This window comes from Phoenix dactylifera, chromosome 12 (assembly GCF_051530095.1).
Source record: "Phoenix dactylifera cultivar Ajwa chromosome 12, Ajwa_hap1_PhDact_Kaust_v1.1, whole genome shotgun sequence".
In the NCBI taxonomy this organism is placed as follows: Eukaryota; Viridiplantae; Streptophyta; class Magnoliopsida; order Arecales; family Arecaceae; genus Phoenix; species Phoenix dactylifera.
The window spans coordinates 25534201-25675579 of NC_143201.1; the positions used below are offsets into that span (position 1 = coordinate 25534201).

At 39.3% G+C, this 141379-nt stretch overlaps 14 protein-coding genes across 25 annotated transcripts in view; 11 read left to right on the forward strand and 3 right to left on the reverse strand.

Moving 5' to 3' along the window:
- The first annotated feature begins 1986 nt into the window (after window positions 1–1986).
- Window positions 1987–9610, forward strand: LOC103712325 (alpha/beta-Hydrolases superfamily protein). 2 transcript variants are annotated; one of them, XM_008798850.5, is made up of 10 exons: window positions 1987–2474; window positions 3579–3715; window positions 3812–3985; window positions 6245–6481; window positions 6567–6667; window positions 6750–6822; window positions 7024–7092; window positions 7227–7334; window positions 8718–8843; window positions 9187–9610. In XM_008798850.5, exons 1-10 carry the CDS (start codon window positions 2165–2167, stop codon window positions 9379–9381), a joined length of 1530 nt encoding a protein of 509 aa, XP_008797072.2. In that variant the 5' UTR covers window positions 1987–2164; the 3' UTR covers window positions 9382–9610. The 2 variants fall into 2 exon arrangements, with proteins under 2 accessions (XP_008797072.2, XP_008797149.2); XM_008798927.5 differs by lacking the exon at window positions 7227–7334 and having other exon boundaries at window positions 2145–2474.
- Window positions 9611–12910: 3300 nt separating this feature from the next.
- LOC103712078 (protein SGT1 homolog) lies at window positions 12911–24688 on the forward strand. Of its 3 annotated transcripts, none has more exons than XM_008798509.5 (10): window positions 12911–13275; window positions 15540–15609; window positions 17630–17754; window positions 18045–18201; window positions 20261–20357; window positions 20486–20551; window positions 22214–22352; window positions 23728–23807; window positions 24015–24119; window positions 24390–24688. In XM_008798509.5, the coding sequence occupies exons 1-10, from the start codon at window positions 13116–13118 to the stop codon at window positions 24495–24497; spliced, it is 1107 nt and encodes a 368-aa protein (XP_008796731.2). In that variant the 5' UTR covers window positions 12911–13115; the 3' UTR covers window positions 24498–24688. The 3 variants fall into 3 exon arrangements, with proteins under 3 accessions (XP_008796731.2, XP_008796893.2, XP_038986201.1); XM_008798671.5 differs by having other exon boundaries at window positions 12912–13275; window positions 23737–23807; XM_039130273.3 differs by lacking the exons at window positions 12911–13275; window positions 15540–15609 and adding an exon at window positions 17217–17358.
- Window positions 24689–26651: 1963 nt separating this feature from the next.
- Window positions 26652–28567, forward strand: LOC103711995 (DGCR14-like protein). The gene has a single exon (XM_008798391.5). It carries the CDS (start codon window positions 26835–26837, stop codon window positions 28413–28415), a length of 1581 nt encoding a protein of 526 aa, XP_008796613.1. The 5' UTR covers window positions 26652–26834; the 3' UTR covers window positions 28416–28567.
- Window positions 28568–33952: 5385 nt separating this feature from the next.
- On the reverse strand, window positions 33953–40671 carry LOC103711920 (serine/threonine-protein phosphatase PP1-like). The gene is made up of 4 exons (XM_008798279.6): window positions 39677–40671; window positions 36098–36657; window positions 35505–35717; window positions 33953–34284 (listed from the first exon to the last, which is right to left on the reverse strand). The coding sequence occupies exons 1-4, from the start codon at window positions 39858–39860 to the stop codon at window positions 34270–34272; spliced, it is 972 nt and encodes a 323-aa protein (XP_008796501.1). The 5' UTR covers window positions 39861–40671; the 3' UTR covers window positions 33953–34269.
- A 1100-nt stretch (window positions 40672–41771) lies between these two features.
- LOC103711837 (uncharacterized) lies at window positions 41772–50407 on the forward strand. Of its 2 annotated transcripts, XM_008798167.6 has the most exons (5): window positions 41772–44221; window positions 44319–44433; window positions 46180–46298; window positions 49542–49609; window positions 49942–50407. In XM_008798167.6, the coding sequence occupies exons 1-4, from the start codon at window positions 43974–43976 to the stop codon at window positions 49591–49593; spliced, it is 534 nt and encodes a 177-aa protein (XP_008796389.2). In that variant the 5' UTR covers window positions 41772–43973; the 3' UTR covers window positions 49594–49609; window positions 49942–50407. The 2 variants fall into 2 exon arrangements, with proteins under 2 accessions (XP_008796389.2, XP_088565472.2); XM_088709346.2 differs by lacking the exon at window positions 49542–49609 and having other exon boundaries at window positions 43840–44221; window positions 49942–50268.
- A 2389-nt stretch (window positions 50408–52796) lies between these two features.
- LOC103711753 (uncharacterized) lies at window positions 52797–65614 on the forward strand. The gene is made up of 6 exons (XM_008798058.6): window positions 52797–53482; window positions 54867–55208; window positions 55352–55507; window positions 59985–60301; window positions 60393–61197; window positions 64785–65614. The coding sequence occupies exons 1-6, from the start codon at window positions 53314–53316 to the stop codon at window positions 65324–65326; spliced, it is 2331 nt and encodes a 776-aa protein (XP_008796280.3). The 5' UTR covers window positions 52797–53313; the 3' UTR covers window positions 65327–65614.
- Window positions 65615–69413: 3799 nt separating this feature from the next.
- Window positions 69414–70409, forward strand: LOC103701379 (uncharacterized). Its single transcript, XM_008783420.6, has one exon. It carries the CDS (start codon window positions 69471–69473, stop codon window positions 70152–70154), a length of 684 nt encoding a protein of 227 aa, XP_008781642.3. The 5' UTR covers window positions 69414–69470; the 3' UTR covers window positions 70155–70409.
- Window positions 70410–79814: 9405 nt separating this feature from the next.
- On the reverse strand, window positions 79815–81756 carry LOC103711672 (putative membrane-associated kinase regulator 2). 3 transcript variants are annotated; one of them, XM_008797947.5, is made up of 2 exons: window positions 80293–81756; window positions 79815–80149 (listed from the first exon to the last, which is right to left on the reverse strand). In XM_008797947.5, the coding sequence occupies exons 1-2, from the start codon at window positions 81548–81550 to the stop codon at window positions 80076–80078; spliced, it is 1332 nt and encodes a 443-aa protein (XP_008796169.2). In that variant the 5' UTR covers window positions 81551–81756; the 3' UTR covers window positions 79815–80075. The 3 variants fall into 3 exon arrangements, with proteins under 3 accessions (XP_008796169.2, XP_038986202.1, XP_026663087.2); XM_039130274.2 differs by having other exon boundaries at window positions 79815–80189; XM_026807286.3 differs by having other exon boundaries at window positions 80253–81756.
- Window positions 81757–90030: 8274 nt separating this feature from the next.
- On the forward strand, window positions 90031–91875 carry LOC103711592 (reticulon-like protein B2). Its single transcript, XM_008797842.6, has 5 exons — window positions 90031–90341; window positions 90853–91033; window positions 91118–91259; window positions 91354–91423; window positions 91542–91875. The coding sequence occupies exons 1-5, from the start codon at window positions 90140–90142 to the stop codon at window positions 91706–91708; spliced, it is 762 nt and encodes a 253-aa protein (XP_008796064.1). The 5' UTR covers window positions 90031–90139; the 3' UTR covers window positions 91709–91875.
- A 4319-nt stretch (window positions 91876–96194) lies between these two features.
- Window positions 96195–115550, forward strand: LOC103711513 (uncharacterized). The gene is made up of 5 exons (XM_008797721.6): window positions 96195–96603; window positions 113115–113376; window positions 113484–113683; window positions 113787–113974; window positions 114922–115550. The coding sequence occupies exons 1-5, from the start codon at window positions 96509–96511 to the stop codon at window positions 115206–115208; spliced, it is 1032 nt and encodes a 343-aa protein (XP_008795943.1). The 5' UTR covers window positions 96195–96508; the 3' UTR covers window positions 115209–115550.
- A 1299-nt stretch (window positions 115551–116849) lies between these two features.
- LOC103711067 (U11/U12 small nuclear ribonucleoprotein) lies at window positions 116850–126431 on the forward strand. Of its 6 annotated transcripts, none has more exons than XM_008797393.6 (11): window positions 116856–117101; window positions 119208–119344; window positions 119419–119543; window positions 119769–119940; window positions 120026–120446; window positions 120609–120692; window positions 122045–122110; window positions 122993–123065; window positions 123698–124086; window positions 125236–125276; window positions 125976–126431. In XM_008797393.6, exons 4-11 carry the CDS (start codon window positions 119795–119797, stop codon window positions 126055–126057), a joined length of 1302 nt encoding a protein of 433 aa, XP_008795615.2. In that variant the 5' UTR covers window positions 116856–117101; window positions 119208–119344; window positions 119419–119543; window positions 119769–119794; the 3' UTR covers window positions 126058–126431. The 6 variants fall into 6 exon arrangements, with proteins under 6 accessions (XP_038986203.2, XP_008795690.2, XP_008795615.2 ...); XM_088709354.2 differs by having other exon boundaries at window positions 116922–117101; window positions 119198–119344; XM_039130275.3 differs by having other exon boundaries at window positions 116850–117101; window positions 119208–119543.
- Window positions 126432–128779: 2348 nt separating this feature from the next.
- On the forward strand, window positions 128780–132393 carry LOC103710982 (S-type anion channel SLAH2-like). Its single transcript, XM_008796975.6, has 5 exons — window positions 128780–129023; window positions 129517–130065; window positions 130509–131279; window positions 131775–131806; window positions 131901–132393. The coding sequence occupies exons 1-5, from the start codon at window positions 128883–128885 to the stop codon at window positions 132268–132270; spliced, it is 1863 nt and encodes a 620-aa protein (XP_008795197.3). The 5' UTR covers window positions 128780–128882; the 3' UTR covers window positions 132271–132393.
- A 2138-nt stretch (window positions 132394–134531) lies between these two features.
- On the forward strand, window positions 134532–136174 carry SLD2 (Fatty acid/sphingolipid desaturase). The gene has a single exon (XM_008796861.6). It carries the CDS (start codon window positions 134681–134683, stop codon window positions 136028–136030), a length of 1350 nt encoding a protein of 449 aa, XP_008795083.3. The 5' UTR covers window positions 134532–134680; the 3' UTR covers window positions 136031–136174.
- Window positions 136175–136418: 244 nt separating this feature from the next.
- LOC103710815 (uncharacterized) overlaps window positions 136419–141379 on the reverse strand; it is a 5656-nt gene continuing 695 nt past the window's right edge. Inside the window, exons 4-9 of the mRNA XM_008796752.4 lie at window positions 138805–138847; window positions 138602–138674; window positions 138315–138402; window positions 137268–137324; window positions 137105–137183; window positions 136419–136914 (exon numbers count right to left, since the gene is read on the reverse strand). Coding sequence (XP_008794974.1) covers window positions 136901–136914; window positions 137105–137183; window positions 137268–137324; window positions 138315–138402; window positions 138602–138674; window positions 138805–138847 — 354 coding nt within the window. The 3' untranslated portion in view covers window positions 136419–136900. The remainder of the gene's footprint in view (window positions 136915–137104; window positions 137184–137267; window positions 137325–138314; window positions 138403–138601; window positions 138675–138804; window positions 138848–141379) is intronic.

A 141379-nucleotide genomic window follows, 5' to 3' on the forward strand; every position in this document is an offset into this window, starting at 1 on the left:
TGGATTGTGGATCACAACCACAATGGTTCATCTGCATGAGACCATTTGATTCAGTAATGACTGCAAAACAAACCATGGTTCATTTGCGACAAATTTATTCATGCAGATGTTGTTAGCAGGCATAGATGTCATCATGTAATGAGGATAGTCTGAAATTAGATGGTCTTTTCAGAAACGCCCATGGCCTGGCACAGTGGTCTTACTCAGTGTACATGCTTGCTGTTCTTCTAGCTACCCGAAACGTCTGCATGCACATAGGTAACTCTCTAATACCAAGAGGCACTTAGGTCAAGACTCCTATAAGTTTCACTGATAGGTATTGTACTTAAGAGGAAACTGACAACTCCAATCAAACATGACTGCTCTCTGGAGTCCCTGGGATCTATTTTTCCTCGTCACCCTTAAAATGGCACACTCTTGCAGTGAATTCCTGTGAAAGTTTCATCAGTCTCTCCGTACCTCCTTGGTGATAAATAAATCCCTGTAACTAAGATGAAACACATATGACAACCAATATACTCCGGATATAACTGAAGGATTGCCCACATATAGGCAAACTGCATAGAGATGCAATATCAAAAATATTCATGGTAAGCCAAATCATGTTCACAAGCCAAGGTCCTACCAGTGGCACATCCAGATAACATATCAGTTTATATTTACAAAGTAGGATCTATCTCAGAGGATAACATAAAAATATCAGCAGAGTAGAATCAACAACCAGTTGAGCATAGTTTGATAAGTTTTTTTTTTTTTAATGAGAGCATAGTTTGATAGTAACCAATGATGCTTGTCTTTAGTAGACTGTGGCTGAGTATATTCAAAACCTAGAAAGTCGAAATAATCTCCTTATCAGCCATGACAATATGCATCAGGAGCGGCCCAATGTATTTGGAGGCCTAAGGCCATTTTGTCTTTGAGGCCTTTTCTACAGTGGGCCGGCCTAAGGCGAATTCACAAGGGGCCTTTTTTTTTTCATTTTATCTTTGAGGCATTTTCTACGGTGGGCCTTCTTTGGGCTGGGGCCTTAGGCGACCGCCTCAGTTGCCTAAGGGTTGAGCCGCCCCTGATATGCATTCCAAAAAAATACCTAGTACAAGTTATCGAGCAGGCATATTCCAAAAAATGGCATTAAAATCTCTTCGAGCGCTGGAGGGGTGCAATGACTAGAGCAGTACCCAATTCACGCAATATGCATGCCTTAAAAAGAATTTAAATGCTTCTTATTTTCCCTTAATGAATAAAATATAAATGGTGTAAGGAGAAAAAAAAAAGTTTGGAATTTGGATGATTGGCGATAACCACTTTCTCACATTACGGACTCATTTGGTTCGCAGAAAAAGAATAAAAAAAATATATCGTTAACAGGAATACGAAAAAAGACCTCTTATTTAGTTGGAGTTTTCAAAAAAAAAAAAAGAGAAAAAGTAACATTTTCATGAAAACATGAATCTTATGTTTTATAGAAAAAAATCCTACAAGAAACATGAGAAAGCTACTCTTCCACTGGTTAAGAATTGAGTTTTTTTTCTCCAAAACTACCTTTAAGTCATCAAAACTGGTTTTTCCCTTAATTAAGAACATAATAGATATTTTATATAATTTTTTCAAAAAAGTAGATGCTCAACTAAATATTAGCTGCTTTGAAATATATTACTTTCTCAAGACCAACTAAATATACTAAAATTATTTTTCAAGATATCATATTTTCAAAAATCAGCTTCTCAAAAAAAATATTTTGATTTTTTTTTTCTGTACAAAATAAGTCTAACTGATATTAATAAAAAAAATCTTATCAAAGTCTCAGTACATTTTTGCTTTTTTTTCTTTAATATCATAAAAAAATCTTCAGCTCTACCTCGCCCTCTGCCCCAAATCAATAATTTCGTGTAACATATCAGTTTTTTTTATATATATACAATGGCGACTCGTATTGGCTGTGAAAGAGTGCAACCAATAAGATCGGAAAAAAAAAGACAGAGAAAAAAAATAGAATGGACTTGTGATTGGGGCAAAAGATTTCTCTCGCAAGTCAGCAACATTATTTGTTTTTCTAAAAATCAGCAGTTGCCCATCGCCGTAGTTGTGTCGGTCTTCAATCCATCCAATCGCTGTGGCAACGTGTCAGCTTCGGTTGGCGCTTTGACAACTGGATGATATCACGATGCGCGCGCTAGTGACTGAGACGGCCCTTTTCTCGACGGCGCTAGCGAGAGCGCCCGCCCCACTACGATTCCCATTCCGACCGCCACGCCCTCTCCGCGACCTCCGCCTCCGCCGTCCCGCGCCGCCTCGCCACTGGAGAACGGCCATGGCCGCCGCCACGTCGGAACTCCCCACCTCTGGGGACTGGTACTCGGTGCCGGATCTGAGCCTCCGCGACCATCGCTTCATCGTCCCCCTCGACTACTCCGCCACCGACGCAGCCTCTTCCGCCGCTAAGATCACTGTCTTTGCCCGCGAGGTCGTCGCCGGTGAGAATCTCCACCCACCACCTCTCTTCTTATCGGGAATTCTATATGGTTTCCAGTATTGCGTTATCAAGAATTGGCTGTGTACCAATTCTCTTCAGTTATTTCTTCTGAAATACATCCGCAGTTATCAAAGATTGATTTTTTCTTCTCCTTTTATGCGTTTATAGACGTTGGAATTGTTCTTGCCTTACTGTATTAGTGGTAGAAATAGAGTAGAGGTGAAGAGGGTCTCATTTGCTATTCAATTTTTTGTCTGTAATTACTATAATTACGATTTTTAGCTAGTTGGCTGGCTATATCAGTTCCAGTGAATTCAAACATTAATTGGTGTGATCTCTTGTCTCTTAATGTAGTGTGAACTGTGAAGTAGGAGGGGGTTTGGGGGAAGAAACGTTCTTGGAAAGTGGAATGCTTGATCTAATCAGCGTTTTAGGGTGAGAGTGTTTACCTCTTGCTTGCTTAGTTACAGTCTAATGCCAATTTATGGTGAGGCCTGCATGGAGTAGTAGTTGTCCTTGACATGATTCAGATGGGGGGTGTATGGCATTCGTTTAACATCACACTTGTGTGTCTTGATTGCGGGACAGGTACATGTGCATATTAGAGAGATTACCTCTCTCAGAGATGGAAATGGTGAATTTTTTTCTAAAATGGAGGATCCAGAAGTAAGTGTATCAAGATATTACACTTATTGGCTCTGCACATGATATGACGAAATTTTTTGAGTGATGAATCCCCATGGTTTTCATAAAAAGCGGGGAGTTGACTCTTTTTGTGATTGGAGGGTGTTTACAATCACCAATGAAAATTGCATTTAAAAATCCATGAATATTTCAAAGCTTATCTGGTTCCTGTAATTATCTTTTGCCAAAGTAATGAATTTTTTCGTAAAGGTATGTAGTTGTTGCTATGTTCAAAAGGAACTTACCTGGATTATCCAAAGAAGTGTCTGATTAATAATCTTCCACTGCTAATATGTTTCACAAGATGTGTTAATTATATTCACTTATGCCCTGGTCCAACTTAAAAATATTCAATATCAGAAAAAATACATAATTTACTGGCTTCATCTTTAGTTTAATCTTTTGATTATACTTGTCATAGTTGGGAAGGAAGCACAACCGTTGCCTTATTTGTTATACCTACAAGGTGGACCTGGATTTGAGAGCCCTCGCCCAATAGATGCTGGTGGATGGCTGAAGAAAGCATGCGAAGAATATCGAGTTATCTTGCTAGATCAGGCATGATCTAAACTTCTGGCATGATTCTGTATTACTATATGCGGTTTGATTAACTTATCTCAATTTATTCACACTTAAAAAGTTTCTGTTTGACAGCGGGGAACAGGTTTATCAACTCCTTTAACAGTCTCATCTCTTTCACAAGTGACTTCTGCAGTGAAGCTGGTTGACTACTTGAAACATTTTCGAGCAGATAATATAGTGAAGGACGCTGAGCTTATCCGCAAACATGTTGTCCCAGATTCTGGACCTTGGACAGTTTTAGGGCAGGTATGAGTTCTTGCATAGTCTTTATTTTGAAATGTGAATGTGATGAGGCTTAATGATCGGCCTATGACAAAAGACTTTACATCATGGGGTATGATGATGATATCAGCGGCTACTCATTGTTTTGACTGGAAGGGGATATGATAGGATTTTCTAGGAAAGAGGAAAGTTTATTTTCAAACAAAATTAATATTTATGGAAATAAAATTCTGAGATGAACAATTTAATTAGCTTCTAATCAGGACTTGCAAATGCATACAAACAGCGCTTAGTTGTTTTATTAAATTGTTGACTACATTCCTTTTTTTTCTATAATGAGAATAGGAAGGAGTAAGCCCCTCTCTCTGCTCCACTCCACCCACCCCAACCCCCCCCCCCCCCCCCCCCCCCCAACCCCAAGCCCACCCAAAAATTAATGTTGTCACATCAACATCTATGATATTGCATATTGTTTATTCTGCGATCTGATGCTGTCTGGTAGAATATGAAATGGAGTTTCTCGTACTAATCCTATCCTGACTGTTGTGGTGCTTCTGTGCATTTATAATCTGGGGTCATTTTAGTCCCCTTAGTTTTGGTTTAATTTTTGTACCTGCACTTCTTTTTTTCTTTTTTTTTTTTTGAGGCTGGGTTAGTTTTTGTTCTGTTTTATGTTTGGGGTGACCAGGGGGTGGTAGAAATGCTCTATGCCTGCCTCCTTTGACAGGGCTGATATAGTTTGAACTTTGAACCATGATTATGTGATGATTAGCTGAAGGGATTTCGGAGAAAAACACCTTGATGTGTGGAGAATTTTAGCATCTGGATAAATTAAGGGGTATCATCATGGAAATCCATGTAGGATTACAAGGATAAAGAAGAAATCTCAAATGATGGAAATAGATGAACATTAAAGCTGTTGAAACAACAACTTAAAAGAGGATTTCACCAAATTAATGAGGAGTCTGTTGCTTCCTTAGACTCTAACAGGCTTTTGGGTAAAAACAAAAGGATGATCATATTGTATGATAATATAGACATCACTTCCATTTAAATTGTGGGAGCCATTGTAATTGTAGAAATTCTCTGGTCAATTTATTTTGCACTCCAGTTAGCATGAAATATAAGTTTCCCATTTGCTGCCCCTTTTGTTGGTTTCTTGTCTTTATATTTTCTCTAAGTTAGTAGTGCCATGAAGATTAAAGACTTCATTTGCCCTATTTTTCTTATAATCATGTAATGAATCTTTGAATCTAGAGCAAGAATAGAGGGTAGTTATTGTAATCATGCAGTATATATGGTTTTTTGTTAACTCTAGAAAAATCCATTGGCATAGAGCCTTCTAAAAAACCAATTTCACTGTACCACATTGATAGTTTGAGGATCTTTACTGTCCTAACAATTATTGGTATGTTTTGTGAAAATGACTCTTAGCAGCTGATATAGTGATACTTAGATGAGCTATAACCAAAGTGTTATGTTAACAATAGAGATTGTTAGCTAGTGATTTGTCACATTAAGCAAAACCTTTGAAAGTGGGGCAACTAAGAGGCTGACAATGAATAGAATTATCTAGCTGTAACATGAGATAAATATCACATGCAGTTGCAAAGAGAAGTTGGTAAAGAATCACATTCTCATTTTAACATGATACTATTATGTAGAATTCTAATGTGTAATCATGAGCATATCTCTGTTCAGTGGAGGCTTGAGGCTTACAACATAGATGGCGACATCTTAAAATTGCTAAATTTGGTTGATATCTATGAAGAGATGAAGCCTGAAATATTTTTTAAGTTGAATCATGTCTATCAATGATTATTTAAATTGTATACAGGGAGAAAGAAAAGGTGCTTTATGTGAAGCTTGACAAGTTAAAGCCATAGTGTAGAACACCAGCTTGAGGGATCAACCACCATTTATCATATGAAATGTGATGAATGTTAAGCCTGTGAAACAATTTACCACGAAAGGGAGCTTTCCAAAGAATTAAGTGGTTGTCAAATGATGTATTGCTAAGCTGAATTTTGATCAAACTGGCTTATAACTTCTCATGTCTGATGTGTACTCTCAAATACAACCTGTATGACTCTGTTTTAACTGATATTTTAAATATTTCTAGTCTCAATACATTTTTCTTAAAAAAAAAGAAAATATACTTACACCACCTGATATCATATTTCTGCAGGAATGATATGTTCTCAGCTTCCATTTTGTGCTGTGCTTTCTCATGCCTGTTAAATACTTTTGCATGGTTACTCTACTATTCTTTTGCTGGTGCAGAGCTACGGTGGATTTTGTGCAGTTACCTATTTGAGTTTTGCTCCAGAAGGCCTGAAGTCTGTTCTGTTAACTGGTGGGATTCCGCCAATTGGAAAAGGCTGCACTGCAGATACTGTATACAGAGCTTGCTTTGAACAGGTTATTCATCAAAATGAAAAGTACTACAAGAGGTTTCCTGAGGACATTGCAATTATTGGTGAAGTTGTAAAGTATTTGACTGAAACTGAAGGTGGAGGGGTAAGTCATTTCTGTTTATCTTGGACTTTTGCATGTTTTATTGTGCATGAACAGTAACATCTAGCAATATGTATTATCTGAACAGGTACCACTTCCATCTGGTGGTATTTTGACCCCCAAGGGGTTGCAAACTCTTGGATTAGCAGGTTTAGGTTCTGGTGGTGGTTTTGAACGTTTGCACTACCTGTAAGGGGATAATATCTTTCATATTTTTCTCTTTTTTGCATCTTACCTTCTTTGGCAATGACCTAATGGTATGTTACCACAGGTTTGAAAGAGTCTGGGATCCTCCACTAGTTCCTGGTGCGCAGAAGCGTATAAGTTACTACTTCTTGAAGGCTGTAAGTGCCATTCTTTTCCTTGCATCGTAGGCTCATTTCACTGCATTCAGTGCACAATCTCATGTCTTAATAGATACACACATGGGATGAGCCATTGAATGCTGGTGTCATATGGTATCCAGTGATTCAATTTTATATTATAATCATTTGTTGGTTTTCTCCCCCATTTTCCTCCTAGTGATTTCATATTTTGTTATCCAGTTCGAGAGCTGGATAGAGTTTGATACGAATCCACTTTATGCTCTTATGCATGAATCCATATACTGTCAGGTAATCATTCTTCCTCTATGTCTAGGCTCTCGTTTGTGTTTATGCAAACAAATGTATAACTAAATGCTGCTATTGGTTCCATTATCGTCGTCGTCGTCGTCATCATCTAACTAATATACTTCTTTTGACGAAAGGGTGCTTCTTCTCAATGGTCAGCTCATAAAATAAGGGGTGAATATGAGAGCATGTTTGATCCATTGAAAGCTGCTAAAGAAGGCCGCCCTGTATATTTTACTGGAGAGGTAAGTTTAGGCATATAAAAGTGGAAAAACAGTCATAAGCTCATACCAGACCAATGTAATTTGGCTCTTTTCATTTAGGCCTGTCCAAAAAATGGCAACACTTGCAATAATTTTATCAAATAATCCATTCTAGTCATTGTTTCGTAAGTTTACAAGATCTGATGTTTACAATAATGGTAGGAGTTATGCCTGAAGCAACTACCCACTGTCCAGTACTCCAGTGTGTGTGTGCTTGCACACAGAATACATATAAAAAGGGGAGGTTCTAATTCTGTGTGTCAAGTTTGGGCCTCATAAACAAATGTTTTTAGAAAGGCACATAGTTACAGAAATCCAGATATAGCTGCTATAAAAATTCAAACTTGCCCAGTTTGGTTCTGGATGGCAAACAAGGGGAGGATAACCTTAATCATCAGTATCCACCACTTAACAAGTTAACCATGAAACTCAAAAATTATGATTAAGTTGCTGCTCACTTGATGAACCCTTTTTTCTGACATGGAAAAAATGTTGTTTGGTTGAAAAAGGCAAGGGTTAACTGGTTAAGTGCCACCTTTTGGATTACATGGACAAAAAAAAAGGCAAAATTAAAGCAGGGTAAAAGGTGAGGGGAGAAGAGTGAAATGGAGAGAAAAAATGACAGAAGGGGGCTTAACCTGGTGGTTCAAGTTATTTCTCCTTTCCCCCTGAGATATCTTTAACCAAGTTATGTGGGTTAGTGAATGTCGACTGGCTAAGGTGGTGGCATTTGGCAGGTTAACTGAATACAATATGGTGGTAAAAAGATGGCAAACTAGTTCAGTATATTGATAAGTAAATCAAGCTTTTAGAATGAAAGGAATGTTTTCTTCTTATCATGATTGGTAAATATGATAGTTCCATCCCTTCTTTAAACTAGAGAAAGGGTAAACAGATTTACCCGGTGCTTAGTTTCCGTAATAGGGGTAACCATCTTAGTTAATGGGCTGTGCCTGCATAATTTTTTCTCGGCCTTTGGAAGTATGATAATTTCTGGACACGTTATATCTAGACTGGAGAACTATTTTCTTGCCTGCCTGTTCAAGACTCTCTCCTTAGAAGAAATACTTTTGCTATGTTAGCCTTTTATCTTAGTCTGATTGCATCACTTTCCTTCTTATGAGTTAGTTTAATTGGAATGTGTTATGTATGAGATATATAATTATGAGACATCTAATTCTTCAAATGAAATTGGCAGAATTTTAAATTGTTAAGTAACTAGTTTGTCAAAGCAGTTCTGGGTGCATGTTATGGCCATGGCTTATATATTTTATTGGAAGTCCCTGATTGGAGTCTTTGGTCGCAAGTTTTCCTGTGGTTTGTATCAGAAAACTCTTAACATCTGCATTAATTTTGGTTATATAGATGATATTTCCATGGATGTTCGACGAAATTCATGCTCTAAGACAATTCAAGGAAGCTGCTCATTTGTTGGCTGAGAGGGATGACTGGCCTCCATTGTATGATGTTACCAGACTAAATAATAATCAGGTGTGCTACCTTTTACATGCTTGAATTTCTATAGAAAATTCTTTTTGATTACTTATGGTTATTCTCTTTTCATTTCTTGTGTGATAATCATGGGATATCATGATTTTTTACTAAAGTTGTTCATGCGCCGAAGTATATTGGTACTCCTCGAGTAACGAGTGAGGCCTTACTAGGTAAATTAGCACCAAAACTACATTGCACAGCTCTTCTATATTGGTCCTTAGCTTGCTTTGGTGAAAACAGTTAAAATGAGCTCGTATCTAGTTTCTGTGGCTTGTTTCATCCTGCATTTTGCCACTTAATCTCAGGATGGTTTGATGGTTCAACTTCACACCTCTTGCAGGTTCCAGTTGCTGCTGCTGTTTACTATGAAGACATGTATGTCAACTTCAATATTGCAATGGAAACAGCTTCTGAGATTGCAGGGATCAGGCTTTGGGTAACTAATGAATATATGCATTCCGGGCTCCGTGATGGTGGCTCGCAAGTTTTTGATCAGTTGATGGGAATGCTGCAAGGAAAAAAACCTTGTTTTTGATTGTCGATCCCAACCTTCTGGTGATGTCAGCCATTTTATTTCCCAATGACCAAACAATCTCTTCTCGTTCATATTCCAAACATAAATCATTCAGGTGGTGCTAGTACGCATAGATTTCATTTACATAATGGTGATAATTTCAGATTGGAATGGTCTAAGTCTGCAACTTTGATGTATCATACCTAAATCCATAGAGCTGGCTGTAATCAATCTGAGCTTCTTGTCTGAATCTGGACTATTACTAATATCTGCTGATGATGGCCAGTTAACTCTTTTCTTGCCTACTTTACTTTCCATCCCAACAAAACCAAACAATCATTTTTGTATCTTTTTTCACAACTTTGATTCAGGTTTTTCTGCAATTTCTCTTTTGATGTAATTGAACTCCTCTGGCTTCTGTCGCTCTGCCCTAACTTTCTCCGCACGTGCCTGCCCTGATTTCTTTGATGTTCTTAGTTTAGCACGCATGTGCGCAGACAAAAGGATATCAAGGGAATTGTCCACATATATGCAGGCCACGCATAAATCCTATTCACAATCCAGAATCCTATCAGCAGTCACACACCTAGAAAACAAAGCAGTATTTGCAAACGAGATCCTATCTTAAAGTAGCCTTCTTATTGAAATAAACAAGGATTTAGAATAAAAATGTCAGCAGTGTACTGAGTCAAGATCAATGTTCAGCAAAATCTGCTAGTACTCCTGATGAAAGTCCCAAGTGCTCCTGATGCTTTAGTCTTCACTTCTTATATCGATCAATCAATCAAAGCGAGGAAAACCAATATCCTGAAACCAAAACTAAAAGGCATAGCAGAAATTTTAACAGATGAAAAAAGTAAAAAAATCCACTTTCCTTGCAACGCTATGCAGAGGGGCTGATGACCTACGCATAAAGAACTCGTTCAAGAAAGGATGCCAATGTCTTAGCAGATAAATGACAGTCACCAGAAACCTATTGATCCACAACCAGACCAGAAGGCGTGTATAGAAGTCAGCTGCCCGAAGCATCGAGGAAACAGAGCAAGAAAGAAAAAATATCTCATAGCACGACAGATAACTAGCAAGACACACCCCTTGTTTGCCTGAATTCCCCCAAGGGAAGCTGTACATTATCTTGCCTGTGCGAGAAATCTAGAATAGCAGATCCGGGAAAAGAAATTGATTGATATTGAAAAAGTGGCATGCGATCATCAGGTATTGCAAGCTGAGTGTGGTCCTTGTCAGTTGGGCTGGTGGGCTATCCTGGCTTTTTCTTCTTTTTTTTCATGTTCATTTTTTCTATCTTTTATATTCGTTTCATTTCAAATGAAATATGTTGTCTTTGTCACAAATTGGTTAAACAAATTTGATTCTCCACTTCACATTTCAAAAAACTGCACGTGCCACCTTTGTGAGTTGAGAGACATTACTAAAGCTGCAAATAGGTCGGGTTGACCCCTATTATTTAGATAGGGGTCATGCTCAATGATTTGCAAAATATTTAGATAGCAAATTACATCTTTCAATGCTATGCTTGGCCCCCTATTATTTTCAGTGAAGTTTACTAGGGAACCATCAGTCTACATACCAAATGATCAAACATCTAACTAGCAAAAAATCGATCTTTTTTTCTTTCTGACACTATGTATTTAATTTCTGGAGGAACCTGCCTATGAGATAGTATTATTTAGTTTTCCTAATCCTCATTATTGTTGGATAAAAAGAAGCATGCACACTTTAATTATCTGGTAATGATATATATTTTCTGAGTCGGGTTTTTTTTCTCTCCTTATGTAAGAATGGGAGGTCAAGCTTTGGAGGTGCAGGCTACAAGAGCATTATTGTTGAAGTGCTTGACCTTGAAGAGTTTTTGGCATCAATGGACTTGTCAACGGAGCACAAGGTTCTTGACCTTAAAAACCGGATGGAAGCATCCATTGTAATTTGGAAGAGGAAGATGTACAATAAGGATGTCAAGTCATCCTAGGGTTCTACTATTGGCTTAAAGAAGAGGAAGCAGTTTGAAAAAAGCAGAAATTTGGACTTGAATCGGACCCAATTTTTTTTGGATTGGACCGGATTATTCATGGATCTGACCTAACCCGAATGACATGTTGGGTCAAAAATTGTAGTCATGGACCCGACCCGACTCGATCTTTTGTTAGGTTGGGTCTAGATCCAATATTAGAACTCGAACAAGAAATCGGGTTGGGTTAGGGTCACTCATGATTCGATCCGACTCGACCTATTTGCACTTCTAGATATCACCCATTGCCTCACGGACACGGTTCAAAAGTAGAATAGATGTAATGCAATGCATGTGAACGTAGAAGCACACCATTCGGAGCCTATATGACACAATTCAATAGTATAATGGATGTAATGTTATGTGAGTGATTACTAATCTATATAGGATCATTTTTTACTAATCCTATTTATTGCCGCCGAGAATGCCAATCAAGATGATGAGCTAGCCGATTTGCTAAAGGCCTCAGATAATAGACCATTCAGACTTTAGAGGTCGGCTGAAGGTCACAATATACTTTCCAGATGGCGAGATGGTGGTTATTGTACTTGGGTGGTAATGGCTCTAACGTTGGTCGCTTCCGAGATAGTGTTAGAAAGAGAAGACCATACTTTGACCTTTATCCTGACACCGATCTGACCTGAAATAACAAAAACAAAAAAGTTCTATTGTCGAAGAGTGTTCGACAGGAACCTTTCAATGCCTAAGTTGGACAGAATTAGAAAACAACGGAGGTGTTGTATGAGCGGCGGAGTAATAGCACAAAGATATAAGAGGACTCGAGAGCGCTTACCTCAAGGATCCTCCGACAATAGTTTGTATTGGCGTCGGTTGGTGCTCGTCACCGCAAGATTCGGATGCGCGGATCAGCATCAATGGTAGCCAATTGCATGTCCCGAAGGTCATGTGCAGGCGTTTCGCTCGCGCATTACGCTCCACGTTCTCGCCTATATGGTTAAGGAATCCGCTTGAAATCGTGGCCAAGGTGTCGCTAGTTGGGAGATAATTTGATTTTCGAAGGTTTTTGGGTTGGCCACATGGTGGATTTTGACTGGTTGATTGGGGCTTCATGGTGAGCTCTGATTAGTTAGTCCGCTACATCGGTTATAGTTGGTTTTAAGGCGTATCATTTGCCGCTTACTTCTAAGCTAAGTTGTTGGCTCAGACAATGAAGGTAGACTTGCTAGTGAGACCGGACAGGGCAATGATTAGATATTTGGGCCCATAGTAATCCAAATGAAAGTCACGGAGCAGACGTCATCTTGATCAGGCTGACATCGTCTTCATGGGGCTGATTTACTGCAGCAACCCAACCCATATGGCCCTGCCTAAAGCCCGGCCCAAATATCGATCCCACTCGTTGGGACCTGGTCAAGCTCCGCTCGGATCGCGGTCGGCAAAATCCGGCCCACCCGCGCCCAACAACGTAAGGAAACATCGAGCCCTCGTCCGTCCTATCCAAGCCATTCGTTCCTTTTTCGCGTCCCGTTCGATCCTTTTTAAACCCCGAGCTCCAAGCGGCAATGGGACCCGACTCCATCTCCGTCGCTTCGGAAAAGAAGCGTCTCGAACCCTGTAACCCCTGCGATCCTTCCGTCTCCTTTCTTCTCCAACTTTTGTCCGGTGTTCGTCTCCTCCTCGCCTTCTTGGTCTCCTCTCTCCTCCTACTTGATCCCTCGTCGTTTCTTCTCCTCTTTCTCTCGTTCGGGTGCTTTCTATTCCTCTTCGAATGGCGACGGATCTCGAGGCGAGGGCGAAGGAAGCCTTCGTCGACGATAACTTCGAGCTTGCCGTCGATCTCTACACACAGGCCCTCGACATGGACCCCAAGAACGCCGATCTCTACGCCGACCGCGCCCAGGCCAATATCAAGCTCAAAAACTTCACTGGTGGGCATTCGCTGATCAAAAATCCTCTTATCTAGTTCTACCGGTAAATCTTTTTAGGTTTTCAGCTTTGTTTTCTCTATCCTGGGTATCCTTTTGCCTGTTTTGATGTTGTCGGCGGTGAAAACTCAGTGGTTTATGATTAGATGGTTGCCGTGTATTTATGTTTAAGTTGGGAGCAGGTTAATTAATTAATTTATTGGTGAGTAATCTTTTCATAATTTCGCTGCCCCTTCTTTTTCTAATTTGCTCTTTTCCGTAGCTCGTTTAGATTGCTGATTCGATTTGTTAGACTGGTTATTATTATTGGGGTCTTCCTCGCACAATTTGGAATGGTGCGGCTTCCTGGGGCCAGTCCTTGTTTAATGGCGAGTTTTAATTCGGCATGTAATGATTCTTTACTAGAGTTTTCCTAGCGAAAGATTTTTCTGGTGCTAATCCTGGAGTGATATCACTTCTCTAGTTTGCAATCTACTATTTTTTAGTATATTGATTTATCAAGATTTCTGCGACAGCAAATCAAGCGCTTTAATTACATTAATGAGTCATAACGAGGAGAAATATGGATGAGAAATAAAAAGGTATACTAACACAAAGTGGTAGTGCCATTGCTATGGCTGGCACCTGGTCATTCTTGATTTATGCTGTTGGGTGTCGAGGAATAGTTGCCTATTAATATGGCATATGTATGTTTGTCTATGCCACTTCCTCAGAGTAATTATTTTCAAAAAAAATACATCATTTGAGTGATTGAAATTTCACAGCATGGTCTTATATAAGATTCACCCTCTTGGTATTGGACTCCGTACCGGTGCCATACTAACACAATGTCGGTACGGTATGATACGGAGTTTTTTTCGGTATGCCACCCATACCGGATACCGGTATTGAACCGATATTGTACGTTATGCCCCGTACCGCCCGATTCGGACCGGTACGGCATACCGTGGTCTTATATATTCTGTATTCTCAGACTGAATTTCATTCAACAAGAGTAAGTATACTTATGGAATTGGAAGCTGCCCTTCTTCTTAGGGAAATAAAGAAAAATCTGAAAATTTTGTCGCCTACTGTGAGTCAGTGGGTTGTTGAGATCTACTCACATGGGTTAGAGCTTTAGGGGGCCAGCTGTAGTTTCTCATGAACATAATGGAACTGAATCATGCAACTTTTGATTAAATGCTTCAATAGTCTTGTTGGTCCTTGCTGTTTGTGGGTCAAAGTCTCACTCATAGTCTGCTGAACCGGCCTGTACTGGCCGGTTCAGCACGTACCATATCGGTACCGACCCCCACCAATACGGTACAGCCATATAAAATGGTTCGGGGTTGGAACCGAGTGGAGAAGAAGAGAGAAGAGAAAGAGGAGAAGAGGAAGAAAGAGGAGGAAAGAAGAAGAAGAAAGAAGAGGAAGAAGAAGAGAAAGAGAAGAAGAAGAGAAAAAGAAGACGGTTCGACGTACCTTGGGCCAACCCTCTCCCGAGCACCCCGACGCGCGCGGCCCTCCTAATGGTTCCTTCCTTGCTTGCGGGAGAAGGGAGAAAGAGAGGAGAAGAGAGGAGGAGAGAGGGGAAAAAAGGAGAGGAGAGAGCTCGGAAAGGAGGAAGAAGAAGGGAAGGGAAAAAAAAGAAAAAAAAATCTTTCCACATGCGGGGCAGCTTGCCTGCGCGAGCGGGGAATCGCTCGTGCTCGCGCGCGGGGCAGCGAGCCCACGTGGCACCGTGCACGAGTGCGAGCCCACGCGGGGCCGCGTGGGCATGTAATGCCACACTGTGGCTAAAACGCGGACATGTGTGCGCGTCGGCTCTTGTTTTTGTGGTTTCAGTTCGGCACTGGTTCCAATCGGTACCGAACTGGTACCGGGGCCTACCGGTACGCCGATTCGGTTGGCTCGGCGGACACCGGTCTCACCCAAGCTGGCCTTTATGAACCTTTGCTATTTCTCACTGATTTCCTTCTATTTATGTCTAAACATGAGGTAACAGCCTTATCGAGCATCCTCTTTTTTCCTTTTTTTACCCCATAAATTTTTTAAAACATAATGATTACATTAAAATACTATATAATCACAAGTGTGGGACCCCAACTTTCCTTTATTCCAATGATGCATTTGGTGCAGGTTCTAGTCTGAGTCTGTTGTCCTTTGGCATCTTTTTTTTAAATATATTTTTCAATATCATCTAATGCATAAATCGTTGCCCTCCTTGATATCTTTCCATCATAGGCACCTGTTGTGATTTTTATGTTATTTGTTTATTTATTTTGCAGAAGCTGTTGCAGATGCAAATAAAGCAATTGAGTTAGATCCGTTGATAGTGAAAGCTTACTTGCGAAAGGGGTTGGTTCAATTTTCCTGGAACATTATGTTGTTATGCTCGATTTATAATTTTATATAGTTGTCTTTGTTTTGCATACCTTGTATATTCGAAGGTGCATTTTAACTATTAAGATCTAATAGTATTGTAATTGAGCCTTTAGTATGGGCATGACCCTTTGGTTCTTATTCATCGGACCGAGTGTTTCAAAATAGGGCTTGGGCCTAGAAGTCTGTAGACCAGGGCAACTGTCATCCCAGATTTTGTTGTATAAATGAAATACAAACCAGAAAACGTTTGGTGCTTGATGGAATTAATATCATCACTTTTAAATCCTATTTTAGGGCCATATACATATGTATGTATGCATGTATGTATGTTAGCTTTGTTAACTTAAATATTTTAACATTATCCAAGTACTTTAGAACAGAACAAGAGCACACTACACGAGTGCTATCATATGCAGGTTCTGGTTATTTTAGATACTGTTGGAGAACTTAGTAAAAGTTATTCTTCTTTTTATTTTTCTGAGCTCTGTGTCTTGTCAATATGCATCAGATCATATACAGAAATAAGAATTTGCATTTTGGTTTAAAACTGTGCCTTATGGCTGCCGTAGGAAGAAAAATAAAAAAATCTAGAGAAGCTAGGTAAATGGAGTAATTTTGAGGGGAAAAATTATTCCATTATTTTGTAGGAGTAAGTTAATCTTGAGTTAAGTGGGGTAAATATGTTAGGAGAAAAGATAGAGCATTTATGAGGTACCAATTTTTCTGAAATACCAATTTTGCTTTTCTGAAAAGGTGATTTATTCCATATGCTCAAATGACTGTTTGGCTGAAAAGAGGTGGAATAAATGGGGTAAGTAACTCTTATTCCTCCTTATTCCACTTCCAAAAGCAGCCTAAGAAACTAGTGGTTACAACTTGTAAACAGATTTTTTTCTATTCCACTTCCAAAAGCAGCCTAAGAAACTAGTGGTTACAACTTGTAAACAGATTTTTTTTAAGAAAAAAATAAACTTTACCCTATTCTTCTAAAAGAGAACAAGAAAATTTCTTGAGCAACTTTCGAAAACACGTCATTGAACACATGGAGCAAGCATTGAATTTATTGAATGTGCTTGTCTGTGTCCTTTGTTTCATGAAACGAATGCTCGGGTTAGCACCTTTTCATTTTATTATTAATTTTTAGCAGTCTACATGTTTCTCCAGAGCCATTTATTATAACTAAAAGAGGAAGAAGTTGGTTCCTTGGTGTTATGCTGTCCGATGGAAGACAGAACGGGATAGACTTGTTGAAGAGAGGATGTCAGTTACATTTATGAACTACCATTTAATGGAATGCTATTGGGCGACCTATGAGGTCCCGCTGTTTTGATGTCCGTACTTTTCTTTATGCATCTATTTATTGGATTCAGTTTCTGATTATTACTATGATTAGTTTAGGAGTCTACTTTGCAACACTAATTATCTGTTTTGGCATTATCGTTATGGGCATTTTCCGCCATACCTGTATTTATGTGAAGAAAGACCGTGCAATCCACTCATTTGGAGATAGTATTGAACAACAGTTCTATAACTATACTACCTTTGAGCTTGTGCTTTTGTGACCAGTTAACTTAGTCTCTCTCAAGGTTGGCAATCTTGGTGTACGGTGGCGATACGGCAGGTAGGGGGGCCGGTTTGGTGTATTGATACTAGTTATACCTCCCGTACCACATATCGATTCAGTATTGGTATGGTATGCCTAGTATACAATAGTACGAACTGGTACGACATACCATCTCTCTCCCGTCTACTTATATAGTGTCATTTGCTTAGCTCATAGTTCAGTCATTTCACAGGGGCTGGTATATGCCATTTGATTTACACGATCAATTTACTATGCATGGCTTACATAGATGTTATTTAGTACAACAATTTTGACATTTCAGATTGTTAGTATATTATGGATTCTGGACTGCCCATTTATTTTTTAAACTTTCAATTGCCTTTATAAATTTTCTGTCAAATAATCGATAGTGTAAAATGCTGCTGATAGGACTGCTTGTGTCAAGCTTGAAGAATATCAGACTGCTAAGGCAAGTCTTGAAACAGGTGCCTGTTTGGCACCTGGAGATTCGAGATTCACACGATTGATCAAAGAATGCAATGAGCGCATTGCAGGTATAAAATCCATTTGAACGTCATGCTTTCTTCACACTAGATGCAACAACAGTTCTGTTCAAATGTCATGCATGGATGAAATTATATGATGACTAGATCATTGATTGTATTTAAGGCATATTTTTACATCATTATGCATGACTCTCATCAATAAACTCCACTAAACCTAAGTAACTGTTGTGTACACATGGTAATAGACATGTAAGCATATTTTTTATTCTTTCATCTTTGTAAATCTGGAATAGTTCTTTGTGAGATTTCTTTCATGTTCATGCTTTCCTTGTGTGCAGAGGAAACCATTGACTTGCCCAAAAAAGTGATGCTGAATGTTCCACCAAGTACCATGTCTTCTTCATCAAATATAAGTACTGAAATTGCAAAGGATTCTCAGCCCTTGAAAGATGCAACTTGTCAGTCTACAGCAATGCCAAACAAACCAAAATACAGGTGATTCATCACCTTCTAATCATGATTGACCTTCTAACTTTGTCTCATTTGTGATACTTGTGAATCTTTTATGGCCCCCATGCATGTTGTAATGTTTAATAAAACTGCTCTCATAGCAGATCTATTTGAAATAAGAGTACATGATAATGTCTTTGCTAGGGGTGGCAATTGGTCGGGTTTGGGTTGGGTCAAGTAAAGATAATAGCATACAAAACCTTAACCCTTACTTGACCTAACCTAAGATCGATTCAAGACCTCTCGACCGATGCTCACCTACAAGTCAGCTTGGTTCACCCATTTGATCCTAATCTAATTATTTTGCAATACTCAGCCTCAAATTAATGTAGTCTAGCTTATCAAATCCAGTTTTTTATAATTCTTATTGATTAATTTTTAAAATGATTTAAAGGACTATTGCTGAAAGAATACCAACCATTCAACCATTTAAACAATTCTTATCCAAAAATCACAACTCAGCCCATTTAAATTGTTTTGACCAAATGTAACCCTATCCTCACGACCTGAGTTAGGTCAGAGCTTTGACCATACTCGAATCATTTGAACTTCAAGTCAGAAAATTTGAGACATACCCTACCCTAACTAAAAAGACCTTTAACCTAAACCGGGCCCAAATATTTCAAGAAGGTCGGGTCAAATTTTGCCACCTACTTGAAGCCTTTTGCTTTTTTTTTGGTCAACTCTTCATGTAAGGTTTTGGTGTTTCTGATGCACATTGTAAGCTGATATATTGAAATTTTCCCCATTTGTGACATGATATTATTGATTAAATATGCTTTAAAGAGTATTTATTTTCCGCATCCAAGGTTTGAAGTTTTACAATACGGGGGTATACTGGTCATCTACTGGTACACTATCTACTGCAGTATGCCCCCATATCTACTCATGATTTGCTAATATGGGTCCGTATGGCATGCTGTATGGAGCGGTATGGCACATGGTGCAGGCCGGTATGTACTATACTATCATTCACTTTTCAAACCTTGGCGACCACATCATCCATCATGCAGCTTGAGTTGTCAGTACAAGGAGAGTTTAATGCTTCTATCACTTTTTTATTTTAGGGTAAGATTTTAAAAGTTGTAGCTGTGGAAAGTGACCTTATAGCTTAATTTTTGTAGGCTTTGTGATGGTGTTATTTTGTCTGATTTCTTATTTGCAGAAGGTTTAAAACTAAATTTAAGGGGAAACTTCTGGCAGTTCAGATGGTTTAACCTAATTAATTGTCAAAAGAGTTAAAATATATTTGCTTAATTATTTTATTCAAGTAGAAGACTCTCTTTTGGATGATAGGCAGTGAGGCAGGGGAAGAAAAGTTGTTGGTGCAGTTGCTTCTTTGGAAATGTTAGTTGTCATGCTTTTGTTACTATCTAGGGATTAGAGCAAATTAGCCTGGTTTTAAGTTGTGGTAGCCCATTTAAATCAAAAGTGAAGCAGAGAATTTCAGGTTAAAATTAAGTACCTATTCCACCTAAGTGAATATTCCACAATGGGAAAAGGCACTTATTTTTCAGGAAAATTTTGAGGCCAATTTTAGGCTTTGTGAGATGCTTTCTAGTGGTGAAATTTGCCCCACTGTGTCACAGTCATATCAGACATGTGCAGGCCAAATCACTGACTGACTTCTGCGTTGCACATTTTGTTTTTCATTTTTGTTTTCATTCTATTTGATTTTATACTTGCCCATTGTGTTGGTGGGTGTTGCCCATTATGTTGAAACTTATTATTTGCAAAATATATGGAATGTGTATCTGTTTTGCATTTTCAAGTAAAATTCATTAAAATAAAGTATGTGCATTTGATTAACAAAAACGTATTCATATATATTTATATCCTAAGTTTAGTAGATTGCTCAAGTTACCATGTTTCATTTCTGTTTGCTGATTTGCTATTTTTGATCACATATTGTACTGTAGTGAAGCATTAACTATTAGTAAATAAATGTTGGTTGGTTTAATGTACTATTTCTGCTTCTTTCCAGTATTGCATGATGGTCATTTTTGCAATTAATGTTTGTGGTTTTGTTGTCTTTGCAATACAGGCATGACTACTACAATTCTTCTACAGAAGTGGTATTGACCATTTTTGCAAAGGGTATCCCAGCTAAAAATGTATCTGTTGACTTTGGTGAACAGACGGTATGCTCTTGCGTGTGCTTTTTATCCTTTTTCTTTCTGATGCTTTACTAGTTTTACCAGAATCCATAAACAGGGAACATGATCTGTTTTGTGCCAATACTGAATGATGGTTATCTTCATCTTTTCAGTTGAGTGTTATAATAGATATCCCTGGGGAGGAAAAATATCATTTTCAGCCACGTTTATTTGAAAAGGTATGCACTTATTCTGAGATTTTATGTGTAGACAATGACCATCATCATGCTATAGGAAGGGATTGAGCGATTCTTTTATTCACCTTTGATGTATGCTGATCCTTTTCTTCTCCTTTCATGCTCCCTCATAGATTGGCACTGTTCTGTCCGGTGTCATTTGGTATGTTGAATCTGTTGTATTTTGAGTCAACCAAAGCATCTGTTTTGGTGTGAAACATCCTTTGTACAGAGTAAATTTTTGCAAGTTATGATTCTACTAGAACATAGATTATGTACTGCACGTGAAGATAAACACATTGTATGCATATAGAAGAAACCAACACACAGCGTGAGACTAAAAGGAGGTTGTGCTTGTGAGACAAACACATCATCCTTTTCTTTAAAAAATGAAGTTTGGATGTAGGGTTCTGTAGGGAAAATGCAGAAGGCTTTGGAGCCCAAACGTGCATCTGGATTCAGTCTTTTGGTTATTCATTTGTCTGTTTAACAACCTCTGTATCCAGGACTTGCAGTTTTACTCATAGATTAAGAAAAGAGATTTGAAGGGTGTAAAACCCAATAGCTAATGTGCTTTAGATGCAAAAGCGCTCTAGGCAAAAGCTTTCAGTGCTGCACTTTCCGTATAAACAGCTTTTCTGAAACTGACTGCATGTGGACGAATTAGATGTCTGTACTGACTTCTGAGGGAAGTGCTGCTTAGTATTTCTAGCATTGGCTGTCTTAATTTGTTATATGGATACGGGTATTAGTGCCTGGTGTATCTATGTTTTCCTTCTTACGAATCCATATCCAAGTGTTGCTGTCAAAATAATACCCATATATGTGTCAGGTGCAGATGTTTTAACATGGCCACCTGATCAAATATGCAAATATTGAACTGTAGGGTGCATATTTGCAGCATCCACATTACTACCAACTTCTAAGTGGCACTGGTGCCAAATCAACATGATTCAAGCAATCATTCTTCTCAATTTATGTCTTATTTTCTCAATGCTAGTTATACTGTACATTAGGAGGCAGTTTGTAGAAGATCATATTATAAGAAGGATGTTTTCTGAAGCTTATTTTGTGCACAAGAGGTTGACATCTTTGTCTATTATCCTCTCTTTGAGAAAAGTGGGGCAAGCTGCTAAACTTCCTAAATCTTCTTGATTAATATGGAAAGCTAACTGCAATTTCCTTTCTCTTGACTGGGACATTTGTAGTGGAACATAAGCTTCCAAGACATGCCTTCACCTACATGTGTGAATCTTTGTTAACTGATGTTAGTCTGCTTATTCATATGCTTTGTTCTTTTAAATTTTAATTTGGCACAATCAATCTTTGTTATCCCAACTCTCTAAGTTTCCATGACCATTAACAGATGAACCTTGTGGTACATTGTCCTCTATCTTTTCATAGGAGATTAGCTGATTAGCTGCGCTTAGATTTCAGCATGGTTAAGATTTTCTTTTATGCAATTTTTCATGTTTAGGCATATTCCTTGCTTTTTTTCAGAGGTTAGTCAGGATGGTTTTCTAGACTGATTTATTAGCAAAACATTGTGTTGCTGATGCATTTCTAAGCTTCTTTTTATGTATCTAGTTCATTTATTTCAGTTTTTTATTGCATTTCTAATTCGGCTCTTTTCTTGTTTTCCTGATGTTGGTTGGCAACAAGCAGATTATACCCAAAAATTGCAGATATGAAGTCATGTCTTCCAAAATTGAAATCCGTCTATCAAAAGCCGAACCTATTACGTGGACATCTTTGGAATTTAGTGACAAGAGAACAGTCCCCCAGAAGATAAACACATCATCAGGTAGTTCTTTTTTTTTTTAGGGGGTTGGGGGGGAGGGAAAAACAACTACTAGGTCTCTTGGTTATTCATAAATATAACAATTGCCCTGAAGATCACTTGATAACTAGGCTGTCTTATCTGCCCATCAGTTATGCAATGCACATCTTTGATTTTGTGTTGGAGCATGTGCTTGCCTGTCGCAATGCAATTCAATATATCTGCCATTTACTTATTTGCTTCTTGTCGACATCTGCACTACCTTGGCTTGAGACCGTTCTAGTTGACAACTTTAATCTGATTTTTCTAGTTAAACTTTGCATGTTTCGTCTAACTGAAGTAAAAGAAATGTTTCAATAAAATATAGTGAAATTTAAAGGTGGTTTTGTTGTTGCTACTTGGAAGCATGCAGTTGTCTCAGTAGCCGTGCGACACATTTTACACTTTTTGAAGCAGTCCTATTCCTAAAACAATATTGATAATCTTGTAAACAAAATGGCCCTTCCATGGGTTTTTTTACAGAAGAATAAAATTTCATACTCTTACTGTAAAATTGTGTGATTTTTATGCATGCACTGTTGTTTGTTTGGTTTTGGCGCATTTGTAGGCTGTTAATGGGCTTGAACTTGTCCATTTATAAGTCCTATATTTTTTTTTTCTAGTGCCAGTAGATGGATTGTCCATTGTCTGGTTGGTGATTGTTTGTCGGTCATAAGTGGATATCGTCTTTAACTGGTAGCCAAAACCAAATCTTAACAAAATATTCTTCCTTTATCTTGGCCCCACAAGATTTGCTTTATAGCTTCTTCATTGAGCAATTAAACTGTGCCTTGAATTTCCCGTCCCTTTATTTAAATAGGAAAGCCTGTCTTTAGGAATAAATGAATATTTTGTATGAGTCATGCTATTTTTTGGCATTCCTTTATACTTTAGTGCTTTCTCTTTTGTTAACAAAAAAGATACTCAAATCCTTTTCCTGACTTGTCTAGGTTACTACGTACCTTCCCGATGATTGCCTGAGACCAGTCTGGCTCTTTTCTCTGGTATTTGTCACTTATGTTTGTATAAGTTTTTGGTTAAGTTGATTTAAATGTTTGGGACGTGTTCCTGAACTGAGTTGTGGTGTCAACAACAACCTTAGTGGCCGACCTCTTTTCTTTCCACTCGTCGAGCGGTCTGCGAGCAATCAGCTTTGAAGCACTATAACTGGCTTAGGAATATTACTTAGAGGTTGTGCTAATGAAATGTTTGGTTCCCTAATGGGACTAGAATAGTAATGGGAGGAAGATTTTCGGAAGGGTTTTTTAATTGAATCTCAGTGATCAGGATATTCCAGGCACTGAAAACACTCTTATTAGTAATTTGGATATATTAGATACTGATTATTTCATTCATTTAGAATTTGCAGCGCCGGGATGCCAGAGACCATCAAAAGCTAAAATTGACTGGGATAAGCTGGAAGCCCAAGTTAAAAAGGAGGTAGGTCAAATGACTTAAAAGTGAAGAATATGCAAAGAACTTATTGTGGGAGTATTATTCTTGTGCACATATTCATTGATGCCTTTATTGATCCTATTGCGTTATCTGTACTTTTTTTTTTCTTTTTCCCAAGTTTTCTCAATTTAATGAATACCTCCAAGATCAACATATTATTTGCTTTCTTTATCTTCTGTTGCATTCTGTCAGGAGAAAGAGGAGAAACTTGATGGTGATGCAGCATTGAACAAATTGTTCCAGGATATATATCGAGATGCTGATGAGGACACAAGACGAGCAATGAGCAAATCCTTTGTAAGACATTTTTCTTACTTACCTAGTATATTTTTTATACAAGGATAATTGATTGTTCTGATATTTATCGCCCTTTATAGACATTCATGTCCTAGGACGTTAGCCTCCTATATTATATTATGATGATTATATCACTCTGTGTCTTTGTTAGAATTGCTTGATGGCAGCTGCTTGTAGTTGTAGGATCTCTTCATGGAAAGCCTTGTCTGTGAGGTGTCATCATCAACTTGTTTCCATTGATTAAGTCTAATTTGGATCTCATTTTTACAGATTGAATCAAATGGCACGGTACTGTCTACAAACTGGAAAGAAGTGGGTTCAAAGAGGGTAGGGGGAAGTCCGCCTGCAGGGATGGAGCTGAAGAAATGGGAGTACTGATCTTGTTGCTGATTCTATTGTGGTGCAGTTTTTATTGGTTACAGGGCTGTGCGTCTCAGTTCAAATGGTAGAATTATAGCTATACAATGTCAATCTGGACCAGTTTTTTCATAACAAAGTGGCCAATATGGCATGTCTTTAAATGTTTGATACAGCTCTCCAGGTTTATATGAAAACATTCTTTTTCTAAATGTGTTTTTTGGTTATATTTGCTTAAGTTTTATTTTCCTGTTCATCTCTGGCTTGTGAAGATATCTCTTCCATTTGTATCCTTGGTTGCACCTGGTGTAATTTGGTCAGCTTTTTCTACATCTGCGTAAGGAGAGCAGGAGACCATGCGTGGTCCCGCCATTTTTGCAGCCCCATCTGCCCTTCTATTGAAACATTTTTGTCTATGATTAACAGTCAAGTCAGGAGATGTGCTGTGAGGTCGAAGGTTGAGCTTGCTTTGTAATCATAGATGGCCAAAGTAGGCATTTTGTGGCTCTTGGAATTCAAGGAAAATGTTACCCTGGTATCCTTTCGGTGTTTTCAGCACTGGATGGTGTAAGCTAATTCACGGTAGATATGGATATGGTCCTCAGGTAGAGGTATGGGATTATGTTTGTCGGTGGAGAACCAGTGGAAGCAACAATTTTTTTTTTTTTTAAAAGAAAAATGGTGTTATCTATCATGCCTGTTTATGTTTGTTGCCTCGGCTTATTAAGCTTATTGATCAAATGATCAAAAACATGTAACTTTCTTAGGAAAATTTTTGCAGTCCATTGGGTAGAACTAACCAATCTAGGTTTTCTCATAATTGTTGCAATGGTCAGTAGTTCTTACATGTTTCACAAATCACAAGCACAACTGTACATCGTGCTTCTTTGAGCGCTAATATCACTGAGACGGAAGAAACACTAATATCATTGAGACATGGTCTGTATTTTGAAGCATGTGGACTTAAGATTCAATATGCATCTCAGAGTCTAAGATGTTCTAGACTCAACCAGGTCTTGATCCCAAATTAGTTGAGGTCGATTATATGAATCCTTTTCCTTCGTTTGTTTTTTTTAGGCCATACTTTTTAAAAGTTGTTTCATCTGTTTTTTTGGGCTGTACTTTTTAAAAGTTGTAGGGATATCAATTTTCTTTTTTTTACTACATTCCATATGATTTTTGGCCGATCTCTACATTTCTTTCTTTAAACATATATTAAATCGCTCATTCGAACTTGTGCATCTCTTGGTTTATGCTGTACATGACCATATCTAATAAAAGATGTTTTACTAAAATAAAATCATGAGTAATTGTAGGAAACCGATGCATACATTTAAAAGAAAAAGGAAAAAAGAGCATAGAATCACGGAGTCGATGTGGAAATTGTGTCGCTAGATTCAAGCATGGAGCCAATGCGGAAAATTCCTTGTTAGTAGATGAAATTGTTTTATCATCAATTAGTATAGTGTGATCCACATGTTTTATAGCTTTCGACTTTCTGTTTTCCTATGGCCTCTCTCTAGTAGGTTTGCCATTTCTCTTTCCGTGTTGGTTTATAGACTTGCTATTTCTAAAGCAGGTGATGAATCTATGCTGCATTGTTAACTCCAAAAAAAAACGGGGGGTGGGGGGATGTGATAGATAACATCATAACACTTCAATTCTGGTGCATTTCATCCATCCATATTGGTGGGCTTAGATTTTTCTTTTTAAAATTTTATTAGAATTGGAAAAGCTTCAAACTTTTCACCTATTTAAGCTTCATAAAAAAATCTAAATTGATTAGTTGCCATCATCTTATGCATCAGGATACAGCTGGTGGTGTCTCAAATTATTAAAATTGCTTTGATGAGCATAAAGCCTAATCCACCTCCATTAACTTGTATCATGAGATGTTTGATCACATACATACTAGCATAGAGGCATTGGTGCACTTTGCATCCTAATGCGCCTCGATACATGATCTCAGGCTCGCATTGTGTTGAACCATCAAATCTTTTTCTACCAAAAATAAATATCAAATATTTGGATGAGACCATCAAATTACCTCTTTCAACCAGTCTCCTAAATCCTGTCCTCCTCCGTTCCAACGTGGTTTCTTAGACCGGACAATCCGGCTTTTTGCTCGGTACAACCCGATTTTTCACTTCTGCAGACCACTCCGCGGTTACGAACACGATAACTTACACGTATCCGCGGAGCGCTCGAACTCTGAATCCCTCTCCGTCTCCGCGTCGAAATCCCCTTCTCTCTATATATCTCTCCAACCCCAGATCCGAAACACCACCGACCTCTTCCGTCTTGAATTAAATCAAAAGCTGATAATCTTTGATCCTCTCGATCTCCTATCCGTCGAAAATGCTTCTCTCCCCCGGCCACTCCCCTCGCCAAATCTCTTCGCCCCCCGCCTCCGAGAAAACCCTAACCCTAGATCCCTCTGCCCCGGCCTCATCCTCCTCCGCCGCCTCTGCCGCCGCTGCCTACCAGCCTCCGGGAAACAACCGGAAGCGCCGCGACACCGTCCTCGACGAGGACGCCTACGTGGCCGCGATCGAGAAGATCATCGAGCGCGACTTCTTCCCCGACATCCCTAAGCTCCGCGACCGCCTCGACTGGCTCGAGGCCGTCCGCAGCGGCGATCCCGTTCTCATCCGCGACGTCCAGCTCAAGATCCTCGAGCGGCGGGCCGCCGCCGCCGGCGGCAAGACCCCCTCCGCCGCCCCGGACGCAACCGCCACCGGCAACCACTCCCGGACCCGGACCCCCGGCTCCACTTTCTTCCCCGCCGCCTCGGCCACCCCCTTCGGCTCCGACCAGACTCCAGCAGTCCCTCCCGCGACCGCTGATCAGGCCGCGTCTGATGACCCTGCCGCCGACGTCGATGTCTCCCTCACGCTCGATGAGTTCTTCCGTAGGTACACAAGCGAGGACAACGATAGCTTCTCGAAGATCATGGAGAAGGTCAAAAGGAAGAAGAGGGAGAGGTACGCCTATCTGTTGGAGGGCGAGAAGGAGACAGTGAAAACCCTAGAGGATGAGAAGAGGGATCGGATCACCGATGGGTACGGCACGTCCGGTCAGCCGGCAAGCACGCTGGAAGGATGGAAGTACGCGGCCAAGAATCTCTTGATGTACTATCCGGCCGATCGAGGGGAGGTAGCGCTGACGGAGGAGGAGAGGGCTGCGAGGCTTAACGGCTTGACGAAGGAAATCAGCCATTCCAACACTCGGTTCCATGGCAAATTGGTGGCGGATTCGAAGCCTACGAAGGAGGAAGAGGCCGTCGCAATCCTTTACACCCCAGTCCCTGGCACCACTCCAGCAGGTGCTGCTTGGCCTTTTCCAGATAGAGAGGCAGAGAGGTCGAAAAAATATGACTTGGAGGATTTGAGGAAGACCCCGAATCCGTTCTATGTGGAATCCACCAAGAAATCGGAGAACGGGTATAGTTTTGTGAGGACACCATCTCCTGCCCCGGGTGTGGACGAATCACCATTCATGACATGGGGAGAAATAGAAGGGACACCACTGAGATTGGATCCTGAGGAGACACCGGGTGGCATTGGTGGGAGCAGTGAGGGACCCCACTATAGGATTCCACTGCCACCTTCTCGGGATGTGAAAGCCCATTCGCTGTCAAGGGAAGCCGCACGAAAGCTGAGGGAGAGATCTAAGATGTTTGGGAAGCCTCCCTTGCCATCACCAGCTAGAGGGGGCAGCGCCAGCCCAAGTGTGAGGACACTGTCATCTGCTGCTCAGAAGTTTGTGAGGAATGCAATTGCGAAGTCTTCACACACTGTGGATGAGTCACTTCGTGCAAGCTATCGTGGTTCGAGCCCACTTGCGAGCACCCCAAAGGAAAGGTCGAGGTTCTCAAGAGATGCTAGTTTGGCATCAAGATCTCCTTCAGTAAGACAGGGTTCCACTCCTCCCTGGTGATGAAAACTTGCTTATCCTGTTTTTTAGCTTTAGACCTAAATAATGAAGTCATGTTTTTGTGGCATGTGTGCAAGTGTATATTTAAGAAGTTTTACTGGTCCATGATGTTTAAAGTTGCTGATTCATAATTCAGGTATACTCTTAGCTTTAAAGGGCGATGCCTTCTTCATAATGTATTATATATTGGGTACAACATAATATGTGTAAGGTGATGGTGACAAGTAGACCATGTTTTATGGTTGAAGATTGTAGATCAAGAGGCACAAAGAAATGTTAATGTTCATGGAGAAGGATACAATTGGGACCATGTAGAGTCCAGGAATATTAGATTCGGAAAGCTGTAGCATCTTCTTCCAACGTAGGTTATTTCATCTCATTCAAGTCAGATCTCTTGTTGAATTGAGCGCATGGCAATTTGGATAAACCTTTGAGAATTTCCGTTTTAACCAAAGCCATGGACAAGCCTATGCCCATTCTGAGTTGGCTTTCTGAACTCCTTATTGGCCAGTGTTTTTAATCTTAGGCTAGATCTTCTCCTCATGCAAGTATTTTCTTAAAATTATTTTTCAAATGAGAAAGAATGAAAATTGAATGTGACAAAAAAAATTCCTTTCCTTTGGCTTTTCTCATTAGCATACTTGGATCAGCATTCTCTTTCCTAGATATTATGCTTTTCTCTTTTTCTTCTTTATTGCATATACATTACTCATGAAAAAATAAACTAGGAGAGAATAGTACTTCATTCCTCACCTTGTTAGCTGCTAACATAAGTCTAAGTCCCTTTTTGAGTTTGCCGGTGGTAGTAGAGTTTTTGTTTGTAGAGTTTTTACAAAAATTTGTTTGTTGTTTGATAATTACATTTTTAAAGTCTTGTGGAACATTAACATTTGTTCCGTAACCAAATTGAGAAAGTACTTTTGGTATGACAAAGACATTGCATAGTATTGTGTAGTATAATATAATGTAATATAACATATTAAAATGTTATAATATAGTATGATATTATTATAATGTGATGTAAATTATGATATAATAATATAATATGGCATGATATGATATAGTAATGTATTATTATATATTAAAATATTATTACATAGTATAATATTATTATAATGTAATATATTATTGTAATATATTGTAATGTAATGTAATATAATACAATATTATTATTATATAATATCGTATTCTATAGTATAATAATATAATATGAAACGATATGGTACAATATAACATAGTAATGTGTTATATTATATTATAATATGATATGGTTAATTTGATTGGTTCATGGACATTTTGGTTACTAAGAAATTTTTATTAAAACAATAACAGCTTCTCGGACATCAGCCAAATAGAGTTTTTGGGGAAAAGCTCCAAAATGGAGCTTCCCCTGAGTAGAACTTTTTCAACATTTTGGGGAATCAAAAAACACTTCTCAGTATTTTACCAAACACCCTCATATCATCTGAAAGTGCTTTCCACCCTCCAGAAAACACTTTCTGGCTGTCCAAAAGCTCTTCAAGATAGGGCCTAAGATAAATTTGAGGTTTTTGAAGCCGAGGATTTAAGATGGAAGAGCTTGAAATTACAAGCTCCCAACTTCCTCTTTCCTTCTCCATGCATTTTCTGCCCATGGAACCATCGAATGGTGAGAAAGAATAAAAGACAAAGGGGTCCTAAATGGTTTTCCTGGATACCAACTTATACTGATCACCTAAAGTGACAGTGGTTCAGCTTGAACTATTCCATCTGCTAGTGGTTCAAGTAGTTTGGGTGCAGTTCGTCTCTGATCTACCCTTGAACCAACATTGTGCAAACCGATTCTGCCTCAGTTCGGTTTGGATCGTGCATTTCGTACCAAACTGGGAGTTTTTTCAATTCTTGGTAACATTTCCATGGTCAACTTGGTTTTGGATGGTGTAAGTCATTCATCTTTTATCATTAAGTCATCTTCCTTGCTATGATTTGTTCAACATACTAAAATCTGACACCCATGTGACATAGTCTAGACATCTATCATTGGGTGCCCATGTTCATGACTCAGTGTTCAGAACAGTGAATACAAAATGAATAAAATGTTAGAAATGTTCATCAGAAGTTTTTGTAGAAATGTCTTCATCAGCTACTGTGATCTTCTAGAACATTTAGAATCCTCGAGCATTAGTGTCTTTCAATTTGGAATCACAATGAGGTTAGGTTCTGTTTGATCTGTATTTCATTGTAATTCTTGTTTTTTACACATTTCTGTGTGCTGGAACAGTAGATAGCAGTTGCTCGTGACCTAGTTTTTCATGCCTGGGTGCCTGCATGAGATGCTGGGATTTAAAATGTCAACGGTTTGGCTGTTGCATGCCTCCTGGTACTTTGCATTCATCTCCATCTTTGATACATAAAGAAGTTTAATACCTTGAATGAGTTTAATAGTGTTGGTGAGTTTATTAGGCCAGCTACTTGTATACTCTTCGACTGCTAACAAACCCTAGGTATTAGTATGCCCAAGTAACATGATCTCTTGGATGAAAACACACTTGTTGGACACAAAAAACAAATGATATTTTTAATTTGTTGCCACAAATCTCTCAAGATTTGCTGTATGCTACTCATTTATAAATCTAGAAATAGCCTGTTATGCAATTTAAGATATTTTCTAATGAATTAGAGAATAGGGGCATTTGTTAGCTTGAAGCATCTTATTGCAAATCCAATAAAATTTATCAATAATCTGTTCTTTTTTTGCTTAATGATTGTCAGTAATTCTTTATGCTTCAAGCTTTCTGCCGCACCTGCCTCCTCTTTTCCTTTTTTTTTTTTGGTAGAAAAGGGTATTTATTCTTTGAAATGGAAGAGAATAATTTTGTTGTCTCTGAAACAGAACTAGGACAACTTTAGGTAGATAACCTTGAAGGTTAAATAAACCCAATCTTTTGTTCCTACTTTTACCACCTTCATATATTTTGCAGTTTCTTTTTAATTACACGAGAGGCTAACCACAAGTTTTCCCTCTTTATCAAATAGCAATAGAGGAGCTACTTTGCAGGTTCTAAGTTGCATACAGAGGTGGAGAGCAACCTATTTTATCTTCTAACGTAGCCATTCCAAAAACTGTTTCATTTGATGCTGAAATGCTTCTAACATCTTGTATGCTCATTAATTAACAAATATTGGTAAACTTCAATATAATGATATCAATTCATTGAAATGGTCAGAAGATCACATTGAAAATTCTTATCTGCAAAATGCACCAGCCTCTATGATGTTTGCAAAATTCATGAATTTTGTCTTGGAGCTGCATGCTTTTATCTAGTTGTCCTTCGCTCCAGAATCACGCTATTAGTCAGTAGTGTGTACTCACATCATGCATGTTATATGTTGAACCTCTATATAAACCCTCTTTTTCCTGCTAGTTTTCGTCCGCCACATACATTGTTAGCACCTCGGCTAGAACATTCTATGCTACTCTTTTCATACGAGATATTTACAAGAAAATTCGAGCTGTTAGAAATATTTAGGAAAGTTTTGAAAGCGTTCTAGAGTGTCTAGAATGGTAAAGAATTCTAGAGCAGCCCTGAGTGTCCCTTAAAAGTTTGTGTGAAATGAGGACTCAAATTTTTAATTGTGACAAGGGGCTCTGGATCACCTTGTTCTTTCATTATTCGAATAGATGATTGTATTTGTATGTCGAATAGATAATTGTCAACTTTTCCACTTGTAAAAGTGGGGAGAATGTTCAAGTGAAAGCACATTTTGCGTTCATGTTGCAAAAGGGGGCCACAATTGTTATTTATTTTTTTCACGAATGGTCCAACATTGTCCACTATAATCATCCTATCATGAGACGCAAATCAAGTTGGATTATATGTGCATCCATTACTAATGCACGTGCATCGAGAAAGAAAAATGCTAATTTAAGGATAACGACGCGATGGTCCGCTAAAGGCTAGTTGGATTGCTTTTGCATTATAAATATCCAAGAAATCAACCCTCTTAGACTCTCAAAATATATGCAACCTCTGTCCAATCTCAAAATGTGTAGCATGGATTGTTTTAGCGTGCATTCATATCGCCGATCTTTCTAGCTGAGGAGTCTTATTTGAAGTTTTGATTGTTTTAGCTGGCAAATATTGTCTCAACCAAGATGCCGTTTATTTTAGTCAGTAAATATTCTTTTTTAGACGCATCTGTTATTTTAGCTATATACCATGCCACACTCCTTTTCTTCCCCCCTTCAATTACCTCCATCCTGCTGAGATGAAATAAAAATTTATTACCATAATATATTGTACCGGTATGAATCAGATAGTATGGAGCGTATCGTACCTATACCAGTTTGGTACTGATACTTGGTACGGATAGTATATTGTTGGTACGCCAAAAAAATTTCGTATCATACCACACCATGCTGTACTAGTATGATACCGGTATAGAGTTCGATATCGAGACTGTGAATCTTATTTGCAACCCTAGAAGAGATCTCATTTGCTCCCATCATGCCGCATAGGTTTGTATATTCGAAAGACTGAAAAACCTTTAGATGGTAAAAGATCAAAGAGAGGTTCTCCCCTCTCTGGTCATCCTCCTGTGAATCAGCCGATCTCAGAAGCAGTAGTGATCAATTGAAACGCGTGTTAGAATGGTAACGTCACAACGACGAGCACTGGGAAGGAAATAGAGCACATAGATTAGCAGAACATGTAAATCGATCATGAAGACTGGGACCTCCATTTTATTTCTACTTTCCCTATGATATGGCATCTTTTAATTTCCAAAGAGAACTCCACGCAGGTTATCTGATGAGGTAGTCTGATTTTTATTTCCACTTCAAGTTGCTTTCAAGGGTTCTGATCTTGACCCTGCACTACCCAATGATAGGAATAGGTTTGGCAGCAGTTTGCCCATGAGCAAAATTAGGAAGAACAACACCGGTACAACTTGGATGATTCAGAATCAGCTTAAAGAGAGGAGAGGACTTGCTTGAGTGAAAAATGTCTAAAAAGAGATGATACTGCTCCTGAGTCCTGATCTCCCAATGCTAAAACCTTTAATTTACTAATGTCAGTCATAAGGCATATGCCAATTTTGTTCAATGGTAAATTGATCAATGGTACAGATTAATGGCTATAAATAGTTGTCCCTCCTCCGATGAGGTGCTTATGAACCAAGTAGTTTGCAAGTTGCTCAAGCTCGACTCAGCTTGGCTATTACACTTGATTGGGCTTGGCTGGATTGCACCTCTGGCCTCTCCAAAGTACACCAAAACACGCATCCCACGTTTCAGTAATAAATTACCTGCCATGAAAATGATCACCATGGTGCCATGAAAATGATCACCATGAGTACCGGACTCAAGAAAACAACAATACCTCGGAGCAGAGCACCTATGATTAAATAACCAATGCTTAGTAAACATGCCTGAGGTATTCATGGAGGCTGCATGATTGAGAGAGAACCAAGTACGGCTCCTACTACAGCCTGTTTAACTCAAACCACGCAGACTGCCCATACCACAATATATGGACATCCGATGTTCTTAGTCACGAATATGCCATAAAGAGGCTGCCAGCTTAATAAAATCTTACAAAGTGCATGGAAGGCATTGGCTCGACTGCCAGTTTGATGGACATGCATATCAGGGGTTGAACCCATAAATGTAACCAGACCATTACACTACAGTAGATGATAACAAAAGTGGAGCTTCTGGATAAATTTACACATTCACGCTTTTGCTTACGCTCTCAGCTTTTGTTCTTGAATCCCGGTGCCTGGACCTGCTGGTAAACTAGGGGGAGCTGAGCCTGGCTTCACAGCAACCTTCCAGAAGTCCACAATATATAATAGCATCAACTTCAGATGGTACCTGTTAACCTTTTCCACCCTGATAAGCCAACCATCAATTAATATCATTATGAGCTTCAAGAGGTCCGTTGTCGCCATGTGTTATGATCAGCTAAACGATTTTGTCAGCAAGGACATGCAAAGGACTTTCCTTTTTTTTTAAGTGGGAGGTTGGGATCACATTGTGTCGAAAAACAATAAGAGCAAAGCAGGCAATAGGGGGGAGGAGTGAAAAAAAGAGAGGAAACAGCAGAAGAATGATGCAATACATGCAGCCTTCTGTAGCAAATAATGTAAATGCCTTCACCTATTTTACAGAATATGATTTAGAGAGAAGAAGAAACAGAGGAATTGAATTAAAGATACAGTGGTGGAAAACAGAATTTGATGGGCTAGGAATGTGTGCACAGGAATTGAGAAGGCCCCGGTACAAGAAGTTTGCATTTGTACCAACGGTCAAAAAAAGATCTGACAGCGCCCCAGTATCACGTATAGGAGTTGGGTTGAAGATCTGGAAAAAGGTGGTCACAGAATGCATAGCCGTCAACGAGAATGAATGATAAAGTATTTATGAAGCCAGCCCGAAATGGATAAGAAAACAGGATCAGATTTGCAATTTTTTGATCACAAATCATTTAGAAGTGCCAAATAGATCATTTTAATTTCCCAGGGAGGATAGCTGAAATCATTAATTTCTTGTCTTAGGGTTTACAAAAAATATTTCCACCTAGCCTCTCAAGAATTTAGTGCCAAGGACTCCCATACAGGTAGGGTATTTCGATGACAAGAGCAGTGGTCTGAAACAAGTGGAATCAACAGCATCGAGATGGTTTATATATATAAATAAACAAGAAGTTAATTGAAACATTTAAGGCCTGAAGCATCAGTTGGAGCTAATCTGAGTAATAAATCGACAGAAACAACAGCAACAGAAGTGGGACGGCCAAATTCAAATTTTAAAATGAAAGCAACTAAAATGCCAGAGAGAGAGCAATAACTTAGCCTTATAATTTGTGTATTCCAAAACAAAGTAATAGAAAGAATAAGAGGTTTTTTTTTATATAGAAAAAAAGAAGAATGGTGAATTGCAATTAAGCTCTTTTTTAATAAAAGTACTAGATTATATCTAAAAAAGAAATAAATTAGCAATATTTGTTTTTATGAAATAACACTAGTCCAGGTAACTCATGGGTTAGTACTCACTATGCCCCACACAATCTTATAACAAATCTCTTGCTGATGCAGTGTATAATTCATTACCTTTCTAGGAGGTGTTCCTGGTTTCAATAAATTGTTCCCAAAGCCGATCCTCCCTTTCTTATCAGATGGTTTAAGAATCTGAAATGAACATGTCAGAGTATCATCTACGCTCATCATAGCACCAGCATTATCAAACTCCCCACAATAGTTTGGGGCCGAAAATATGGTCACCAGCTGGCGTTTTGCAAAGAATTCATAGCCATCTTCCACAACCTGCCCAAACTGATAGATTAGATAAATGCACTAGAAAAAAAGGCAATCAGCTAACTCAAGAGGCCCAACTTTGGAAGAAAGTGGTCAGATATAATAGGGAGGAGATAGTTTTTGTTGAGTCTATCTGCCCAGCAGGAAACAACAAATATTAATTTGTTAACATGGTTTTTGATATGCAGCAGAGCATGAATGCAGTGGTTTATCATTTGCTGTGTTTGGCCTTCACCTCAAAGCAAAAGAAATGGGCAACATAGCAAGCATTATTTATCTTAATCACTTCTTATAATCAGTATTATCGAGGTGTAAAAACTAAAGGCCGCATCGATCAATTAGTTAATAAATAAATGCTCTGATAGATGTTTCTAGATATCATCACTTGCCTGATGGGCTCGGCAAATGAGATCTAGGTCATGCTTCTGAAGGAACTCAGCTACCTTATCAGGCCCAAAAGTATAAGAGACTCCCCGGTCATTTTCCCCCCAGCCTTCAATATCTTTGTCAGGGTCTGACCATAACAAGTCACAAAGGAGACCTTGATCTGGTACATCCACTGGACGAGCAATATTTTGGATCTGATCCAAGTTCTTTAAATCAGGAGATAAACCCCCATGCATACAGAGGATCTTATCATCAATAAGGGCTGCCACAGGAAGGCAGTTAAAACAATCAGTAAAAACCTTCCACAAACGAACATTAAACCTCCTCTTGCATTCATCATAAAACCCATATATACGATTAATGGAAGCACACTCATGGTTGCCCCGCAGAAGAAAGAAGTTCTCTGGGTACTTTATTTTGTAAGCAAGGAGAAGGCATATGGTCTCTATGCTCTGTTTACCACGATCCACATAGTCCCCAAGGAATAAATAATTTGCCCCTGGCGGGAACCCACCATATTCAAATAGCCGAAGAAGATCAGAATACTGACCATGAATGTCTCCTGTCAGTGAGAAATGAGCATTTTGAATATCCAACTAAATAATTTTAGATTGATGTTAACCAGAACCCACATAAACATCATATAAAAAAGGCACTTAATCGTAAAGATGTGTCCATGTCAAGGAAATTAATGTTAGCCGAGTGTTACAAGGAAAAAGAAAAAAGAGTTAATCAGTAGATATATTGACAGAATCAATGAGAACAAATAATCAATTGTTGTTCCTTCAGATATTGCTCAACACCTAAAATACCATGCAGCCTAATCACCACGATATAATGGTTGGGCATGAATTCAACCTCATTAAACACCCACCATCAGGAAAAGATAAGCAAAAACATCTTTTGCAAAACTCCAATTTGATCAGTAGAGCTTGCTCATTGTAAAAATACAGAAAATATCGTTTTAATTTTCAAATACCTACTTGAACCGACATCTTCAAATGTAAAAGTATACAGAACATTGAAACACCTCATGAGTAGAGAATCCAATGCCAAGCAATTCATCTTTTATGCCCTAAAGGGGTGAGATGGTCCATTTGTTATTTTCATAATCAAAGAGCATATTTATACAAAATGAGAAAAGCATGAGATATCGAGCTATTAGGCTGATAGATTGCCATCCAGAAACTGAATGGATGATCTTTAAGGAGTCTTGCCCAAATCATTTACACCCCAGATGATACAGTCATATTAACTTCTTCGAGTAAAACTATTCTGCCTATTCTCTACCAAGCTAAGGCCAAAGATTCTTTAGTTATATAATGCACGTTTAGCCCTCTCACAAGCATGGCAAAAAAAAAAACTTACCGGTTACCATCTTCTCTCAATTTGAGTTAAAACAAATTGAGTTAAGCCTGCCACAAAGAACAAAAGTAAAGCTTGGAGTTCTCTATCTAAACCTGAAACTTCTCTCAATTTGAGTTAAAAAGGATATGATCTTGATATCACATCAACATGGAAGATAGGGCTTTACCTAAGGCCTGAGGATCTGAGATTGTATTAGATGATAATAATGACATAGAAAACAACTGAAATCACAGATTTGTTGTAATTTATTTCAGCAAGCTTGTCTTGATTCTAATTTAGATACCAGCAAACTTAACAAAAGAAAGGCAGTGGGGATGGATAACAATGCACTATCATGATTACCTAATTGCATTTTCAAAGTACAAAGACACACCATGAAGAAAAGAGTATCATCCAACTTGCAATGTAAATTGCCTACACACATCCCTGTAATATGGGGGTTCCTTGCAGCTTTAAGGATGTATAGAAGATCATTCCTCCCTCAGAAGGCAGTATGTAATGTCTCCTAATATGAGTCAATTGCTGAATTTTCTTTCCCTAAAGAACCTCTTTAAGATATTGCAAAATATACTAATAAAGGAAAGAATGGACAAAATACAAATCCCCATGGAACCCCATGCAGAAAGATCACCCTTAAGGCCTCCCTAACCTAAACTACAAAATAGTACTACTCAAAATTATATCTAGAAGAGATATTATAGTAAAATCGAAAAGAAATCTCATAACAATTCGTAATTCTACTCAAATTAAATAAGGGAAGCCGCAATAAGCCCAAGAAAAGATCTCACATAACGAACCATGCCACAAATTTAAGAAAATGCTTTTAAAACATGCATCTTAACATTGAAAATGCCCAACAATATACTACAGCCATTTGGCAATCTCGAGCAATTTTGGCTGCACCACGCATCATCCATCCCTTGTAAATTCAACCAAAATGTACATCTGATTAATGCCACATTGCCAATACTATATCAGCACTCAAAGAACTGTTTACACAATAAACCAGATTTGTACCACTTACAGAATGTAGCAATAAAGTGAAAGCTGAGAAAACTTTGATTCCGAAAGTGTATGCCAATAATGTCATTCCAAAATAACTAATATAATCCCTAGATAGATCCCACCTATAAATTCATGCTGAAAATCAGTGACTAATCGCAAAGGAAAAAAGTAACCAATAACCACTCACTAGCCCTGATCCAGAGTGCCAGATAACTGATTTGGTTATTTGAATGTCAGACAAATATCATCAGTTGTAAATTCCATGAACAAACAATTCTCTGGAGCACAAGTGAAGCATGACCCATAATAAAAGGTAAAGACAATTATCACATGCATGTATGTTAGGTAAAGAATAAATTTTCACCACGAAATCTATGAAATGGAGTATCAAATTGGTCATTGAGGTACTAAAATCAAAGCTACGCGTGCCTTAAGAAAACAGGTATTCACTTATGGACAGTTTATCGATTTATGATCGAACTTAAAACTCACAAGAAGTTCAATAAAGCACATAACGTTAGCAAATCATGGAACAACACAGATAACTATAAGGTCTGTGATACTTCGAGGTGTTCTACACGCTAAATTTTGTTCTTGACTCTCTATAATTCAATTTCTTTCGAGGCATTTATCATCAAGATTGAATCTTTTCCCCTAGTTAATATAACTGATCTATCTTGGAATCTGTGAAACATCATTCCAAAGTGAAAAGCTGCAACAAGGAACCTGACAAGCAATTATAATTCCTAAAATTAGAACATGGGCCCGGCAGAGGAGAGTCATAGATCTAGTTTTTCAATCTTTTTGTGAGCATAATTTTTGGAACCGGGTAACAACCTGTATCAATCCATATTATTTTTCTTTGTTAGCATGATCTTGTAACGGTCAGTATTATTTTTCTTTGTTAGCATGCTCCTATATTGGTCAATATTATTTTTCTTTGTTAGCATGATCTGGCTAGAGTGATTTTAGGAATCACATAACAACTTGTATCAATGAGTATCATTTTTCTTTATTAGCATGACCTTGCCTATATTATTTTCCTTGTATGAAGTCTGTACAAGGGTATATATAACCCCAACAGAGATATAAAGTTCGTTTTTCTCTTCTTCTGCAAATATTTTAACACTTTTTTATCTAAAAAAACAATCTCTGCACTCTCAAAACCAGAAAGAACCCAAAAAAGATGGAAGCTTTGGCTATCTTACCACAAATCTTGATCGGGGCTTCGAGCTCCAAGAGATTAGGCTGGCTGACAAAGATCTCCTTCGAAGCGAGACACAGCTGCCGGATCTCCGCCTCCGTCAGCTGGACCTGCCGCACCGTCCGCCCGTTCCTCGCGTCCCGGAGCCTCCGTATGATGCCGTCCAGCAACCCCTCATCCATCGGCATCTCCCTCCCCGTCCTCCAACCTCGCCTCCACTCCTCTCGAAACCCTAGAAACCCTAGACCTCTTACTGCTCTCCTCCGATCGATCAAAGGAAAGTAAGGAAAGAACCAAGAAGAGAACCAAGAAAGGGTGGGTTGGACTTGGATTTTTCTATGGCCGTGACCTTCTCCCTCGCCCGCTTTTGTCTTTCGATAAGCTTTCGCCTCAGCTTTTTGGATAGATGATGTGCGGGGGACTGGCGGTGGTCAAAAGGAAGAAGAAGGGAGCAGTAGGCCTGGAGGCGACACTCCCGCTTCTTTCGCTTCCCGCCTCTGCCTGAAAGACTGGGAAACCTCCCTAATCTATATCTATATTCTTGTACCCCCAAACAAATCTATATTTACATTCTTTCCTAGCCCTGGATGGCAGCCCCTGAGGATGCCTTCTTTCTTAATTCTGCAGCTCTAGCTGTTAATTCTGCAGTGAATTATATTTTGGTCCCCTTAACTTTAAGCCATTTACACAGACAAACCCTCTGCCTTAAAAGTTAAAAGTTTACCCACCAAAAAAAAACAGCTAAAAGTTTCAATTAACCCCTTTAACTTTTAAATCGAGTCAATATCACCAGTTCCCTGATTTGTCCTCTGACACCACCCATGAAATGACCAAAATACCTTCTGGATGATTAGGCTAAGAGATTCTCTGGAAGAAATACAGGCGAGCTTGGTCAAATTCGACGGCCGGCGACCAAGACGTTCGAATATAAAACAAAACTGAAATAGGCACCCCTATTTCAAATAAAAATTCTGCAACTTGTCGCTTAAGTTAAGGCGAATAGCCCAAATTGGAAGAAAGAAGAAAAAAAAAAGCTGGAAAATCTTATCTTACTCTCTCAGCAGAATCACGGATGATATGGTGAAATTCTTTCGGCTGAAATCGAAGAAGGGTATTCTTATTTTGAATGAAATAGGGTATTCTTATTTCGAACAAAAATTCTGCAACTTGCCAGCTCAATTCAAGACGACTGGACCAAATTGAAAGAAAGGAGAAAAGAGAGAAGTTAGAAAATCTTGCCTGAGCTCTCTCGATCGAATTGTTGGTAATATGATGAATTTTTTTCAGCTGAAATCGAAGGAAAACTTGATACAAATCACCGGCCATTGATTGAGAAGGAGAAGTGATGCCAAGATGGAAGATGGATGGGCTTTTATAAGCTCAATCCAGCCACTGCCGGAGTCTAAGATGCCTTCGAAGTTCCTGGATATCTTCGTCCCCAAGCAAATCCTTACTATACCGGACATCCTCTCGAACGTCAGCCTCCTCTACTTCCTCTTCCTGGTAAACCTCGAGCACAACCTCCCCACCATTCTCGGCATCTGCAAGTATGCCCTTGCATTCCCATCGGCATCTAACTCCCCTTCATCATGGGCATTGGCAGCTCCTCCGTCCCCTGCGTCACCATGGCCAAAGGCATGGGTGAAGCCTCCTTTATAGCCATGGGTGCCACCCTCTCCATCACGAAGCTCCTGGTCCTTGCCGACATCGTTGTCAAGCTCAACTCCTCATCACCACGAATCTTGGCCAGCCATGTCCATTAATTTTCCCCATCAACAACTGGAACCTCCTCGCCCTCGCCGTTGCCCTCCCAGACATTGGCCCTTCTCCTGCTTGCCTACGGGTTCATCGCCGACGCCATCAACATCCACACCCTTTGTGGGGCCCTCGAGGTGGGGATCGTGGTCCTTCACCGGGAAGCTTATTGAGGAGGTGGATGACCTCATCTTAGGTCTCTTCCTCATGCTCTACTTCGTGTCCCCCGTCTTCAAGACCAATGTGGCCGCCATGAAGGGGGGAGCCTGAGGTCTCCTCGTTCCTCGGCCTGAAGAAAATTAGGGATGGGTGGGGAGACGAGGTAGTCGGCATGAATGTGAGAGTCGACGTGGATGGAGATGGCACGATTGCACGGGCACCATAAAGATAGGCGCCATAGTACGCCAATGGCCCAACGGGAACCATGATGAGCATGTGACAGTCACATGCTGACTTACTGTGTCGGCCGGTTGACATGGATGGATCGGAGGGCGATATTAACTTTGATTTAAAAGTTAAAAGTTAAAGCAGCTAACTAAGCTTTTTAAAGGAGAGAGAATTGGGTCAAGGGAGTGCACATCGTAGGCATATTTACTGTGAAGTGAATGCAGCGAGCCATGCTATGCATGGCCTGTGTTGTCGTGCTCGAAGATGATTCGGCTATAATTATTAGTTGAATTTATTAGAATATGAGGGGTGAATATGTGCCACCTGCTGCTCTAAGATATCTAGATTATGATCCATGGTATGATGATCTTGCAGGCAAAGCACATATATCGTGAGGTCAACGAGATAGCAGATTGAGTAGCTTTATATGTTGCTAACCATTTTGAAAAGATTCTGTGGCTAGAAGAGGGGATTATTCGATGTACTCCGCGACTTGTTATCTTTTGACTTTTTAAGTGTATTTGTATCCGACATATATGATACATCCACTTCAAAAAAAAAAATTACAGCGACGAATTAAATCACATCCTATGAAGCAGGACATTCAAAATTTTTTTTATAAACCACCATGACAGTTATCCCGATTATATTTTTTTAATATTTTATTTTTAAATTTTTTTAGATATATTCATACTAGATTGTTTGATTCATCTGGCTTATAAAAAAAATACCTATGTAGATGACTAGAATAAAAGTATTATATATATATAGCTAGTAAATTTTAAGCATGTGCCATGCACATGCTAACATGCTCATATATTTTAAAATAAATTAAAAAATTAAATTTTCATAAATCTATATTTTACTTTTTGAATTGGAATTATTTTAGTGGTTATACCATGTACTGAGCAATCAAATTTCATGTTTGGTTCTTGGATGAGGATATTATAGAATCTAGACCAATATAATTATCGAGCAATCTTATATAAAATAAAACAAAATAATATGGGATGGCGATATATTGTTTTTGATGATAAGGCTTATAGTATAGAGAGTGGATGGAAATTATAACAAAATGGATAGCCATCTATCCTTAAATAAAATTTATATGCTAAAAGACAACAACATAGAAGTAGAGGCTATTCTTAAGTTTTAATGATTGAGGTGAAATTAATCAGACTCCCTCTGTTTGACTCTCTCAGTCCCTGACAGAATATGGAAGCGTCCAACCTAATCGTGATGGAAGTTTGGAAATGTTCATTTGCTTCTAAATATGAATGAATTTAATCAATGCAAACTTATTTTCAAGAAGCTCAAGTTTGATTAAAACTAGATGATGAATAAAGAAATATAAATGAATATAAGACTAAATATAAAATTAAAATACAAAAACCTTTCCTGCGTTATTACTATGAAACATATGAATATATTTGTCTTATAGAGTTCCTGTGTAAAAGTTTTCACAATATTTGCAAAAACTAGTTCGAACATCTACATAATATTTATCCTAACATGCTTAGATCATAAAAATTAGTATCAGGTGTCTGATCATGACATTCTTAGTTTATGCGCAATTTATATTCATTTTTTCGAATGTAAAGATATAATCAAGGAGGAGGTATCATTCTATTAAGCTAGCAAACATTTGATAACTGTTTGAAATAACCTGAAATTGAATCTCCTTCATTAAAATTTGGGATGAGTTGTAGTATAGCCCATCATGTACTAGCTTAATAATTTACATGTAACCTTTTCTATGTATGCCTGATAAAATTACCTACAATATATATATATATTGGATATATCGACGGTTCATACTAATTTCGCATGAGTATTGCTTACAGAATAAAAAGCCAAAATGCTCCACAAAGTGAAGGAATAATATGTGAGGTTCAAAAAACTCTCCAAAGTGATGAGCAGCAAAAGAGGTGACCCAGTCAGCCACTCTGTCCGCGCCGGACATCCTTGAGATCGGATGGTCGGTGATTTCTTTCGGGATTTACTCGTAGAAGTACAGGTCGGCACTACCAATCCACCTTGACGCACGCTACTTTCCCATCATCCTAAGGACCCGAACGGGGAGTTCCGAGATCTGCTGCCGCCTTCTGGAGCAGAGATAGGGAGGAGGGCGGCGGCCGGCTGGGCGGCGCAGATCAGCGATGCAATTCTTTGGAGGGTCGGCGGCGGCGGAGATCGCCCCATCCCCGGCTGCGCCGCCGGGGACGGCGACGGGGCTGGCGGGTAATAACGCGAACATGCTGTACATCTTCAACCGGAGCGGGGTGTGCCTGTTGTACAGGGAGTGGCACCGCCCGCTTCACACCCTCGACGCCCAGCAGGACCAGAAACTCATGTTCGGCCTCCTCTTCTCCCTCCGCTCCTTCACAATCAAGATAGACCCAACCAGGTTTCTTACCCCGATCCCGCATCCACATCGCCCCCTTCCCCTTTTTTCTTTCTCTTTCGATTTGAGCCCTAATAAACCGTCTTCTTCTTTGGAGCAGCGTCGACAAAGGAAATCTTGGGGTGCCTCTGCTCCCGGGACAGGGCTGCTCCTTCTACAGCTTCCACACCAACACCTACAAGCTTAGCTTACTGGAATCCCCTTCCGGTGTCAAGGTCACTTGTTCTATAACTTCGTTTATATTCAATCTAATCGAAATTATTCGAGAAGATTGGAAATCTTTTGTTTAACCTGCTCTAGAACGTTCGAATTTGAGGAAATTGCACATGATCTTAGTTGCCATGGTGTGAAACTACCGGAGTTAAATACTTTAGTCTTTTATGCGTTCTGCAAGATTCCAAGAGCAAGACCAGTAAATGCGCTGGAGTGCATGGATCATTCAGCATAAAGCAATGCATGTGTAAAGGAGTACGTGACCATTTGGTCAAGCAAGACAAAAAGATCATTTTGTATTGTTAAATTTGGGGAATGATTTTGCATATCAGAACATAATTACTTGATGATTGATGCAGTGAAGTATAAAGATGTAGACTTTTGCAGTTATGTGTTGTAAGATGTTCATCCATCTCATGCACATTTCTATTCCATCTTTACAGCTCCCTCTGCAATCTGTATGCTAGGAAATACAGAAGTTTCTTTCTTTGGAATAATGGGGGTAATTAGAGCAACTATCAGGGATGGTATTGGATTTCTGTGATTCTATTTCGTTATCTGGGCCATGTTTGGAAAAAAAAAAGAAGTGGAGGAATGTGGAATATTGTAATTCCCAATGCATGAATATGGCCCCTAGTGACCCATAGCATCGAAGTAAGATTAGTCTCTTCAGCATTTGAGATTTGAATGTCAAAAAAATAAGTTTTCGTGGATTAGATAAATGCTTGAAACTTGATGCATAGATTATTAATTTTCCATGAGCTTTTAGAAAGGAAACAAAGTCGCTAATTCCCCTCAGCCATGAATTTCAAACTAGGCACAACAAAAATGTGACATTCTGGATATACAGGTAGTTCAAAGAAAAGAAGGTTTAGTGGTTCTTTTTAATTTTGGTGGCCTTGTGCCTCATATTGTTTTCATGGTTGGGGTGTCTATGAATGACTTCAGGAATAGAGATACTTGATTTTGGTTACATAGGAATAAACTTTGCTAATATCATGGATCTGTTTAGCATTGAACTCATACTCAAGTGATGGTCATGCAGTGCTGTATATGGAATAATTTGGGGCTTCATCTTTTATCTTAATTTTTTAATTATTTATTTCTGATTTCAAAATCTTAAGAAGTTGCTGCCTCATAAGTCATATACCAGCCTCATCATTTCCATAATAAATCTCCCTGAGCACTGTAGCTTATAGCAAGGTGCTTTTCACTTAGTCTTAAGATATCTTTCTGCCCCTTCACTGAACTCTGCATGTCTTCCTGGCTACTTTGTATTCATATATATTGATACTTGATATCTTACTACGACACTAGATGTCTTCTGACTGGACTATTCGTCGGATTTGACTATAAACAGGTTACTGAATGCAGCACTAGTTTAATATTTTCCAGTCATTTTTACAATTTATGAAGCTACGAATTATTAGAGTTATGAATTAGATTTAGTGTAATTGTGAACTTGCAAATGCATTTCACTCTTTATAACCTGTTGGTTTAGATGCTGCATATTTGTAACCTTTTGTTTCATGTGAGTACTCACTTATCTAGTTGCAAGGTTATGGACTTGATGTTTATCTCTTTTGATGGTAAATTTCTTTGCTAGTAGCTTCATAATGTCCATAGCTAGTGTTCTTCCCTTGTTGCAAGGTTATGGTTGTATTTTACCTCTTTTTGTTAGTAAATTGTTTTGCTAGCAGCTTCATAATGTGTGCCATAGCTGTAATTTACCTAGTCCTCTGATGCAGGTTATTTTAATTACTCATCCCAAGACTGGCGACATGCGGGAACCACTGAGATATATATACAACATTTATGTGGAGTATGTCGTAAAGAATCCCCTCTATGTTAATGGGACTCCAATCAAGTATGATTCCTACCACTTATTATGTTAGATCTGCTATTCTTTTAATGTACAAATACCTTGAATCGAATTGATTTGTAGCTGAATATACATGTTCATTAGGCTTATGGGTGAAACAATGGCATTGGCATCCCATCTAAATATACAAGGGTCCATTTTCTTGACCACAGATTGCATGCCTTGTGCACTGTTAGCGAGTCATACCATTATCATTTATCAATGGTTGCTTAAACTAGACACTATCAGGCTTTTGGACCTGGAAGGTTATAAGCCTTCCTGGACAGATGAAAGCAAGCTCATGTGGATCCGCACATTTCGATATATAAAATTAGTTCTACCTTCTAATGCCTAACAGCTAGGTTCTAGGCAACATGCCTATGTTCCAACATAATTTTGTAACAATGAATAGTAGGGTTCATAAGTGCTGATGAAGGATTTCTTGTCTCTGCAAATTATAGAATTGTGAACTATGAAATATGAACTGAAACCAATCCAGTAATGGAAGGGACAAATCCAACTGTTGAAAATTGCTATCTGAGGATGCATATTCTAAAGATATGGATGCATATGGCCAGGTGGCTGTCTGGTTAAACTTCAAAACAAGATAATTTTGCTGAATGCTGATATTTGGAAAATATTGTACTGTGAAATTTGAGCTGAATCCAGCATGGTAATCAAAGGGATATACTAAATGTCAGATATTGATATTTTCCTACAATTTTGAAGCATAGCAAGATCCCTTTTTTTTTTTGAGGGGAATATGTTAACCATGAAATTTGAACCAAAAATGTCCAACAACAGGAAAAGGATGATTCGGACTAGCAATACTGTGTCTAACTTGCAGACTCAGATGTTGATGTGGCTGAAGTATGATGGATATTGTCAGAGGTAAGTACAACAATAAATATTATGAACTACAGTTATTAAGGGAATTGGAGAGAATCGAGTTACCAACTAAGATTGTAAAAGCTTGTTTCAAGGGGTCCATGAGAGACCTTGGTAAAGATAGGGGCTCAACTTAGTCAAGGGGTTTCAAAAATGGAAGATAAGAACTTAGAAAATTCGAGAGGAAGAGTGAAAAAGGATCCAAAAAATGCTTGCTCTGGTACCAAAATGTAGCTGGGGATATGCATATGCATGCATACACACTTAAAGTCATCTGCATTTCTGAATTTTGTTTCAATGCAGCATGCTGTTTTCATGCCGCATGTCTTGAAATATGTGGTGGAGAAATGAGTAATCCACACAGTCATTCTTTTTACAGAATCAGGGAAGTTTCGATATTACTCATGCTCATATTGCAAAACCTATATTCTCCATTTCTACCAATTGATTCTCAGGTTGTGAGCCTGCTTTTGGAAGATATAATGGTCTGTCTAGTATTAACTTCTTCTTTCTAATAGCTACTGTTCATTCTCTATTTTGAACCCTTTTTGTGAAAACTTTCAAAATTTTAGTTGTATGTCTCCGCTTATCTCAGCTTAACTTTTCATCCTTGATCCTTAAATTATATGAAGCAGCTTAATTTCCCAATTTTCAATTTAAAAAATAATCCTAATTAGATTCTCATTTAAGAGGCTAAAAACATGCTAGATTTCTATAGAATAAGGGGCTCAAAAAGCTTCTAAAAAGGTTATCTTAGTATGAACTTTCAAGAGAGGATGAAGTGATATTTCTGAACCTAGAGATAAAGAATATTATTCAGATATTTTTAGAATTTAGGTCTTAGTTACATATATCAAATCTAAAATCTTTAGTGCCCACATGCATCTGCATGTGTATTATTACCAGTACACTGAATAAATGCATCATGTTCAACATTCCAGTTTCATTAGAGAGTTATTGGGTTCCTATCTATTTCTTTCCCATTGGGATTCTTGGCATTTGGAAAGAGTTTCTGTTCATAGTTACAGGGTGGCTTGGTAGCTATATTAGGAACCCCAATTAAGAGACCAATTATCAGAAAAGAGACTCCTATCTTTCCTCCTTACAATCACACATTTAACCTCAAGCTGCAAAATTTTTTTTGGGTCTTGGCATCAGATCGCTGCTACACCTGCAGAACAACAGCTATTAGGTTTAGAGCAGTAGTTCATCACTCAAACGACAATACAGCCTATAATTATTTCCATTCTAATATATCTTGCTTAATATATTAAGGTGCATTCATGTTCCATGTGCTGTTGGAAGGGGTTTGATCATTTTTCACTCAGCATTATTCCTAACACACAGGCAATACTTGCAGACATATATGGTGTGAACATGCCTTTGTTTCCAGAATATCGTGGAGACGTTGATGTGCATATATTTATAAATATACATATTTGTGGACACACATTCGTCCTTAGAGGCAGACATATGCCAATGTTACATACACTGTATCTGCACATGCATTTCGCTGAATTTGTACTTTCAATCTGTCCATAACTCATGCATACAATGGACGTGTGCATGAAAGCATTGCACTAGTTTAGTGAACACAATGGATGCATGCATGAAAGCAATATATCAGTGCATGTGCTGAGCACATGCTTTGTGGTTTCTATTAGAGAAGGAACATCTAGTAGTTGGCTCTGAACCCACCAATCATGGATGTGTATGTAAATGCGTCAGCCAATATTCATGAATATGTTAATGCATCAATCGACCTACATGCACAAATGTATGTAGAAATCTCGATATTCTATGACTTGCCTTATTGTGACTCCCCTTGATTGTCAATAAAATAACCAATAGCTTATTCAAATTAAATATTTTTTCCCCTTGTATCGCCATTTATAGTTTCGATCTGTTTTGCTAGAGATTGCTCTTAATCTATGACTCAACCAAGCACATAAATTAGCCATCTATTTCCTGTTGCATTGTTCAACAGTGGTGTGCGGTTCAGATATGCATCCAACTCGCTGTGCTGTTTCCTGCCAAGAAAAGTAGTAGTTTCTAGTAAAAATGCACTGCATAAGCTGGATGGCCATTGCTTTAATTTATCCATACAAACTCCTAACCAATATTAGTTGTGCCAGGCTCGTGCATGTAACTTCATAGCATTTCAATATAATTATATGAACTTCATTTAGAATCAATTTTCAACTTGACAACAAAACAATAGTAATAATATGTTGCACTTTTCATGTGCATCTGTCTTAACATGCTCTCTCTCTCTCTCTCTCTCTCAATGTGTTAATAGTGTTCTCGCTTCGAAGATAACAGATATGTGTGATGCCTGATTACATTTTATCCCTTTTGTAGATGTGAGCTCTTCAATACAAATCTTGACCAATATGTGAAGACTTTGATATAGCTTGCAGAATGCTGAGGTAATTTGCAAATACATCGTGATATTTTTAGATAGCTGGCTATGATTTTACATGTTTCTGAGCATGGAGTGCCAATTCTCTTGCATTTTTTTCCACATGAAAGACTTAGATTGAACCCCTTGCTTGATGGGCAGTTGGGTATCTGTCTTCTTCTTCTTCTTCTAACTTGTCTATCTTCATTAATTATGTCAATTTTATATTCTCATTTATATGTATAAAGTCAATTGTTGTTGTTTGCATTTATTGTACAACCTTAATATTTGACTAGTGCATGCTAAACTTGTGCTAGCCATCGGAATGTTCAAGTCATTTATGAGTTGTCATATCTGCAGGGTTTGCTGTCAGAACTGCTATCATCTAGGAAAGATCCTTTGCTGCAACCAGAGAACCACGGCTTATAGAAGTTTCTGTACATACCTATGACTCTGGATATCCTGAAAGCCTGGAACATGGAGACGTTTACATTCTTGGCTGCTCTTATTCTACCTGGTGATATCCAGATGTGCCTCACTCGTATAAGAAAATCTTTCTTGTTGCTTGGTTTCTGAATACTATATTCAGGAGTATGAGCTCATAAGTTACTCTAATTGTGCAAAGTGTAGCATGTTTAGATATAATAAAAGCCATTGGCTTGTCCGAGATGGAAGAATTTGGATAGATGACTTGTCTGAGGGCTTTGCTTTATTTTATTCTATTTTATTTTGTACTGAATTACACAGAACCAATTCTACCTTCATGTTTGAATTGCTTTGTTTTTTTTTTAATACAATTCCGTTATGTTAGAGTTGCTGCAGAAAACTAGTATGGTAATTTGTTGTTTATAGATTTTTTGGTCATTTGAGGTTGCTTTCTTTCCTTAAATTTCACTAATCGTCTAAATATCTTGCAAGTCCAGCTACTTCGTGGCCTCATGAAGTGATCACTTCAAGGCCATCACTTATCTCGTATGTTCTAGATTTGGTAAAGGTGCATATTTAGCAACTGCTGTCAAAAATAACTGATCCTAGGTTTTTCTACATTGGTGTGAGGACTGCAGGTCTATTCTGTTTTTTTTTATAAAAAAAACAATTTATTAGTTTTTAGCCAATGATTGCCTTCCTTTTCTTTTTTATTTTACAGTCATCCAGGGACGGGAGGCCAGGACTGTGAACACCCTGTTCAGATAAAATTTTAAAGTTGTGGTTATTATTGCATTTGTTCATTAGAGAACAGATTCAAGTCGCCCCCGGCCATACCAAAAAAAAGAGAAAAGAAAGAAGAAGAGGAGAAAGAAAAGAAAGGCCTTGATGTCAGAAGGTTCCATTACCTATAAAATTCTCCACGAATCAGACCACGTTCATTAATAACGCAATGTGGGTGTCCTTTGTTTTTTTGCTAAAATAGGTGTATCATACAATGCGGGTATGAATACATCCAGTAAAACGGCAAACAAAAGATCTCGGAATACATCAAACATTTCATCCTTTCCAACTCATAGGGCGTCTTCTGAGTGGCGCACTATAAATGCCGCCACCCAGTCCGCAGCTCCATTAACCTCACGATATACATGCACAACTTAAAATATGACAGCCTTTCTCACCATCAACCAAATATCACGGAGCAAGGGATGAACTCCTCTATCACTGGATGAGCCCCTCCGGACTCAGCTGATCACCGTAGCTGAATCTACCTCCAAAAGGATGAAGGTCATCTGCAGCACACGTCGCACATAACTCAATTCCATCTAAGCCGCTCGTAACTCTGCGCCTGAAACCGAGGTGTCGAAGAGCTGATACCCCCCGCTGCCACCACACTTGAAGTCGGACCTCTAATGACAAAACTGGCCCCTCCCCTCCTACCACCATTCAGAAAAGAGCCGTCAAAATTGACCTTAAGAAAACTCGGAGGTGGAGGCTCTCCGGTGAAGAAAATCGTGTGAGAAGCTGCCGAAGCAATATGGGGCCCCCAGATGTTCCGAGCTGTCAAAAGTCGATGATCTAAACTTGCATGGATAGTCTCTGCATGGGTGTCCTTATTCATGGTGCCATGAATCTACATTTCCAGTACTAACAAACTATTGAAACCTAACAGATATCATCGAATATCTTCAACCACCCTTAAATCCAGAAATTTTGCAACTGATGGGTCCTTAAATCAAGGTTTGAATTTTGTGAATTTCGCCATTCACTCATGATAAACTCCAGATTTGCTTTTACATAGTTCCTAGATTTGCTCATCTCCACTGGCTCAGGTAGGCATCTGTTATTTAAATAGTATACATTTTTCATTTGTAATTTCTTTTAATGTTGCTTGGATACAACAATATTTTTACCATCATATCAATATAACGTTTTCCAAAAAGTAAGAATTCAACGAAGGAATGAAGGGGTCAAAAAGATCTGGTAGAATATATCAAACAACATTTTTGAGATTTACGAAATGTTAAAAATTGTAAATTTATAAAGCTTCATCGTTCCAAATGTGCCAGGATTGAAATTTGAAATCCACCACCTTTCACATTGTGGGTATATCTCTCCTTCCCAGAAATCTTAAATGGATTTATAAAAAGAGTTATCCATATTACCATTTAAAGTGGATTTGTGCCACTCATGATCAAATTATTGATCTAGACATTCATGCTCAATCAAGCCTATCATATACATTTCAATCTATTTATAGAGATGAACCTATCTAAATCCATTTTTATATTCGAATCTATTTAGGTATGAAAGAAATTTGAGCATCCGACTAATATTATATTTCTATCCATATCTATCAAAGAAACATAGATATAGGTATAGATAGACAATTATTCGATTGGCATCTAAATATTTGATTCTATTTTTAGCTTTATTTAATTTTATATAGTACTTATAAATTTTTTTAAAAATAAATGATCATATTAATATGCTATTAATTTGATTTATCATTCGTTTAGTAATATTTTTAATTTTATAGTTATAAAATTTAATTATCTGGCTTACATCAGTATTTATATCATATTTTCGGTATCTTTACATTTATTTAAAATAAATATAAATATAAATTTTTATATCTAATTAATATACATATTTGTCCAAAAAAAATATAAATATGAAAATATTAACATGGGCCGATTCGATTTAAGCCCTGCACCAAAAAAAGAAATAACCGTACTAAAGGAGCGGCGCAGCGAACACAAAAGTAGATAACCGGGAAATAAGATCACACCGTTACCCATATTTCTGAGGAACGCCAAATGTTGTCGCCTAGGGTTACTGGTGCATGAGGACACGTGTAAAGCCTCGCCCACGCCAACACGGCCACCAACGGAGGAAAATAGGAGCAGAGAAGTACAAATCCCACGCGACAGTGGTACACCAAACCCCTCCTCCCAAGTCCCGACTGCCTACTTGCCGGAATATTCCGTCGTGACGGCGAGCTTTTGGATTTTTCCGAAAACTATATATACCTTTCTCCTCTCCTCCTCCCTGCCCTAAAATACGCATCCCCCTTCTTTCCCCCGCCTCTCCTCCCTACGCCTCTCTCCTCCGCCGTCCCATCGCCTTTCCACCCTTTCTCTCTCTCCTCTCTTTCCATGTGCTTGTTCTTTCTGGCGTGGAGATCGATGCGCGATGGAAGCCTTCGAAGGGGATGCGCAGGTTGAGCAGTGAGAGGTGCTTCGGATCGGGAAAGATAGAGACTTTCTTGGTTATCTAGGGCGCAGAGCGCTCTTTCCGTGGCGGATGGACGCGGTGGAGTTGTCCCTGCCGGCGAATGTTGTTGCAGTATCGAAGCTCTTGGCCACCGAGGGTTTCGGGAGGGTTGGGGAGCCGGAGAATAGGGGCTCTGACGGCGCCGATGCTCGTGTTTTCGGAAGTCACAAGCTTTCTGGTTGCAGCCCTTATCGTTGCGGTAACATTTTTGCCCGTTGATGGGATAAAGATTCGATTTTAACACCTTAGACGGAATAAATATTGGATTTTTAGACCTTATAAGGGATGAATATTCGATTTTTTACACGGATCGAGGGTCATTTTTCCTGATCTGTTGCTTCTTGGAGGGGTTGATGGATATATGGGTGGACGGTAGGTCGCATTTTAGGTGTCTTGATAAATGGATGCTGTACCCATGTAATAATGTTGTTCCTCAAGGCTAGGGTTTTGGTTGTCAGGAATTGAGGGGTTCACATATTCTTGCTTTTTATGTATGTTATTTTGAGTCCAGAAAACTGGGTGTGATTACTTAGTTAGAGATTGATTTTACAATCTTCTGGTGGAAATTATTGGAAGGCCATGGGGTTCATCTCTTCTTGCTTTTGTTTGTTGTTAGTTTTTGGTTCTGGAGAACAGGGTGTAATTTCTTAGTTAGGGATCTACTACTTCTGGTGGAATTTCTTGGAAATCCATGGAGTGGCGTCTTGTAAGCCAAAGGGTAGTGGTATTCATGTCATGTTGTCAGTTTGACTGAAAGAAAACTTTCTGTCAGATCTGCTGCGTAACGGCTACTTTGGCATTGGTCCCTTGCTATTTCCTCATGGTTCTTGTGGTGGTATCTGTTATTATCATATTTGTACGCAGTATATGCATGTTTGTACAGACTTATATTTATACATGTCTACGTGCTTGGCCCTTCATTTTACTTCACATCTATAAGTCCAGGGGAGTGGGGAAAAAAAAGAAAAATGGTCACTTGGTTAGATGACATCTTTTCTCATTTCTATCCTTGTCTCATCGCTTTTGTTGTTCATATGCTTTCCTTTTCTTTTGTTTTACATTTTTATTCGGAGCATTATCATCATACAGTAATGAAGTTTATCAAGCTATATAGTTTCAGATTTTCTTCCCAATGACCTACCAAGCAGGATTCTGAAGAATTATGACTGATATTCAATAATCATAATTGTGCAACTTTTCAAGTATCTTTACATGCTCTTGTGCTCCAGATATCCAGAAGATATACTTTCAACATATGTACTTTTGCATTGCTATCTGTGTATATAACTAAAGGTTCTACTTTTTGTTTGTTTGAATCTTGGTATCTATATTTAGGTTAGAAAGTATTGGTATGCGATAAGTTATTGATGCTCAAGGCCATTTTTTTTAATTTTTTTCTGGCTGTTGTCTAAACATGAGTGTCTGATGTTTCTACTGCTTTTATTTCGCAAATCTTCTTTTCTGATTGTATAAGTCTTGATACTGGGATAAGTGGATAACCATATCCTCATATTTTGTATTTTAAGCACAAGAATGTATTATGTTCTTGTTAACTGATTTGGAACACATTATATGCATGCCAGATGCCAAACTTCAACATCCAATTTCGGAATTCAGTTCAGTTTCCAGAAACAAAAAGCTTGACTCGGAACTTTGTATGCATGAAAATATGCCTCCCAGTTCCAAATGTGAAGGTAATGGTAAAAGGCATCACCTTGGGGAGGCAGATGTGTCTGTCCTATCACTACCCAAGTATGAGGGCAGATCATTGAACAAGAAATCTGTAAAAAAGTTGAATACTTTTCCTGGGTCTAAGCGACCAAGAATAGATCAACCTGAAAATTCTGTGACAAATTCTGGAGTTGATGACCAGAATAATATATCGAGGACAATTGGATCTGACAGCATGCGATGCACTTCCACTGGTAAAAAGGACACCACTTTTGGTTTTAATTTCCTTATGGTGTATGCCTTTGCATTTCTTAGCATTATTAGATATTCTAAAGAACAGGATGATGTTTGTAATGGCTGACAGTGTTGAATCTTGATTTTTCATTTGACTATGCAGATAAATCCCGAATGGTCAAGCAGAAGCGTGGTCATGATGGAAAGAAAATGGATAAAAAGAATTTTAGAGGCGGTTTGAAAAGTAAATATGATTATTTTACAACAAAGGCTGGGTTAACCAACTGTGATTCGGCTTCTGGAGGAAACAACATTCTTGGTATGCAATAAATATGCAGAATAACTTTTTTCTGATGTTTCTTTTATGTATGTTTTCCTTTTCCATTAGCATGTGCACGTGCATGTGCATGTGCATGTGTCTACTTGTGCATGCTTGCATGCATGCATCTATACAGAAAGGCCCACTCACATGCATGCATACATGTATATATGTGTGTGTGTGTATAAATTAAATAATTTTCTTTCAGAGAACCTTCTGGAAAAGCTATTCAATTTGGTGTCTCATATGGTTCTTTTGGACATGTACTTCTGTACGTTATTTGTCCTGATAACGAGGGCTTTTTCACATGGAAGGAAGCAAAATCATTTAAGTCTTTAAAATTTAAGAGTGAAGATATGTTTATTTCTGGATGCATCTAGTGGTTGAATTGCTTTAGTTTTAATAATTGATAAGCAGGCAAACAATTTCTTGCACATCTTTTAAAGATGATTTTTTTTTTAATCTCCAAGTTTCCTTTCTTGAAAAAAGTTGTTTGTAGCCTGTGGTGGGCTTCAAAGAGTTTTAGTTGTTCTGATGTAAATCTCATTTTGCTGAAGAAATTACTTTGCTCTTTGTTTTATTTTATAAGGTGTCAACGGGGCCTAGGCCCGAAGCAAGCCGAAGGTTTGAACCCTAGGCTCGCACCAAGCTCAGCTCAGCCCGGATCTGGCCTGAAAGTATGAGGCCCAAGCTTGACCCAACTCAATATATGCTTTCAAGCTGGGTCAGGCTCAGAACCAGCCCATATATAATTTTTAACATTATCTTCGGTGTAGGCCCTGACCAAAAATTGATCAAGCCTCATTTTGAGGCCGAGCCTGGCCCACGTCCATAAAACTTGAGACTGAGTTTGGTTGTTTCAGGGTCACAATGTCGGGCTAGGCCAACCCATTGGCTGACCTAATCTTGATCATATATTATGACCATTGCTTTATTTTGTCTCTTGATATCACCCTCTTGCCCTTCATCACATTCATGTAATGTTAGTCTTCAGTGATAAGGAAACTTACCGGGTATTGAATATAACATGTTGAATAAACGGATGATCAATATAAGTTCTGCTACTAAATATTTTAAGAACTGCAATATTCATTATCTTTTTGCTATGACCTGACAAGTGTATCCCCATGTTTTTCCAAATATGGTTGTGTTTCTAAATATGTTGTCACTAGGGTCTGCTGTGCTGGAACTGGGGCCCAGACTGGTTGCCCGGTGGTACAGTGATCGTATTCCGTGCCGGCCCCGTACTGACACATTAGAGAAGGTATGGGCGAGGGTGAACGGAAGCGAGAAAAAGAGAGAGGAGGAGGGTGGCGGAGGCCGGTGGAGGGTCGACGGAGGTCGGCGACTTGAGCAGGGGAGGCGGAGGAGGGCTCCACAGTTGGGTCCCCTGTTTCGAACGAAACAGAGGAACCGGCCGCGGAGCTTGGCTCGCCGGCCTCTGCACGGCTCGCCAGCCTCCGCTCAACTCGCCGGCCTCCGCCGGCCCTCTATCGGCCGACCTCCACCTTTCTCTCTCTCTTCCTTCCTCTCCATCTCCCTCCTCCCCTACTCGCTCTCTCTTTTCTCTTTGTTCTTCTCCATCTCCCCCTCCAGCGATGGATTTCATTTCCGTTGTTAGAACCGTCCCGGTCTGCCGGCAGGACGACTCGGTACGATTGGAACTACGCAGTTTGGGATGGTTCTGCCGACCCTGATTTTCATGATATTGAGATTTAGCTCCTATTAGTGTACTACTAACATTATTATGGTCTTTTCCCACTTTCCTTGCTTAAGGCGAAATCCAAATGTGCTCAGTGTCCAGCACGTGGTGATATCAACTCATTCCATTCTTTCCGCTTTATCCTACACCGTTACAAATCTTTCTTCTTGTTAAGTACTCATTTTTGACCCTTTTTTAAAAAGTAATAAATTTCCCTTGTAACCTCAGGCATTCAATGATCACACAACTCTCAGAAGCATCTCTGTATGCCATCCATGCAATCCTTCTTTTGTATGATAATCTATCATCACACAAATTATATCAGTCGGATATTACTTGTAATTTTGCTAAGTTGTGAGTTGTCTCCACGAAAATCGTATAGCATATTCTGATTTCTAATTTTATCGGTATTTGGCTGGATCCTCCAAAACTTTCCCTCATCATATCAATTTGCTGTCATCCATATTCTCGACTCATCTTTAACCCTACACCCTCTGCAAATTGCTTATGCCATGGCATGGCTCTTATCATCAACGAGAAGTTTTTTTTCTAGGAACTTGCTTGTCTTGTGGTATCCACGACACCCGTTGCTCCTTCATATTGATAGTTGCAGTATATACATATATATGCATATGTATATATGTATGTATGTATGTCTGCATGTATATATATGATGGACTCTCCACATTCAAGATCTAAAGAGTTGAATATGATCTATACTAAGGATCGCTATGCCGGCACCAGGGTTCAGATAAGTTGCTTGGTGGCATGCTTCGGTACCCTCTCGTGACATTCTATGCCGGGTTTGTACCGACACATTAGGGAGGGTGGGGGAGAGGGAGAATGGGAGGGGAAAAGAGAGAAAGAAAGGGGAAAGAGACAGAGGGAGAGGGATGAAGGGAGGGAGATAGAGGGAGAAGACCGGTGGAGTGTGCCCTGACATGGAAAAGAGGGTAGGGGAGAGGGACAACAGGAGAGAAAGAGAGAGAGAGAGAGAGGGGGGGAGGGAGGGAGGGAGAAGGAGAGGAAGGGAGGTAGAGAGGAAAGTGGCAAATGTCCAACTAAGGGCTGGGGAGCCGCGCGGAGGGGCAAAGGAGGTTGCTGATTTCATTTAAATTTTTTGAAAATAAAAAGGTCCCCCCTCTGGGACCCTTGTTTCAAATGAAACAGGAGAACCGGAGGTTGAGTCCCTTCTCCACCCCTTACGCGGCTCCTCTGCCCTCCGTGGCCCTCCACCGGCCGTCCACCACCCTCCCTCTCTCTTCTTCCCTCTCCCCTCCACCCCCTCTCTTTTCCTCTCCTTCCTTCTCCCTCTCCCCCTCCTTCACCCATTTCTCAATTTCATTGCCGGAACCATCCTAGTCCACCGCCGCAAGGCTCAGTATGCCTCAAAGCAGGCAATTCGGGATGGTTTCGCTTTTCTTGATTTATACTATAAAAATTCTTAGAAACCAAAATGTATGAGTTTGGTGTTTTCTAACCTAGTCAAGTGGGTGTTAGATGGATAACTTTATTAGCATAATACTATGGTTGCTATGACCTAATTATCAAAACCCAGTAAATTTAAATCCATCCATGTTTTAAGATGTGTAGATCATGATCCATAATGTAGAGTTTCAATTCATGTGCCCTGTTATGTATTTTATCACACTAGTGTAATTTCTATCATTCATTTTTGTACTAACTTGATGCATGCATTAGAAACCACCAAATATATATGAATTTTAGTTTACAATCATTTTTTATAGTGTAGAGCATATTCAACGGTTTGAATCTTCAAATTGGATCACCTATGTTTAATTTTAAAATTGTTAACTCCTTTTTTGAGGAGTTAGTGCAAGATGTGTAGTCCAACCAAGGTACACCATCTCGGCACTGGGCTTCTCACCGGTGCCACCCTATTATTGTGTCGGTATGGGAGCTGTTTTTGCACACCAAGTGTCGATACGCCCCTTGCACCATTTACTAGTACGGTACGGTACATCCCAAACCGTCCCGTTCGGTACGGTGTGGCATACCTTGAGTCCAACTATATATATGTATGTGCACACACACATACACTATGCATATATGTATGTAAACACACATATACATGTACTCTTAATAATACCCAATTAACTGTGCCCTTTATAGCTGTTGCTCTTATATGATCTTCTGTTGACTCCATAGTGTGTCACATAAGTTTGACTATGGTAGTTGATCCAGTTTCTATTGTACATTTATTCATAGCTGGCTGTCATGATATTCCTTTAATCATATTATGTTATCACAATTTTTTATTTCATGGATAGACTTGGCAAAGCTGCTTTCTTCTCTTTTTGAACCCAATGTGTAATATAGTTCCCATATATTTTGCCTTGATGGCCTTTTTCCACCTCCATTATTTTTTTTTTCTTTCTTTCAAAATTTTGGTTATTTGTTCAAAGAAAATCTTTAGACTCTTTCTCTCACACACACACACACACTGAGAGAGAGACATATACGCATGCATATACTTTCAGAAGTCAAACCTAATATTGGTTGTCTTTTGATTCTTTGGATTCTATACTACGAAACGACTTAGGATTTTGCATATGAAATAATGGATTTATGATGTGAATTTAACCCTGGTAAAACAAGACATCTAGCAAATCAATATTGCTGCAGTTGGTACCTTCCTAGAATCACCAAGGCAATAGCAAGATTGTCTTTGCTTATATTGATTATTAGGTTTCATAAGCAATTTAGTTTTGTACTTACACAGATTTATAATTATATCTTACCATTTCAAATTAGGAATAAATGGTCTCAAGTCAGATCTCCGTGATGTTACAAAGTATATGGATGATCTGTCATTGAATGAACTTCTTGACAGTAGTTACAAATACTCTAACTTATGTCCTGAAAAAGGAAAGAGAGCCCCCAATGTTGATGAAACTATTTTAGCCTCAGTTAGAAAGGCTTGCTCTATCCTTCCACTCCAGGGTGCAGTTGGTAACAGTGGCAATGGAAAAGCTGTTATAAACCTCTTGAAACCTAATTGCGCTTCACTGAACTTGTCTGAATGTGATAACAAGGATAAGGGCATTGATGAATCAGTACCTTGTAACAAGGTAAGTCTACAATTTGTGTTATTTTCTCATATAAATATAAATATTAAATAAGCAGAGCATCTTTTAATTATTTATTTACACTTCTCACCAGGATCCTGGTCAGTTGAACTTGAATCTCTCCACTTTATACCAGCCTAAAGACATTTTAAAGCAGTTAACATTTCCTCCAGCTCAGGATTTGGATGCTCTTTTGGTGTCTGCTATGCACATGACAACTTTTTGTCATGCCAGCTTGCCACCTTTTCAATGGTCTTTTTGCCACAATGGAGCTTGCAAACCCAGTGTCGATGTTGGTAAAGTGGCTTCAACAAAGAGCACATCCCAAGGTAAATGGGTTAGAATAGGAAGCAATTCCACTTCCTTTGGAGATGATCAGAGTTGCTTCTCTGAAATGGAATTGAAGTCATTTAACCACAATGAAGATCCTATAATCCAGCAAAAGATTGATGATCTTCTTCAAGATGTGAACACCCTGACAACATCTGTCAAGCCATTATGCACTATGCCAATTTCTCCAGAAGCTCATATTTCGAACAGTGTTGTTTTGAAGAAAGAATCTGGTGTTTCTGATTCATTTATTTCTAAAAGGTGTAATTTAATGGAGGAGCACGTCAAATCTTCAGATAGCCATCTGGAATTTGACTATAAAGATAGTGTGTTCTTGAAAACTTCTGAATCTGAAGTCTGTCAGAGGTTTAAAGGACTTGAACCGAACTTAGCGGATCCATCACAGTCTACTTTGCAATTTGAGGACAATGAAGTCACCCAGAAAGCACAGGATACAGTGGGCAGACATGGTTGTTCAGAAAATTGCTCTTGCTACTCCTGTAAAAGCACTTCTGGTGGATGTGATCAGAGTTCACGGTATTTTCTTACACCAAAGATATCTAAACCAGGTAATATGCTAAAATTCAACATGCATTACTGGAGCCATGCCATACCTGAAAGGCATATATCTTGTTTCCTTCTCAGGTTATCGGTTCTTTGTTTCCAAAGAAAAGTTGATACCAGTGACAGATTTAATATTTTCCATCTCATCTTTGAACATAATTTGCTAGCATAGTATATACATGCATAATCGAAGCTTAATGTTATTTTATTTTAAGCATTATGCCGTAGTTGAAGCTGATAAATTAGGAAATGGCATTCATCATACTTAGTAAATATTTGTACATCAAGACACATCATTATCTGTTGAGTAGTTATGTTGTAGAGAATACATAATTGTGGAGTTTGATGTATGCGTTTTCATGAAGTAAGAATTCAATTTGTTGTTCCTGAATGTTAGGTTCAATGAAATGCACAAATAATTTATATGTGATTTGTGTGATTTAAACATGGGGATTGTGATTTCCTATCTGTATATGCAGAAAATATAGGATTTGCAAAGCCATTATGGAAACAGTTTATGTTTATTGAAAGTTAATCCTGTCCATCTAGAATGTGATTTCTTTTTCCTCTAATGGAATGTGGAATGATTTTGACATATTTTAGCTCTGTGATGGAATGCTTTCTGTTTTCAGATGTCTTTTTTAGTTTTGCATTGTATATACTTTTAAAATACTTTTTTACTGGTCATAAAAGAGAGAGCTGACAACCAATGCAGTTTTGCCCGCTTCTGTTTCATGGAGGATGTTTTAAGAGTATCTAAGACAGGTGCCTTGTGTATTTCATTGCAAGACGGAAAAAAAAAGCATTACAAACATTGGTTTGCGCTAGAAGCCCACTTCTATGCATGCCTCTATCATCTGTGCATGCATGCATGCACGCACTACCATGTACATGTCAGGTAGTTCCAGATTACATGGTTGAATGTGGCAATTATCTCATGTTATGAGAGTACCTGAAATATTACTGGGAGTTTATGTCTGCTCATACATGGAGAATTACTGATCACTCTCTCAGAAAGGTTAATCAATATATGATCCTTCTTTTTGTTGAGGCAAATTACCTGGTATTCATTTAGAAACGCTTGAAGAATTATTTTTTTTTGGGTTTCATAAAAGAAGATCCTAAGGTAGAATAATTTTTTGAGACTTTAGAGCTCTTTGATTGATACAGGAGATGGAAATCCTAAATTTACTTTGAGTTAGAGTATTTAGTATTAGGAAATCTTGTGTTAGGGCTGTCTTGATAAGTTTAATTTTCGAATATTTTAATTTATGAATCAATTGTATTTTTTTTATAATATCAGAGGTGAGGGGAAAAGGTACCACGAGAAGTTATTTGATTATTATGTAGGTGAGTTATTACTGCAGCTGTTGTTTGATAGTTGTAGATCCTTAAGGTATTTCTGTGTTTACTTTAAAATTTAATAGTATATTTGATTCTATTAAGCATGGATCGAGAAGCTTAGCAAAAATGTAAAGGTGATAGCAATGCTATATGGAATCTTTTGCATGATTATAAACTGGAGCAGTTTTTCCTGTATGGAATTTGAATTTCATAAAACATGACTAATGGAAGTCAAAAATGCTTACTTTGTCATATGCTGAGGACTTTATGGAGAATTGCATAATGGATCATGAAGTCCAAATATCCATTTATTGTCCAGGGAGTTTTCATAGATGCTGAAGCATCCGACAACATGATGATAGATGGAATGTGCAAAGAAATAGCAGAGGTCAAATTTTTGCCTCTTAAGCAAATCTTGCAGTTACTCGTTCATCCTGTTTGAGGCCTATTTAAGTGATGAAGAAACCTAAACTGCATTTGATTAGGTTTAGGAAGATAAGCCTGGTGATTGAGGTGATGAAACTCTGATAGAAAATAGATAACTCAAAAAGAAATATTAAAAGAAGATAAAGAGGGTTTTCGCAACCATGAATAAGCGATGGTAGGAGCTTTATTGTATCTTGTGATCAACAGTTACTCCTCTCTCTAGAATGATACAGGCACAACAATTGTGTCTGACTAGGAGGCTACCCTTGCTCGTTTGGCTCAGGACATCATTAGAGATAAGGGGCAATCCCTTTGGGTGCTTTGTGTAGTGCTGCTGTTTATGTGGTTTTCCTTCTTATCATCTTCTTCTTTTAGCTGGTAGAATACTGATTTTCAACAAAAACAACTTGGTTGGGTTTCAAAAGGATAGCCAATGAGATGGCAGACTCCATCCATAGCTTTTGGAGCTTTGGGTGGTTCTAATGTTTATGTGGATTTCCTTCATATTGTCTTCTTCCTTCTAGCTGGTAACATTCTGATTTTAAACAAACATACACATAAAGGAATGGCCATCGCCATTTTTTTTTCCTTGGGAAGGATGAGTCTAAAAACACTTGCTTAAGCTAAAAAATACATGTACCTTGAATATGTCTGGTGTTGTTCTGATCCCTTTTACTAATTCTATAGATAGTAGCTCACAATAGGAAGCATCATAGTTAGGAGTTAAGAATAGCTTTGAGGGCTTTTCATGGCCCACAACATTTACATATGTAGAGAAAGGTTGCTATTTTGTGGATTCAGTATATGATCACCTGATGTATAGTTATTTTTTACTTTCACATGCTACAAGGTCTACCTATAGTCAGGTCAATATGCCTTTGAAATGTACGATCTTAATGGCATATATTTTTTTATTCAAAATTAATGTGGCACTAAGCAGGGGAGTTCAGGAGCAGTGACATTTAGATCTTGTGATGTAGCATGAGAGTCCACAAGAACAACCAAGTTCATGGAGATTAGCAGCTAAGAGGAGAGAGAAATAACAGTCGGCGGAGCAAATTCCAGATTTTTTTGCATTCTTTTATAGAAGACTGGAATATACACAATAAATAGTACAAAATGGTTTACTTTTGCCAGGTGAATTAGCTCCATCGAACTGCCTACTTTGAGGGCACCAGAGCAAATGTATGGACAGATTTGGTTTGGATCTATTTATCAGAAATATCTGGCCACGGCCGCCAAAACAACTTTGGCAGAAGTAAAGTTGAAAAGAAAATTTTGGGCCAAGTTCTTGTTGGTTCCACTTGTTTTATTGCATCCTTGATAAGAATTCTTTTGTAAATCAATATCATACAAACCTTGAATTTTGATTGAGGTGAGCTCATCTCGAAATTCTATAGACTGACTCCACTCAGACAATTGTGAAATATATTCAATTAAAATATTCAAGACCTGTCCCATCTCTAGAACCTATTGTAAAAAAGGTCTAACCTCTGGTGATAAAAAATAGTCATCTTCTGGATCAAGCTTGATGATTTATAGCTCGAGTTTTATAATTGGACCCCTTGATATTTATGGCCTTTATAAATGCATGCATGAATGTATTGTTTTAGGCTTATAGCTAATTGAAATTATTTGCTTCTTTTCTTCTGTGCTTCTTTTCTTTTCCTATCAGGAGTGCAGCATATGCTACTCTTATCTGCTATCTTTTCCGTCCAGAATCCTTTTTTCCCTTTGTTTCTCTGACGAAATTATTTTTACTCTGTTGTGGCAATTCTCCTCACCCATTCTGACCTCTACAATATATTTGTCAATTAAATAGGCTACTCACCGAGGGTACTGCTTGCTGCTGAAATACTATGTGAAATGGGACGCCGTTCCAATGTCCTCAAGATTCGAAGCCACAACAGTGGGGGGATGAAATGGCCCAAGACGCCTTCTCAGAAGCCCATGAAGGCACGCAAGTCTACATCTTCCATGGATAAAACAGAGAATTCATTTCTCATGGGTAGGCATCATGATCCAGTTGGAAGTCCAGGCCTTCCATCTGCGAAACATAAGATGATGAGTGAAAATAAAAATGATCTCACCCACATGAATAATACTGGCAGAGGATCTGTAAGATGGTCTGTTCCTTTGGAAGGTGTTACATCTCCCAGCAAACTGGAAAGAGATCCCACCATCAGCACAAGGCCATTGCATAGCTATGCCACCAGGCCTTCATCTCTGATGCCAACCCCCATTCAAGGCGAAAAGGGCTGGGACAATCGGCACAAGCTTAGGAAAGCGACAGTGGCATCATCAGTTACCTTTCGAGGGTCTTATATTAAAGACTGGAACAGGGGAAGAAGCAAGAGAGTGTGATTGTAAACTACTCTTTAACATACACAGTCAATGCCAGAGCTGCTTGTTGAGAGGCTGTGAAATACATAGATGGGGTCTGGGTTGAGCTTCTCAGCAGGTGACAGGATAGAGATGTAGCCTTACAAATGGTTTGACTGGAGGAGAGAAATGTGCCTCCAATTCTTAGCTTGAATGGGTTGGTTGGAGGGCTCTGTGAATTAATTGGGCAATTTTGTGGGCCAAATTGTTATTTGTGATGCTGTACTTGTCTTTTACATTTGCCATATATAGTGCGGTGTCCGTCCTCTATCTCTCTCTTTCTCTCTGCTTTAGCAGATAGTTTTACAGACAGGCCTCTTCTTTTATCTATGTTTTTCTTGGGTGAATATCCGGTATTAATTTTCAGAGGGTTGTCAAGTTGATGGCTGGCCATGAAATCTCTTTGATTCTTTCATTGTGGGATTGGATTTCTTTCTCTATTTTGATCCCACATTTGATTGGAAAAGGTTTTGTATGATTATGAAATCGATGAATATGCTAGCAAAACTGGGTCTCTAGTATTCGCTGCGAATGCAAGCATTGTTTTGCTGGGAAAATATATCTGTATCTGAGAGAAAATATTTCCAGTTTTTCGACGCAATGGTCTTTTTCCTGCAGAAGGGGGTAAGATTTAAGTGAGCCAGTCATAATGAATGGAGCTACAAGTAAAGCTCAGTCCTTGTAGTTTTGCTCTTCAAATTGGAAGGTTAAATCCACATTTTGATCTTATCCTAAAGGGGAAGGGGTCTTAAGAAAAAAAAATACACTTTTAAAACGCCTCCGTGATTAGGAAGATAATGGAAATGGTATCACAAAGATTTGAATCTTACACTTGTCCATAAAGGAACTCGGAGACTCCAGAAAGCAAGCTCTTGGTCGAGGAGCATATATTTCTTGGGCCCGAAGGAAAGTTTAAAGAAGTTTCTTTTCTTTTACGAAAAAAATAAACGAAGTGGAACCGCTTTTGGTGTTTTGTGCTCTCTCTTCAGATAAAAGATGACGTTTTGGGCTCTCCTACCTAAATCCATCCAGATCAAAGAAAAGATTTCGAAGGAAATAACACAAAAGAATCTATTTACTTCATAGCAATGCAAACACAAAACGTCATCTCATTCATAACGGTTCACAAGACAAGCAGAAAGCGCACGCAAGGATCAATCAATTACAAGTTACTCAAAAAAAGATCCATCCATAGCAAGAGTGACTAAAATGAAACCAAACTCCCCCGTATATATAGCACCGAATCTTCTACAACATCAGTGAATCCACTCTTTTCTCTCCCACTCGTTCACCAACTCCATCATTGCCTTCTGCAACGAGCCTTGGCCGCCACGTTGGCGGCCAGCATCCTCTCCCTCAGCTTCCTGCTGCCGTCCGACGGCCCATGCAGAACGAGGCATTGGTCGAAACATGAATCCTGATTGCATGCACAAATCCAAAATCGAAAGTACCGCATATTAACTCTTTTCACCACTTCGTCGCAGACCCCTATTTCATTAGTGCTGACACAAGCTGTGTTGGGAATGTTCTGTTGAAATTTATGCAGATAGATGGCTCTAAGATTTATTTATCTTATACTCGAGCTTCATGTTTGTTTCGACAAACTTAGTTAGATTCCCCATTAATCATATCTATCGCAATTCGCAAGGTGCGACGCTAATCTACCAGCTAGGACTTGGTATCGTCCAACTTGCCATTGCTACAAATCCTGTCAGACACTGACGAACCATAAAAATAGTTGCACTTGTAAAATTTCTCGTCTCTATTCCATGCAAATTTATATTGCAGGAGAATTCAGCAAAGAAAGAAGTTTTTCTTTTTTATTTCTTCAGTGGTTGCTTTTGAAAAAGAAAGATAGATTTTGCAAGTACCTGGAAACTGAAAAGATTAAAAATGGTCATAACGGGATGCTAGAAGTGGATTCTCAGCAATTTCAATTGCCGAAACTCTGCCTTGCGTGCAGGCCCACCGGAAGATTTACTTAGCGGCAAAATGGCTGCAACAAGAAAACAAGAATAGCTTACAAGATACTTCTATATGTAATTGTTATTAAACAAGAGAAAAGCTGTTCGATTATCAATGTATGTAGTGCAATTTGTTTTAAAAAGCTACCTAATAGCAAAGTTCATTCATGGCCTGACATGATCTCTGGTGCAATTTGGTGCAACTCGGATGTGTCTAAAACTAAAGGCCTTCGTTGATCAGTTGGGAACAAGATCTGAACTAAGAAGTACCGAAGGCATCAGCTCTTACAAATGAGCCAACTAGTCAGCCACTTGATTACCTTTTTTTATAGAAATGAGCAACCCTGAATGCCCAAAGTATATGTTCTTAAAATCGTAAGTGTATAAGATGGTAATGTAAGGATTTACTGGCATGATACTATATTATATTATGATCTGATCAACAAAACATGGTGAGTTTGAATCTACCGCCTCTTTGTTTCTTGCCATCAGGTGTGGAAATTTCATTGCCTTCTGGCATATATTATCACTACAAGAAAGATTCAAATAAGTACTAAAGATTCGAATAAGTACATTGAGAATCAAAATTCTAGAGAACCAATTGAATGCTCTAGCATAGAAAATTAAAATAAAAATTATGAAAAAAATTCTCTCATAATTCCACTTCCATCAAAATCATCAATTTTAGGGGATTATTTTCATTTGCATCCACCGCAGGGTGGATAATTTTGCCCTTTTACCATACGCACAATAGTCTAAAGGGAAATTACAATTTATCTTATCAAGTTTGGACAATTTTTATGCATACCTCTTCATCTTTAAAAATTTTCAAAGTTACCCTTCATATTTCTAAAATGTTTCAAAATTGTCCTATCGTTTATCTCTTTTTAATAGAGTGGTGGCATGTGATCATTACATAATAGTATAAAGTTACCGTAGAACAAATATGCCCTTAATATCTTCTCCATGGAGCCTTAGACCCATATCATGCAACATAAATAGTTCGAGTTAATTTTTTTATAAAAGAAATATTAGCAATATATGTAAGTCCTAGCATACACAAGAGCGGGCTTCTCTTTCGAGTGGCAGAAGGAACTAGAAAAAAATAATAATTTGTCAACACATAGTGAATATAAATAAATAACAAATAAATGAAGTTTTGAAGTTCTTAAATTGATAAGTATCAAAAAGTTCTCATTAAGTAATTAAAATTGCGATCAAACACATACATATGTGTGTGTATGAATCATGCTATTAATTATAGAAAGTTAGTCAAACTATTAACTTTAAATGGAATTCCAAAGCCATATTAGAAAAAATTCAGAAATAATCAAAATAAATATAAGCGACATAACAACCATCCAAGAACATTACAAAATATATATGTTCTTCTTCCCGCTTGGAAGGACTCCACACGATCGGAGGAAGAGTCTCAGAAGAAAGTCATTGGAGGCTGAAAAAGATCGGAGGAGGAGAAAAAGCCTAGGATGATAAAATATTAAATAAGGTATTTTTGTAAAAAAAAAATTTTATAATGGTGTGCTAATGGTGTTAGCAAATATATATACAAACATCCAAACAAAGACTATAACTATTCGGAACATTCCGTCATGAAAGTAGAAATTTCTTTATAGTTTCTCCTGTTAAAATTTCATCTCATGTATTTCACAAACCAAAATAGGTTATTCACTTAAATAATAAGTTTTGATTCAATTCTTTTTTAGTAATTTGGAGAACGATCATTTAACTGTTTGGGCAACAAATGTTATAAAAGTCAAGAGCACGCCCTTTGTAACTGCGACGAGTCTCATTGGTATCATCTTTTGACTGTTTGGGCAACAAATGTCATAAAAGTCAAGAGCACACCCTATGTAAGTGTAACGAGTCTCATTGGTATCATCTTTCTGGCGTGTATCTTAAAGTACAACATGTATGATTATTTTTTCACTTGACTAGATTTCTCGGTAGCTAACTCCCAATCTACGACGTTAGTATCATTCGTCGTCACCTCTGCCCGGTCCAACCGCACTTGTACGACCCATTATTAAATCATTTTCTCCATGGAAAAAAAGGAAAATCCGAATTCCGCAAGCACTATAAAGCCCATCAAATCGAGTAAACCGCACCGTTCCTACCAACATTCGCCACCGCCCGCCGCCGCCATGTCCGCCGACCGCGACCACATCACCCCCCTCGCCACCGCCGCCGCCGACCGCCCCACCAGCGATGAGGAGGATCCCAACACCACGAGTACCCGTCGGCCCTCCTCCCGCCGCCGTCGCTGCCTCATCTGCTGCGGCTCCTGCACCGCCCTCGTCGCCGTCATCGTCATCGTCCTCGTTATCATCGTCCTCACCGTCTACAAGGTCAAGGAACCAGTCATAACCATGAACTCCATCTCCATCAGAAACCTCAAATTCAAGACCGGCTCCTCCCTCACCTCCCCAGTCTCCCTCAACATGACGGTGGTCGCCGACGCCTCCGTCAAGAACCCAAACGCCGCCTCCTTCCGGTTCGGGAAGAGCACCACCGATGTCTACTACCGGGAGCGGGTGATGGGGGTGGGCTATGGACCCCCGGGGACGGCGGGGGCCCACAAGACGTTCCCGATCAAGGTGACGGTCGACGTGATAGCCAACCAGCTTCTGGCCGATCCGCTGGATCTGATCGGCGATCTGGCCGCCGGGAAGCTGGACTTGACCACGTCGACCAAAGTCGGCGGAAGGGCGACGGTTTTTCTGATCATCAAACGCCATGCGGATGTGATGATGAACTGCAGCTTCACCGTGGCCGTCTCCAACATGTCGATTTTGGATCAGAGTTGCAACCAGCGCGTGCGGCTATAATTTATGATAGATTTGGTATGGATTTTAGATCAATACGCTTATAGATTTGAAGTAGAAACATTTCGATAGATGTCAACTAGCTCAGAAATAGGTGAGGCGAGATCCGAATACATGTATGTACACACTATACCTCGAAATTATGTGAGGCTGGAATATCCATCCCTATAGATTTGTACCTAGGATTTCACTATGTTTATCGGATGTGGTTATAGCTACGGATTACTAATATACGATAAATTTTGCTTTTTCTAGACATACCAATTTTGTCTGTCTTTTATAATTGTAATCTTCTGATGGCAGCTATCAAGCACTACATAATACTTTGCAGTGCAAAGTGTGCGCCGTAGAAGATCCTAATTCCAAATAAAATATTGAGAATGAAAAAAATTTGATTAGGTAAACAATAATTTCTTACAGATTGCTTCACCGGGTAAACCTATAGCCATTCCGCAACATAACTCAGATCCTAGTTCCAAATAAAATATTAAGAATGGAAAAGATTTGGTTAGGTAAAAACTAGTTTTACACGGCGTTTCACTAAGTAAAGCTATGGCTATTCCACAAGGTAACTCAGATCCTGGTTCCAAATAAAATATTAAGAATGGAAAAGATTTGGTTAGGTAAAAGATATTGTCTTACCACGTGTTTCACCAAGTAAACCTACAACTATTTGAGAATATGACTCAAGTATTAATTATGTGCTGCTAAATTTCCAACTTGTAGAACCTTGGTAGCTTTGCAAAACTATGTGGAGGTCATCATTTGATGTTTTTTATTTAGTCTTGTGTGGAAAAGAATCCAATAAGACAATCCTTGATGCTGAAAGGATGACCAATAGACCTCCAAGAACTTTGGCCCAGCAGTTTCTAATGTTGATCATCGACACCCGCAAAAGAGGGCAAGAAAAAACACTCCCATGACCAGAAAACTAGGAAATCTAGCTGAGGTCACTGAACCCCAGCTTTGAAAAGGTATCACTTCAGAGGTGTATGTTTTCCTCTTGTTGCTAGGAACGCGTTTTAAAACGTGGCATCAAAGTTCCTCCGTCAGTGTAGGCTCTCAGGCCAGGTCCACCATCCAAAATCTAAGAGTTCAACAGTGCACAATTACAACGACTGATCAAATGCAGGTTAAATATGAGTCCACGAAAAATCCAGGTGATACAAGATTGTTCAAATAATTCTCATCTTCTTGATTTTATTAGGAAAACTGTGTCATCAAATGTGTATTCTTATAATATTATAGGGAATTCAAAAATTCTTTTTGAATTCTGCTGTGCTACGATCAGGAGCGGCCCAATATATTTAGAGGCCTAAGGCCGTTTTGTCTTTGAGGCCTTCCCTACAGTGGGCCGCCCTAAGGCGAATTCACAGGGGGCCTTTTTTTTTCCATTTTGTCTTTGAGGCATATCCTGCGGTGGGCCTTCTTTTGGCCGGGGCCTTAGGCGACCGCCTCAATTGCCTAAGGGTTGGGCCGGCCTTGGCTACGATCTTTGCTAATTGTGCATATACTAGTAGTGGGCATATTTGATGCATGCATATGGAAGCATGGATAGCCATGATATCACGGCGGTAGGCCCCATCCTGCTGTGAACAAGATATACGCCATCGATCGAAGCTTGGGGAGGTCCTTCAAGATACTAGCTAGATGAGTGGACAAGATTTTATCAAATGGAAATGGAAAAGTCGGGGGACATTTACGACAAAGAGCATTTTTTGATACAACGGTGCCTCACACAACACCTGCATGAGTGCGACCTATACAATATTCTTTAACTATGGGGGGCGATGTCTTATTTGACAAAGTCTCTGTGAAAGCTCCCAGCCAAAGTGTTGATTTTCGCATGTCTTGCAGCTAAGAACAAATTTATTTTTGATGGATTGGTCCGCGGTTCGCTGTTTCGTGTGCTAGAAGAGGAGAAAAGTGATTATATAATGTTTAACTGTGCTTTCACCAAAAACTTATCGCAGGATTTAACTTCTAATTTGGGTGCTAATACGTCTTCTATAATTTCGTGCATTTGGTTGGAGGGAAGTCTTCTATAAACAAACTTAGCGGCAACATGCTCTCCTTGACAAAGTATATGTCTTCTTAAAGGATTGGGGCGGATTTATTTTCTAGAAGAATCGTGATGAATTAATTTGTCCTCTCTATATTAGATCTTTTTCTTTTGCAGAGAATCTCTAATCTGAATCTTTCCGTCTATTAACACTTCTTAGTGCTATCCTGCTGCTTCTGTAATTTTTCTTTTTATTTTCTTTCTTTATCTCTACCCCTCTTCTTCACTTTGAGAGGATATATGTTTAATGTATTTGGGCTCTAATGGATCCTTTCTCTCTCTCAAAAGTAAAACCAAAAAGAAAAAGATGCATCAAGACTCCAATTAAACATAATAACCTACGCAAGATGCCGATCAAAGATCATAGACTCTCTTACCTTAAGGATAGTCACATGTGAATTCCCCGGCTCTCTTCAGAACTTGTTCCACCTTTGATAAAACTCTAAAATGTCCAATCATTTTTAAAAGGCAATCAAGCTATGCAAGAGGGAACAAAAAATTCATCTTGTTTAAATAGTAGAGATACAACCGAATTACCTATAAAGGCAGATACAGCTGAATTACTTGTTTAAATAGTCGAGCGAAATGCTTTTAGACTTGTAAACAAACAACCCAACTTTGTTTAGTGAAAAAGTGACAATCAACTTGGTCCATCTTTTCTAATCCCAAATTTAACCCGACTTTAATCCATCACCATGGCTTGGCCAGCCCAATGTACATCCCCACCATAGATCCAAACATTTATTTGATACACGAGGCATTGACATATATTACCTAGATCAGTGCCAGCCTGCATGCCTAAAAACCTAATTCATGCCCTAAATTCTCCATCTTCTCTGCGAATTCAAGTATAGAAATGTTGATGAGACGTAAATGGCCACTAGCCAGTCTTTTTTTGCTTCTTAAAACCTATGTGGGGTACCACCGAGGTGGTAGCACAGTGGGAACGAGGCTTTGACTTCACCGAAGGGTCCCAAATTTGAAACATGCGGGCGTCGATTAAATGTGAGGGCCGGATGCCCTCCGTCTGGTTTGCTCGGTGAAGTCGCTATCTGGTATGCCGTTACTTATGTAGTGCTGGTGTGATATACTCACACGGAGATAGGGCTGCCACGCTGGTTGAGCTCTGCCACGAGTGGGGAGGATATGAGTAAAAAATGTTCTATCTGCATCAAATACTCCTCAACGGGGAGGAGACCCAGTGGGGGTTGCCATGCAGGTGAGGTTCTCCTCACCCTCCTTTCTCTTTTTTTTTCAGCAAAAAAAATAAAAAAAATAAAAAACCTATGTGGGGACGCTTATTATCTCACTCCAAGCCCCAGACTTGATACCAACATACATACGCCACTACATACATTTGTGAACGTGCAACAAGTCATCAGCTATCTATTCAGTCTTAGGACTATAACTTGTGCTGTTAAGAGTTCCTAAAAAGAATACACTCATCGCTTGCCTATGTTTTTTCTATGTTTTCTTCTTGTTTTGTATCCATTTCAGCTCTAATGAATTGTGTGGTGGTATTTTCTACCGTATTACTCAAGAATCGTCGCTTACAAAAGCTCTCTTTGTCAAAAAGTTTCTGTGCGTGGCTAAAACCTGTGAACCTTGTTATGTTGTTCTTGCGCCGCCATGATAGTCCTAATTAATATGCTTCATTATCATTGACAAGGTAGGCGTCGGTTTAAATAGAGTAGTCATTTTTTGGCATTATGTCTAAGATTATGATGTTCGCTTTACCAAATAATTTCGTAGGATTTTCTTATGATTTACTAGTTTCAGCCTCTTTAGCAATGAGAAAGTGCTGTTGAAAAGAATCTATAATGATTTGAGACACGACTATTGAATATTAATGATTGTGGTGGTAGAATCACGATCCGGCGATTGACAAAAGATTAGTCCGGAGACCAAAGTAACAGCCATACAATTTTGGATTATGTTGTAATAGTAACATTAATATGATTTTTCCCAAAAAATATCAAATTGCCGATTAAACAGCTGCCCAGCAGCCATTTTGTCACTCTCGTACTCTAAATAGGGATGATTTCGAAGGTAGATTATAGATCGCAGGGAAAAAAAAAAGGGAATCGAGGAAGCTGACTTGATATGACGTTACATATTAAGAGATTATATCTTGCACCATAGACACAATTCAAGATGAAATGAGAAGGACGGTAGTTCAAGATGAATGCATAATAAGTATAATTCACATAAATGAGACGAGGTGATTGTAATGGCGCAGACGGTGTGCTTGATTTGGTATTTTAATTTTTTTTAATTTTTTTAACCTATTTTCTTTCGGTGGCCAGTGAAAAGAGATTTAGCTTCCAAACCAGGTATTTTTTCTTCTAAAAATATGATTCCTAAAAAGAATGTCTGGAAATGTACTTTTGGCATGTTTGGTTAATACGGAAAAATAACAGATTTTTAGAGTACTTATGTTTGGTTGACCATCCACTTTCCTAGGAAAGTTATGTGTAATTTCCATTATATCCTTAATAAAAGTTAGGTCTTTAATGCCTCTTTAATACTGAAGGGATTTTTTGGAAAAAAATAAAGATTGAATGATTCCCGCCTCATGGAAAAGTTACTTTCCTATATTTCTTATGAAAAATACTTTTTTATTAAATGTGGGAATCATATTTCCATAGAAATACAAATTTTTCGTCTCTCTTTTTGAAAACTCCAACCAAGTAAGAAACATCTTATTACTTTTTCGTTGACCACACTTTCTCTCTTTCTTTTTCCGCAGACCAAATGTGCCCTTAATTCTAAAAATAAAACTCTCCCCTTTGCAATATCTTTTAGGAGTCTTTGACCAAGTTGGGGCCTAGACCGACAAATTCGCATAAACTCCTCTAAATTTGGGCTATACCCAAGAAGCCTAGTGCAAATGTAATAAAATCGAGGAACTATCATTTATTTATTTATTTGTTATGACTAATCTTGGAACTACCTTTAACATTCCCTTACTTCAGTGAAGAGGGCCCATTGCGTTGAAAAATACCAAAATCGCTTAACCATTCACAAGGATCGAGAAAGGACAAGCCACAAGAGGCACTCTTATTATTGTGTAACAAATAACATGTCCACATCCAATGACAAACCCATTGCAATTAATGTAGTAATCACTGGACGCATGGACCACGCATTGCCATTCACATACTGTAATTTATCAAACCTCTAGCAGAAAGAAACTATCATATATCTTTGTTTATTAGAAAAGCCTCGCGCATTTGCTCCGGAACCCCTCCAGGTTAATGGAACCACTAGTTCCAAAGGTTGAAATGAAAGATGAGACATCACACCATTAACATTAGCGTGAAGATTACCAGCTGTTAAAAGAAAAAGTAAGCAATTCCCGGACCCCATGGCTTTATGAAAGGCAAAGAACCACATACCAAGCTTTGATTTGTGCAATGCTTTGGATTCTAATGGATTACTGTCAAGAGGGCATGAATGCTCCCTTTAAAACCTCCTGGTGTTCCCCTTACATAACACGAGATCATGCGTTGGGGTTTGCCTTCTACTGGTGTTAAATTGAAGACTGCAAACAATATGCTTCTGGGCCTATGCTTGTCCCTTGAATTAGCTACAATTAATTCTTTAGTATTCGCCATCTCCGTCAAAATAAATGTTCAAGAGAGTTAATCTTCTTGGGAAATTCGAGATGCATGTGAATCACGTCATGCGTGAGAGAAACAATGGGAGAGGACTACGCATCTGGTGAATGGTCAATGGGTTAAATATAATTGATTTTTTTTTTGGGACATGTTTGGTAATTAGTGCTGCATTTCAGATCTAATTTGGATTAATTCTTAGTTTTAGGCTAAAAGCCTCAACCTGACCTTTCAAGCGATTTTTGGCTGAGACCAATTGAACAATATCTGGAATAATTTTGTTTGATTACAGACCGGCTTTTATTTAAGAATCTGGTCCATGCCTGGGCTTTGACAAAGCTCATAAGTCAACAACACTTAAGCTTGGACTAAGTCCAAGTTGCACTGAGTGTTTATGAACAACTGTGCAATAATCTGTTTAATATTCAAAATTTTAAGCACAATTTATGATAATTCTAAGACATTTGGTGTTCGCAGATGAGATTGTAGCCTAGTAATTGAATCCCTCTTCAGTTGAGACTTGAAAGGAGGTTCCATGTTCTAATTAGGCGGCCGTCGGTGATTTGAACACTGCAATTCCTCCTTCATCCCAATGAAATGATTGGTTTTTAGATAAAAGTTCAAAAAATATATTTTATATATAATTTGATCGAAGAAAAAAAAATTATCTCAATTTGTCCAACTCGAATTTCTTAAAAAAAAAAAATAAAAGAAGATGGAAGATATTGCCGCTAGATTTTGTACTAAGGCCGAACTCCACCTGCTGTTGTGCTGAGCTCGGTTGGAACTGGAGTGATCTGAGGTCGGTTGAAACTAAGATGGGAGGCGGTGTCAACCTGCAAAAAAAGTCTACTTGTCAGAAGGTTTTTGGCGAGAGACCATCCGATGTTTAAGTTAAAAATTTAAAGCAACCATGGAAGAGAGAGAAGAATGTGTAGAAAGGAGCGTGAGATTGCTTACCCTAGAGTTTCCGAATCATTTCTATATATAGGATGAAATTAAAGTCCATTACCTAATTTAGTGAGACGTGCCATAACCGCATGATAACAGTTGATTGTGCATTAATAGCATGGTAAGTTGGTAACAGCTCCACATAATTAGCATGCGGTGATAATTGTGTCAATCATGCATTTACCATTGTATAAGCGTAACTGTCAATCCTTATCGCACCAAGCAAAATGACACGGCGGTATTTTCCAAAATCGTTTACCTCGGTTATAGCCAAGGACAAAGAGGGCGGCTCAACCCAAGGTCAGGATAATCAATACCTCCTCACCGAAAGAATTTTGGAGGTATGGCTTAAAATATAGCCAAAGTCTTACCAAAAAAAGTTTCGATTTGATCGGCTTATTTCAGACCCCAAATAATAGAATTTGGGTTCGATCACTATGAGTGCCGCCTCCTGAAGGGCGTGACATCACATCGTATATCTAAAAAAATTATCTGACTTTTTATTTTTAAAAAAATCATCTCAATCGAACTTCGTATGACCAGATTAAGCTTTTCTATATGGTAGATCTCACACTTGGATCCTATCCAGCCTTAGAACTAAAATGGTCGACATAGAATTTAAGAATCATCTTGGATCATTATATTTTGATAATATTTTTCTTGAAATATGGGAACGCGTGCCACCTTAACTAAAGAACAAACAACTTAGCAGACTGTCCTTGAGTGGGTTTTTTATTCTTAGAATCATCCTACCGAACTTTGAAAATTACAGAATACACGGCCTCTTTCCACATCTGCCTACTAATTCTAATGGAACACAAAATACATGAAACTTCTTAATGTATTTACCGTGATTAAATTAACAAAGCAAAACTAAGCCTTCTGTCTACTACCATACCACCAATCCCGCGCAAGTAAATCATTCATTATGCCAAGGTGGATTAAGCTTCTCATTAATAAGCCTCTCGTTACTATATCAGAATTGCGCAGAAATCACCATGACATGCTCCCTCTCCGCCACTATCAGGCCTAAATTATTTCAGGGCACCAGTCCCAGGTCATCTTCTGAGCAAGGAAGTTGCAGATATCAGTGGCAATAGCATCTCATAATTAAGTACCAGAGCTTATGAGAAGGTCTCCACAACACACTTAATCTCCAAGTCAAAACGATCCAAGTTTACGACACCGTTCAAGAAGATATGGAAGCATGCACGTAGCATACGAAAAACATAGCTTTGATGACCACATTAGCAAGCCAAGCAACGTACACTTTGAATAATGGTTGCGTGTGATGGGGCCCTCCACGAGCAGAATGCGTATACTAAGTGTTGCACGTCCCATCATTCAAATCTAAATTTGATTCCCAAAATACTGTCAAGGATTTCTAGTTTTGTCATTCCTTTTATGTTATCAAAGTCTCTTAATTCTTTTTAGACATATGTGCCCCACTATAGTAGATCCCGCCTTGGCACAGTGGAAAAAAAAGCTAGGAGTTCCGGTTCTTCCGGGTAGCCTCATGATGGCAAGTTTGAGCATTTGATGCTTTGGGACCCTTCCACTAATAAGCCAATATAAAAACTATTAGTATACATAAAAGCCATCCCTGTATCTCCAGTAAAGACAAATATATCGTCGCTTTCATTTTAGAATCATAAGCAGCGTCACATTCACCACCCCAGCTTATTTTTTATTTTTTATTTTGGTAAAACGGCTGCTCACATTGCTCTCGTATAAGTACAGCCAACTATATCACTATCAAAAAGACTACAAAAAGCAGAAGAAACAGATAACTGCTGGGTTCGCAGAAAATCTCCAGAATGATGAGCAACAAACGAGACGACCCAATCCGCAGCTCGGTTCGTCTTCCAAAAAACGTGCCTAACCTAGACAACACGGCACTCCCGCAGCATGCGCCGTGTATCACCTAGTAGCGGATGCTCATCCCCCTGCCCCTCCTCCCTTAAACGCTCTACCAACATGATGATACAGCTGGCATCAAGTACATATCTCGTATATGAGAGCTCCTCCCATGCAGCCCTGAGAGCTCCTCCCATGCAGCCCTGAGCTCCGCCCTCAAAACTAAACCCTCAAAAGAACGACATCTTTCCATGGCAAGCAGCCTGGTCACAAATGCCATACTCGCGCTCCCACCCCCGGCCGGCAAACTCCCCAGCTTATTTCATCAAAGCACGTTGCCCGAGGAGGCCAAACGGCAAGATGGAAGCCGGTGCGCAGCCACGTCTATTAACCGTTAAGAAACACATCGAGTCCATATTTCCGGGTTTTTTTTTTGTAAATGGAATATATTATGCCAGTCTAATGTAACACCCCATTTAAAAACTAGAGCATAGGATTCGTTGACACCCGCGCGTACAACCGAATAGAACGCAGACCAGGTTGTGTTGGATTGTGTCTCGGCCTCGATCTAGCAGTAATACTAATATTATCTATCGCTGCTCCTTTCTGGTGGCGTGCAGCTCTTCTTCCATAAGGGTCACAAGCAAACAGACAAATCGCATCCCGTCGTACCTTCTTTGCAGTCACTGAGTGATAGAGAGAGAGAGGCAAAAGAAGAGTAGATAGAGCTCCGGTGCTGGCACTACATTTCTGAAACAAAAGGCAAAAAGCGAAGGGGGGGGAGAGGGAGAGAGGGAGAGAGGAGAGCTTGGCCGATGCAGCTATGCTCTTCTCACTGTTGTCAAAGCTTTTCAGGTTTCCTTTCTGGCCTTGGCTAGCTACTTTCTCTTTGCCATAAGCTAAAAAAGGCCCCGGTATTCAGGTTCCTGACGACCCACCCACGCAAAGACGGAAAGAAAAGAGCTAAAGATACATAGGACTGCCGCAGAGCTGCTGCAGCATTGCACATAAATGCTCAAAAATGATGGTTAAAGAAATAGCAGCAGAGTTCCCCATGCCACAGAATCTTTCACGTAATCGTCCTCTCCTTCTCACGAGAACTAGGAAGAAAAAGAAACTACTGTCTTCTCCTTCTCGCTCTCTCCTCGTCTTCCGTGTAGTGTAACCAACAAGAAAGAACGGCTCCATCGCAATGGTAAAGTTCGAATAGATAAGGAAGATATATAATTACACAAGCACCGCCACTCGAACATTTAAAAGATAGAGAAAAAACTTACCCTCCCCCAAAAAAGAAAGAGGCACACAACTTCGCCGCGGCTAAAAGAGATCTTTCGCCGCCAGCTCTCTCCATAACGCCATACTTCCACCATAGGACGAAAGACATCTAACTTTTTTCTCACGTCGTGTATCAAAACTCCAACGGTGAGGATCAGATCATCAAACGCAGTCGCCCTTATCGGACCTCCCATCGCATGGATCGCTCTTGGATCGCACCAGAGGCGACTCGGACCCTGCCAAACCGGACCCAAATCCACCAAAAGAGACAGAAACCTAATGTTTTAAAACCATCACCAATCATTACTTAAAAAAAACAAAACAAAATTCATCACCAACCGCTCCTTAAGAGAGGTGACCGGACCCGGCTCGTTCGTACCTTCGGCCGCGTTGAACGATTTCTTGCAGTGCGCGATGGCGCTCTGGATCCCGTCCTGCTGCTGGAGGAGCGAGTCGTCCCGCCTCTGCGGCGGCGGTGACGGCACCGCGGCGACGGCGGCCGAAGCCGACCGGCTCTTCCCCAGCCGCTTGCACACCACCTTCAACCCCGTCGGCAAGTTCACTTTCTGGCACTTAACGCCGCTCGCCGCCGTCCCCGCTGTCGTCGCCGGTGCCGCCGACGGCGGCGCGGCCGCTTCCGCCTCCACGTCCGTCTCCTCGCCTTCGTTGGGCCCGGCCTTCGCCGCCGCCGCCGCAGCCGCCTCGCCTGGGGTCAGCTGACCGGAGAACCTCAGCTTCTGGGCGTACCTCTTCGATACTCTGACATAGAGCGGCTTGATTTTGTTGAGATACTTATGCACCACTTCCTTGGAGAACTTCTTCTCCTCCGCCGCTGCCGAGGGCGGCGCTGCTGCGGAGTCCTCCGCCGCTGCCGAGGACGGCGCTGCTGCGGATTCCTCCGCCTGGGATTTCGCCGCTTTACTGCCGCTGGAGTTACGGGAGCCGTTGTCGCGGGTGAAGAGCGAGATGATCGGTACCTCCTCCACCTTAAATTTGATGAAGAACTTGCTCGGCTGCGGCCGCGATTGCTGCTTTGGAGACGCCGTGGCCGCCGTGCTCGGGGCGGCGGGAGCCCCATTGGGCTCCGCCGGTGTGGATTTTGCCTTCCGGAGGCCTAACATGAAGACTCGAAACTTGGTCGCGGACTTGAGAAGGGAAACGGCGAACTGAGGCCTGGGATCGGCCTCGGACGAGGTGATCACGATCGAGGATGGCTCCAGAGGCACGAGCTTCCCTTTAAAGAAGAGATCGTCTGAAGGAGAGAGGGGATCGGACCGAAGGTCGCCGCCGCAGCTCCCCTCCGAAGACACCATGAAATTAAACTCCCCCTCCTCGTTATCGTCCGACTCCGCTTCCATCCCCGCCGCAGAGCCATCCTTCTCTTCTCCACCGTCCTCCTCCTCCCCCTCGCCGTCCTCCTCCGGCACGGCGAACTCGAGATCGAAGAAGGGGCCATCGTCGCCGACATCTCCGCCGTCGTCGTCGGTCTCTGCTGACGGGTTGAGGACAGAGGTGGCGATGGTGGTAGTGGCGGCGTTGGCAGCGGTGCACACGCTAGAGGCGGCCGTGGCGGCGGCTGCAGCCAGAGCCGCTCCGCCACCGCCCCTCCAGTACTTGAGCAAGCTGAATGACTCCATGGTTGGGTTAGCCAGGGGCAGGGCAGCGCTCTCGGCTACTTTCCTTTCCCTCTTCAGCTCTCTCTTCTTTACTACGTTTTAAAGAGAGGGAAGAGAAGCGCAGAGGAGAAGGAGCAGGAGACTAAAAAAGAGGAAGAAGGAAGAAAGCGGGAAGGGGAGGAGAGTAAGTTTGGGCAGCAGAAACGCTGCAAAGACCGTGTGAAGGGTCAGAAAGCAGCAGTTAGTGCAGCCTCGGCAGGACAATCATGCCTTTTCCACGGGACGGACGGAAGTGAGAGAAATTTAAACATACTGCAATATCTTTTTTCGCGTCCGCATGGCAGCCCCGCTGCAAAGCGGATTGCAAGAATTATAAATTCCAGTCAGTCGAATTTCATACAGCTGGACTTTGAATTTAGCGTGCGCCCCAGTCGGTAGCCATCTCAAAGCTCGTGCTGAAGTCGTTTTCCAATTTCCATGGTCGGGAGGGAATGTCACGTGAGGTGGGAAAGGAAGTGCTGTCGAGAGGAACGTGACTCGTACCGAGCGGCAGGGATTTGGTACTGCTTGATGCATCTCAGCCGTGGGTGATCATGGAGCGTGTTTGTGCGCCGTCTGATTGGTACGGGGGCCTGTAAAAGGAAAAGGCTTTTTGGTAAAGCTGGCGTTTTTCCTATTTTTAACTTTTCAATGGCAGGGGGAGGAGAGGAGGGAGGCATATAGGGAAAGTTGGACTGGCGGAGTATCTGACAGGAGAAGCAGATACTTTCCCGCTTTTGCTTACGGGTGCAAGCGGACAAGGAATGCTGGAGCTACGGCTTCTATAGTCGTTCTAATTAAACGGGCCTCGCGTTGCAGTAAATTACCATCTTGCCATCTACCGTCGGTTGTACTCTGATGTTACCCAAGGGGAGATTGATGATCTTGGATCTTGTCAAGCTGACGTTGAATTTTCTAAGGGTTGTAAGTGCTATAAGGGATATTGGTCCTATAATAAATTGGTCTCTATATTATCACCGAGCACCTTTTAAAAGCAATACAAAAGATTTAAGTCATCAAGTGATAATCAACAATATATATACGTACATATCCATATAAACATACATAAATACAAGCATGCGTGCATGCATACATACGTACATAGAGAGAGAGTGTGTGTGTAAGATGGAAATACTTTGAGGCATCCATTATATGCAGAAGAAATGTTTATTGGCCAGGAAAAATGCTAATTTGATAATTTCGTAATTAACCAACCCTTTGTGTGTAAAGGCACTTGAGGGGCTTCGGGTCATGGACAATGCCTTTTTTTTTTTTTGGCTGAAGGTGTCATCATGATCATGTATGATTTAGCCTGTCAATGGCTAAATCCAATCTGCGAGGAATGTTCATGGGCTACTATTGGACTGCAAACTGACAAGGAGCTGCGTGAGAGAAAGAGAGTGTTGTGCTTAAGTCTATTTAACTCCTATTATGTAAGGCTTCTTTGGACTGAATCTCTATCTCTCTCTGGATAAATTACACTGATTCCCTTGTGCCGTGTGGCCAAAAAAAAAAAGAAGCAAAATTGTTCGTGTGATATGTAACATGAATCTGGAAGCATTACCCATGCAAGATATAAAACTGTATTGCCTCATCCACCGGTCCCCTTGAGCTAACCTATGGTCATATTGACTCAGTTTTTCACACTAATCCAGACCACGTCAGATCAAGGCGAACCATGCAGGCATGCAGGCAACTATGCACAATTTGGAATTATGCACTTCATATCATGCACAGTGTACAAATTTAGACGTCGAACCTCTCCTCACGGATCTCCAAAATGGAGCAATATGGAAGTTTTCAGATTGCATATAATTAGGACTTTGGACTTTGGACTTGGCTTCGACGCATGATAACAAATATCAAGTTCACATGCCTACTAATGCACCGTTCCCCACACCATAAAGTTCACGAGTACAAACTTCATGCAATAGCAGCGACCAGCTGCAAAATTTTGCCTATTGAACCATTCTTCCCTTCCTCTGAATAAGTAATGAAGTGGCAGAACTATCGGTACTGTGTCGCATTCACATCCCAAACCTCCAGAAGTTTGGTGCCACCAAGCTCGATCAGAGTTATCACATCTCAAACCACCAAATATTGGACTTTTTTTTTTCACATTTTGAAGATCGGCATTCTATATCCAATATTTTGATCTACGTATGGAGGTCAGAATAAATATAATAATGATGAGTGAAAAAATATTGAACCATGATGTATATTCCATGCACATGCTATTAGGGCCTAGGGTGGTTTGCTTTGATTTCTGATGACTATCATGCTCCAGCTCTCAACTCACACGTTGGACTATCACAGAGTTTGTTCCCTGGGGGCCTATCGTGCATTTTTTTTTGTCATTTTTTCTAAATAACAAGTTCAATTTTTCTACCATATTTTCCAAATCAAAACAGTGCATTATCCAAAAAAAATATCACATAAATTCCCTGTCATAAGTGATCCTTCCCTTGCAAAAGTTCTGAGAAATTCTGGCCTGTAGTTTCCAAATCTTTCACAGATTTTGGTGAGAGTCAGTATATACACTGCTAGGGTGCTCTTCTTTCAACATATATCGTTCTGAAAACTGTGTTCGCGTTTGAATTAATAAAATTATCTTTTTATTTCTTAACCATTAGTTGTTTTAAATATTTTAAATATTTTTTTTCGAAATACTATGTTAGAAGAGTCGTAACTTTTCAAAAAAGAACGTTAGTTTTCAAAAAGATACGGTAATTCCAAAACATAACATATCTTTGGAATCATCGCATCTTTTCGGTCTTCCAGATAGAATCTATAAATAAACTCTTTCAGGATTAATTAAAAAACGATCCAATGTCTCTCTTACTGGCATTCTGTCTCTCGAGAGTTTCTTTCGCAGATAGAGAGTTCTTTCACTCTCCAACTTTCTACTTTCTAGCTTTGTATCTTTTCTGGGCATCTGAAGGAGTCGACCGGATCAAGCATCCATAGCAATCGTGCTCATTAGAAAAGGATCAGGTTGAGCCAGGTTGTAGTACCTTGAGAATGAGATTGTCGCAGACCTGCACGTAGGAGGCAAATCACGTTCTTAATTAGGACAATGTATATCATACGCCTCGATCCAGCTAGGCTCTTTTCAATCATCTGATTTTATTCTAATAGACTATTTCTTTATAATACTTTTATAAAATAAAAATATAATAATTTTTAGGCAAAATATTTCTAGCAAACTGTCCATCTGTAAAGTCTAGGACGATAGTCAAGGCAACCTCCATGACATCCAAACTAGAGCAAATCTCAACTTCCATTCTTGAGCAGGGACACATCATTTTTCTTCAATTTATTGTCAATAACAAAGAGATCTTCAAATTTCAAGGTGGTTCGCCTTCAAATGTCACACTACAGTCATTCTTGAGCATCCATCAACAAACACCTTGAAAGTTCCATTTTGGCATGCAGTCGTTGCTGAGGGGAGAAACAGAACACTGCCATCAACTTTACGGTACCCGACCTCTCGAACTTTCGCATCAGCAGCTGGAAAAAAAACTCTGTCGCTCTCGTCGTGGACTCTCTTGTTAATGGCTGAATGCAACCCGGCGTGACATGCCTTTTCTATCACCATATCCCTCAGCAGATAGAACAACTCCAAGCGCCTCAACGCCCATGGTCTCCCCCGTCATCAGAAAAAAAAAAAAAAAGAGGGGGTGGTTCTCCTCAGCAGTAACTGTGTGACAGAATCCTCCCAAATCGTGACAACGTAACCTCTAAACTGTACGTATCTTTATCAACCCCAGACCGCGGTTGCTCATGACAACCACTCCATTTGGTTTTTTAATAATCTGTTGAAATAATATACCTGCTTGATGCCTTTGAATTAATTCCTAATAAGCGCACAAATCCTTATGGACAATGCCTTCATTAGCCCAGGAGCCTAAAATAACATGGGTTTGACAAAAAAATATAAGATAATAAGCTAGATTATATCTTGAGAAAGCTGCTCGTTTAGTTCTGCTAAAAAAATCAGGTTGTGCAATAGTAAAACAGCATCTTAGAAGCTTAGAATTCGGTCCTCTTTAACGAGACCAAGGAAGAACTCCAAAAACTATCAGTTCTTTTGGCAGATTTCCACCTAAATATAGACCATAATCAAAATGTGTGGAATCTGGATAAGAAAGGTGTGTTCTCAGCTGCCTCTTTCTACGAGTTCCGAGTCTTAAGAGGAATTAAGTGGATGGAAACCAGGTGTTTGGGCAAGCTGAAGATCCCAACCAATATTAAATGTTTTCTTTTGTCTCTGTTTCACGAGCCAAATCGATTCCAGGGGCAATCTTCAAAGGAAACTTGGTCGATGTATTGGAGGATCGATACGCTTTCAGGAGCGATCCTTGATTCAGTTTTTATTTCTTTTTTTCCTTTTTTTTTATGATGTGCTCTTTCAGAATGTACTGTCCACATCCTTCTTAAATGTCCATTTGCCATGAAAATCCGGAAAGGGATATGTCTGAGAATAGGTGTGGAGCATCTATCCGCTGTGTTCTCCGATTTTTTTCTCTAATTAAGTTGATGGTGCAGCAAGTTCCTAAGAAGATGCAGTCAACTATTATGATGTTCTCAAGCAGTTGGAAAGCCAAGCAACATGCTTCTCAACATTCATGGGATCAGATGTTTCTGCGCTTCTATCATTACGGATTCACATTCGTCCTGATCAAACAGTAGAATCTATCTCTCAACGATTCCTTTCTCCACTAATCACCCCTTCCCAATCTGCCCGCCCGATCGATCGTCGGTTGATCGCCGAATGAATAGGGTTTGAGAAGGTTCGAAGATTCAGTGCGGTAGTAGACATTTAACATATACTTTATGCACAAAAAAGTAGTAACCCTAGATCTATTCAGGAGGATTCCTTACCTAGTTTCATTTAAATATTTACACATATCAGATGCTGTCTTAATATCAAACTAAGAACTATGCCGTCCACTCACTGCAGAAAAAGAGGTCATTCCTGACATTTAGCTGCCGACATTAGGTAGAAGCGTCAGTAAATTTGGCCCCTTAAAAGCGTCGGCAAACTCCTGCCAGCTTAGCCGACGCTAAAAAGCATCGTCGGACTCCTGGCCGCTTCGCCAATATGTTTTAGCGTCATCAGAGCATACGCCACCTTAAGATGATGTTTACAAGCGTCGTCGAAAGCCTGAACCTTAGACGACGCGCATAAGCGTCGTCGGAAGCCTGATCCTAAGACGACGCTTATAAGCATCATCGGAGTCCAACTCCTCCAAACCCAAATACACCCAGTGCCTGACTTGATCGAAGCCCTTACAAGCCCTAGCCCTACCCCCCAAGCAACCCCTTTTCCTCCTCTCGGCTGGTGCCCACCGAGCGACCCCTTTTCCTCCTATCGGTTGGTGCCCACCGCCGACCCATGTACCATTTGGATTTTACGACCGAAAGCTTTGTCAGTGTTATACAAGGAAGACCGTTTGTCATCCTTCTCCTCATCAAATTATTCTAAACATTTCCCTACAAGAGTGGGTTCGGAAATGGAGCTTATATAGCTCTAAGCTCAGAATTCTCCATGAAAAAGATTAAGCAGAAGTTTTTTGAAGGAAAGGCTAAGCAGATATTTACAACTAAATACCAGCTTGATGCCAAGCTCTAAAATTGGAGTCATATATTGGGTTGGGGCAAGTTTAAGCGTGAGGGTCATGCTAATGAAACCTAAAAGGAAAATGGAAACAAAGCAAGGACAAAGTGAAAAACAAGAGAAAGGCTTCTCTAATCTCTATCATTGAACTTGACATGCACTGGTCAGCCACAGACTCTCTTGGGCTTGTGAATACCAAGTCGTTGTAAAAGCAGAAAAGTGAAATAACCATTGGAAATATATTTAGCTGAGGTTTTGATGTAATTAACACGATCAGAATGGATCTTATGATCCAAATGACTGATCCATGATATGGATCTCAACATCATGACCTTATCGTGATCCCAATCAAATGATGAAATCCAGACAGGCTGGGGCCCTCTTTGATCCAAATTAGCAATTCCAAGTCATGGATTACTGCATCCCGATAACAACGGCTACATTCCTCTCTGAGCATAACTAGCATGTAAATAAAACTGAAGCACGGAGAGCAGTCACTGTATATGTTAGTATTGCAGTTACTGGTGTGTAAAGATAGAAATAACAGTATCCAGCTGGACCTACGTATGGATTCGAATATAACTTTGTTCTATAGTTATTCTTATTTCATGTTTTTGTGATATGTCATATTATAAAAGTGGATTCCTATCTATGTGACAATATAAATAATTAGTATTACTTTATTTTATTCGTTATTATGCTTTCAAAATTTTATTTTAAAATTTAAAAATATTATAACTTCTATGTATTCCTACATTTATGCATGTTTTTCATACAAGCTCTATGGAAGCAAATAATTCATGATTATTTTTTAGTTATATTGTAAGTAAAAATTAGTGATGGTATTTGATGCAAAAATTATAAATAATTTTGTATTATAATTTTTAAAATATTTTTTAGTTTTTATTTTTTAATACAAAATTGGTCTGATCAATAATCCGATCTCTTGCTTAGGTTAGTCTTCATGCAGTTAATAACTATGTCGTAGATCCTTTGCTATCTATGTGTCATGTGCAATCTACATAGTCGATTATATTCTAGTTCTTTATAATTATATAATTGAAAAATATTTATTATTAAATTAAGCTAACAAATTATATTTATAAGAAAATAATATATGACTTATATTTGTATTCTGATAAAAAAATATCGGTATATCTGATGTGTATGATTTGTATCCATATCCATTCAAAATAGGTACATATGTTTAATATTCGATTCACATATGCATCTATTTTGAATAAATATGAATATTAATTTTTGGTATTCTTGTAATATATGTATTCTATTTGTACACGTTAGAAAAATATAAATATGAGCATGAATATATCTACCCGATATCTTTTTAGCTCTAGTGTCAGAGCTCTATTAGCCGAGTGGGTCCCTTATTAGAAGATACCAAGGTCAAGTAGGTCTTAGCATGGCAGGGTTAGATCTAGTTGATCGATGGACCTCTTTCTAGGGAGTGAATGGAGGCAATTTATAATTAGGGCATCACGAGATTGGGTGAGATCCTATGTTAAGTAACAATACCCATTGGGTTTATAAGCATGGTTCGTTTTCTACCTCTTAAAAGGTGGGCAGTCAAAGAGACAGAGATTGCCACTAAGGTGGTAGCTCAGTTGGAACGGGGCGTTTGCTTTCAATCAAGTGGTTTTAGATTCGAAACGCGCAGATGTCGATTAAATTCGGGGACCGGATGTCCTCTTTATTTTTTTTTAAGGGAAAAAGAAAAAAAAAAGGCAATGGAGATTAGCCCCTTCTAGTATTAATTACGAAAAAAAAAGGGGCGCATCCTAATATCAGGAGACCGTACGTCCGTACCTTTCCGGGGCAAGTCACTTCCATCCCATTAACCCAGTTCCTAACCCCGACCTTACACACCCAGAATGCACGTCCCACAGCTCCCTAAACTCAGGCATCACTAGTTGGGTGCACCGCTGGGGATTATTCATTAGGTGCGACAGGCATTTGATCCCATTACCCGTGGTTTCCATTGAGACGCATGTCGCGATTAAAATTTTCGTGGTGGGCCTCACATGACATGTACGCGTTACCAGCTGCCACGCTGTCAAGACGCGCATGCAATTGGAAATAAACCAGCGTTGCGGCAGATACCCTCCCCTGCGCTAAAATCCTAGTAAGATACCGCCAAGTAAAAGGTGAAGATCTGGCCACGTCATACTGTCGTGAACGGCAGCTAAACGTTGACGGCGCCTTAGACCATCCCTTGCTGGAAAACGATGACAACCCTAGAAGGATACCGTAAACATTTTCTGGGAGCCCTACCATCTAGCTTCCTCAAATGAGCTTTTTCGATCAAAAACTATAACTATAGATTCGTAGCAGTGAGAGACCGGCACATCTTCGATTGGATCGGTTACGAGAGTAGAGTTGAGAGCAGCTTGAGAAGGATTTATTCATGCGAGGTGCTCGTTGAAAATAGCTAAAAAGAGTTTGACGCTTTATGGACCACACATATTTTTTGAAAAATAAATAGAGCCGTCAACTGAGTTGCATCTTTTGTCGTGCATCATTTGAGAGGCTTTTTTTTGAGAGAGCAATGAGGTCGTTCCTCCCACTTTGCATATGCTTCTTGGTTCGAATTATTCTAGATGCACTCACATGTGAGCCGCTGGTTAAAAAAAAAAAAAAATTAAAATTGGCTGCCCTCAACTCTTGACGGCCGTCAACCGTGGAGGCGGAATTTGATCCATTTCAGATACCGTTGCCCCGCGCTGCCCGGCTTTTCGAGCCGAGTGGCCCGATCCCCACGCGCCCGGTTCCGACGGTCAGGATCGCATATGTGAGGCTCTGTCCCCCGTATATAATCCCCCCAGTCGCCGTCGAGATTTCTCCCAAGTGGAGAGCGAGATCGAGCTCCCGTCGTGCCTGGGAGAGCAGCCGTTCCGGTGTCCCTGCGGAGGAGGATTAGGGTTTCGTCGCGAGCGATGGCTGAGCACTCGGAGGAGTCGAGCTCGAAGCCGGAGTCGCTGATGGAGAAGATCGTCGGCAAGCTCCACGGCGACTCATCCTCCTCGTCCGATTCGGACAACGAGAAATCGAAGCCGTCCGCCTCATCCATCAAGGCCAAGATCTACCGCCTCTTCGGGCGGGAGAGGTCCGTCCACAACGTCCTCGGCGGTGGCAAGCGTATGGATCGCCTCCTTTTCCCATCGCTCCTTCAATCCCCTCCACACCATCCGCTGCCTTTGATTTCTTCATCTAGGTTAAGCAAAGTATAAATTTCTTTTTTGTTTTTTTTTTGTTGGAAATGTATAATCGGATCCCATGTGGTTAGGTCTACCGAGATGCTTCGAACTGAGTTCTTTGGTGTGATTTTTTCCTTATTTTAAATCTATCTCGATCGCCTAAATGGGTACTCTCTTTCTACTACTGGGAAGTACTTAGATTTTCGGGTTTTCGAAACCAGTGGAGGAAAACTATATCATGCCGTTTTAAGTATTGTTGATCTTTATCTTGTTCACTTCCATCGATTATTGTGGATTTAAAGTGAAAAACCCTACCTTGGTTTGGATGCCACTTGTTCTTTATTAAAATCTTTTACCTCGATAATTTTGCATTCATCTTTATCACAAAATATTAGTTTTTCTGAAATCATGATTTTTCCCCTTAAATTTATTAAGGTCTATCACTGTTGCAGCTGCTGATGTTTTCCTGTGGAGGAACAAGAAGATCTCCGCCGGAGTGATTGGTGGGGCCACCGCCGTCTGGGTTCTGTTCGAGCTGCTTGAGTACCATCTGCTCTCTCTGGTCTGCCACTGCCTCATTCTCTCACTGGCCATTCTCTTCCTCTGGTCCAATGCAAGCACCTTCATCAACAAGTGAGGTCTTTCTTTTAAAAATACAAACTTTGGATTCTTTATGTCCAAGATTAGATCTTTAACTTATTTTCCATCTGTTTTCAGGGCTCCGCCACGCATACCAGAGGCGAGCATTCCCGAAGACCTGGCCGTGAATGTTGCGCTCTCTCTGAGGTATGAGATTAACAGGGCCTTTGCTGTTCTAAGGGAGATCGCATCAGGACGGGACCTGAAGAAGTTCCTTGTTGTATGTTGATTCGACTTGTGCCTCCCTTGGATATTAAATAACATTTTGCGAGCCTCGGTTTATGTTGTACTGAATGATACACATCGTTTCTTAGGTGATTGCCGGACTCTGGGTTCTTTCGATCCTTGGGAGCTGCTGCAATTTCTTGACCTTGTTCTATACCAGTAATGATATCTTTCAATTTCCCAGTCTTTGTGTGTTAAAATCCTGTAGGTAGTTTTTGGTTTTTAATGCATTGAACTTCTAAACTTTTTTGGATCTCTTGTGAATGAAATAAAACAGTGCTTGTGACGTTGCATACGGTGCCAGTTCTGTATGAGAAGTATGAGGACAAGGTCGACTCATTTGCGGAGAAGGCAATGGCAGAAATCAAGAAGCAGTATGGGGTGTTTGATGCCAAGGTTCTAAGTAAGATTCCCAGGAGCCCATTGAAAGATAAGAAGCACTAGAAGGAAGAAGACATTCTGAGGTTGCAGTAGGTTTGCACTCTGCAGTCAATTAGATGTGGTTTTCTGGTCAATGTTGTGACTGTTTATCCTTTATCGGTTACGGCATTTGTTTGCACATTTTACAAAGTGTTTGGTTTCTCAATTTAAATAAATCAAGCTTGTCTAAATAGTACTGATTCTTAGCTTTCATGTCATGGATTGTTGCTATGTATGCATGTAGTCTGTGCACTTGCCTGTATGCTTCTTTTGTTGACAAGTATTGGTATGGTACAAATTTCTTTCACCATTGTCATAGTTTAAGCTTGCTGCCATGTTAATGTTTCTGAAATCTGCTTTCGGACATTGACATCATAACAACAAAGGGGTTTTAGTAAGCTATGACATGGACGATTTGGCATATATGTATATCTTGTTGGCGTCCATGAGCCAATGTTGCATTTGTCTCTGAATTCATATGCAATCAACAAAACCTTTGCTTGACAAATACTAAAGAGTGTTGCAAGCATCTGCATATGTCATGGATGAGTGGTGTTAAGAGTATTTCAGCCTAATTTGAAATAAGCCGAAGATGAGGCATGAGGGTATCAAACTGTGTGCGCGAAGTATTTGTGTATCATGTATCGAATGCTTCTTTAAAGCATGGTTTGATTTAAATTTTGTCCAATTTATGCTTGCAAGTACCTAATTCATATATGACTTTACGCCCCCAAAACTGCTGCAGTGTGATCTTGTTCAATTGATCTTGCTATGATACATGAAAAATTGAGTTGAAGAATAATTGTAGAATTAATTTTTCTTTTGAGATAAAAAACAAAAGATTTAGTAGCATAAAATAGAATCAATGGTTTTAATCGGTCAACTTGTTGGGTTGTTTGGCAAGTGATGTATCTGGATACGGTTTGTTTTATGACAGGCAAACACATCCTGTGACTTTTCAGTGATTCATTGAGAATTTTGTATCGAACTATATATTGTCCCATTTCTTCTTTTCTTTTACTTTTCCCTTTAAGAGTTTCCAACTCTTAAGCATTGAGGATTCCAAGCTTTTGCCCCCGTTATATCTTCTCTTTGGATCTGGAAACAACGGCAAATCTATTCCAGAAATTGGATTGCAATCTAGGAGTCCATGGTCTTCAATTAAACTTGGGGTTTAGTCCATAAATTAACTTTTCAAATGGACGTTTGGTTGCTGGCAAGGTTACGTGTTCATAGTACTGAACTTTATGAGCTATGTAGCTGTTAATGCAGTAGAGAGATTAGTTACGGTATCAGTTGATTCAGTTGATTTATGCGAAAGTTTGTTGTTGATTGATTTCGTCCTGGGGCAAGGCCAGCACTTCCAGGGAAGTATTAAGTTTGCATCAGAAAAGAAATTCTCACTTCACAAAAATAAATGTTTGTGCTAGGGGCATTGGAATAAAGTAAGATTATTTGGATATGAACCATACCTTGGTATGAAAAGTTATTCCATGCTTTATCTTTGTAATGTGAAGGGTTATTCTTTGCTTGGAATTGGACCTTCATGTTATTTGGTATAGATTGGATGGTGCTATCTTGCATACGGTCTTATATGGATGGTATGTGGAGTGATTGCATGCGATATCTCCATTCAAATCCTCTCAAATTTTGATAGGATGATATGGGTCTCATATCGATAATCCGAGCTATTGAATATGATTTACTATCTTTAAACAGCATGTATATTAAAAGTCATATAATTTGGAGGCCGTTAGTCTATACATAAGTGATCCGAAAAAAAAAATAATTTGACATTATTTATATTATTTAATTTTTTGACTATCTGATACATAAATTAGGAATTTCTAAATTACATGATTTTTTATGTCTACTGCTACTAGATTACATCTAATTGCTCGAATCATCGATGTGAGATCTCCTTCATTCAATATATCTGTCTGGATTCAAATAGAGATCCATTCGAGTATAGCCAAGTCTTTCTCTCTCTATGTATCTATGTATATTTGTGCATATATTTGTAAGTATATATTTGTGTTTATGCGTTTATAATATATAAATTGATATATTTGTCTATATAATTTATATATACATAGATGTATAATGACTTAATAATATCAAAAAATATTTGACGGTAAAAATAACATAGATAAATGTAGTAGACATATAAAGATGGTAAAGAATTTCAACCATACTCATGTTTATCATTTATACAATGCGCACTTCGCCTCCTGCAGTAACAAAATATGCCGAGGCAGCAAGCATCGTTGGTCAATTCGTGCCTTTATTACCTCCGTTTTCCAATTCCTTCGCCTTGAGAGTAGTTCCATTAACCTTGAGAGTAGTTCCATTAAGTTCAATTTTGGTGTTTGCCACTCCGGTGCATCAACGTAACCATTACCCACAAGAGATGGCTCCTTTCTAATATTCATGAATAATGACCATGTGTAATCGAGTACCTCATCACCTTAAGAGCTCGTTTGGTTCGCGGAAAATATTTTTTCTTCTAAAAATATAATTTCTGAAAAATAGATTCTTAGGAAGAGGATGCTTCAAAAAGTACTTTTAGCATATTTGGTTGACCATGGAAAAGTGACAGATTTTCAGAGTGCTTATGTTTGGTTGATCATCTATTTTTCTGAAAAAATTATGTATAATTCCTATTATACCTTTAATAAAAATTAGGTCTTTAATGCTGAAGGGCCATTTTGAAAAAAAATAAAAATGGAATGATTTCTACCTCATGAAAAAGTAACTTTTTCATATTTTTCATAGGAAAGACTTTCTCATGAAATGTGGGAATCATATTCCAATGGAAATATAACTTTTCCATCTCTCTCCTTTGAAAACTCTAACCAAACAAGATGCATCTCATTACTTTTCCGTTGACCACACTTTTCCTCCTTTTTTCACGAACCAAACGAGCCCTAAGATTGTGATGCCATTTCCTTCCTACATTGTGGACCCACCTTAGTAGCTCCATTTGCTCTACCTCTTCGAAGATTCTAGTATCTCAAGATGTTTTACCTTATAACTCTGCTTGTAGCCTGAGCACCTCAGTACTCATGAATACTTTCCACCCCGGACTTCCCTTTTGGAACCGATCTTGTAGATCTTCATCCTTCACAAGCACCCATCCACTGATGAGCAATGCTTAAGTTATTCAGCATCGAGCATATTCTTTCTGCAACACGCTCTCCACTAGGAGTCTTTAATCAGCACACTAGACGTCTTGTTCTTCTAACATTAGACTTCCATACCTTTATATCTTTCTTAGCATTGATAATCTTATCAGTAGTCAACCATGCCCCAGCACTCTATTGAATGAAAGCTCAATAATCCATCTTGATACTGCATGTCCAATTCACCAAAGTAGGACAGAAAATAGAAACGGAATGAAAAATCTGACAACGGAAGATGTTTTGCGCACCGGATATTCATAAGAGTTTGCATCATATATTAGAATTCGAATATGCAGTCCTTTCATTTTTCATTATTTTCTTGAAAGAACTTGCCGTACCAATTTTATCGTATGTCTTTGAAGAGACGAGCTTAGAGTTACGTGGAAGGGCATCTCCTATGCGAGTCATACTCTGGGTGCGGCATGCATTCACCTTAAATAGTACTCAGCCACGGTGATCGAGTGGATCCGAGGTTGGCGCAATGAGACAAGCGGGCAATCACTTCTCTACGACATTCAGAAACTAGTGAGAGGGTGTGGCTCCTTCGCAGCTCAATCCTTCCAGGCCTCTCATATCTACGGAAAGACGAACAGTGTGGCCGACTGGATGGCCTTCTTCGAGGCTCAATACTCTGAAGGGTTTCTTTGGGAGAACCAAGCAGCTATTTTTGTTCTCTCCATCAGCTTTTTTTTTCAGATTTTATTAGCTGTACTCATGCATGTGTGGTGTGAGGCGTCGTTGTATTAAAAAAAAAAAAACTTGTAGTAAGACCAGCATAGGCTGGACTAGGAAAACTTGAGGAATGGCAGCTATTGGATGGTGACACGTGGATGGCGACACGTGGATGGCTTAGATACATCCTGGTCTGGACAATTACTCTCGCGGACTGAAGTCAAAATCCTTCGTTCAACAGTCTTACCCCTCAAACACCAACTAGCGTGGTAACCAAAATTATCATGAAACTTGAATCAAAGGTACAACTAATGACCCAAACTTTTTCTTGAAGAATAGATCTCGCGAAAAGAAGCGTCATTCAAGTCTCTCATGATCCCATTCTTGGATTCCATCCGGTCTACTCCCGTGGAACGGTAGGCACAACCAAAACGCAATCCGGAAAATCCAATGTGTCCAGCGGCGGCAACAGGTCGGGTGGGGTCTCTTTTGAGTTCGGTCAGAATCGTATTGGATTAAAACAAGATCCAACATCCATACCGTATTTCAGACAACGGATCTGTACGGGTTAGCGGGCGTGGGTCGAAAATTGCTAACCCTATCAGCATCCGAAACTAGGTTTATGTGTTCGCGTCCATGTTGTGGGCCCCTCTTTCGTCGAATGGTCGTTGCAGCCGAGCCGTTGTTTCAAAGACGGAGATTATTTAACTCGTCCTCCGTTTGCAGGCGCACGCCACCATCTGATCTGCCTCGCCCGGATCAAATCTCCGGATCCCCACCCTTTTCTCGGCTCCCCTTTGGATGATGCCTCGAAATTGTTACCTTTTGGCGATGAGGGAGGGACGGGAGGCGATGGGGTGGCCGAGCGATGGAGGAGCGCGCTTCTAGATCTATTCATCCGGCCTTGAACCGCTTCTTTTAAGCGATCCGCTCCCCCTTTAATCGTTCTCCTGATAGCTTTCTTGGGGAAATGGAGGCATGCCGCTGTCTTGCACTTCTTTTGGCATTAGGGTGCCTCTTCGAAGCTCTCGACGCCAGCCCCGGTGACTTCGATCCGCTCTACAGGTTCTCTTTCTTTTTGTTGATCGCCTCGTTACTCATCCAGAAATTCTTGGAAATCCTAGTTTGCATCAATCTTTAAACAGCGTATTGTTCTCTGTATGAATCTGTTCTTCCTCCAAGTAATTTATGTTAACGAGGACTTTTCTTTAACATGATTTCTCCTTTGAATGATGAGTTCTTGGTTGATTTGAGTTCAAATTGACTTTTCTACTCCTGGATTCCTGAAAGATTGATGAAAGTGACGATTTTGTTTTTTTGTCTTTTCTGAAAGAAAAAGAAACCAAGTGAAAGAAATGTAATTGTAATTGGATCTTCGTTTGTGTTCGGATCGATCTTGTTTTTTTTGCCCATTTGTTCTTGAAGGTACTCTAGACCCAATTGTCATTTTGTTTTGGTATCATGGCAACTGATCAGCCTGAAGCATCGCAGGACGTCTCTTCTAGTGATATAATATTGTTTAGAGATTTGCCGAAGGGTGGGGAGGATCCGATCGTTGTCTTCTCAAGATTTCTTCTTGAAATGTATTTGGGTTTTCTTTCCCGTTACTGTATTTGATGCTTTAATTTTTTCCCTGATTTTCTGAGAGAGAGGGAGCAATAGCGTATCTAGAGGTTGAATAGGATAAGAAAGATAGCAGTTTTTATGAGTACGTTTGTACTGATAAAAGCAGCACCAGGGTGGAAGCTACTACAACAAACCCATGGTATGTTCTGTCGAGATTTATCGAGGAATTCTAGATTGGAAGATCTGTTAGGAATTCTCAGCTGCTACTGAAACTAGAAAATTTCAGTGATAGCTCCCATCCCTTTTTCTTTTGGGATTCATGGGGCTGCCTTCTTGTGCGCTGTTATTTTGCTGAACGGACCATGCTTGACTGTCCCCTCCAGCAAAGCCGTTCCTTTTGACTTATGTTTCATGATTCCTAGGTGGATTCTTAGCGAGGTCATACTCTTCCATTTGAAGCTTTTGTTACAAGGACCAGATGTTACAATGTGTATTGCCTTGTTACAGTTAAGGAGATAACATGCATGACTTTATTATATGCCTTTTATTTGACGATTAAAACTAAAACGAATATTAGATGTCACAGATCTATCTTGGTTTTTACGGTATTTACATTGTTTTATGTTCAATCATTCTTTCTTTTGATACATGAATTATGTGAAATCCTTATTTTTTTTTGTAGGTGTTGTCACTTTACATAGATATTTAAGATTTTAATAAATGGTGGATGTATTTGACTCATTAAACTGATCTACATACTTTTAGGTTTGTATTATACAAACCCACGAAGAAAGAAGGTTGAAAATTCTAGTCATGCTTTATGGTAGTACATTATAAGCTTTAAGTCCTTCACTTCTTCTTTTTTTTTTTTTTGCCAGTCATGAGGGAAATAATAACTTTGCATTTATCAGGTCTTTGTAGGCACATCCACAAGAGAAAGATCAACTGAATGAAGAATTTTTTCTCTTTAAATATGAAACATGAATAATCTTATTCATTACTACGGCACTGTCTCCTTGTATACAAGTGGAGAAATAGTATCTAATGTGCAATGCAAACCTTTGTCACATCTATCTCGTTGTCTATGTTAGCCAGCACTTTCCCTTAGGCTTTTAGTTATGGGCTTATGGAATACATTTTGGTTGATATGTGTCAATTGTCCTCTGCTATTGTTTCTTCTTTTGTGTCATTCATGGTGAGGGTGTAGCTTTAAAACTCGTTTTTGGTCCTGCGGAGTAGACAAATAGAAAATAAGAAAAAAGTTTCGGTCAAGAACAAAATAAGAAATAGAAAAAACTAAGAGAAATAGAAAGAAATCAAGGCAAGTCATTTCACATCATTTCACTGTATTTTGAGTTATTTAGAACCATAATTTCTGCGGCTTGGCTTGTTTAGGCTGAAATTAAATTGTTTTGATTATGCAAGCTAGGTGCATTAGATATATCAAGGACGGTCCAATCGGATGCAAAACTCCAACTAAAAGAATAGCAGATCTAAAAGGAAAATATCTGTATGTCAAGAATAGGCTAATTTAGATGAGAAGTTCAAATTTCAAACATAAATGCTTGTAATAAATTGAGTCAATTTATGTACTCAAACTAAGAAAAATGAAGCCTATGCATCGAAATTAGGCTGGCTAGGTTAAGAGTTGCAACTTATATAATGCTCAAAATGCAATAGTTTATAACTTATATTTTCTGGTGAAAAATTACTTTGATTTAGATATTGAAACCTAACAGGTCAGAAGAAAACTCTCCACTCATTAATAGATCCATGAGATGATACAAAAAAAAAAAAAGAACAAGCAAACCATACATATCCATCTTTTTCCTTTTTTTGAGGAAGCTCAAACTATAATATCAAGACAAAACCTAGATAGATATAAAATCAAATCCAATTGACTCCAAAGAGCAAATTGGACATCCGCATGCATCTCTAGATATTTCAAGGCTATGTATAGAATATAGATAAAAAGGCTATAATGAAGCTTTAGAGGCATGCATGCCCACATTCCATGCTGAGATAATAATTATTAAAAGCACATCAAATGAATGCATTGATGGACAAATTGCACTTACCTATCATAATAATGAGGACCGTATGAAGGACATTTTAATCATCTCAAGTAAAGATTCCAGGTATATGTATGTATGATTCATACACATATGAATAAAATAACACAGATGAATGTGTAATTGAATAGTGTCGAGAAACTTCATAAAACATCGAAGACACACACTTGTTAAAAAAACACCTCGAGTCAATTTGGACTGAAACTGCCGAAGCCAACTGATACCGACAAAAAACTGACTGAAACCAAAATTTTTGGTCAATTTTAGATTGGTCAATTATGACCGAAACTGCCGAAATCAACTGAAACCGACAAAAAAACTGACTGAAACCAAAAATTTCAGTCATTTTTGGATTGGTATGGGCAGCGACTGATACATTTCAGCTGAAAAGGGTCAGCCTTGGCTGAAAATCAAACCTTGGGCAGGGGAATAAGTTGTTCTTTAAATGATGTACTATTGTTTGTATTAGATAGAGGTGAGTTCCTTGCAATTCCTTGCTAATTTATTCCTCTTTTAATTTCTATAATTGAATTGTTTTTTTTTTTTCATTTTCCATTGTGATTTGCTAGCAATCGAACATGGATCTTTTTCTATTCCAAACAAAGTTTTAGTGCATAACAAGAAATAAATATTATAATGGTGAAAAGCACCAAGTTTGGTATGATCAGCTACTGTATTGATTTTAATTTGTTTCTTTCTATTGTTTTTTTCCAGATGTTATGATATTATGTCATGCCTGCTTGGGGCAAATAATAATTTTGAAGTTGGCAATCATGAACAAAATTCAATATTATAAATAAAAATTGTGCAGAAACAAAGTATAGATTTCTGGGGGGGTCTTTATGAAAGGTTAAACCATTGGGGGAGAAAAAACAAGAAGCACGATTTAGATGTTGACCTTGTTTACAGTTGACCTTAAAAGGAAAACAATTTAGATATGGATCTTGTTGAGAAAAAAATGACATTAGAAGGGATATTCTTATGTTGTAATTGACTCGGATCCCCCATCTTATCAAGGAACAATGATTATCATTTGAATGATTTCCAGTGTCAAGAACCTTAAGGGATCTACATTTAATACTCAGTCTTCCCAAAGAACCTGTGGATTCCCAATTTATATATGATCAAGAAAATCACTTGTAGGGTTACATGGTGTATGATGGAGTTGAGTTGGAACAGTTAATTATTGATGAGATTTCAAAAAAGATATTGTGACAGAGGTTTCTGTTAGGAACCCGCACACGCCGCTGATATTTCAAAAATTAAATCAGATGGCAACGGAAGAGGCATGTGCGGGATCGACGTTCATCGCATGAACGTTGTTTCGAGACCTTTCGTAATTAGGTAAGAATTAAAACCTTTAAAACTATTAGGAAGATCAGATCTTCACCTTGCGCGGGTAGATGATCACCGCAAATCTGAATTCGTGGTTTTTGGAAGAGGGTTTGCTTGAAGCCGTTCAAATGTCCGGCCTCTACGGGTATCCACACGAAGCAGGATCCGATCCAAGCTCTCTATCTCACCGGGGTGCTAGCTCCCTTGCAGAGATAGCTTTGATGGCTGATGTCCTCTCTTTCAATCATCTCTTGATTGCACTTGAGAGGAGGAAGAAGAAGGATGAAGATGGGAAGAAGATCAAAAGCCCCTGCAGCCTTCTTCTCTTTTCATGCGTTGGAGCCAAGGAAGAAGACCAAGAGGAGGGAGACGCCTCCTCTTCTTTTCCCTTTGCTGATGGCGGCTGAACCAAGGGAGGAGAGGGAGAGGGTGGCCACGTGATGGAGAGGAGGGGGATTCCTATATCCATTAGGTCAGCCCCCAAGAGTCCTCCTTTTATAACATTTAGGGCTCCTACAAGTTAGGAGCCCTTGATGTATTACCAAGAGGGGCGCCGGCCCCTCTTGTTGCCGCACCAAGAGATCCAAGGAGGAGGGGCGTGAGCCCCTCCCTCTCATGTTGCCCTAATCCTCATCTAATGAGGATTGGGAGGCCCTAATGTGGTTTAGCCTTAATCCAATTAGGCTTAGCCCAAGGGTGAACCAATTTGGATCCAATCTAGGCTAGTCCTAATCCAATTAGGACTTGAATGAACCATGACTCAATTGAACTCTTCAATCCTAATCCAATTAGGAGTCATGTTGATTCATTAGATTAATAATTAATTTAGACTTAAGGAATCCTAATCCAATTAGGATGTATTTAATTTTAGTCCTAATCCAATTAGGACTTTATTTGAATCCGAAGTCCTAATCCAATTAGAATTTTTAGGAATCCTACTCCAAGTAGGAATCCAATTTTAATTCAAAATTTCTAATCTCATTAGGATTGTAGGAATCCTATTCTAAGTAGGAATCCCAGTCCTACTCCAACTAGGATTTCCAGTCCTAATCCAATTAGGACTCTAGGAATCCTACCCGAAGTAGGATTTGTGTTTAAGTCCAATTAATTAATTCCCTTTGTTCCTTCTTCAACTTCTTATCAATCAAATTGATTACTTGTGATTCCTAATCACGATTTCAACCATCGGATCGATCAATACTTCTAGTGTGTGTGACCCCATAGGTTCTATTCTGACTGGTAGTGAGATATATTGTGATCTCTATCTCAATATCATTGAAAACTCCTTTCAATGGGTTGGAACGATTCCAACTCAACTCGTTAGGGTTTATCGATCATCAAGATAATCCCTATGAGTCCCACCATCCACCAGTGACACCTAGCAGCATGTAGTGGCTACCCAGCAGAATGGAATGATGAACCTCTAGGTGCAGTTAACGTGTGATACAGTCCTACTATCGTGGATCCCTACAGGACGGAGGTCATGGACAACTCGTCAAACCCCATCGTCTGTCATATGTCAAGATTTATTCGACTTGAGTTCGATAGTGGAAAACTCTTTTTCACTTTATATTACTGCCCTGGCCAAGGTCTTAGAACTCAGTCTAACAAATCACATAGGATCACTCCTCTTCTATCAAGGTCGATAGATTCCTTATAGGTGCATACCCTACTCCTACAGTGAACTTACTGCAGCCAATCTACACTGCATGGACCCATATGGCTAGAGACCATGTATGTGTGCAGTCAAACTACAATAACCTCACTGTGAGTAGCCGAAGCACCGCAGGTCAAAGGACCAGTCACACTACTGCAACATCAAGCAAGTCACTGACGAGTGGATAGACATCCAAGTGACTTCTTGTCTTGGTCACGCTCAGTACCCTTGTTCTCTAACAAGCACCTGCACTATCACTTCAGTGTCCCTACACTGTGGACTCAAGTCTCGTCCATCCAGAAGGAAAGTGATCTGTGCACTGATCGGATCGATCACCGTCCTCATGATGATCCATTGATCAGGAGCATTTAGAAATTAATCACCAATGATACATGGCTCAAATTCTCAACTCTTGAGAATATGTATCATCATCTTATTAATTTCTTGGACGATTCATAGACACATAAACAATATGAATGAAAAGATGCCTTTTATTTATTCAATAATAAATAGTCAAGTACAAAATTATGTCCCTAGAATCAACAATGTGTCAGCCAAATTGGCTTCTAGGGCATACATCTAACAATCTCCCACTTGCACTAAAGCCAATTGGTCATATATCTTAGGCCCATCTTCTCAAGGTGGGCTTCAGTCTTTTGCTGACTCAGCTGCTTAGTGAATGGGTCTGCCACGTTATCCGCGGAGTCTACTCTCTGCACCTCTACATCATAGTCGCGTATGAAATGGAAGCGCCGCTCTATGTGCTTGGACTTCTGATGAGACCATGGCTCCATAGCTAGTGCTATGGTGCCAATGTTATCGCAGTAAAGTATTATGGCATCTAATGACATTACACCTAACTCTGCAATTAACTTTTAATCAGAAGGTTTCCACTGCACCCTTAGATACGGCTTAACATTCAGCTTCTAAGGTAGAATCTATAATGATCGGTTGTTTGGAACTCTTCCAATTTACTGAACCACAATTGCACATATTCTGATGTAGACTTTCTATCATCAATATGTGTGCATCCTTCTACCTTCAACTCTGATCTTCTCCCAAAGACCAAGAACATGTCCTTAGTTCTTCTCAAGTACTTAAGACTGTTCTTCACAGCTATCCAGTGCTTCTTGCCTGGATCCGACTGATATCTGCTTGTGACACTCACAGTAAGAGCTGTATCAGGTCGTGTACACAGCATGGCATACATGAGGCTTCCTATTGCCGATGCATAGGGAATCTTGCTCATGCGTTGAATCTCTTCAGATGTGTTGGGGCACATCTTCTTGGAGAGATGAATTCCATGTCTTAGGGGTAAGAGACCCCTCTTGGAGTTTTCCATGCTGAACCTCTTCAGCACATCCTCTATGTACATTTTCTGTGAAAGGCCAAGCATCCTTTTAGATCTATCTCTATAGACCTTTATTCCCAAAATATAGGATGCTTCCCCAAGGTCTTTCATGGAGAATTCTTTTGACAACCAGACCTTGACCGAGGTTAGCATGGGAATATCATTCCCAATCAGGAGAATGTCATCTACGTACAACACGAGAAAAACGACAGAACTCCCACTAACCTTTTTGTAAACACACGGTTCCTCTTCGTTTTCGATGAAATCAAACGTTTTGATTGCGTCATCGAACCGAGTGTTCCAACTCCGAGATGCTTGTTTTAGTCCATAGATGGACCTTTGCAGCTTGCAGACCTTGTGATCTCCATCACTGGAAGTGAAACCCAAAGGCTGTTCCATATAGATATCTTCATCAAGATATCCATTCAGGAAAGCAGTTTTCACATCCATCTGCCAGATTTCATAATCATGAAATGCTGCAATGGCAAGCAATGTTCGGATGGATTTTAGCATGGCTACAGGTGAAAAGGTCTCCTGATAGTCAATGCCTTCGCGCTGACTGTACCCTTTCGCCACAAGCCTTGCCTTATAGGTCTCTACCTCTCCATCCGAATCTATCTTCCTTTTGTAGATCCATTTGCATCCAATAGGTACAATACCTTCTGGTGGGTCTACTAAGGTCCAGACTTGGTTGGAATGCATGGAGTCTAACTCTGACTTCATAGCTTCCAGACTTTCTCGGAATCGATATCAGATATCGCCTCGTTGTAGGTTTTGGGATCCTGTATGTGATCCCTATCTCCCACTAGGAACATTTCCTTGGTATCCTCTTCTAGTATACCTAAGTATCTATCGGGAGGATGGGAGACCCTACTTGATCTGCGAGGTGGTTGAGGGACATCGTGTACTGGCTCTGTATTAATGGGTTCGATAGGATCCATGACTCGTTGCTTTTCAGAGACTTTCTCTTCAAGCTCAATTTTCCTCCCACTGCCTCTATCAAGGATAAACTGTTTTTCCAAGAAGATGGCATGACGGGTCACAAACACATTGCGATCCTCTGAGACGTAAAAATTGTATCCTAATGACTCTTTAGGATATCATATAAAACGAGCACTTATGATCCTAGCCTCTAGCTTGTCCGCCTGTAGTCTCTTGACGTGGGCCGGACATCCCCAAATCTTGAGATGACCCAGACTTGGTTTCTTACCATGCCATATCTCATACGGTGTGGTAGGAACGAATTTAGAGGGAACTCTATTCAATAAATAAATCGCTGAAAATAGGGCATCTATCTAAAGAGACAAGGGTAAATCAGTGAAGCTCATCATGGATTGGACCATATCCAATAGAGTCCGATTCCTCCTCTCCGACACTCCGTTGAACTGAGGTGTACCAGGAGGAGTCCATTATAAAACTATACCATTCTCCTTGAGATAATCACGGAACTCTCAACTAAGGTATTTACCTCTTCGATCTGATCGAAGAACCTTAGTGAGTTTTTATATATGTTTTTCTACTTCATATTTAAACTCTTTGAACCTTTCAAAAGTTTCATATTTGTGTCTCATACACATATCCATACCGTGAATAATCATCGGTAAATTGAAGTAAAAAATTACAACCCCTAGCCTGCACATCGAATGGGCCACACACATCAGTGTGTACTAGGGTAAGTATTTCAGTGAACCTCCCTGTGTCCTACAAAGGATAATTTGGCCATCTTTTCTTGAAGGCAGAATTCACAAATCAAATATGACTCGAAAGTCAATGAGCCCAAAAGCTCATGTTTCTCCAATTTGTTTATTCTGTCTTCTCCTATTTGGCCAAGCCTGAGGTGCCTTAAATACTTTAGATTTATCTCATTTTTGGATCTATTAGATCCTATGGTATTCACTGTTTGCTCAGATATATTCGCAGATACATCCATATGTATGTGATAGAGATTGTCAATCTTAAAACCATGTTAAATCAATTTAATTTTTCAAATAAATAAAAATCTTTCTATGCTAAATAAAATACAGAAATCAAATTTCTGCTAGCAATAGGTCACAGTCCCTAAGTATCCTGAGCATATCTGAAAAACCTTCTGAAGGTCTGTCACCCTTCATGTTCTTTATGCTTCCCATGTATGTAGGACAGTTCCTCTTCCAATGGCCGTCCATGATGCAATGGAAACACTTTTCCTTGCAATTGGCTTTTTTCTTGGAACTTCCTTACTTGGTGTTTTCTTAGTCTTCTGCTTCTTCGCAGGCTTCTTCTTCTTCCAAATAGACTCTCTCTTGAAAGTAGAAACCAACTTGACAGCGAAAACGATGCCCCTTGAACTTCTTCAAGGTTCCTAAGGTAGTTACCAATTTATTTAACAATTCTATTTTAGTGCATACAACCTTGTTCATATGGTAGTTTACTATAAACTATTCATATGAAGCTGGAAGGGATTGCGAGATCAAATCCGTTTGCAATTCCTTGTGCATGGTCATGCCAAGCTTCTCAAGCTTCTCTAAGTCCTTTATCATGGTCAAACCATGATCATGGACAGACTGCCCATCGTGTATCTTGGCTTTGAAGAGCCTCTTGGACACTTCAAACCGAGCTGCGTGACTCTGATCACCATACAACTTTTGCAGGTGATTTAATATGTCCCTGGCAATCTTTATGTTCTCATGCTGGCATTGTAATGCATTGGACATGGATGCCTTTGTGCAGCACCTAACTTTATTGTTATTGTTCGTCCACTTAACAAGCGTCTTACGCTGATCAGTGATCGGACGGATTGGTAACATGGGGATTCCATGGTCTAGCATATACCCAAATTTCTCACAATTCAAAACTATTTTTGAAATTTGCTGAGCCAATCTTTATAATTGGGTTTGGTCAAACGGTTGTTCTATAGGATATGAGTTAAGAGTCTAGAAGCTGACTTTATAATCCTCAGAGAGTAAAGATTCTAGTTAGACTTTTGTACTTGATCCTAATCTGTTCTAAGGTCTTTTAGAACAAATGTAACTCCCACTATTTTCTCGAATCCCTCACACTCTCCTGGTAGAGAAACGGAAATCCCACACGACTAGGGTTTCTAGTGGGTACTGCGGTCCCACCGATTTACATGCCACCTCACCTAACAGTTATTGGTGACACATAGATGGATGAGTGTACAACTCTTGTACAATGCTTCTCAAGCATGTAGCAGTGTAACTTGGTCTCTAAGCCATGAAAACCTCACCTAACAGTTATTGGTCCCATTTCTTAGTTAAGTCAGACCCACCGTATAACCGTAGGAATAAAGTCGTCATTGGGTCCTCACCTAACAGTTATTGGTGCCCAACCCCACCTTTACCCTACAACATCTCATGTCTATAGAGAGGTCCAGCCCCCCGATGCAACTTGACCACTGTGTCCAGCCGAGACAAATCAACATCAGAAAGGCCTTCGCAGCTCTACTACAGTGGAAGACCTATTGACTTAATATTGGTTAATCAGGTCTTAGTATTTGCAACTTGAGCCCTTCATAAGAGGTAATCGAACAATTGGCCAGGTAAGCAGGTGGGAGGCTCCCCTTACTCAGAGAGTAAGGTCCTAATTAAGTAACCACCTTTCATGCTTTCCTAGACACCAATTAGATCAATTAATCTAATATGACTTGCTCATGTCGGTTCACTCTCGACTTGATTGAGGAGGTTTTGATTTAGGTCTCAATTGGGTTTGCTACATCATATGTAAACCTATCTACCCGACTCGCATTCACATCACATGTAAATGGCACATCACAGGCAGTTATAATCGCAGCATCAAATTAAAGCTAAACTTTAAATAGGTGATGATCATGGATTCTAATTAGGTCGTATTACAAGCACATGCACATCAATCGATCAAGTGGTCTTCAACTCTTGAATTGGTTCAAAGCCTCCTTGATTCGATCCTTGATCAACTCTTGATCCCATCGCCATCAACCGCTTAGATCACCTTTCATCTCATGCCTTTGCTTCAGCTTGATCGTTGATGTACATCACATTACAGAAATACAACCAGATTTAAAATAAAAATAAAAATAAATTACATCCCCTTTCAGGAGGCACGCAGGCCTCTCAAAACATCAAATAAGATGCATGCAAGCATCTAAAAAATTACATGACATCACAGATCACATCGCAGGTCATTACATTTGACACCAAAAGGGTTTGAATCCTATGATCATCACCGTATGCAACAATTATAATTTTCAGATCTGAAAACTAACTGATTATATCATGACATAGGTCGCTGATCATGCTAATCATGATTCTAAACTTTGTAATCCCATTAACAATGTAATTAGAATCATCTTTTTATCACATAAAAATCAGCATGCAAAAATCAGCACCCCTGAAAAATCTGCATGCAGAATTTTTCAGCATGCATGATCATTCAATTTTCAGATCTAATAAGCCTTTAGATATTTAATTCTTACCTTAATCTACGAAGCCTAGGCTCTGATACCACTGTTAGGAACCCGCACACGCCGCTGATATTTCAAAAATTAAATCAGATGGCAACGGAAGAGGCATGTGCGGGATCGACGTTCATCGCATGAACGTTGTTTCGAGACCTTTCGTAATTAGGTAAGAATTAAAACCTTTAAAACTATTAGGAAGATCAGATCTTCACCTTGCGCGGGTAGATGATCACCGCAAATCTGAATTCGTGGTTTTTGGAAGAGGGTTCGCTTGAAGCCGTTCAAATGTCCGGCCTCTACGGGTATCCACACGAAGCAGGATCCGATCCAAGCTCTCTATCTCACCGGGGTGCTAGCTCCCTTGCAGAGATAGCTTTGATGGCTGATGTCCTCTCTTTCAATCATCTCTTGATTGCACTTGAGAGGAGGAAGAAGAAGGATGAAGATGGGAAGAAGATCAAAAGCCCCTGCAGCCTTCTTCTCTTTTCATGCGTTGGAGCCAAGGAAGAAGACCAAGAGGAGGGAGACGCCTCCTCTTCTTTTCCCTTTGCTGATGGCGGCTGAACCAAGGGAGGAGAGGGAGAGGGTGGCCACGTGATGGAGAGGAGGGGGATTCCTATATCCATTAGGTCAGCCCCCAAGAGTCCTCCTTTTATAACATCTAGGGCTCCTACAAGTTAGGAGCCCTTGATGTATTACCAAGAGGGGCGCCGGCCCCTCTTGTTGCCGCACCAAGAGATCCAAGGAGGAGGGGCGTGAGCCCCTCCCTCTCATGTTGCCCTAATCCTCATCTAATGAGGATTGGGAGGCCCTAATGTGGTTTAGCCTTAATCCAATTAGGCTTAGCCCAAGGGTGAACCAATTTGGATCCAATCTAGGCTAGTCCTAATCCAATTAGGACTTGAATGAACCATGACTCAATTGAACTCTTCAATCCTAATCCAATTAGGAGTCATGTTGATTCATTAGATTAATAATTAATTTAGACTTAAGGAATCCTAATCCAATTAGGATGTATTTAATTTTAGTCCTAATCCAATTAGGACTTTATTTGAATCCGAAGTCCTAATCCAATTAGAATTTTTAGGAATCCTACTCCAAGTAGGAATCCAATTTTAATTCAAAATTTCTAATCTCATTAGGATTGTAGGAATCCTATTCTAAGTAGGAATCCCAGTCCTACTCCAACTAGGATTTCCAGTCCTAATCCAATTAGGACTCTAGGAATCCTACCCGAAGTAGGATTTGTGTTTAAGTCCAATTAATTAATTCCCTTTGTTCCTTCTTCAACTTCTTATCAATCAAATTGATTACTTGTGATTCCTAATCACGATTTCAACCATCGGATCGATCAATACTTCTAGTGTGTGTGACCCCATAGGTTCTATTCTGACTGGTAGTGAGATATATTGTGATCTCTATCTCAATATCATTGAAAACTCCTTTCAATGGGTTGGAACGATTCCAACTCAACTCGTTAGGGTTTATCGATCATCAAGATAATCCCTATGAGTCCCACCATCCACCAGTGACACCTAGCAGCATGTAGTGGCTACCCAGCAGAATGGAATGATGAACCTCTAGGTGCAGTTAACGTGTGATACAGTCCTACTATCGTGGATCCCTACAGGACGGAGGTCATGGACAACTCGTCAAACCCCATCGTCTGTCATATGTCAAGATTTATTCGACTTGAGTTCGATAGTGGAAAACTCTTTTTCACTTTATATTACTGCCCTGGCCAAGGTCTTAGAACTCAGTCTAACAAATCACATAGGATCACTCCTCTTCTATCAAGGTCGATAGATTCCTTATAGGTGCATACCCTACTCCTACAGTGAACTTACTGCAGCCAATCTACACTGCATGGACCCATATGGCTAGAGACCATGTATGTGTGCAGTCAAACTACAATAACCTCACTGTGAGTAGCCGAAGCACCGCAGGTCAAAGGACCAGTCACACTACTGCAACATCAAGCAAGTCACTGACGAGTGGATAGACATCCAAGTGACTTCTTGTCTTGGTCACGCTCAGTACCCTTGTTCTCTAACAAGCACCTGCACTATCACTTCAGTGTCCCTACACTGTGGTCTCAAGTCTCGTCCATCCAGAAGGAAAGTGATCTGTGCACTGATCGGATCGATCACCGTCCTCATGATGATCCATTGATCAGGAGCATTTAGAAATTAATCACCAATGATACATGGCTCAAATTCTCAACTCTTGAGAATATGTATCATCATCTTATTAATTTCTTGGACGATTCATAGACACATAAACAATATGAATGAAAAGATGCCTTTTATTTATTCAATAATAAATAGTCAAGTACAAAATTATGTCCCTAGAATCAACAATGTGTCAGCCAAATTGGCTTCTAGGGCATACATCTAACAGTTTCTTCGAATTTCATTCCACGAATGTCAATTCTTTTGGCATATGAATATCTGTCTTTCAAAAGACACACGTGGGTTGTTATAGATAGATTTGATGAATCTTATCATTGTTATATAATTGAAAAGGCTTAAATAATAGGACAGCTCGTAGCATTAGTTTCTAATTGTCTGCTTCTATTGGACTGGGAGTAGTCAAGCTGCATCACTGGATTGTCGGAAGTACAGAATTTGGAGTTGATCCATTGTGCCTAGATGCAGTGCACAACTAATCCATATGAGTATAGTACTTGGTGATTTTGAAATCTGTGCAATAATCAATCATATGCTTGATATCAATAATTAAAAATTTAAACTGCAACCATTGCAGGATAGTGTTATATACATATGCGGACATACATGCATGCATGCGCACACACACACACACATATATATAATTGTTGCGGGATTTTCACCCCGGCAACAGCCTTAGTCCCAACCGAGCCGAGCAGAAAGAGACCGCGTCCCCCACGAGGTATTGTCCGCTTTGGGCGCTCCGGTCCGCGCGTCCAGCGCTGACGGAGGGAGACGTTTCCGGCCCGCGCGTCCAGCGCTGACGGGGGGATTGCCCTCACGGTTTTGTCCCACAAAAGGGCCCTCGTGAGGAAAAGGCTTCGCCCTCCTCATTATAAGGCACGGAACCTTTCCGCTCTAGCCGATGTGGGACTAAATTCAAGGCCCCCTCCCCCCCCCCCCCACAACAATAATGTATATGTATATATATAGAGAGAGATAGATATTTATGTATATGCCTATATATATATATATATATATATATATATATATATATACACATACACCTATCATGACTTAGAGAGACATGAAATTGAGCATGATTCCTACACAATGGAGAACTGATGTAGACAGAATCTGTACACAAGAATCAGTGTGGTTTAGTTTCATGGTCTGAGGTTGCAATAAACATCTAAAGTATTTTCAGGATATCGCCTTTTGGTTCAGAAGGATATCTAGCATCCATTTTTGGGTCAGAACAAGTCATCTTTATCTCTGGTTTAGCGTATATGGAATTGTTTTGACACTGACTCAGTCTTCCATGACATCAAGTGTGTTGAATGAAAATCTAACAATCAGGTTCATATATACTGGCTTAAGTTTTGCTGATATGCATGATAAAATTCTGTCATCTGTTGATTTAATCTTGTTTAAGGAAACCCTCATGCATTATATATTGAGCTTGAGCTTCTATGTTCAGGAAAATATATTGGCAGATACCTGTGGTAATCAGAGATATGAGATTGCCAAATTGTATATTGAGTTCTAGCTAATATTGAGCAAAATTAGTTCTGAATTTGTTTCCTTGCATTTCATTTCATTACACATTTCCTTTTGCTTCGTTTCGTTTTCATTTGTGGATTCCACCACCTCTTCCTTCTAAATCATCTTTTGACAGTTCAACCCTAGCTACTTGCGGAAAATGATTTTTGCATTCGTTCTTCAGAAATTTGTATTCTCATGTGTTTCGGCTTAATTGCCATCTGCATATTGAGGTGGGACCTCACAGAAGATTGTATGAAAAATGATCCATCAATCTGTTGATCCATCCATCCATCTATTTGGGAAGATCCTAGGAGAGTTTGGTGCAACAACCTTTAAAACCTAGCAAGAACAAACATCCGTGCTTATGCATTTATATAAATATATATGAATGAATATAGCATATATTTATCCATCCACCCATCTACTTATCTGTCTATCTATTTGTCGAGATCCATCCTATGAGAGTTTGACATGACAACCTTAGAGACCTAAAAGATCAAACTTCCATACTTTATACATTTATATAAAAATAAATATGGATGTATGTAGCATATAACAAGCTGGAGCTGCTACCTAATAGCTTGATAACCTTGGAGAGATTATGAATCCCTTTTGATATATGTGCAAGCACAAGATGGAACTCAGATTTTAGCTTTCCACAATTAGAAGAAGGAAGGATGCAAGATTTTTTTTTTTTTTATATTTGGTTTTCTGTATGGGGAGTTTCGTGGTGTTCTCAGGTGATCAGAAATTCAAGAAATCCAAATTCTGGAGACTGCAAATAAGATCAGCTGAAGACATGGTGACTGTAACTTGGTCAATTTGTTTTAGGTGCTGGGTTTTGCCCATAGTCTACTAGTGGCATTACCTTTTGATATTACTTTTATGTGAATGATAGAAAATTATATGCAAATCATAGGTTAAAGGGGAGATACTTTAGTAACATTTATTACCCTGCAACTAGTCTTTCAGGAAATACCTAAGTGTTTCTTTTGTTTCAGAGCTTCCTGGCAATCATTTTAAGCAGTGAATAGTTGTAACCGGCTATAAGCTCATTTTGTGTTTTTGGTGTTTGACACTGAATTAAGTATTGAATTGGCTATATTCCTGGACCTTTCAAGTTTTAGATGTTAGCGAAAGACCCTGTTTTAGTGTTTTATCTTTATGCTGGTAAGTGATAAAGGTATTTTGGTAGTGCGAGAAATAAGCTTCTTGAACTGCCTCTTGTTTCTAATTAATATGGGCAGCTATAACTTTCCATGTCCTTGATTTTTTTTCTTAGGGTGATTTTTGGATTTTTATGAACTGGGTTGAATTTAAAATACAATGTTCCACTCTAATGACTTACCAAAACATGTTTATTTTTCCTTGCTGATATTACAAAGTCGACTCATGTATAGGACCTAGAGTGAGTTTGTTCACTTAATGACATTTCTTTGAATGGCAGAACTTGTGTCGAGCAATGTGAAAAGACTGGAATCATTGAGGACAGCTCGATCCAGCATTGCCAGTTCCCATACAATGACATACCTGTTGACAGTCCATGGTATATGCAAGAACCACTTTACCTGCAGTGGAAACAATTGAATTGCGAGAGTGACTGTCAGTACAATTGTATGATGCAAAGAGAGAATGAAAGGGGAAAACTTGGTCTCAATCCTGTCAAATATCATGGGAAATGGCCCTTCAGACGTGTCTTTGTGTTTCAGGTTGGTCATCATCACTGTTTGCTATGACTGCTTGTTTGGTCTTATTGTTCATACCTTGATATCGCTGCATATGCTTGTACTCTAACGATGATGCTACTTTTATTCAGGAGCCTCTTTCTGCTGTCCTCTCTGCACTCAATCTGTTAATGCATTTCACTGGCTGGCTGTCATTTTTCCTCCTAGTAAATTATAAGTTGCCTCTTAGGCCTCAGAGTAAGAGGACATACTATGAATATACTGGTCTATGGCATATTTATGCAGTCCTATCCATGAATACCTGGTTCTGGAGTGCTATATTCCACACTCGGTAAGCTGCTTGACTGTCCTTGTAGATGACTATGATAGAAGTTGGTAAAGAGTTGGGCGATTTTTTTCACCCTCTAATGATGATGCTTATTTGCTTTCTCCAGAGGTTTTGACTTGACAGAGAAGTTGGATTATTCATCAGCTGTGGCTTCACTTGGTTTTTCCTTCATTCTCTGTTTACTAAGGACCTTTAATGTGAAGGATGAGGCTTCCAGGGTCATGCTTGCAGCCCCAATTTTGGCCTTTGTGACAACACATATCTTGTACCTCAACTTCTATCAACTTGATTATGGTGAGCTTTCTTTTGAGTCTAGAACTTTAACCTAAGATTTAATGTCAACATTTTAAGACAATGTGACAGATCTCTAGTTGAATGCTTATAATAATCTTAGAGCATGTTTGGTTGGGAGGTGTTGGGCTCTAGAATGGGAATGGGAATGGGAATGGATGACTCCCGTTCTGGTTATTTGGTTGGGAGGAGTCCCATTCCCATTCCGATTCCAGGGGGAATAGGAATGCCCCAATCCTCCAAATCCAATCTCAGACTCTTACCTAGTATTCAAATCCCATTTTGATTTCATTTTCGATTCCAATCACGAACCAAACAGGTCGAGGAATATGACCATTTCGATTCCTATTTCAATCCATTTTAATTCTGATTCTGATTCTAATTCCGCTCACAAACCAAAAGCACCCTTAGAGCTGTGGCCTCTATTTCATGTTTGTCAGCCAGCTAGTACCTATGCTTAAAGTACCAGCTCTTCCTGGTGTATGGTGGAGGGTGAAAGTCTTGATTGCATCTATTTCTGGTTTCATTATCTCTACAGATATATCCTTGTCTATCTTGTCAGGCTTTTTGGTCTTTTGTTGTCTCCTTATCTAGCACTTAGTTGTATTGAGGTGATTAAATTCATTGTTTTATATTATCATTGTATTGCTAAGTTCATAATTATTATCAGAATGGTTATATACTTATATCGGGGCTCACCTTTCAGACACCTCCAGGCAGGTTATGAGTTTGTCGCCTAGCTAGGCCTTGTTGTTATTCCTAGAAAAGTTTGTTGAATAAAGTCTTTATCTACAATCATTGGGCTGCTATGATTTGTAGAGTTTTCATTCATGTCATGGTTTTAAAACCTAAATCTATCTCAAACCCCATTTTCTGTCAGCATACAGTTTTTTCTAGGTGCACGTAGGTCCCTTTCCTATTAGCAAGTCTAATTGCCTTCATACTGTCAGGTTGGAACATGAAAGTCTGTGTCACGATGGGTGTCACTACACTTCTGGTTTGGGCGATCTGGGCTGGTATAACTTATCATCCTTCACGCATCAAGCTGTGGGTAAATGTATTTGGTGTTGCTCTTGCTTTGCTTTTGGAGATCTATGATTTCCCTCCTTACATGGGATATGCTGATGCCCATGCTGTGTGGCATGCCGCCACCATTCCGCTCACATATCTCTGGTGGAGCTTTATCAAGGATGATGCAGTGTTCCGGACCTCGGTTCTCATTAAGAAGGTGAAGTAATCAATTGATGGTTGGAGGTTCACCAAGGTGATGTGGGACCTCACTTCTGATTGACTTGGAGTAGAAGTTCCCATGTTCCACTGTACTGATAACATTGTAATATAAATTTTTTACTTTCCTGACTTGACCCTCACCTCTGATGTTTATTAACTTTCCTGTTATTCATTACCAGATCTTATGCAGGGTTTTGGTATTCGAAACTGCCGGATTCCATTGTCCCCAGCATCCGAATTTTATTTTTCTTGCTTGTGAATTTTGCATTTATGTGTTCAAGAAACACATTATTGTCATGCAAATCAGTTGTTTTCTTGAGATGCAAATCAGTTAGTTGTTCACCATCTATTCCTGAATTTGGGAAGAAGCAAAGCATTTGGGAACTTTTCCTTTTTCTGGGGATTTTTTTTAATCAATATAGATCATCCAAAATGAGAAAGATGCGCCTTGTAAGTCTGAAAGAGGCTCTGGCCTTTAGGCAGCCGAAAAGGGGTGAGTAGGCATTCCCTGAGAGGGAGCTTTAGGGATGCGGAGCAGCCACGAAATTGTACTGATCGAAGAATGGGATTAAACAGGAGTCAGCTTGAACTCAAGTTTTTAGCTTGATTCTTAGGTTTGGCTGTTGCCAAAAGCTGATCCAAAGTGAACTGCCAACAGCCTTCTCAAAAGGCATTCCAGATATTTGTAAGAGGAGGGTCTCAGAAAGGCAGTATGGGTATTTTGAACGACTCAGTATGCTAAGCAAAGATAGCATGCCATAGCATTTGATTTTGTTCATTATAGTGAAAGCAATATAAATTCCATACTCATATTTACATTGAGTCCTCTAATCAATCTAAAAGGTAATGTACAGCATCCTCATCTTTGCAGGTGGTGAGCTCTCCTGCTTTTCTAGGCTCTTCCTCCATTTTTCAGTAATCATGTTCAGTACAGAAGGCTCTGTCATGTTATCCTTCGTTTTTGCAGCAGGACATCTAAACAGAACATTATCAGGAGCAAGGTTTAAAATAATGGCTACCATGTTAACTGTTTTGCAGGCCTTCCATTTCATTCACATCCAATAATTAAATCAAAAACTTGACATCGATAGCCAAGATGGAATTATTGATGCCTTGCTTCGTACGGTGGCTCTAAATGGATGTTACGTGGTAAATCAGAATATGCATAAAACAGGACTTCAAACTTCAAGCTTGAGCTGATCAGCTGAGGTTGAGCGGGCATAATTAAAGCTTAAAATTAAGCCGAGTTTGATTTGAGCTGGTTGAAAAAATAGTAATATTTGGTTTAATTCGTAACTAGAGCCGATCAAACTCAAATTTTAGAGTAAGCAAATTAATGTTGATATAGAAATTTAGGCTATGCACTGGATAAATTTTGGGTACTTATACTGGATCAACCAATCTAAATAACAACTTTTGATTAGCTGTTTTGAGTGAGATTCTGAGTTGTGCTAGAAACCAAACAAATCCTAAGATGTGATAGGAACCAAACACAGAGCCATATTGAATTGGTTTTGTATGAATTGAACTCCAATCTTACAACTTGTGTTTCTATTTTGATATGTTTGATATTTTTTTTCTCAAACAAATGTTTTTAAGATACACTAAACGTTCTATTAATTTATTAAAACAAGGCTGGTTGCAAGTCGTGCTCACGGGGTTCACGCTGCCTGCCAAAGCCCAACTACCATAAAAACCCAAAATCAAAGAAGGGAATTCCGAGGATCGACGGTGAGCTCCATCAGACGTCTCTCCAAAAACTAAAACGAAGAGAAAGCCTCGCGTTCGAGCGGCTTCCGTCTTCTCATCCTATCCGTCGCCACCCCGAGACTCGATCAGGCTCGGCTCAATAAATTTCCTCTGCGCTTGCGTGACTGGTTTTCTTTGAAGGCGAACCCTGGTAAAATTCTTTTGGTTCCTCTTTGGAGTTCCTTCCGCTCTTTTCTTTACACTTTACATCCAACAAGTTAATTACATTCCTTGTTAGCTTATCTTGGAATTATACATAAACGTGTTGGTTTAGAAAATCGAAACAAGATTTGTTTTACCATGAATGGCTTCGCTTTCCTCTTCTTCTGCCCTGCACGTGACCCGTTGCTTGATTGGGTTTAAGGACTTATGCGAATTCTTTATTTTATTTCCTTTATCAGGATTGTCTAATCTTTTTTGATCGTTATCTCTTGTATCAGGTACTTGTGTTATTTGTTGTTATGTATCTATGGTTCATGCCATCCATGTGTTCGTTGAAATGCTGCTACTTTGTTATATTGTGTTAGGAATTTCTTCTCTATGTATATGATTTATTTTATTTTATTTTATTTTATTTTATTTTTTATTTTATTTTATTTTATTTTATTTTATTTGTTTTTTTTTTTTTTGGGGGGGGGGGGGGGGGGGGGGGGGTTGTCCTGCCGCTTTGTCCTAAGGTATTGTCAAAACAATATCATGATACTACCTGACATATTCCTAATCTGTGTTCTCTTTTTGCTTGGCAACTCTAAATTTGAAGATATGAAAATTTGATAGTTACTGCAGTATTAGATACAAGGATTTGAACGCTGATAAGATTTTTAAGTATTGCTATTAGGATCAATTATCGAGTGAAGTTTTATTGTATTTTGAGCTAAGCCATTTTCACACTCCCCTGATTTTAAATTGGGTTGCAGAGAAGGTAAATATGACAGAACTGTTAGATTGAAAATAGGGAACCAAGAGATTTTATCTCTTTTCACTTATATTTTCCTCGTTTGCAATTGAAACTTCTGCCTGATTAATATATTAGTATATTCCCTAGTCTCAAAATGTCATTTCTTAAGTTATTGTTGAGAAATTAGGTATTTTGCTAAGTCCTTGTGAACAAATTATCATATTCTGTGCATTTATTATGACAGTTATCAATAGTATTTGTGTCAATTATTAATAATATTTTGACCACTCTTTTTCTTCAGGCTTTGTTTTGTTATTTGGATTTGTACTCAACATTCACATATTTATTAGAGATCCCAGTCATTTTATATTTTTTTTTCATTCACATGATGGTTAACAAGCTATCATCATTGCTTGGGCAGAGTGACTTGCCTCATGCTTTCCTCATGTTATGCCTTCCAGGTCTTGATCTTATCAAGCCCATTGATTTTTTCTTCACTATATACTCTGCTATATTAAACATAACTCTAGCATCTTTAAATCTTGTAAATCTTTCCTGTACATTTATGTATGACACACATGCTAGCTATTTTGTAGTATGCAAGAGTGCCTGTTCCTTCTGACCATTTCCTGTTGTTAACTTGTCTTAATGAGCAAATTAGGGTTGCATTTTGTTTCATTTATTTTTCCATTCTGTTCTCCTCCTCCTCTCCACCACAAGAGCATATTAGTAGCACCATGGCAAAGGCGGGTGCTTCTCTTATTTTCCTGTAATCCTTAGAACGAGCAAGTACTGTAGATTCTTCCTTCCCCACATATGGTCCTCCACATATGGTCTTTGTGTAGTCATACATATTTTGCATTGATCAAATATACAGGCTTCTATTTTGCAAACTTCATTTGGTCAATATTTCATTGATGACTTGAATGATACTCATGTGGTGCATTTTGATTGGATAATGGAATATATTTATCTATTTTTCATTTCGAATGTGGATTTGCATGCAAGATTGTTTTGATTTTTATAGGTATTTAAGACATTATTTACCACCAGTGATGAGGTAGTGCTCTTTATCTTAAAACTGTCAAAGCTAGGTTTTTTTTCCCTTGAGTAACCAATCATATAAAGTGTTCAACCTTGTGATGGGTATCATAATCCTAGCTCCAAAGAAATTGTAAATTAGAAACCTTATAGTGCTATGAAAAATGAAGCAGCAAAAGTTATTGTCTATATACGTCCATTTTTCATGAGAACTTTTTGGCTATGTACTTTCACCATTTCTTCTAAAACTGTTAACGGGAGGCAATTTTCCAGAATAACTTACAATATAATGGCTTGTATTTTGTGAGGTGACGGCAGATGCCAAAGTTTCGTATAGGAGAAAGAAGGATGGGCCTTTCTTGCTTTGGCATACAAGCCTCCCAGTCAGTGGCTGACACATCCAGCAAAAGTGGACCATGAATCAGCTTGACTACTATAGTGCTTTCTTTGCAGAGGTTGTTTTTACATTCACTGAATGTGATGATATAGGGCTTCAGGTATACTGTAACCAGTCCCTACCCAAATGTAGGTAGAGATCTGATGTCTATTGCTTTGATATTGGTACCTTCTGAGAGAAGCATCTTGAGGAGGTCTTTGTGATTGGAATGGATGGTGATACATGTTTGATGAATGTTGACAAGACAGAAGGGTGAGGTATGTTGTGTATGACATGATTGCAAACAAACAAAGGGTGTGAAGACTTTTTGAGCATAATTGTTTATCTATCATTACACACTTTTCCTTCTTTCTTGTGTTCCATCTATATCTGTTATTTGCTATGTGAATATATGATAATTTCATATTTGTTAAATTGCTAATTTAATCTAAGCAGCTGCTAGTTATCTGTGTTGTTTACAAATGAGATTGCGTCCCATGCAGTTGCTTCTTTCTCCGGCATTTGCACTATGATTCCAGCACCACGATCGTCTGCACCACCTCAATTTCTAGCATGGCAACCTCTTCAGTCTGCTGCAAGTTCTTTCTGGCAACCAGAACATGTGCATGAGCAGCTAAGAAAGTTAAAAGAAACTATTGATCTGATGAAAGCAGTGTATGTTTCTCATTTTCTAAACATTTAGGTTATTTTTCATTTTTTTTAACCTCAATTCTTATAATCAAAATTATGTCTCGAACAGGCAGGAAGAACTGGAGGAAATTCATCGTATTAGAAGTTCCAGTCAAGATAATGCTGATAGAGATAACTTCTCATCCTTTGATCACCTATCAGAAAGAAAAATCTTGCAGTCTTCAAATGACACCATTGCTAGAGACGCCTTTCAGCATGTCGAGAATGACATTCTTCTGCAGTTCTCTGAGACAGTTAAAGCAAAGATGATCAGTTTAAATGCTCAAGAGACTTTTGCAATGGAAGCTGCAAGCTCTATATTTTCTACTCTTAAAAATCAACTTACACCTTTCAGTGTAATCACAAATCAAGCGAGTTCATGGGAAGAAAGGTTGGTGGCAGTAAAGTTAGCTCAGAAGCTGCAAAAGTCTAGGAGGAACCAACGTTGGAAGAAAAGAAAGAGAAAACGTGTTGCAGAACTAATACGTAAGGTTGTTCATGTTTCGTTTGCCAAATCAGAGCACCTCTCGTTCATCTCTAGATAAATATTGATAAGCATGCTAAAGTTATTGAGCTGTCTGTTATCTCACACCATCATACTACTTTGTATTTGTAAACAAATGATATTTTTTGGGGTGTTTAATGTTCCACAGGAGCGTGAAGGTTATGAAAAAGCTGATCAGGAAGCTGATGAATGGAGGATGAGGGAGATTGCCAATGACATTGCAAGGCGCAAGGTACCATATTATCTGTTCATTTTGATATTTTGCTATCTTATACTCATTTATTGTCATATATCAGAAAGCTCTATAGACAAGTAGTTTAAGGGGTGCTTAGGTTAAAATTTGGGCGAAATAGATTAGGGGCTGATTTCTTGAAGTGTAGGGTATATTCCATAAGCAACCCGCCGAATGAATTGGCTGTAGTAACAAATGAGGAGTGGTTGGTTAGGTCGTTGTCCGTAAATGACCCACTTCAATGTGACCCAGTTGGAGTGACAAATGGACAAAGGTTGGTTAGGTCGTTGCCCATAAGTGACCTGCTACAATGTAACCTTGTTGTTGTGACAAATGAGTAAGAGTTATTTAAGATTTTAAGTCTTCTAGTGGTAATCTAGGACAAATTGTTGGCAAACAAGGATCCATAAACCTGACTAGATGATTATGGTTATGATTTCAAAGAGGCGTAATTAGGATACAGACATGGATGTGGGAGGCTGCTTATTTGGAAGAGTAAGCTGCTCTCCTGCAAATTTAGGGTTGATTTTATGGGAGCTATCTCGTGCAATTCATATTACATGGGTACGATATGATGAATCAAAGGGAAAGAAGTGCTCAGCAATGTTATAGTGGTATAGCAGTTTTTGGTGCATTCCTCACCTGCCTTATGTCTTGGTTTCTTGCTTCGTGTTGTGAATAATTTTTTCCCACTTATTTCATGCTTTTGTTTCAGATATCATTTTCTGCATCCATTTGTTAGAGTGGTAAAAATGATTCATTATACTGATTTATCGCTTTTGAAATCTCATATCTCCTGCATCTTGTGGAAGAATTCTATGGGAGATGGGAGAGCATTTCCCACAATTAGGAAACTTCATTTGATGAATTAGGACACTAGTTTCATGTCCAGAAATCAAGGATTGTTCATTTTAGAACGTTGATGAATATGAGTAAGGCCTTGTTAGTTGAGATTGGGTGTGGAGACTCGGTGATGAGGGTGAAGGATTTTAGAAAATGCTGTTTAGAGTAAAGGTCAAACAGAGGTGAGTAGAATGTCTAGACAAGTAGGATCTGGAAGGACATTGTCAAAGTGAAAAACCATTTCGTGGTGGGATTGTGTTGGTAATGGGATGGGGGCCGACTGAAGCTCTACCTTATCAGGTCATATTAATAATCCAACAAAATAATAGCATTGAGAAGTAGAAGGGGCAAACAGTATTTTTTGGATGGAATTAGTAGCTGGTCTTTTTGAAAACATCTCAAGCATTAATTAGTATTAGCTGGACTGCCATATGATCTTGCCTTTATTTAGTTAAGACCATTTGTGGCTTTCATCCTCTGCTAAGGGTAATGTAAAATGGATATTGCAGGCAGAAAAATTGAAGGAAATCGCAAAACTGAAAGCTAACGAGGAGAAAAGAAGGCTAGAATCTGAGGTGAGACTTTCCAGACGTATATATCGCATGGATGCTTTGAATGCAATCTTGGAATGTATTAATTATTAAGCATTTAACTAATTTTTTACTATCCGAAAGCTCACAGTTGACTTCTGTTATGTTATACTTGATGAGCATGTGAGTTTTCTGTACTTAATGGTCTAGAGACATTGCAAGTGTAGGAGGAATGGACTATGATTCCCATGTGTTTGTGTTCCTTATTCAGGATGACACCCTTTTTACATGCATGAGCCTGTATCTAATAGCTGTCTTACCATGTAACTAAATACCTTTTATCCTAGCTAGTGCTAAAGTTAGAAAGTTCCTTGAACATTTATCTCGTAGACCAGTGCATGATTTTGATTCACTTGTTTGTCTTCAACAATATACTAAGGCTAAAGCATGAAAACACTGCATGCAACGTCTTGGGCTTGATCTTTTTCTTTGAGAAAATCTTGGGCTCAATCTTATATTAACCGCTAAGCTTCATTTGCTTACAACATCTTCTGAATTTTTGCTTCGCTTTTCTGATAATATGAGTGCATACTCTACTGTGCCCAATATCTCTTTTTATTTGCAGTTACTGTCCTTTATTTGGTGGTATGTATATTTTTAGTTTAATTCCTTATAATGACTTGCCTACTTTCTAACTGTATTGAATAAACACAGGCTGTATATTCTTGTTAATCATTTCTGGCACTATCCCTTGCACCTGTTCTTTTGAAGCTAGTTTTCTTTCATGTAGAATAAATTTACATGTAATGGAAAAATGTTTTTTCCCCTCTTAACTGTTTTCTCATAGATGTTTGGTTGGAGGGTATTTATAAAGACAATTGGCGTTGGCAAATTTTGTTTTCTCAACCAATAATTGTCTAATTTCAGCTTGAGCTTGTATTAATTGTGGAGAAGTTGCAAGAGCTTCGGTCCATCAGAATTCAAAAATTGAAGAAACAAGGCATGTTCCCTTTGCTTGCATCACACATATATTTGTATTCTAAGTTTTGTATTTAATTGTTTATTTATTTTTGAATCTTTATCTTGGATCAGATCTAGTTCAGCTGTGCTGAAAAATCCAGATTTGCTCATATTATTTGTGTGCATACATTGCTAAATTTATTTAAAAAGCTCATTTCTTCTTGACTTGAAATGTATTGTTTAATAACTTTATAAGTTGAGATGGAAAATCAGTTTGGTTGACAGCTGTACTCCTTGTAGTGAGATGCATGTGATGAGCATTAGTTCATTCATTACACAAACTGGATTTTATTGCCACTTGTAATGCTGATAAAAATTGCTGCCTTTCTGATTCTTGGGATTTGTGTATGTGTGTTTGCATCAGTGCTGGTATCATCTTGAATCCTTTCTCACCCTTATAGTCATGAGAGTAAGAATTGTTGAATCTAGTGTAATGCATGTTAGCCAAATTAAACAACAGTTTCTGTTGTGGAAAAGGCCTATCAGTTGATCATCAAAGAGATTGAATGGGTTGCGGGTAAATTGAAGGGTCCAGTAATATAAGACCAATAGAAGGGTCCTGTAATATAAGATTAATTTTATTGAATTTTATATAAGCTTTTACTTGTACAGGTCATTTTCTCCCAGAAGAGGATGATAAATTTCTTGAGCGAGTGCAAGCTGCTGTTGAAGAAGAGGAGCGCCAAGCTGCAGCTGCTGCTGACACAAATGCTGCTAAGGATGCTATTGCAACAGCGGAGGAATCTAGAAAAGCTATCCACAGTGCAAACAGTGAAGCAAATGATGTAAATCATAATAAAGGTGTGGTGGTAGTGAACGAAGACCAGTTAGGTGGAATTGAAGGTGAAAGAAGTTCAGATCTAAATGCAAACCTGAAATCTGAACAACAAAAAGTTGAAGGTCAAAATTGTGGTGGAGGCTATGATTTCGTTGCCAATTTACCATTTGAGTTCTACCACTATTATCATGGAAGCAGCAATGATATGGGAACACTAATTGAGGTGATTCAATGAAACATATGTGCAACTTTAACTTTTGAGTGTACTGATTACTACCGATTATCTGTTATGTTCATGATTTGAGTCACTTTTTTTATGAGAATACTAAGTCAATTTGCAGTCAACTTTCTAAGCATGATCACATTGCTGAGACATCAGTAACAGTCGTCACAAAATTCTCAATGCATCCCTATGATATTAAATAATGCATTTCCTTAGAATTAAATTTATCAGTTTTGGCAAATCAGTTATATTGCTTCTGACTACTGAAAGTTACACCTTTTGAAACCTTTATATTTTTCCTTTTGGGGCTTTTTCTTGTTTTTGTGCATGCATGTGCCATTGGGTATATTTCTTTTGTTTCTCTTGCTCTCTCTCTCTCTCTCTCTCTCTCTCTCTCTCTCTCTCTCTCTGTTTTTTTTTCCTCCTTCCATCTTGGAGGAGGGTGTAATCTATATCTAGATAGCAAGGTCATCTACCAGTTCAGAGTTGTGGTTTCTTTTTGATATTATTAAAAAACTAAAGTTGGTCACTTTCTTGCACAAATACGCATGCATACTGTCGGTAATTTTAGATACGCACTCTAGGTGTGCAGACTTTGGAGCAACTGCTAGATGTCCTTTTACTATATCATGAAAATTTTGAACAGACAAGACCTTTTGGATTTATCAAATTTGCCCAACCATGCAAATTGTGTCTCTCGACTTCTTTCCTTTCATTAATATCTTTCTAAACTTATTTTTCTTTCTGCAAACTAGTTTGGTATTATTACAGCCTAGTGTGAGAGCACAGGTGATTTAATGTATATTTGATGATTTCTTCAATGGCACAGTAGGCAATGCCAATGGTGCTATCTTGAATGCTAGACGCACAATGGTTTGATCAGGAGTTCCATTAATGTCACTGATAGGGTGCTGTTAAGGCGTGAATTTAGTTTGTAAGAGATGCCTTTTATATGGTATCTTAAAAGTTTGACGCCCTTGTAATCTAGTTCCTCTCTTTCTCAAACTCTTCATTCTTGTGTTAAGCTCTCCTACCTTATTGAAATGCTGGCAGTCCAAAGATTATGATTTCTGCATTTTTGTGTATTTGTGATTTGATAGGTATCGTCATCATCATGTGAATCCTTATTGTATTCTATCTCATTTTCAGGTCAGAAAAATGTGGGATGCTTACATCAGACCTGGAGGAAGGTGTGTATGCTCCAACTTCCTTGTTAACTCATGTGAGCTATGCTAGAAATAGGAAGTAATGATATAATTCATTTTGATGTTCGAAATATATCCCAGCATCCAATATCAATTATATAAGGAATACAACATCATGAATTATATCAATTATATCAATTATATTCGTTCCTTTCTGAACTCTCTCGGAGGTCACCCATAACTCTTACAATATTGTCAAAAGCTGATGAAAGCTAAATATTTTATAAAATTTCTGGTTTGCATTTTCTTTCTATGATAATCTGATGCACTAAATTTTGCTTCATCATGTTACTTTCTCAAGAAATATTTGAGACATACTGTCCTTGTAAGGGCTCAGAAATGCATATGCAATGAACTTCTGAATCTCAATTATTTTTAATTATGGAAAAGGAGGAACGACCAGATAATGATTTCAAATTCAATTCTATAGTTGTTGTATATTGCTATCCGATTGATTCTGCAGGGATAACTATGTATTTCACTGAACAGTTGGTTCTGCTCTGAAACGAAAATGGCTTTTATCTGCTAGTGTTGCTTAAAATATTGCAGTTTCCGTTTCTTGTTCTTCATTATTCTTTCACCAAATCTCCCATCATTCTGCATTAAAAACAAAGTGAAAAGAAGGTTCATAACCTTTGCTTTTTTCTAATTAATAGTTCTTGTTTGGTGAAAAATTGTGTGCAGCCGGATACCTGGGCACTGGGTTCAGCCACCACAGCCTTCAGATGAAGTCTGGGCATCCTATCTTGTTCACAGCAAGCAATAACTTATTAGAGCAAGCATTGAAGCTGTCTTTCTGTGTCGTGCATCGTGGCTTTAGATGAGATGGCCATCTTGAAAAGTTCAGACGGTTGCACACGTTGTATTAGATTTTGAGATGGTTCGATGTTTAATACAATGTTTTCTGCTGCTGAAGGGATACCATTGAAATGTGTTATTGTAGCCTGATTGACACAAGCTTTATTCTTTTTTCCCTTAATGATGCGATCTCCTTAAAGAAAAACAGAATTAATTCAGCAGGGCTTGCTAAGGTGATAGTTGTAATAGTATTGTGAATTAAGCGCAGTTTTTTGAATTATCAGCCTTTGCAAGTGTTATGCAGGAAGATTTTGCTAACATTTGATGAAGAATATTGCTTTATACCCTGTTAGTCCATGTCAGGTGTGTGCTAGCGGAACCCAAACTGCTTGTGAATTTGTCTGTTGGTCTGCTTACAAGTCATAATGTGATAGAAGTTAAAGTAAGGTGTCATAGTTTGGTAATCAGATTTGTTTGATACAAATGATTGTCATTCCAGTAGCTGATTAATTTGCGAATATGAGTTTATATATGTAGTTTGCATTCCAGCAATCGATTAATTGGCTAGTGCAAGCTTCCATATAGCTAATCAATGTTGGTGGTTATGAAATTATTATTGACATTACGATTTCTAATAAGTTTATTTCATAGTATGGAGAAAGGCATGATCACATGAACCTCTTTAATCAGTTTGTGTTGGATGATGCATGCCTTCTTCTGCCAGTTTCATGCCATCATTCAGATCCACCAGTTTCCATGTTATTTCAGATCCACCTGTTCCTCCGTGCTCTTGCTTTCCAGATTGAAATGAGATTTCTACTTGCTAATAATCGGTAAAGAGAATAGCCTTGAGCCGTGGACAAATTTGGGTCAAAAGATCACTCGAGACCAGAGAGGTGGTCGTCCGTCTATCAGCATCAAGTTCAAGTTGCTGCGAACCAAGATGCCCCGAGCACGCGAATCTATCCCGTGGATTCCGCAACGACCACGGAAGTCGCGTCCCATCACCCCAAACCGGTCAACGGTTCGACCCCGTCGTCCTCCACCGTCACCGTGGTCAATACTCGCTGGACCTGGACCCCACGGTCCCCATGCTGTTCTGGATATCCTGAGTGATGCCACGTGTCACGTATCGTGTGTCTGATTCCAAATCATCCCACGTCCCGTCTAAATTTCCCTCGCAAATTGGGGTTGGGAAAATAGCATCCAAAGAAAAAGGCACAATGGCGATGGCAATAGCTTCGGACCCCGGCGAAGCAGCTTCGAAAAGCGAGGGCTTTTCCCGAGCTCAAGGGCTCCCCCGCCCGTCGCTATAGAACCGAGGCCATGAGGATCTTGTCTCCTTTGCTGTGCATCGGTGAACGTAGCGAAGGGGGTGAATCCCCTGCTGTGCTTGGGAGACCTGTAATTCGTTCAAGATTTCAAACAAAAACGAGAATATAGATTTGTCTCCGTCAAACAAATATTGATTTGCCCTCCACTTTCAGGTATCTTGGGTTCTTTTGCTCCGTTTTGATCTCCTTTCTTCTTTTTTTTTTCTTTTCAATTTTGGTGGAAAGTTTTGATCTTGACTTAATGGCAATCGGGTGGTATTCGATAAGAAAAACTTGATGCAATTTGTTTGGTTTTATTTAAAGTAATGATCCTCCTTTTTTTTTGCCATCAATGATTCCACATTTTTTGTTTTCATTGGCAAGCAGTATATTTAGCCACAAAATGATATTTGGATGTTGTTTCATTAAAAAAGATTGGTTTTCTTTGTGTTTATCTGAGAAGAAGGTAACGTGAGATAATGGAGATGAATTATTTATGGGCAAAGATGTCTTGGAGATGGATTGCTTGGATGCTAGTCGTGAGAGATGATTTATACAAGCTAGAATCGCACAACATGGGTAGCACAATTTATTATACATGCATGGGAAAAGGCCAGTAGCAGTTTAATTACTGATGTTGATTTGCTTCCTATTTTAGCCATACCCTATAAATGAATTATAAAAAATTATTATATTTCTAAAGAATTTTGATCTTAGTAGATGTAAAATAAGGAAGTTTCAGTGGTTACTGTGTGATGCATTCACGGTGGTTAAGATTTCTGATCTGTTTGTATATAAAGGTTGAGGTTTGTCCGTAGTGGGAAAAGGTTTATTTGTGCGTTCGTTGGCATTTCCACCATTCTGTATCGAAGTGAACTTAGAAATCTTCTCCAGCTCTGGCGGTTGGAAGCACATGTTCTGCTCTTTAGTTTATTCTTCTTATTCCACTAGACCGAAGAAGTTTAGCTCGTTCTTTGTAACTTCCATTGCCAAGAAGGACCAGTGGAGATTTCGTTTATGAGGTTTGAGAGAGGCTCCTTAACGTAAGGAATCTCCCCTGAAAAATGATCGAAAGCACATGCTACGTTCGGTTGTTTATTGCTTCCTATATCACTAGCTTCGAGGCCTGTGTATATTGTGTTTATAACTCCTATTAGTCAAGATGTAACAGTGTAGCTTTTGTTTGTGCAAGGGTTGAGAGAGACTCCTTTGAGCTCGAATCCCTCTCGCTTTCTGTTTTTTAGGCTGAAGGAGTGCATCATTGCTGGTATTACTTGTTATTAGGATCTATCTTTGGAGATAGCAGCTTGAAAATTTCCTCAATTAAGTTAAATTTCTTCTTATTGTATGAGTGATTTTTCCTTCCAATATTTTGTGGATATTACACTACAATTTCTATAGTCAATCTGACAGAGATTTCATGGTAAATATTAATGCTTGTATCTGATTTCCCGAATTCTTGTAGCTTTATTGCACCATAATGGACAACAAAGACAGCATTGGCTTAGCAATTCAAGGTGCCCCTGAAGAACTTCCATCTATTTTCAGATACATCCAATCCAATGAATTTGCTGGATTTGATACCTGTCCCAGCCCTCGCGGATATCCTGCAGCCTCTAAAGTAAGCTATATCTTTTATAGCATTTTCATGATCAAGTTTTAGTTCTAAAAGGCACCAAAATGGCCGCATAATCATCTACCACTTCAATTTTTTGAAATATTCCAAGTTTATTCTTGAAATGAACTTCCTAATGTAGCATGTCTTTGTTTAATATTCTTTAAAGTTATGTATATGTTGTTGCATATAATTTGGATGAAAAATGCTATCGAGCTTCACTCTATTCCCTGCTCCATTCCCTGTTCCAATGCGGTGCTCCGTGGCCCTCCGTACTGCACCAATGCCCAATTGCCACATAGAACAAGGAACTGAGTTAGGATCAGAGCGGGGTTCATTAGCAGCGCAGTAGTATTCAATACCTCTCCTAAATTTCGTGGAATTTAGCCTACTTTCACGTACATGTTTTTTCTAACAACACTAGGTTAGTTCTATAATTTTGTGTTATCTTTTATTTATGGAGGGCAATAACAAACTATCTTCTCATGTTTCATTTCAGGGAGCAGAACCTACAAATTTTCTCACTGGTAGTGTCTGTAACACGCCTTCACCAAATTCACCCATTCGCATGATAAGACCACCCTATCATTCACATTGTGTGTCTATCAGCATGCCACCGTCTCCTTCTGTTCTCGCAGAACAAGCCAAAAGAGCCAGTGGAATTGATCAAGCTGCTACGAATTCTGCTAACATGAAGCCAAATCTAGTTATTAACTCTCCTGCTGTCAACTTACAAGTACCAAAGCAGGCAAAGTTTCACTCTCAACCCATGGAAGCAGGAGCATCTCAAGCCAGGGGAACTCCAGACAGAAAGGGTCTTAATTCTTCGGGGAGTCAGCAGAGGGTACCAAGGAGTAGTAGGCTTAAGGACCACCGTTACAACTCTTTCAAGACATGGTCTGGTGCCCTTGAAAGACAGATATCAGTTTTTCGCGGAAAGGCACCAGAGTCACAGGAGGTTGATGGTTCAAAAAGACAACCGGAGCCAGTACCAGCCCCGCATCGCTACTTTGATGCCTTAGAAGGGCCCGAACTAGACACCCTCAGGGTATGCATTCTCTTGGACATTCGATAGCATGATTCTTACTATTTATTCATTTTTATTTATTATTGATTCCACCAGTAAGCTCTCCATCTTTGTAAAATTGAGAAAACATCTACTGATGTATGGTGTCTGCATCATAATGGAATATCTATTATCATAATACCAAAGGTTCAGGGTGTTGTATTAGAGTTGGGCATAAAGCTGTTAATTATAGAAGTGCATGCAGCCTAATATCAAGTCCAGACAACGCTATAGGTCTTTTTTGTGGTTTCATGGTGTAATCAGTCTAGCCATTAATTATTCCTTAAATCTCATTGAACACCAATAAGAGAATTCGATGATTTGCAGTAAGTTCTTCCTGAAGGCAATAAGAGCATTCCACTTTTTACATTTATCAACTTCCTATTTCATCATGATTCGTTTTCTCACTAGTTACATTTTTCCAGGCATCAGAGGAGTTGGTCCTTCCTGAAGACAAGTTGTGGCCTTTCCTTCTTCGCTTCCCAGTATCATCCTTCGGTATTTGCCTTGGCGTTAGCAGCCAAGCAATCTTGTGGAAAACATTAGCCACATCTCCATCTATGAGCTTTCTGCGTGTAAGCCCAGTAATCAACCTCATGCTGTGGTGTATAGCACTTGCATTGACGGGCATTGTGGCCTTCATTTACTCTCTAAAGATCATATTTTACTTTGAAGCAGTCCGCCGAGAGTACTATCATCCCATCCGTGTCAACTTTTTCTTTGCCCCATGGATAAACTGCCTCTTCTTGACACTCGGTTTGCCACCAAAACTTGCAGTAAACCTGCATGATGCTCTATGGTATGTGCTTATGGCTCCAGTCTTGTGCCTCGAACTCAAGATCTATGGCCAGTGGATGTCTGGCGGCCAACGTAGGCTTTCAAAAGTAGCCAATCCATCAAACCATTTAGCTATCGTAGGAAACTTTGTGGGTGCATTGCTGGGAGCGTCAATGGGGCTTAAAGAAGGGCCCATATTCTTCTTTGCAGTCGGGTTAGCTCACTACTCGGTGTTGTTCGTAACTTTGTACCAGAGGCTTCCAACAAATGAGACGCTCCCAAAGGAGCTTCATCCAGTCTTCTTTTTATTTGTGGCCGCACCCAGTGTTGCGAGCATGGCATGGGCAAATCTTACTGGGGAATTTGGCTATAGCTCGAGGATTGCGTACTTCATTGCTCTCTTCCTCTATGTTTCTCTGGTAAGTTAAGGGGTCGCACTTCACTGTTCAGTTGTTTATGTTGTGTGTTCTGAAGTAGATAGAAGTTCAAATAAACATTTATATGACTAGCAAATTCCCATACTGACAGAATTAGTGAGAATTATAAGTCACATAATAAAACTGACAGAAGGAAATATAAGTGGTAGCTTGTTTTCCATTAGAACCTCGCGCAAAATATAGATATACACGAAAGAACAACAATAAAATTTGGTTTATCAAGTGGCAATCTGTGGTTCCTGATGAGTTAAATCATGGTCCATTTAGCAATCATTGCATGCTCAATGGAAGAATAATTGGAATGGTATATAGTGCCTGAGATAGTGCTAATGGTTGTGCTATCCATTTATTGTGAGGAATCTTGCTTGCTTGCATGGAAAACCAACAGATCTGAACACATTTCCATACTTGATCTTTACCTTTGTTTTCTTTAAATTGGTGTCTGATCATTATTTGCATTTTTCTGTGTATTTGCAGGCTGTTCGTATTAACTTTTTCCGGGGATTCAGGTACTCGATTTTTTATAATCACTCTGTCAATAACCTAGCGTCTTACTGCCCCATCATCCTGTTATTTTTCTGAAATCTTTTGTTAATCCAATAGGTTCTCACTAGCATGGTGGGCATATACATTTCCAATGACAAGTGCTTCTATTGCAACCATTAGATATTCTGCTGAAGTGGAGAATATTTTCACTCAGTCACTTTCTGTTGCACTCTCTGGCATATCTACCTCAGCAGTGATAGCTCTGCTTGCCTCCACAATCATTCATGCATTTGTGCTCAATGACCTCTTTCCAAATGACATCTCCATTGCCATCAGTAACAGGAGACCAAGGGAAACCAAGAGACGCAGTCATATGAGAAATGCGACCTCAGATGTAACAGATATTGGAGCTACTCATATAGGAAATGCTATCTCAGATATAAAAGAAACTGGATCTTCTGTGTTAACAAATATTCGAGGACACTAGTTATCTCTGAACCTGCTGGAGTATTTTGGGATGACTCCATTAATGCAAGTCTCTCGGCATTGTTGTTGATGCATTATGATGTGATTGGATCCTCTTCTCTCACAAAGCTATGGAACCAATTGGATGATCAGATGTGGTTTGAAATCGGCAATTTTGTTGGTTGAAACAAATTGGATGTGAAGATTGCATCATGATGAGATGCCTTTGTACCAAATAAAATGCAGTGATGGTAGTGAAATATTTCATTGGTTCATGACATTGGTTGATTTGGTTGTAATGATCCGTTGAGGAAATATTATGTGACGAAGACTGTTGGATATGGATTTCAGACTCAACCAAACTTAAATCCCACGAGATCCAACCCAACTAGGGATACTAACTGGAGCCAATCAATTTGTGTTTCACTGTTCTTTTAATATATGAGGTTTGTGTTCAGTGCCCTGAGGGTACCAGCAGGAACTTGGCTCCAGTTATTTTTTAACCATTGACCACCATATGTGAGGACTCCATCATTCAATGGTTGGTAACGGAGCAGTGCAAAAGCTGTACTATAGGCGAGACCCATAAGCTAGTTATTTATCCACCAATCATTGATGGAGCTTATCTAAGTAATTGCAAGAATAACAAGGGCACCCTTTTAGGGATTGGACCACAAACCTCTTCCAATCGGAGAGAAGTGCCAACCAGCAGGGTTAATTAAGGTCGGTTGGCTAGAACAAAAATCTTACTTGTTTAATAACTTTAGTTCTTGATATCTATTAAAGCTTTGTGATATAAAATTATATAAAAACTAATTTATATAATTATATAAATTACAATGATACACTTAGACATAATTTAATAAATTAAATATATAATTATATAATTATATTAGAAACTATATGAAACATGAATATTATTTATTTATGTTGTTGGTTTGGATTGAGTTATGTTAGGTTGGCTTAGATCAGCTTAGGTTTGCTATAAGTTACGCTGGCTTTGGGTCCAAACTGAGTTGAAAATCAATCCTAGCTCAACCCTTCTTGAGGTCTGCTTGGGATTTTTGAACTCAAAAACCTAATCCAAAGTTGCAAAGCCTCAACCGAAACCTTACCTAACAAATGGGTTGGGTGGGTGGGTTAGGGTTAATCCCCATCCAAGTTGCATCCTTGATCCTGCGTACATGACTTCAACTTGGTTACCATCCACGTGAGAAAAGTATAACACTTAATTGTCTCCCACTGCAGGAGAAAAATATATTATTTCAGCACCCAAATTATAGAAATGGTGTCTGTGGGAAGTCAGATAGGCACGATGTTGTCATTTGAACAAAGACATGTTGAGTCCAACCCTAGGCTGTGTCTAACATTCATCAAGTCAATTTTCATGTGAATCGCCTCAGCATTTTTCACATATTTCAATTCATGACTTTTTATGTATTTAAATGCACGAATAATGACCAATGCTGTATTAGATCACCAAACTGATCTTCTTAAATGGGGGTTTAGTAGAGCTGAAAATAGGATAGTTGAAAAGAAGTGCACAAAGGTAAGAATAAGATAAGTTGCAAGACTTGAGAATATGTCATGAATTATTCTCAAAACTATTTTGATCAGTAGCTTAATTTTTTCAATTAATAGTTTTTTTAATCAATTCCTTCACTAGCTAATTTTTGTAGTATATTCTTGAGAACGCGTACTTTCCATTGGGCAAAGTAACCAAGATAGCATGATTGAGAAATCAACAACAGATGCAACTCATCTAAGAATACCAGCAGCTCATTTTGTGCCCTAGAAGTGCAGAAATCAAACAATTCATGCTAATGGAAGTCCGGCATATTTGATCGACATCGGAGGAGTTAACCCTTAAATAAAAATAAGTGAAAAGCCAAACAAATTTTTTTTATGGACGGGTGCTTAATGCTTCTACATTTGAGTCGGCTGGCAGAAAAAGATTCGTTCTACATTTGGATCCCCCACGGTAATAGTATCTGAGCGGTTCCAAAAGACGGGAAGTTCGTTCCCCTCGAGAGACCAAAATCGGGTCAAAGATCCGAAGAAATCCAAATCTAAAACGAATTCCGCTCAAAAATAAAAGATCCAATCCCAGCTGCTGTTACGGCGGTTACAGCTGCAGCATTCCCAGTCTCGATTCGTGCGTCTCCTTCGCGAGCATTTTCTTCTCCTCCCTCCGTTCCGGCCTATGTTTAGCCTCCCATCCGCGGCCATAAGCTCGTCTTCCCCTTCCTCTTTCTTCTCATCCCTCTCTTCGACGGAGAGGGAGAGAGAGAGAGAGACGGAAAGAAGAGAAGAAGAGACAAAAAAGAGGAGGGTTTCGGAATCCCTCCTCCACAGCTACTAATCTCTTCTTCCATTCTCCCTTTGGGCAGAGGAGTGGATTAGAGTAGCTAATACTCCTCTTCTTGCCTGTAATGGCCATGGAAGGAGAGAAGCGGAGGTACATCACCTCGGAGGAGCTCCGGGGTCATAACACCAAGGCCGACCTCTGGATCTCGATCCAGGGGAAGGTCTACGACGTGACCCGGTGGGTCAAGGACCACCCGGGGGGCGACATCCCCCTCCTCAACCTCGCCGGCCAGGACGTCACCGACGCCTTCGTCGCCTACCACCCCGGCACCACCTGGGCCCTCCTAGACCGCTTCTTCGTCGGCTACCTCGCCGACTACCGCGTCTCCCCCGTCTCCAGGGACTACCGCCGCCTCGTCGCCGAGTTCGCCCGCCTCGGCCTCTTCGACAAGAAGGGCCACGGCGTCCTCTTCTCCCTCATCTTCATGGTCGTCCTCTTCGTCGTCTCCGTCTCCGGCGTCCTCTTCTCCACCAGCACCTTCGTCCATCTGATCGGCGGCTCGCTCATGGGCGTTCTCTGGATCCAGTCGGGCTTCCTCGGCCACGACTCCGGCCACTACAACGTCATGAGCACCCCCGGCCTCAACCGGCTGATGCAGATCCTCTCCGGCAACTGCCTCACCGGGATAAGCATCGGCTGGTGGAAGAGGAACCACAATGCCCACCACATTGCCTGCAACAGCCTGGATTTCGACCCCGACCTCCAGCACATCCCTTTCTTCGCCGTGTCCTCCAAGTTCTTCACCTCCTTGACCTCCTACTTCTACGAGAGGAAGCTCGCGTTCAATTCCCTCGCCCGGTTCTTGGTGAGCTACCAGCATTGGACCTTCTACCCGGTCATGTGCGTCGCCAGGGTCAATCTCTTCGCGCAGTCGGCGATCCTCCTGCTCTCGAACAAGAAGGTGCCCGGCCGATGGCAGGAGACGGCGGGGTGCATCGTTTTCTGGATTTGGTATCCTCTGCTCGTCTCCACGCTGCCCAACTGGACCGAGAGGGTGGTATTTGTCGTGGCGAGCTTCGTGGTCACCGGAATCCAGCATGTCCAGTTCTGTTTGAACCACTTCTCGGCGAGCGTCTACGTCGGGCCGCCTCGTGGGAATGATTGGTTCGAGAAGCAGACGATGGGGACGCTCGATATCCTGTGCTCTCCATGGATGGATTGGTTCCATGGAGGGTTGCAGTTCCAGGTGGAGCACCACCTGTTCCCCCGCCTGCCCAGGTGCCACCTCCGGCGGATCTCTCCGTACGTGAAGGAGCTCTGCAAGAAGCATGGCTTGCCATACACAGCTGCATCGTTCTGGGACGCCAATGTGAGGACGATTGCGACTCTGAGGACCGCGGCATTGGAAGCTGGGGACCTGGCGAACCCGGTGCCGAGGAATTTGGTCTGGGAGGCTGTGAACACCCATGGCTGAGGCTTCGAAGGATTATTCTTTCTGGCGCAGTTCGACTTGGTGTTTGAGGGGCGTTCTTTCCCGACATTGATTGTGATAAGCGGGAGAGGATTGCTGTTCCGAGGAGGAAAAGCACCAACGGGCTCTGCCTATATGGGTGGGATTTGTTGCATGAGCTCAAGATTTAATTGAGCTGGGAGAGTGAACTATTGTTGCATTTACCTCTGCCTTTGTCATTTTTGGTAGCCCTGCAAACTAGTTTGACTAATTGTTGTAGCCTCTCTCCCATAGGCAACGGACGCCATAATTTGGTAGTTTGGTATGAAAAATTACATAATTCTGAACTGAGCTGACTCCAAAAGTACATGCACATTTTTTCATATTTTATAAATGAAAAGAAAAACAAGCATGCAATATAACCCATGAAAAGTTTATATAAAAAGAATGCAAGACTGCATAAATAAACAGTACATGAAACATGTGTTTTTTTTAAAAAAAACTAAAAGATTGCAAGACAATCGCATACCCTATCTTCTTTACAATCCACATATAACTCATATAGTTCTCAAGTAAAAATTTTCAACTGCATTGGAGTGATTGAACACAGCATATAATCAAAAGAAAGGTGCCAATTATGAACTCTTCCATTTCCTCCTTCATATCAATGCATCATCCGAAAGATCTAAACACTATCAACAACTAAGATTTCAGGCATGATAATGGCTAGCTGCATTAGTAAGACAACAGTATCCAGACGCCAACTTAGCATTCTTCTGCTATTTTTTTCCCTCCGGAAAAGCTTTTGAAAAAAAATACCAAAGGAACTAATAACCAGCGACTGGCATCTGACACAAAATAGTGGTGGTTCCATATGCTGCGAAGCACTCGTCATCAAATTCTTGGAGCTGCATGGAACATCCAACATTAACCTTGAGTAAGAAAATGGAAACTTTGCATTGATTTTTTTGATTTGGTAGAGATGATGTATTATATTAGATGAGAAAGTGGAAACAATATTTCCAAGGAAAAGAAATTTATATAATAAAAATTATATACATTAAGTAACTTAACAAGGAAAAAAAATAAAAAGCCTACCTCCACCAATAGTTGCTTCTGGCAGCCGCTCAATTGAATACTTATGTTGTGTAATGTACATAATAGGCACTCCAGGAATCTGCCCAACACACATCATGTTCATTCCATTGGTACAATCAGAAGAGCTTTAGATGATAAATATTGATCTACCAACAACACATACCTTGCGTATCCTTCTTTTCAAGTCTCTATCACAGGTTGCAACAATGTAACACTTGTGCTGTTTGAAAAAAGAAAGCACTTCTTAATGATAAGAGATAGGTAAAATGCAGTCAAAATATATAGCATTCTCGAACCTTGTAGTTTGTGGTAGGCGTGTCGCATATTAAAAAATGCAGCTAATGCTTTAGTAATGGGAAAAAAACAATTATAAAGCCTAAAACAAAATGAAGGTAATTAGTTTGCAAGCTTGTAGGGATATAGTACGCAACATTAAGTACAAGAAAGGGCACATTGCTGACATGATTCAAGGCTCAAACAATAGTGAGACCACATAATTCTTCCAATCATTGTGATTCTCACTGTTTACTAGAGTGAACACATTGGCAAAATGACTGTGCTATCTTAATAAGTGGCTGCTCCTCTTAGCATACTTAAGTGGTAATGAGCTTTTATAGAAAAGTTGCCTTTAGCAATTGACTATGACTGGTGTAACCCAATAATGTTATTATTTTAGTAAAACATCCATAGATAATGTACATTAATCTACATACTCTAAAAGAAATACACAACCAGAATCTTCACATAGTTCTCTCCAAGTTCAAACAATTTCTTCCTTTCTTAGTACTTCTGTTGCAATCACTTGACAATATTAATTTTTTTAGTACATCTGTTAGTTTAAACTATATTTGAATTGTTTTTTCACTATTCTTTCCCTGGTCTAATATATTTTTTTAACATTACTAACACTCTGAACCTCAACACACATGCAAGCACATGCACACATGCACACATCTGAAATTCCAGGTATTATGGCAAGCTATGGAATAAACAAGAATATGAAAAAAATATTTAGAAGATACATCTCACTCTTTCAGAATAAAGGTGGTTGCACATAATTATGTAAATCAAAATCCTAAGATAAATGATCACAACTTCTCAAAAAGTAAGGTTGATAAAATACGTTAAAGGAGAGCACCGCCGGATCATCATTTTGATAAAAGATAGCAATTTTTGATGCAAAGAAAAGCAGCTATGCATTCAATGTTACCTGAGTGACCCTTTCGACAATGCAATCATCAGCATAAGTTCCTTTATGTGTGCAGGGTAGTCTCTCAAACCTAGGGTCCTTGGCAATCCTGTCACAGAAACAGAGAAGGCACAATGCTTACAGGAAATCAAATTGCTGCAAAGATTATTAGGGATTTGCATGTGCAAAGAAACATGCAATCTTACAGTTTGCAGTCATGATAAGGCAATAAGAACAAATTATTTAAGCCCACGTGTAACAAGAAAATGACCATGCTCGTCAGACCAAAGAGGAAGAACTATTCTTACCTTAGAGCTACACGATACTTCTGTCCCAGTTTTTCAAGCTCAGCCATAACACAGTCTGTGATACAAGGAGTACCTTCACAACCCAATAACAAAAGATTCAATAAATCAAAACAGAAATCCTAAGTTTTTATACTAAACATAACATACTAGATGAAAAAAATTAATTAAATGAAACAAACTGCTAGAATTTTGTGTCGACTCACATTTTGCATAGAGGCAGTCCATCATTCCCTTCTCCAAATCTAACTGCATGAGAACACAAGCATCATTCATCATGCAAACATCAAGACAGTAAATTGCCATAATAACATAAGAAAGAATCTTATTAGTAGCTATCATATGATAGTTTGTGCTTCAAAGGCGACCATCGTTCTCTATACCAAATAATATTTTTTCCCTCATTTAGAACCCAGACTCTTACGAATCTCATGGAATCCTAGATAGTTGTTTCAGTAGTGTTAGTGGTAAACCAACCTTCTCACCAACCACACCAGGTTGATAAATAGTCACAGGAAATTCTCAAACATCAATGAATCATAACTTATACACATAACTAAGACCACCTAGATGAAATATTTGCCATTTGATAAGATTACTAAGGTATATACAACCATATAACAAATAATTAATAAACTCTAGCATTAATCTGAAAAAGAACATGCCAATCCACCATCACCATTTTGGCCCTACCATCAAAACAATTCTCGATCATTTATAACTGCTCCAAATATTCTCATGCTACTTCCCATTATTTTTCATGACTCCCCTTCCTTTTTGCAGCCTTTACAGTAGAATCCAAAACCATCAAAGCCTCCTCTATTCTTTGTGGCACAAACCCAAACCAACAAAGTTTGCTAGCCAGTAGAACCCACCGCTTCTTTGAATGACTCATTTTTAATTTATTTATTTCCCTTGTTTCTAGCATACTTCTTAATTAGTAGCGGAAATATTTATTATCAAGGAATAGCATCTTTGGCAACCTTAAAACATATAGCAACTATCTAAATATTCAGACATGATTCTCTTATCAAGTTTCATCAATATTTAACTGGATGATGTCCGAAACAATTATGCAAACAACTAAAGATAAAGAATGACAAACTTACGCTCATTCCCCACGAAACTTCCAAAGACCCAAGATCCCATTATATGCTTGTTCTCAAAGCTGAATTAGGATTAAAACCAGTTAATGGAAAGGGTTAACATTGACTGATAATATAGCTCCACTCATGTCTATTGTTTTGAATCAAAGGTCGCTATCTAGGTACTGGATACTATACCGGTACCATTCTATTATTGTATCGGTACACTTCGTATGGTGCTTGGTTCGGCTTCCGTATACTAGTATGCTCTTGTACTGAACTGATACAATATAGTATGGTTGGGTACGCATCGATACCGACCGATACGGCAAACATTGTTTTGAATAGTTGAGGAAGTCATCGGCATTGATTTAATCAACAATTTGACCCAACCATTTACGGCGACCATCACACTGGGCAACTACTTATTCACATGGGTGATCCCTTGCTTACACACTAGAAGAGAATTTTGGAGGTCTCTTTACTACTAGCGCACCTAAAGTGTATTGAACTAGGCCTTGAAGAAACACTTGGTGACCTCTATTGCAAAAGATATTGTCACAAACACTTGCCACATTTGCAGGACCTATGAATCTAATTGGAGCTTTGGAGGGGCAGACATGAGTTTTCCTTTTGATAAACCACTATATTTCATGAATACCACCTTCAATAATGTTGGCTGTAAAGTCAGAATTCAACATCACCTCGAAAGATAAGACATTTATTTGGTCTCAGGGATTTGTGGGTGGCTCCTAATGTCGCAAACAAATGGTGTGGTTAACATAATTAACATTCGATCTTTGAACATCTACGAAATCCTAGGCTTTTCTACTTGCCACCTCACAATTAAACTTTTTTTTATACATATTTTCCCATGTTTAGTTGTTGTCTGAGGACCTTACAAGAATTATGATACCAGACTATTGACTCTTGTAAGTGTGAAACTGGCCTTACCCCTTAAATGAAAGGTGATTCTTTTAATAATTTAGTTAATTTAGGGTCTTGGCAGGATAATATCCAATGAACAAAAGAAAGAAGTCTCCTAAAGTAACAGGATATTTTTGTTGCTCTAAAAAATTGCTTAAATTGGAAAGTTCTAACATATATCATGATAATTAATTTATTATGGTCACTAAGATAGGCCCTCGGGAGTGAGGCATGAGTGTACAAACATTTTGATGTAACTTTTGATATATTTATAGGGTGCAGAGGATGCCAAGAATCAAAAATGGAATGTAAGACCACCCCTAAATGTTTATCAAATGGAAATTGCAAGCGGTAGTACTTGGCTATGGTTGTGAAGTGTTGGATTCGACCACCTTAGCATGAAGCTCTACTCTTATTGATAAACATGGCAGTTGAAAGTGGTGAGAGAATTTTTTCAAAAGAAGCTTCTTCCATTTGCCATTTGGTGGCTTCAATTGAAAAAGAAGCAAGTCTGTGAGATGAAAGACAATAGGTTGGATATCATGCTGAAGGATGCTTCAGCTTTAGAACCAACACTTTTAATATAATTAAGGACACAACTGAATAAACTTTAGGTTTGGGGAGCTATCCTTGTATTGTTTGTGCAGGGAGACATCTTCAATTTTTCCTGAGCCACTTTAGACTAAAAAGCTCTTCTTCCACCTTTTTTCTAAGAAACTCTAAAAAACGGAAATATCTCGAAGAATTTGCACATTAAGATTTTTTTTTA

Bases quoted from the DNA above. Each gene is read 5' to 3' on its own strand.
- LOC103712325 (XM_008798850.5), top strand. From the start codon at position 2,165: ATGCGCGCGCTAGTGACTGAGACGGCCCTTTTCTCGACGGCGCTAGCG. The intron at 6,482-6,566 runs GTAAGTCATTTC...TTATCTGAACAG, and splicing joins CTGAAACTGAAGGTGGAGGG to GTACCACTTCCATCTGGTGG. The intron at 7,335-8,717 runs GTAAGTTTAGGC...TTGGTTATATAG, and splicing joins CTGTATATTTTACTGGAGAG to ATGATATTTCCATGGATGTT.
- LOC103712078 (XM_008798509.5), top strand. From the start codon at position 13,116: ATGGCGACGGATCTCGAGGCGAGGGCGAAGGAAGCCTTCGTCGACGAT. The intron at 18,202-20,260 runs GTGATTCATCAC...TTTGCAATACAG, and splicing joins CCAAACAAACCAAAATACAG to GCATGACTACTACAATTCTT. The intron at 23,808-24,014 runs GTAGGTCAAATG...GCATTCTGTCAG, and splicing joins AAGCCCAAGTTAAAAAGGAG to GAGAAAGAGGAGAAACTTGA.
- LOC103711995 (XM_008798391.5), top strand. From the start codon at position 26,835: ATGCTTCTCTCCCCCGGCCACTCCCCTCGCCAAATCTCTTCGCCCCCC.
- LOC103711920 (XM_008798279.6), bottom strand. From the start codon at position 39,860: ATGCCGATGGATGAGGGGTTGCTGGACGGCATCATACGGAGGCTCCGG. The intron at 36,658-39,676 runs GTAAGATAGCCA...TCTCACTGACAG, and splicing joins AGCCCCGATCAAGATTTGTG to GAGACATTCATGGTCAGTAT. The intron at 35,718-36,097 runs GCAAGTGATGAT...CAGTTTGGGCAG, and splicing joins TCATTTGCCGAGCCCATCAG to GTTGTGGAAGATGGCTATGA.
- LOC103711837 (XM_088709346.2), top strand. From the start codon at position 43,974: ATGCAATTCTTTGGAGGGTCGGCGGCGGCGGAGATCGCCCCATCCCCG. The intron at 44,222-44,318 runs GTTTCTTACCCC...TCTTTGGAGCAG, and splicing joins ATCAAGATAGACCCAACCAG to CGTCGACAAAGGAAATCTTG. The intron at 44,434-46,179 runs GTCACTTGTTCT...CCTCTGATGCAG, and splicing joins AATCCCCTTCCGGTGTCAAG to GTTATTTTAATTACTCATCC.
- LOC103711753 (XM_008798058.6), top strand. From the start codon at position 53,314: ATGGACGCGGTGGAGTTGTCCCTGCCGGCGAATGTTGTTGCAGTATCG. The intron at 53,483-54,866 runs GTAACATTTTTG...TATGCATGCCAG, and splicing joins TTGCAGCCCTTATCGTTGCG to ATGCCAAACTTCAACATCCA. The intron at 55,508-59,984 runs GTATGCAATAAA...ATTTCAAATTAG, and splicing joins TGGAGGAAACAACATTCTTG to GAATAAATGGTCTCAAGTCA.
- LOC103701379 (XM_008783420.6), top strand. From the start codon at position 69,471: ATGTCCGCCGACCGCGACCACATCACCCCCCTCGCCACCGCCGCCGCC.
- LOC103711672 (XM_039130274.2), bottom strand. From the start codon at position 81,550: ATGGAGTCATTCAGCTTGCTCAAGTACTGGAGGGGCGGTGGCGGAGCG. The intron at 80,190-80,292 runs GTACGAACGAGC...TTAAAACATTAG, and splicing joins ATCGTTCAACGCGGCCGAAG to GTTTCTGTCTCTTTTGGTGG.
- LOC103711592 (XM_008797842.6), top strand. From the start codon at position 90,140: ATGGCTGAGCACTCGGAGGAGTCGAGCTCGAAGCCGGAGTCGCTGATG. The intron at 90,342-90,852 runs GTATGGATCGCC...TCACTGTTGCAG, and splicing joins CGTCCTCGGCGGTGGCAAGC to CTGCTGATGTTTTCCTGTGG. The intron at 91,260-91,353 runs GTATGTTGATTC...ATCGTTTCTTAG, and splicing joins ACCTGAAGAAGTTCCTTGTT to GTGATTGCCGGACTCTGGGT.
- LOC103711513 (XM_008797721.6), top strand. From the start codon at position 96,509: ATGGAGGCATGCCGCTGTCTTGCACTTCTTTTGGCATTAGGGTGCCTC. The intron at 96,604-113,114 runs GTTCTCTTTCTT...TTTGAATGGCAG, and splicing joins GACTTCGATCCGCTCTACAG to AACTTGTGTCGAGCAATGTG. The intron at 113,975-114,921 runs GTGAGCTTTCTT...TCATACTGTCAG, and splicing joins CTTCTATCAACTTGATTATG to GTTGGAACATGAAAGTCTGT.
- LOC103711067 (XM_039130275.3), top strand. From the start codon at position 119,795: ATGATTCCAGCACCACGATCGTCTGCACCACCTCAATTTCTAGCATGG. The intron at 119,941-120,025 runs GTATGTTTCTCA...TGTCTCGAACAG, and splicing joins ATTGATCTGATGAAAGCAGT to GCAGGAAGAACTGGAGGAAA. The intron at 120,447-120,608 runs GTTGTTCATGTT...AATGTTCCACAG, and splicing joins TTGCAGAACTAATACGTAAG to GAGCGTGAAGGTTATGAAAA.
- LOC103710982 (XM_008796975.6), top strand. From the start codon at position 128,883: ATGGACAACAAAGACAGCATTGGCTTAGCAATTCAAGGTGCCCCTGAA. The intron at 130,066-130,508 runs GTATGCATTCTC...ACATTTTTCCAG, and splicing joins CCGAACTAGACACCCTCAGG to GCATCAGAGGAGTTGGTCCT. The intron at 131,280-131,774 runs GTAAGTTAAGGG...GTGTATTTGCAG, and splicing joins TCTTCCTCTATGTTTCTCTG to GCTGTTCGTATTAACTTTTT.
- SLD2 (XM_008796861.6), top strand. From the start codon at position 134,681: ATGGCCATGGAAGGAGAGAAGCGGAGGTACATCACCTCGGAGGAGCTC.